Consider the following 144,179-nt stretch of genomic DNA (forward strand, 5'->3'; position numbering starts at 1 on the left):
GCAAACAGGGGCTATGGACACTTCAGAGCATGGTTTTGCATCCCTGCCTATCCTGGCTAATAGCTATTGATGGACCTATCCTCCATTAACTTATCTAGTTTTGAACCCCATTATAGTCTTAGCCTTCACAACATCCTCTGGCAAGGAGTTCCACAGGTTGACTGTGTGTTGCATGAAGAAATACTTCCTTTTTTCATTTTAAGCCTGCTACCAATTAATTTCATATGGTGAACCTCATTTTTGTGTTGAGAAGGAGTAAATAACACTTCCTTATTTATTTTCTCCACACCAATCATGATCTTATAGACCTCTATCATATCCCCCCTTAGCCGTCTCTTTTCCAAGCTGAAAAGTCGCAGTCTTATTAATCTCTCCTCATATGGAAGCTGTTCCATACCCCTAATCATTTTTGTTGCCCCTTTCTGTACCTTCTCCAATTCCAATATATTTTTGAGATGGGGCAACCAGATCTGCAGGCAATATTCAGGATGTGGGCATACCATGGAATTATAAAGAGGCAATATAATATTTTGTGTCTTACCTATCCCTTTCCTAGCGATTCCCAAGATTGTTAGCTTTTTTGACTGCTGCTGCACAGAAGAAAACTGGGGGTGACTAATTGTGGGAACCCCTCAAATAACCCCAAAATTTGGTCACTAAAATTACCATGCACCTCAATGAGGCACACTGCATTTCAAAACGATGAGTGGCCATTTATATTTTAGAGCACGTACCAAAGTCAAGCTTTAAAGCACAAAGGTAGAAATGGAAACCCTGTAGCCAGTTTTCTGCCTTGGTGCATGTGCGCTGTAAAAATGTATATTTTATTAAATATTCTCAATTTGACTATCACAAAGATTTAATGCATGCCATGCACGATCTTGAGTAAAGCTTGATAGGTTGAGACCATTTTTACTCACTTCACAGCAATAGTTTGATCTCTAGCTCTGCACAAAAAACAGCCCACCTAGAAACTTTTTGAAAAATAGGTATGGGGGGGGACTTATATCTCCGCAACTACTCACTCAAATGACTCCAAATCTGAGTCACTAACCCTATTTTGCATCTGCCTGAGTAACATCAAATTTCAAGGAATCTGATTTAACATGTCAATTTTAGAGGACTTTTAAAATGTTGACTTTGAAACAGAAGAGTGAGATGCAACCCTAACTATAGTGGTGCTGCCGTGACACTATAATAATAAATCAAGTCTACTTTTCAAAGACTAAAGGTATTTTAGTATAATAAGGGCTACACTGAACTTCACTGCCATCTTGTATCCACCTTGATGGGAAACTGGTATTCAAGAAAAAAAAAAAAAAAAAAAAAAAAAAGTAGTTATAGGAAAGAGCCTGGAACAGATACACAAAAGTCTCAGTGGCATTTTGGCAAGCTGAAGGACCACATATAAAACTGAGAGTTTTGGGTTTTCTTGGAGATTCTGAACGGAAAGATCTGTCTAATTTTATGTTAATTTTAAATTATATCAGTGATTTTAATCCTCCCCTTCACCTATCAAAGGTATTTCATATCCCTCTTTCAATGATTTTGGAAAAATCCATTACATGTATGATTATAAATATCTTTTTTTACCCATTGAGTATGAAAAACTAATAAACCAGGTCTGGAAGAGAAGAAAAGGTGAAATTATATTTTCAAACTAAAAAGATTCATATAATTCCAGAGACATCAAAAAATCAGAACTGAACAGTGAAGGCTATTCGATTCTCAGTGTGCAAATGCAGTCTTTTGACTTTAAGCTTCTATTTTATTTCCAACTAAACCTCATCTTGACACAGATCAGAAAAACCAACTAGGCTATAGTTTTGTTGAAGATAAGGCTTTTCTTTTTACACAGTTGACCAGAAAGGATCCTGTGAGCTTGATATTGAAGATGAACTTCTAAGTTCATTGGTACAAGGATTTGATTAACTTTGAATTCATTATCTGTAGTATTGCTATTTAAATAATTAAAAATTATGCCAGAGAAAAGCAATACGACTTTGTTCAAGTTTAAGCTTTGCTCTTTATAGATGTGAGCTTGGTGCTGAAGATGAGCTACTCAGCTGAATGATACCATAATCTAATTAGTTTACAATATATGCCTGCTGTATCTGCTTTCTAAGTAATTGTAAATGAGGATAGGGAAAACCCCCTTTAATTTGTTTTGAAGTCTAGTGACCTATTCTGCTTTGTTCTAAGCCCCAGAGGTCTTTTTGTTATCTCTTCAAGGCTCTAAATAATTTCTTTGTATATGCTGTTAAAAGAAGTGTTTTTCCTCATGGACCTTGTTTCACTCATTATTATGGAGGGGTGTATGATGAAATGATTAACAACATTTAAAATAAAGAAAGATGCAGGATCCAGTAGCTTGGCAGTCAGAGACCATTTAGAAATTACCTCATGATCTGGCCCTGATGCCATATCAACTGAGATTTTGACATACAGTCTCATTATGGATACAACTGAAAACAGAGAAAAACCCATTAACACACAGTGAGGTCCAAGTTTTCACAGACTTCAATTTACCGCTGTATTTTGTATAAGAAATAATGACGAAGTCTCTGATCTCACCATGTGGTAATGATGGCTAAATGTTGACTTGGTCTACTTTTATAGTCCTCATCACTGTAATATCAGAGCACCTGACAAGCCTTAATGAATTTAACGTCACTGCACCCTGGTGAGGAAGGGAATTTCTGTTATTATCCCCATTTCACAACCATGGAATTGAGGCACAAACAGATTAAATGACTTGTCCAAGGTCATACAGGAAGTGTATGTCACAGCCAGGAATCCAACCCAGGTTTCCTGAGTCCCAATCCAGTATAAGGCCATCCTTCGTCTACTTTTTCATGGTGACCATTGTAGGGAATACAAAATGCTCGCTGTCTGAATTCAACAGCAACCAGACTCAGCAGCTGATTGGCTACATCCTCATCCTGCATTTACAAATAAGGTTGGCTTGGCTCTTGGGATGTTCACTGGTTAGCCCTGAACTAGGAAAACCCTTATTCCTTCTCACAAGGCAGGTTTCCTTGAGTCCCATCCAGCTCAATATGAAATAGCACCATTGTCTTGCTAAGTATTTTAGCTCCAAGTGTGTGGATCATCAGGATGTCCATGAATATGTTTTTAAAAGGTAGAGGTTCAAAGTTAGCTGCAGGGGAGGAGTAGCTGAACTTTACACACACATTTACAGATGTTTAAGTTGATGTTCAGATACTATAGTGATGATAGACAGATAGATGCACAAATACCTGATGTGCACACATCATTTACATATCTGCAAATACTTGATTTGCATATACATGAGATTTTACACATGTGTGTAAACAAGGCACAGACCAATCTGTGTAAAATTTAGTACACCTAACTATGAAAAGCTGATCATTATCTGTTTATTTGCTGTGCAATGTCCATAAAAATGTCATTTGTGCTGCTAAATGGTCCAGAGATGGCCAGAAAAAACATTACTTGCTGACAAGTTGTTTTTTTCTGTGCCTTTTATCCCAAAGAGCAGGAGCCTTTCAGGGCTGCTTTCTTCCACTGACTGTCTCTATAATTTAACAGTCACCAGGTTGCCACTGTTATTCAGCTTAACCGGTCAGTTACCTGCTTTCCTGTCCATCTCCCATGAAGCTTTTTAAATCTGTTTTCTGCTTCCTGCACCAGGATTTTACATCTAGAAAAACTTAGATAGCACTGAGATCACAGCAGAGCAAATATTTCATAATGAATAATTTGTTCAAAGGATTGTAGCTCTTTTTTCCTGTCTGAACAGAATTGTGATTTTCTTGAATTTATTCATTCAAAATTACTCAGTGAAAATTTGTGGTCAGTATCCTTGACTCTACGGCTTGGTATTCAGGCAGCATTGGTTAGGTGTAATTGATCAAGTACATCACATGTTGTTATTTGTGTTCCTTGATTGAATAAATGTAACTATTATGCTCAAGTTCCAAGTGTGAATGCCTGCACAGAGAGACTTGGAAAATATGTTTTTTGAGAGTATGAGTAAAAATTCATTTTTATATTGCTAAAACTCAACGTACCAAAGTTCACACAGGAAATCTATGGTAGAGCAAGGAATTGAACCTGGGTTCCCCAAGTTCCAGACTAGAACCCTAATCACAGGCCATGCTTCTTTGTTTACTCCACCCCCCTACACCAAGGTGTAGGGGGATTTTCATTTGGTAGTGAGGAGCAGGAAGAAGGCAGCCTTCTGCTCCACTCTGCCCATCCTTAGCCGGTATATGAGCCCTTAGGGACCATACACCAGTGGCTTAAGTTGGAACAGCCTTGGGAATTCTCTAACTCATGCCAGAGCCAGCCCAGCCCACCCCACCCAGTCAGGAAGCTCTAGCTGGCTCTGAGATGGTGTTCCTCCCCCATCACACGAGGGTGTCCAAGTATCCGGATTTTATAGGGACAGTCCCAATAGTTGGAGCTTTTTCTTATAGAAGGGCCTATTCCCTCCCACCCCCATGCTGATTTTTCACACTTGCTCTCTGGTCACACTGACCCAAGCAAATGAGGGGTACCCAGGAGAATCTAGCCCTTATTTTCTGTCACTTCTAAACACATGTTTTTCTTTCACTCTAGAAGTTTTAAGTATGAAGACAAAAATCTCCTTGAAAAAATAAATGAAAAAAGTAACTTAAGAGTGAAATTGTGTCCCCATTGAAGTCAATAGCAAAACTGCCATTGACTAACAGAACCAAGATTTTATCTTAAGTGCCAGAGTTTGGCAGAAACATTTGGTCACATGTTCAGTAGATACAACAGCAGACACCAGATCTATGAACTATGTGCCATCTGTCCTTATTTGGATGGGACAATACCGATTATCAAGCAAACTCTTAACCATCTTTCAAATGTGCCCCTCCAAAACTTCTCCTAGTCCCATGTGTTTCAATAGAGGTAAACACAGTTTGCCCTAATTATATCTCAATATATCCCTATTTATAGATTGCAAGATGGCGTTCAGAGCTGGATATACCACCAAGAACTGTGTATATATATATGTTATATGCGTATTAGTAATAGTATATGGTATATACCCACACACATGCATCTCCCTACCTACATATATTGAATTAGATCCTACTTTTCCTATGCTTTGGACTCAAGCTCTGTGTTATCAAAATAAATAAATATTAAAAAAAAAAATCAAACTGTTGCTGAACTCCCTTTAGAGTTTTCTGATTTCTCTTCCTTTTGGTGTCTGAAAAAGAAGTCAATTTAATTCAATAGCGCAGTGCATTAAATGAATCACCAAGGGTTAAGTGCCAAAGCTGTTACACAAGGCAGGCAAGATTTACACTGACAAATTCCCACCAACAACAATTTACAAGTATCTAAAGGACATATTCTCCCCTTTGATAAATATGTACAATACCAGTAAACATCAGTGGAAACTGTGTGCAGGTATCTCAAGGGAGATATTTGGACCTAGGCTTGGGTCTGTGCACTACTTCAAAAATATCCATCACAAATAGCTGAAGATCATGAAATGACATTGTGTTTCCCAATACTGATAGCCACCCATCAGTAATAGGTGTTTTCTAAATATTTAAACAGCTAATGCAAAGCAGTTTCTGGGTTTACTAAATCCCCATGTAATTATCCAACCAAATTTATCTTCTTATAACAATGATAAAAGCACTGATCCAGTGGCAGCTTCATACCTATACATCTTACAGGATGCAGCCTCACAGGGTCATATTTTCAAAGGCATGCAAGTGCATAATAATTCAAATAGGAGCCTAAGACACCAATGGGAGTCAGGCACCTAACCTGCTTAGGTGCTTTGGAAAAACCCACTAAGCACCTGTCTGCATCTTTAGGTGCCTAAATACCTTTGAAATATCTGGCTCATAAAGTCCCATTTTTCCAGGGGCTCTGTAACACACACACACACACACAAACACACACACACACACACACACACACACACACACACACACACACACACACACACACACCCCCCCCCCGACTTAATACTAGAGTACCATACTCTCTTCCCGATAATCCATATCCTATTTGATTCTGGCACCAGCAAGTTAAATGTCCTAACTTCCCCCCTCCAGCTTTGGAAGTTAAATTTTAGCTCTAGTTCTTCGATTCCCAATCCATATTAGGGGTGCCAGAAGGTATCCCACTATCTCTCAGGCTTCATAAAGAATTAAGGGGGAGGACGGAGTTAGGATAAAATTATGGATAACATCCTCCATTCTTTCTAAAACAAATGACTACATTTACTTTACTGTTCAAACAACTAGATTCTCCCAATAATGAATCTAACCAAAATGAAAGAAAATTAAAAAAAAAAACCAATAAAAAAAAAAAAAAAAAACCCAAACAAACTAGTAGGTGCAGTTTGTAATCAAGAAATCTGGGACTTTATAGAAGCAAGAAGCTTAATTTTAAAATATTTTCCTTTTTTGTACAATAACAAAGACATAACCAGAGAGAACATGTAAAGAATCAAATTCTTCTGAAAGAGAAAACACCACCTTTGAAAAAAAATAAAAATAAAGACAAAGTAAATGAGAATCAAAAGTAGGTATTGAAAAGAATCCAGAGCTAATTTTAAAAAGGATTAATTTTTTTCAAAAAGTAAAAAAATCTTATGTAGGCACCCTGTACTTCAGGGGCCTTGGAACTTATTTGGGAGTTTTACAGTTGGGAAGATCCTGGCAGACTACAACTCCCATGATGCCTTGGGGAAAAAGGAGAGACTCTTCCCCTTCCAGGGAGTCAGAAAAAAGCATGTGGGGGAGACTCCATTTTGGTGCTGGGGTGGAGCACAGCTGAGGCTAGAAGCTGCTGGCTGAGTGCTGCCGGCTACTGCCTGCTGCCGGGGTCTCAAAGCTGCTGCTGGGAGTCTGCTGGAGTTTGATCAAGCAGGGAGCTTCAGTGGTTGGTGGCATTGCCCAAGCCAGGGCAGGGACTGAGCCTGCAGCTGACTGAGGTGGGCCTGCACTGAAGGTGGTGTGAGTGCCCCCCCAGCCTCTGTTATTTGGGGCAGGGCTTGTAAAGGAAGGGGCACTGCAGAGACATTGACTGGGCCTGAGAAGAGGCAGAGAGAGAGCTAGTCCCTTCAAGCAGGGCCAGGACTGCAGACATTTGGTTGGGAAAACTCCAAACCTCCAGCTTGATACCTGGGCTGAACTGGTACACTGAATCAACAGAGTGCCGTCTCCTTCTTCAGATCTGCAAGCGCGCCCACACAAGCAAGGGGTTAGGGCTCTGAACTGTAGGGGCGTGTACACTCCGGAGGTGGGGTAAATAGTGGCAGTGTAAATGCCAGTTAGGCAAGTTTCATTTGTTACTGTATACTATTTTTATTAATTGATTTATTCAACTGCCCCTGTGGATTTAAAATAGTGGTGTTTTATTTGTCTGTTATGCCATATTTCTTTAATTTGGCAAGTAAAGGTGTGAACTCTAATTTAAGTATATTGGATGTTTAATTTGCATAATTGCAATTGTTAAGTAGGACCTATGTCTCAGATTATTATAATTATTAGACTAGGTTTAGTCCTGGAAGCTCCCAAGGCCCGCTATTGAGTGGGTGCAGGTGCCAGCCAGGTGGAGGCACTGCCAATTTTAAATCCCTTTAGAAGTGGATTAAGGATTCCCACCTATCTTACATCATCACTGGGATACTCAGGATCTCCTTTGTTGTTAACCTTAGGCGCCCTTGCACACAGGTGAGTGTTGCTGGTTCCCAAATAACCCAGAAAAAGAAGGGGGTTATACTTAGGAAGAAAAGGACTTTTAAGATAAGAAGCCATTAAACGTATGATAAAGCCATTCTTTTTCTTCACAGAAGAACATAGTCATAAAGGAAGAAAAATGCCCTGAAAATGTGATGCAAGTGTTGAAAAGTGGTGTTTATCTTTGGCTTGTGACACCGACATCAACAAAAGGCTCTCATGTTAACCAACTGTCCTAATCAAAATAAACAGAAGGGCACTTTAATCATGTTGTTTCTACTTTTATTTAGGATTCGACATTTTTCTTTGCTTTGTTGAACTACAATTAATGAGAAAACGTGAAAATTAAGCAAGAATTATGAGTACTTTTTAGAGGACGAGACTCTTAAGTAAATCCTAGTTCGGGCTATCTGTCAAAACATGTCGAAGTGGCATGAAACCTTTCTGCCATTCCAGCTTTATAATGAAAAGATCTTGCATTTAACATTAAAAAAAGTATTTATATTAAAAAGTGTAACATCGGTACTTTGCAGTTGGGGCTTTCCAGATTGAAGCTTGATACTATGACATTGCATATAAATTTGGTGCTGGGACTTCTTCCCTGGAGGTCAAGTGTACAGTAACTGTTACAGGAGTAACGGCTAGATTTTCAAAAGATCTCAACATCCAGCAGCTTCCATTGTGAAATGTGTGGTCAGATTTTCAAGAGAGCTCAGCACCTGAACATGCTGAGTACTTTGCAAAATCTGCCTATTGAGGGCCTGATCCAGCACTATAAAAGCCAATGAAAGTTGTCCCTATTTTCAGGGGAACTGATCAAACTCTTAATTTGGTGCCTGACTCATTGCTCGTCTTTTGAAAGTATGGCCTGAAATGTAAAATTCACCTTTGTGAAGAAGGCCAAAATGATCATCTTCTTCAACACTTAGCCAAACAGTCGGCTGTAGCGATCGGTCACCATTTGATCTGTTCCAGTGCGGCCGCAAGAGCTTGATGGGCCGAGAGTCCAATGTCAGAACAGATTTGATGCACCCATGTAACAGGAGGTCCCCCTCAGTGGTGCCACTACCCCCCTGTTGGTGGATTTTATCCTGGATGTTACAAGCCACCTGGAGAATGGTGTTCGCCGGAATGTCTTGTGGTATTCTCGCAACATGTCCAAAAAGCATAAGACGCTGCCTGTGGACAACGGTCTGCAGACTCCTGGGGCCAGAGTGACCGAAACATCTTCATTACAAATGAAGTCACTCCCCTTTACATTGACATTGTGTGGAAAGCCTCCAGCTTTGCCCAGTCTGAGCAGCATAACATGCACGCAGTGCCAAAAGAACGCCTATGCACTATTGAAGTCCAATATCAGCCCTTCGAATAGGTCTTACATGGGACTTCAACTGGAAGTAGGCCCCTCTGTGCAGGGCTGAATTTTACTGCAGCAGAGTATGTCTGTCCATGTATGAGACTATGGGCCAGATCTTTTGGTCTGACCAAGCTGCCCCTACTGCAAGAATGGAGGGAGAGGGCAAAGCGGAGCCTAAGATACTGTCACATTCCCTTGTCCCTGGGGCAGCCCTTAGCAGCCAGGGATGCCTGGGGAGATAGACACCACAGCAACACCCCCTTTCTCTTGGGCACATTCCCTGTGCTGGGATATAGGCTCTGAGGCATAGGAAGGACTACTAAAGTGGTTCTCTGTCTCCCAGTGATTCCCCTTTGTTAAAATAGCTTTAGGGATGCTTTGTGCCCCTGAAATAATACAACCCAGCCAGAGCAGGGTTGAGGATCTGGCCTGAGAATTTTAGAAAACATTCCACCAAGTTTTAGGAACCAGGCCTCCTTCTCTATCCACTACATAGCCATTACATCCTGCTAAAACTAGAGTTTGTCCCTTAGAGCCTGATTTACTCACACACAGGATTAGACAGTGGCGCCTGTACAACAACGTGCTAATCCACAGATACGCACCCTCTTTGTAAGGGCTTGTTGTCAGTAGCTTCCTGCTTGCTCTCCCCACCTCGCTGGAAACAGGTTAGGAGAGGCAGATAAAAGACACGCTTTTTCCAAATGCTGGAAAGGTCTTTGAAGACAAAAGAACAGCAGTGAAAGAAGGTTTCATTTCCCATCAGCTAAAGCTCCAGCAGCTCATTGGAACTCTTCTTCCTATAGGCTCAAGTGTCTCTGGAGGGTTCAGAAAGCTGTGCATGAATATGTAGGCCTCCACAAGACAAGCAGGCCAGATGTTGCATTGATCTCTACTGGGGCATTTTAGTTCACAGAAGCTAACATACAGCATCTTTTCCGGCTGCCAATTTAATCCCCTTCCTTCTCCCCCCAAAAGTGTACAATTCTTTCTTTCTCTTGCTGCAACACAGAGCAGCTTGGTTACAGGCTGCTGTCCTTGATGCATCCAGAGCATGGCCGAAGGCAACCTTAGAAATGGTTTATTTGACGTGACTCCACCAGCTGCTGTGGGAGGTGTACAAAGTAGCATTAGCAGGGCTACCAGGCTGCACTGCAGGGTATTCAGGGTCAAAAAATAAATGTTGCCCTCCTAAAATGTTTCTGGTGATCCCAGAGCTCATGAAGGATGCCCATCTGAAAGCCCTGCACAGGTAGAGAACACATGCTGTGGAAGCATCCTCATGCTGCACTTCCAACGTGCCTCAGGTTGGCTTGGAAGCATCAACGTCTAGAACTCCGAGGTGGATCTGGGTGAAGTTTTTCCAAGAAAAAAGGCTGCTTTGTGCTTTGCTTTCTATTTTGTGAATTCATGTTGAACTGGCTGAATTGTTTCAGCCAAACCCCTTCCTTTCCCCCACACCCAACAATTTCTTTAAAATGTTTCGATTTTTCATTCAAAGTTTTGTTTTGTTTCTAAATTTCCAACAATTATTTTGAATGCAAAAAAGCCCCACATCAAAACAAAATGAAACATTTTGTTTTGAACAAACTCTTCTGGGTCAATCCAAAATGATGTTTTATTTCAGAACTGCCAGCAAACCAAAAAAATCAGCAAATCTCACCGCTCTAGTTAGGAGAGTGTTCAGTTCTGTGCTCACTGAGTCCTGGGCTTATCATTCACTTCTCTGCGGGGGTGCAGGCTGAGTCCAGAATCATTTCACCCATGGAACACCAAACAGTCATCCAGCGGTAAGAATTCTCCACACTCAGTCGGCATTAATGTTCTAGACCTCAAAGGGTCTATATCCCGCTACCACAGCGGTCAGCCTCCACCCAATCCCATGGCAAGTACATTTCAGGAAGAGCCTTTATAGCATTTACCATGCAATTGTTATAGGGGTCACTACTGGCCCAGGTACAGGAGGGTGTAGAACTAGGTTGCCCCAGTGGGGCCACTTGAAAGGATTCTGACTGAGGGTAAGGCCGTATAATCCATTCTGAAGCTCCTGGAGAGCACACCCGTTCCTACTCCCTTCCGTATGGATCGGGCCAGCTCTGCGGTTTGGAGTAGGGGGTTATGCTCCATGGGGAACTAGGAGAGAGAAGTCCCTGCGCTGAACCTCCACTAACCTGCAGCAACCGTGACAATGTCCAGTTACTGTGTAGGCAGCACAAGGCAGGGAGACTTCTTGTACCCTCTCATTCTCTCGTACACCCGTGCAGCAGCCAGACACAACGTGGCTCACAGGGAGCATGAAGAGTTCTTGCTGACGCATACCTTCCCCACAGGACTAAGACAAAAACCTGCCTTCAGCAGGTTACCTTAATTGCTTGGTGTTGGTAAAAATGACTGAGTGGAATAAAACCTGAATCTCTGCAAGAGAGAGGGAAGGATGAAGGTTGCTGGTAAGGGGGAAGCCAACCCTTTTTGCCTTCTGTCCCCATATTTAGAAACCACCTCCACATAAAGCAGACTGCAATGGCATCATAGCTTAGAAACCGCCATGATTTTTAGTCCAATAGCTCCTCCCCACGTGTGATACATCCCTCTTGCCCTTTCCTATTCTCATCCACAGTAATACAAACTAATATTTTCAACCAAACAAAAGGCAGTGCAGTACAGTATCTCACATGACCCGAGTGCCTAGTACCGAGTGTGAGACTGCACCAAAAGGGTTGCATCCAAGGATGCAGTGAGGATATAAGATTTTTAATAAAGCATACAGGCTGATGGAGTTCTCCAGTAGTCAACAGCTTTCTGGGTTGCTAGATGAGAATGTCACTTTGTTCTGTGTGACATGCTGACAGATAGTGTGTCTTTGATAGCTCAGTGGAGGAGGAAGGTTTTATACTTCTATAAGGAGGACATAAAAGAATCTGACAGCAGCTTGTACAAACTGTTGTGCTGATACCATTCTCTGTCCAATGACGACAGCGAATAATAATGGTGAAAATTAAGCAAGGAGGATGAAATCAATCAAGGTGCAAGTGCAAATTAAAAAAAAAAAGGATCTATAGAGATGGGAGAAATTCATGAATCCAAGTATTTCAGGTAGACACTTATCTGCAAGAATATATTATAGCTGGGATTTTCAAAGAAGCGTATGGGACTCAGGCACTCAGCTCCCCTTGTACTTCAATGGGAATTGAGTACCTAACTCCTTTAGGCTCAATTGAAAATCCTAGCCTGTGTTCTTTCTTTGTATTATTATTCAGAACTATTCATAGGGATATGTATAGCTTTCCAAAGTAGTAAATGGAACAAAATCACAAACTCACGGTTTCCTATCATGACCATTCCCTGCTTATTCCTTTGCTATGGGCGTTCTTGCTTGCTTAACAGCAGAGAGAGCTAATCCCACATATAAATACACCAGCCCATTGTGTTCTTGTCCCACTCCACTGACTGAATCATGCACAAGGTTTAGGAGTCCGCTACTGCTTGTAAATTAAGGGAATGATTATTTAGCTCAAATTGTACAGACTTACGTTTTAAGATCCAGACGTCCCATTGCTGCAGATGACTCTACCAGTGATAGGTTACATAACACTAGGGCGGGTTTCCATAGATACTAAGGCCTCTTTATGCCAGATGGGAAGTATAAAGGGGCCTTAAATGAGAATTCAGACCACTTTGCTGGGTCCTACTGAAACAGCGCCTCACTCACCCATGTGCTGACTTCACCTTGCCACTCACCTCTAGAAGCCGCTTCCCAGGTGCTTATGACGTGATTATTGAATTCTATTTCTCCCAGGATAATGCTATTTACAAACAGTCCCAGTCTTCTTAGTGCAGGTTCGTAACAAGACAAACATCTCTGCAGCGTGTACCACCACTGGTAGATTTATTCATTGCAGCCCGTCTATACAGGGATATTTGCCCTTCCATGCGTGAATTGTTCATGAATGGCTCTTTAAAAACATATTCATTATTCAAAGATGTTTGCTAGCCCATGTCTAGCTTTCATCAATAGTTTTAGTCATAGACAAGTAGAATAATACTTAGTAAAGCAATTTTGTCCTCTTTTGGGGTATTTTTCTGATTCAACCTTATGCTCGTAAGCCTGTATACTAGGCCAGGTTACATAAGTGACTTACATTAAAATTTGGACATTAACTGAGTGTTCAAGTGCTTTAATTTGCAGAACATTTCTTGAATAAGAACTTCACTAATATTATTTGCTGTCTTATTGGTCTGATCCTCCTAGTAACCTTTTGCCTTCTACAACATGGTAAAAAATGGTAATTTAAAAGTTCCAGGGGTGACATCCTGACTCCACTGAACTCAAAGGTAAAACTCTTACTGGCTCTTCAGTGGGGCCAGGATTTCACTCTTGGACACAAAAGCAACCACACTGGTAATTTCTTAAACCATGTTTTATCTCATTCTAGAAAAATGAGCAAGAGCCACATGCTAGAGTACTTCACACAAACAAATGTGTAATTTGGCACATTTAAAACAGCAGTACATCTTTTATATTTAGAGCACGGGACTAATAGTAACAAATAGGTTATTTTTTTCCACCCTGGCTAAATCACAGCAGATAATAATTCGAGAAACCAGCATTTTGTGACTCACTTAGCTCATCTAAGGCAGGCATAAACTATGTGCTAATGCAGCTGTTTGAAGGGGGGAAAGGCTGTATTTTCTCCGGGCTAGAACAAGGAAGTGACAGGCATTGAGATTTAAATGACAGTATGGGACATTAGGAGCCACAATTAAAAGTCATTATGGGTTTCACAGTAACAAATTATCATTGCATGCCACTAGTTAGGAAAACATTAACAGGCCAATACATAGAGGAGTGGCTTGATCCTTGGGGGGGGGGGGACTGGGAGGGGAAGATTCACCCAAAAAGACCGGGGGGGGGGGGGGGAGAAGAGATCTATGAACTAAACTGAATTGAAGAAGCTAGAGAAAAGGAATCTAAGGGCTAGTCTACACTTGAGACAGCTGTATTTATGCTGCCATGCTGCTTTAAGAGCATTTGCCTAGCCATGTTATGTTGACGGGAGAGAGCTCTCCCACCAAAATAATAAAACCACCTGAACAAGGGGCGGTAGCTATGTTGATAGGAGAGCATCTCCAGCCCACATAGCGCTGTCCACACAAGCACTTATGTTTTTTTTCCACACCCCTGAGTGACAAAAATTTTGCTGGCATAAGTGCTAGTGTAGACCAGGCCTTAGATCTCACCCCAAAGACAATGCTGTAGTCAATCCTATAACAAACTATCTAAAGATTAATTAAGAAAAGGAAATGAGAGTTATTTACAAGGTTAGAGTAGGTAAATATACACACACACACACAAGTTACAGTCTTAAGTTTCAAAATGTAATAGAAGCTTCTATAATAAGAAAGCGCTATATGTCCCTTAGGGGTAACCCAGGGTAAACATTGGGGGAATCTCTTCCTTATGCCTAGAAAACCTTGCCCTAAGAATCCAAGTAGAACAGAAATACTGTTTCTCCTTGTCAGGGATTTTTATTTGGTTCCCCTTCTTTGAGCTGTCAGTTAAGCAAATGAGAGGAATTCACTTTCATGTCTCCTCTTCATGTGTCTATGGGGGGATGCAATCAAAGTACCTGGTCCTCGGATGTTCTATAATAGTTTGTCTAGTGACAATGGGCCTTCACCATCGGGCAAGACGTGATACCTTCCGTTGGAAGCCAGCATTTCACACTAATCCATGTCTGCTTCCTGTCTAGTGATTGACACAGTTGCACATAATTACAATGCAAATGCTCAAATATTACCTTACAGTATGGGATACAGATATTATAAGTGAGATTAATGCATGCAGCAATTTACAAGCATTCAATAAAGTCTAAACATTTGGATAGCTCTCACACACCTATTTTAACAATACTAACACACAAGTGAATCTGGTTCCAGCTATGTATTTGTCTATGTTCAGGTGAGACCTAAGGGCCCTGGCATGAGCTGGCACCTAGTTTGCCAGCGTCACAGTCACCATTCTTTACCTGGGAGAGGTTAAGGAGAAGATGTTATCCTGTAGAGCTGTCAGACTGTCACCTTGAAAGAGCACTGAATTCTCTTGAGAAGAAATCGCACAGTGGAACTCTGGGTGGTTCCTTGCTAGAACTTGACATCAAACACACATAAGCCATTTTTAATCCTTCACTGAGCCATACGGATGCTGACCAAGTTACACTATGGCTAAAAATAAACTCTGGCTTTGTCTGGTTCATATTGGGATCGTTATATAAACTTTCAATGTACAGTTGTCAGTGACTTCTGGATACAAGACTGGACTTTTAGTTGTGAACAAGCAGAATGTGAGTTCCTTTATCACCAAGGTCAATGGTTTAAATTAGGATTATATGTATTACAGTATTTTAGAGGCCCTAGCTGAGATTAAGGTCCATTGTGCTTGGTGCTGTACAGTCACCTAGTAAGAGACAGCTCCTGCCCTGAAGAATGTGCACTCCAAATAAGAAAGAACAGGTTAGAATTTCTGAACAAATGCATTACTAAACCAATGATATACCTGACATACATCTATGATGTTTGCATCCTCTGGACAGATGATTTAGATGCCCTCATAAATTTCCACCATAACTTCATCAACCACTATTACACTCTCACTGGCATGCTTCCTGGACACCACAATCAGCTTCAAGAATGGAACCCCACAGACAACTATATACAAGAAACCCACGGATCACCACACTTACCTCCATGGATCCAGTAACCACATCAAGCACACCCAAAAATCTGTTACCTTCAGCCAGGCATTCAGATACCACAGAATATACTTTGAGGAGAAAGTCCAGGATATACACCTTACATGCAAAACAACCTTCACCAAACAAGGACACTCCACCAGTGAAGTGGATCACATCATGGAATGGGGCACCAAATACCCTGAGAGACTCTGCATCAAAACAGAAATAAACCTCCCTGTGACTGCACACCCCTAGTTGTCACCTACTACCCCACGCGGGAACCCACTCGGTGGATCATCAAGTTACAACCCATGCTCAATGGGGAACCCACCCTGCCAGAATAAATCTTTTCTGAACCCCCTCTTCTGACCTTCAAACACCCCCACCCCCCCAACTTCATCATCAGAAGCAAACTTCCCACAGACCAGGACATATCACTTCAAAGTGGGCACCAGATGCTGCCAGAACAGATACAAAACCTCCAGAAATATCTCTACTGTTACAACAATCAACAACCACGCCCACAACACACTCTTCAAGATCCATCAGTCCTACACATGCCCATCAACATGTGGTGTACCTCACCCAATGCACTAAATGCCCCATGTGACTGGGTGCTCCACTCACCACTAGAACAGCAATTCCTCCTTTTGTTCTGGGGAATAGGTGACACCCCATCCCATGGTTGAACACTGTGTCTCCACCTTTCTTTCTCTGGGTCCACGGACCCTCTCTTGCTCCACAAGCTGCAGCTGCCTCTTAGGGACTCAGCCCTTTGGCTGGGTCACTCTATGTGTTTTCTCCTTTCAGGATACCAAAGTCTTCCTTCAGCAGACCTAGGCAGTCTTCCATTCACTGCCTTGTAGTGCCACTTCTGCAGTGGCTGGCAGGGGAACCCAGGCCTCCCCTCTCCTGTGGGTGCCAGCTCAGGGATCCCTCTAGCCTGCAGTTAAGGTCTATTTCCTTAATCTAGACCTTACTGCCTTTCACTGACCCCTGTCCTACCTTCCTGGCTTCCCCCCTCTCTGGGTTTGCAATCCCAAACACACCTCCTTCTCCCAGGGCAGACTTTTCTAGCAGACAGATACTTTCTGCTGCCAATTTTCTGCCTTCACAGCCCCAGCCTAGCTTGTTCTTCCCCAGCTGAGCTCCCTTACTTAGTCCAGGAATTACTTAGCTACCTGATTCCTCTCAGCTGCGGCCTGTTGGGTTGATTAACCCCCCTTCTTAGTCTTCATTAGCCCTTTCAAGACAAGTTTGGGTGAACACCCCACCATATCCCAATAACAATTATGTGGGTGAAACCAGACAGTCTCTATGCTCTTGAATGAACTCACATAGGAAAATGAGGAAAGACAACAACACCATGTCACCTGTGAGTGAGCACTTTTCACAGAGCGATCTCTCTATGTATGACCTATCAGTTCTTGTCCTCAGAAGAAACATACATTAACCCTCCTTATTGTCCTATGACTACAGGGGTGTTAATGGGACAAGTCGCTTTGAATGGTCCCTTAGAATATGTGCTTACTGCTTATACTAAACTCTCTGTTTGATCTTGTATTTAGCTGTGACACTCTAGTACTTTTCCCAGACCTGAAGAAGAGCTCTGTGTAGCTGGAAAGCTTGTCTCTCTCACCAAGAGAAGCTGGTCCAATAAAAGATGTTACCTCACCCGCCTTGTCTCTCTAAAAGGTGAGAGGAGACCTATAGGTTATGTCTACATTGCAAAAAACCAAATCAAAACAAAAAACAGCAGCAGTGAGTCTCCGAGCCTGGGTCTACAGACTTGGGCTCATGGGGCAAAAAGAGCAATGTGGGCTGGAGCTCAGGCTCTCAGATGTGTCTCTCCCACCAGGTATCAGACGCGGAGCTCCAGCATCTGCTTGGCTGTTCTTGGTGTTGTAGCACGAGACCTGTGATCTTGCATCTGTAGACCCAGGCTCTGAGACTCCCTGTTGTGTGTGTGGCTTTTTTTTGTTTTTTGGTTGCAGTCTAGATGCACCCATAAGCCCAATGACCTGCTTGCACACAGCAGGTTGATGGCAGAGCAGAGAATAAAACATACATCTCCTAAGTCCCAGACCTATGCACAAGATTATATCGTGTTGTCCCCTTTCCCCTTCCCCAACTTTGCAGCCTTTGAAAAGTTACAGCTAGGTCCTAATACAGCAAAATCCTTTCTAAGCTAAAACTCCTATTGCTTGAGAAATGCAGGATCAGGCCCTTAAACTTACCAATCAAAGCAAGATGGCTGCATGTACACATCTGGTATAGATACTCACATAACTACACTTAAGCATTTGTGACACCATCCATTCCTTCAAATACACCTGCGAACAAAAGCTCATTCATAAAAATGTTTGCGGGGAGCAGCTGAAAGATGTTCAAAGAGAAGTCACTATTTTGGTTCCCATCTTCCCTGTTTCATCATGCTCGCTGTTAGACCTACTCTCCTATTGTATCACCTGATCTCTTTTGTACATTTGGTGTTTTTCCTTTTCTTGTGCTAAAAATACTTGTAACAATACTATCAGGTGTTTGGCTTATAATGATGGTTTTGTCACATTTTGGGAGAATGTGTATGAACATTCTCCTATGTAAAGCTATTCAAATAGTATGACTTTGGAAAGGAGTGTGTCAGTAAACAAAGTTTACTCTAAAGTTACTCTAAGACATAGAGAATGTTACTTAGGAAATTAGATTAATTATTGTTTCCTCACCTGTAAAAAAGGAATGATACTCACCTCTCTTTGTAAAGCGTTTTGAGATCTATTTATGGATGGAAAGTGCTGTATACGAGCTAGAGATTATAATTATTGAACATGTAGGCAGGGGAATGGAAAACAGTTTTACCAGGTTATTACAAAAACAGGTATTAAAAATTAGAGGGAAAGTTGTATGACCACAGAGCCAGACAACTAGATCCACTTAGTTGAGGAAGGCAGTCTAGGTCATCACAAGGGATCATGATTATGCTGTTTCTTAAAATATCCATTGAAAGTGGGTCTAACAGCAAGCATAATGAAACAGCAACCTAGTAGGAAAATTGGAACCAGATCACCACTGACAATGGATGGATTTGTGCTGACATGATACTGGAGTAATGCAGAGGTAAATTAGACCTAATATGTCTCATTATGTGTCAGAAAGAATCTAATGTTGTACTTCACACACTTAAGAGGATATCTATTTTATTACTGCATTTCACTTACATCACATGCATGTTTGTCTCTGTGAATATCTGTATATACTAGATATTAGGTTTGGCGTGTGATTCATTCCACATCTGACTGCTGATCTGCCTCTTGAGAGATAATGGGTTTGTGTGTGTCTATATATGTGCACAGGAAAAGAACATACCACTAGCTCTGTGAACCTAGAGACCCTGCTCATCAGTGGAATAAGAAGGCATGTGTTGAACTTGAGAGCAGGTGAACAGAATATGCAAGAGGCTAGCTCAGTGCAAGGTATGGATTTGAAAAAACTGGTTGGACAAGAGCTTATAAATTGCTTTATTCTGCTATGGGATTCTGTAATCTGTAGGGATCTTGAAACCCTTCCCATTTCCTTTGCTGATTGATTTGAAAAGACACTGTTACCAGAATGTCTTATGAGCCAGCAAAGTGTTTATGTTCTGGTTCATTGGTGGAATCTTTTCTGTTCTCCTATCCTAGGCAGCCATCAAAGCACTTCAGTAAAACCAAGTTTGCAAATCAATGGCAAGCCTCCGTCTCACAAACATCTGGAGGGGGAAGGAGAAAAAAAGAAAGTGTTTTTCTGAAAGCTGTTCAGTTCTCAGAAAACTGAGGCTGGGATAACATTCTCATCCCCCCTTTGCAAGCCATCATTCACACCCAATATATTATTCTTTTTATCAGGCAAGACAGCAGCATTTGGAATATTTCAAACTGGTACGTTAATCATCCAGAAACAACTTGTGATTGTTACGTGGTGGGTCTATATTTGACTGCTCAACAGACATGCGGGATTCTAATATGAGCAACAGGCTGTGACACCACAACGATCGTGTATCAGATGGATATCACAGAGACAGCTGCTCAGCCTGAGACTCCTGTGGCCTTTCCTTTTCATCTTTATTTAAAACAGAGATGCTGAGGCAGAATCCTTTCATTAGAGACATTCAACACATCCTCAATCACATAACATGGGATGTCAGTAACATTTAAAAACTACTTTTCAGCTATTCAGATGAATCTTTAAGCTATAACGTGATGCTATGTAGCTCTTAGGCTGTTTTCTATATACTGCACCTTGAAGCATAAAGTTTGCTCCTCTAACTTATCAGCAAGGGCATTCCCTGTCACACCAAGATGGCTGCTTTGACACGGTGAGTCACACACACTATGCTTTGTCATGAAGACAAATCTATCTTCCTTCTTTCTAAAATAAAAGTGAGCCAGACTGAAAGTACATATTATGTTTCTCCATAGACAAAAATCAAGTATCAGAAATCAGGTTCTTGGATTGTGAATTTTGTCGAACATGGAGCTATCGATTTGCTCTGAGCAATAGTCACATCATGAAATCTCTATCTTTCAGGCTGCTATGGGATAGAAGTAACCTTCCTTCCAAGGTATGCTTCACAGCATCAGGTGGTCTGAGCTAATATTTATGGATTTCAGCCACTTGACTTGTTACTGGTCTCCATCAAACTCTAGGTACATACAAGTTTGGTCAGCAAAACAAGTTTAACCATTAAACTATTATGGCCTGTGTGGTGCAGGAGGTCAGGCTAGGTGATCATCATGGTCCCTTCTGGCCTTAGAATCTAGGAATTTATTAATTTAGAAATAAGTGAATAGAATATTACAGTCCAGCCCCAGATTTTACACTAAATCTTTTCATATAATGAGAACTTGGTGCAGCTGAGAGATGAAGGATTAAGTTGCCCTTAGATTCTTGGCTATGGGATGTTTGCCAAACTCTCCTGAAATAATTGAGAGTAGATGAAAAATTGTCTCACATTCTGGTCATGAGAGTGATGAACAAAAACTGTTTCTGTTTCAGCTCATTAAAAATTAACAACTACAAAACCAACAACGGTCACGACACATAATGGTCTGAGTTACTAGCAAGCAAGCAAAGGAATTAATTAAAAATACACAGATGACATATTTAATAATGTTGCTAATAAGTCCTTTTGCTTCTTTGCTGTTAGCATTGATGTTTTTCCAAATGCCAGGGCTCCACCAGAAGGTCAACAATTCAATAGGGATTGTACAAGAAAGAGCCCTGGATGTGCACTTGGCCCTATGAATCTATGTTTCCCAAACCCAAGTAAGAATGCAAGGGACATTCAACAATGGTCCCTCAGCTGGAACACTATATAGGAGTGCTTAAAGAAGACATATGGTGCACACCGACCAACCAAAGCAAGACAGGCATTACTATTTATTCTAAAGAGCCACTCTGGCTCAGCAAGAAGTTGAGGTGGGCTGGATGCAGGATCCACAGCATGAGATTCTCCTCTCTGGGTTATGCAGGTCTGACCAGATGATCATAATAGTCCCTTCAGGCCTAAAAACCTACGAATCTATGATGCACACACAACCCAGGAACACATAGAGCAGTGGTTCCCAAGCCTTTTGAGTGAAAGCCCTACTAGTTAACACTAGGTAAAACACATGCCCTCCCCACCCCCCCGGCCATAAACACATATACAATGTAAATACATATACCTTATAAACCCTATAAACACATAGAATGATGAGAATAATAACAGTAAATGACATAAATAATAATAATAATCAATGACTCTTACCTGAGTAAGAAGCTAAGCCTTTCCTGGCACAGCCGCCACTGCATGACGCGTGTGGCCTGCCTCTTCCCGTCTCTCATGGACAGAGAGTAATGGAGGCTGACCCTGGCGGGTTGGAGGGGCTGCTCCTCTGCTCTGGTCGGAGTGGAGCTGGGGGCTGCTGCTCCCTTGTGGGGGGCTGCTTCTTCGCTCTGGCTTGTGTGCAGTTCAGGGGGCTGCTCCTCCCAACGTGGCGCTGAGGGGACTAAATGACTTTCATACACAACTAGGCTTGTTTAGCCTGTAGAAGAGAAGAATGAGGGGGGATTTGATAGCAGCCTTTAATTACCTGAAAGAGGGTTCCAGGGAGGATGGGGCTAGGCTGTTCTCAGTGGTGGCAGATGACAGAACAAGGAGCAACAGTCTCAAGTTGCAGGGGGGAGGTCTAGGTTGGACATTAGGAAAAAGTTTTTCACTAGGAGGGTGGTGAAGCACTGGAATGGGTTACCTACGGAGGTGGTGTAATCTCCATCCTTAGAGGTTTTTAAGCTGCGGCTTGACAAAACCCTCGCTGGGATTATTTAACTGAGGTTAGTCCTGCTTTGAGCAGGGGGTTGGACTAGATGACCTCCTGAGGTCCCTTCCAACTCTATGATTCTATGATTTTATGATATTACTGAAGCCTCATGGACCCCCTGTAATCTTTGGTGCCCCCCCAAGGGGGTCCCACATCCCAGGGTGGGAACTGTTGACAGTGAGTACACGTGCCAATACACAATAACTGCTATCCAGTATGCAGAAACCTGCGTGTGCCCACATCGAGGCATATTAAGGCTGAAGATGGCAATGATCTACTCTGGGTTTGTTTGTGCTTCTGTATTCATGGTTGGGATAAATCTCTGTTGCAGTACACTGCATTCTATTTCTGCCCCTGGAGCTGTAGTAATGGAGGTGCTGACAGCAGAGGACACATGGTCTTGTAATTCGGATAGGGATTCAGAAGACTAGGGATGTATTCTTGGCTCTACCACAGACTCCCTGTGAGACTTGGACAAATTATTTAATTTCTTTGCACCTCGGTTCACCCTCTAAAACTGGGATAATAATTCCCTACTTGGCAGGTATTCTGTGAGATTAAATTCACTAATGTCTGAGAGGCATTGAGATTTCCCTCTCCCATTCCAACACTCCATGGAGGGCTGGAAGCAAAAGGATGTTCTACTGCACAAATCCACGCACACATGTACATACATACACAATAACTACCATTCAGCATCCACATTTTTGTCTGGCTGGCTCAAGACCCCTTGAGGACCTGAATTCCTTTAAGATAAATTCATTCCCTTGTCCCCTTCTTTTCCCAGGATTATGTCCCATGACACAAGACAATCCAATCTGACCACAGGCCATCAATACCCCTAAAGATATACAACCAACAGACTCGATGAACTCCCCTTCCTAATGTGACTATGGGGTTTATGGTAGTTTAAGGATGCCTGGGGCAGTCTGACACGGTGCCTTTCTTTAGTCACTGTGATTACATACGTTTGGTCTGGGGCGCTCAGAGAAGCTCCTTTCAGCCACTCACCTCTCTGTTTACTCAGGCCATAGCCCTTATTCTGACTGACTGTTGACTGCCGAAGCTGGTGCAATGCCTTTCACACAGTGCTGTGCTCACAGGGAGGAGGGGGTGCATCATTGTGCTGATGCTTTGTTGGGTGCTTTGTGCTCTTTGTAGGCACTGATGCAAATTAGATCCTTTTAATCTGCTGTGGGGCATGCTTGGGCTGGGATAATCTGGTACTGAGTTCTCACTGGTGGGCCAACATTTTGCATATGATAAATTCAAAGTGACTATACTCTAATGCATGTCTGGTATCTAGCTAGGAGTCATGCATGGAGCCAAATTTTGCTCTTGGATCTTCTGAGGGTAGGTCTACATTGCAATTAAACCACTGTGGCTCGCCCGTGTCAGCTGACTCGGGCTACAAGGCTGTTTAATAGCACTGTAGACATTCAGGCTCAGGATGCCGCCTGGGTACCCGGGACCCCACCAGGTGGGATATGAGCCAAAGTCAGCTGACACAGGCCAGCCCCGGGTGTTTGATTGCAGTGTAGACCTATCCTGACTGGATAGAGCTCTGGGATACTCTGCAGTTTTGGTTCACAGCAGTTTGCTGAAACCTTTTGTTTTTCATGGGGCATTTGCTCCATAAGTTTTGCTTTGGTTTGGGTTTTGAGCTTCAATGACCCAAATTTTTAAAAAAATCCTCTTGAAGTTTGGCTTGATTGAACTTGACCAATCTTTTGGTAAACGTGAACCAAATGTTTATTTTGTAACAAAATCCCAAACCAAGCAATGTGGTTTCACAAACCTCCGCAACATAGCCCCACGAGAACTCATATGAGCATCAGAGGGCATAAGAGACAATCTCACCGCCACTGGGAAGAGCATTTAACTTGTACGGTGCTTGGCTAGATAACCACTCCCCGCCCTTGAAGACACAAAGCTACATAGTCATAGTGCTTCCAAATCCAAACAGCCTGACGTGCAAACATCATTCAGAAGTTCTTCTTGAGTCTCTCCTGGGCATGTGTGTTACAGTCACACACAACTAACTCAGCTGTCAAGTTGTCCAGAGTAGAGCTACTTTTTAAATGGCTTTAAAGAGTATTGCCAAGAACTACAGTAACATTATTTAAAGACCTTTTAAAAAGAGTCCTCTCCTTTAGTACACTCTTGGCTTATACTCTCATTTGGGGGAAAATGCTGCTATATTTTTTACTGATATTATTTAAAATCCTTTTAAGGAGCAGTTCCTCTTCTTTTATCCAAACGATTGATACCTGTGATAAGATTAACATTTCTGAGGTGGGGATGTGGAAGAAGACTGCTCCTTAAAAGGATCTGAAATAATGGAGCAGCAATATTTCATAACAGCATTGTCTAAAAGCCTTTTTCTAACAGGAAAAATCCGTGGGCTCTCCTTTCCCCACATGTACTTTCGTGGTTTGCATATTCTTCCTGGTGTTTGTCCCACTAGCTACACGAGGCTCCACTGTTGTACCTATAATTCAAACTTGATTAAACTACTGGAATGGCACTACAGCTTAAAGGCTACATTTTAAAAAGCAGTACATGTGATTTAGCAACGTGCATGGATTTACCCGTGCACAGGGATTTTCAAAATGGTGCATGAGAAGTTAGCTGCATGGCTTCAATTAGTTGTTCTGAAAATTGACCTTCAAGGACCACTCAGTAAAAAAGAAAATGCCTGAGAAGCACAATTAAAAACAATACTGCAGGTCAATGGAGAGTTTTACCTCTAGGTCACATGAATTCTAGCCTAGAAGGGGTGAGCTAATCAGGAAAAAAAAAAAAAAAAGAATTGTATTTTGGCTTTGAGTTACATGTGCACAAAACAGAAGACTTCATTTCCAGACCTGTCAAGCAGGCACTTTTCTTGGTACTAACATCACCTAACACCTCTCACAACCCCATTGAAAAATCTAGAGTTAAATCATGGTCACATTGAAATCAATGGTAAAAATCCCATTGACTTCAGTGAGGTCACACTCCTACTCTTTGGAAACTGTTGTAATAACAGTTCTCATACTGCTCAAAACCTACCAGGGACCATGTGTCAACTGAATTCCCACAGAAAAGGACACAATAGAAAAGAGTGAAGGAGGAAGCTTGAAATGATGTGAGATCATTTAAAATACATATATAAATAATGTGGCTATTACAGTTACATTATCCACTATTTCTTAAACCAATTATTTAAGCAATAGAAAAATGGTATAACAGGAGATCTGTGTAGAATGAGGATTAATGTGGTTCTTTGCAGTAAAGGAATCCCTTGAAATAAGAAGCAGCTGAACAGTATTGACTATGCTCCTTTTGTGACATATGTGGTATGCCAGCCATTTGTCAGCCACCTGTCTCAAGAGATGGCTATTTCTAGCACCGTTGCTGCTGTGGCTAAGAACTCTTAAAAGCGCTTGAGATATATAGCATTAAATTATCATTATTATTACTATTATTTATAGTATCTCCATAGTGCCTAGGAGCCCCAGTCTTAGACTAAGACCCCACTGTGCTAGATGCTGTACAAACACAGAACAACAAGATGGCCTGCTGCCCGAAAGAGCTTACAATCTAAATAAAGTTAACTGATTTGTTCCAGCCCAAAAGCAGCCTTGCCATTTGCAACTCTAGTTTTGTATATGCAAAATTTTGAGCACAAAACCTCTCTTAGATTTCCATACATGCCAGTATTATTTGCATATGCAGATTGGCAATACTTGTCTGAAACTAGCTCTGATGTTGAGGGGGTTTTCAGTTTTGCTTGCTCAGCTTTAAACACCTACACCAAAATTTCCAAAATTGTTGGCCTGAAGTAAGGTATCTCTAGTTAGGCACTTAAACAGGTGGCCTGATTTGCAGAGGTTTTGTGTCACTGATGTATGTAGAAGCTATGGGTGCTGAGCAATTCTGAAAATCAGGCCAATTACTCAGAGGCCAAAATATAGTTTCAGGTGTCCAACCTTAGGCCTTGTCTTCACTGGGTTTTTTTGCATCTGTATTTCAAAATGGGATAGGGTGCAACTGGCCAAATCATTTTTTATACCAGTGCAATGTGTCTGTAATAGAGGTATGCACTGATGCAAAATTCCCCCCGTGAATACTAGGCTGCAGGGCCTCAGTCACCCACCTTTCAAATGTTGGCTGTAAGACCTGATTGTCCAAGATGCTAAGCACCACTATAACCCACTGGGTGAAACCCTGAGCCTATTGAAATCAGTGGGAGTTTTGCCATTCTGCACTTCTGAAACTCAGGCCCTAGGCTGTGTCCTCAAAAATTAGGGCATGCATATGTATATCTTTGGACCCATAAAATGTCAGTGCTGCACAGCTAGGGAAGTTGCTGTGGAGACTGGTCAATAGTTGTGCCAGGATAAATGATTTGCAATATATTATAGACAGAACTGGTAGTGCCATCTATCATTAAGATTGCCTGAAACTTCCCATGATAAGAACCTCTTCTTTTCAGTTGCTTATAACTTGGCCAAACTTAAACTGTGAAGGCTGAAATTTTCCATGCTGAGTGTCTATCTCAGGATAAATGTTTTTGGAAAGTGTTAGTAAAAAGGGTTCACACTCATTTCCAAGAATGAGATTAGGGAAAAATACATGGTTTTGTCCACGTCAAATAATTGACAACTGTTTCATTGAGAAGCTCTCGCACTTCCATACTTTGCAGCAGGAGCTTGAAATTTGGCAGGATATTGGCATGGGTGTCAGGGATGTAACTTTTGCTTTTTCCTGTGAAAATCTGTCCTAATTTGACCAAGTGATAAGCCTTTGAAAAATCACAGGTCACACAAAAGACTCGTTAGAGTTTGGCAGCTAAAGTCTTTGAAAAGTCCATCCGCACTGGGCATGCTTCATCCCACGGTTGCGGCGGTGAGCAGGACTTTCCTGGAAATTGCTGCTCCAGGCTTCTGTGATGCCAGGAACAGGAACTGAAAGCAGGGAGACAATCTCTCCTGTGTCCTCAGTGCTCTCCCAATTGTCAGCCAGGTGGCATGGAGAATAAAACTGCCTGGCTGGAATGCAAATAGGACAAAAGAGAAGTCTGGGGATGTGACAAAGGAAGTAGACTGGGATCTGGCAGAGTGGGAAAGAGACTGAGATCATAGGAACTAGGATGAGAGTGGGAGAACTGTGACTGATGTCAAGAGGGAAGAAGAGGGAGGGAGAAGACTGGGACTGGCTGAGCCAGGAAGCTAAGACTGGGATAAAAAGCCCAGCAGGATGGAGACTGGGGCTAGCTAGGCAAGGAGAATGAGACAAGGAGCTGGAGACGGAGAGAGAAAGGAGAGGACAGAGGCCAGGATAGGCTGGAGGGGATAGTCTTGAGACAACAGGGTATAAGGATCTGTGGGCACCAAAGCACACTCCCTTCCAGAACCTGGAACTGAACCCTAAATTCCTGAGTCTCACCATTCCTCTGCTATCAGTAAAAAGTTGTGAAGTCCACTGGCAAAGTCTCTCTCTCATCCCCCTCTAGAGCAGGTCAACATGGAGAATCACAACTTATTATGGCTACCAGTTACTTCATCAGCTAAAATGACAGGGGTTTGCGGAAGACATCTGTGTAGTGGATCTAAATGTTCCAACTCTCTGGATGAACCATGCGGTTGCCATATAATAGAATTTATTTTTTTCAATTAACTTTTTAAACAAATCTAGGAAATAACATACAAAAAACAATGTTAAAAGAAAATGTCAATTGCAAAGTCAAGCACTCAGAAATTAGGAAATGCTAGAAGTAAGCCTGCCTGTGTAAATCAGCCCCCTTGTGTGTCTGCATTATAATACAGTCATTAATTACATGATCACTGACTATTTTTTTCCACTGGACTGCTTCATTCAGTGCACAGGCTGGACCTGCTCTGAGGACCAATCAGGATTGTGTAGCGACAGAAGGGGCTGACTGAAGGACCCCTGCCTTGTTTGTTGCAGAAGTTGGAAGAAATGTAGTGAGTGAGGCAGGGGATTGCAGGAAGAGAAAGAATGGTCTTATGGTTAAGGCAGTTGAATGCTGCCTTGAAGAATTATATTCTACCCCTGCCTCTGCCACAGAATTCCTGTGTGATACTGTGCAAGTCACTTAAACCAAACTTTTAGCAGCTAGTCACTAATTTTATATTCCTCATTTTCTGGATGCTGGACTTGAGATGCTGGGGTCTGGTTTGCAGAAGCACTGAGTGCTTATAGTTGCAACTGAAGTCAACGGGAGTTGTGCTTTGAACATATAAAGTGCTGTATAATGCTAACTATATGAAAATCAGCCAGAGTTGTCTCAATACCTAACATTAGTGGTCACTTTTTACCTTAATCTGTCTGTGCCTCCATTCCACATCTGTAAAATGAGGATAATAATACCACTTCACCAGGCAGGGAAGTTGTGGAAATAAATTCATTAATATTTGTGAAGCACTCAGATACTGCAGTGATGAGTACCATTGAAAAGTCCATATGGAAATTAATAATTCTGTATTCAGAGCAGGGTTCGAACAGTGGGCAGTGAACACGGCATTTCACACAAACAATTCTGGCATTTTCTAACTTTTAAGTATTTGACTTTGCAATCTTAACATTTTTAATGTAGTTTTTTATGTGTAACACACACACACACACACCTCAGAGAAAGAGAGAATCCATGATATGTGCTGATATGAAGGTTGCATAGGGCATGAGTTTTGGGATGACTTCATTAGCTTCTCTCTCTTTCTCTCTCTCTCCCCTCACTCCCCAAACAAACATTGCCATGTCACAGGAAAAGAGCAGGGCAGGGGAAAAAATAGATGAGGCATTTGCTTCTCAGCTGGAGTAATAAACCATGAACATAATAATGAGAAAGGGGAGAAACATTCAAGGTTATAGTAAGTCAGTCAGATGTTCTGGTAGCACCTGGCCCTTCCCCGAAGAATATGGTATGGTTTGTACATAATCTGATTGGCAATACCCCTACAGTGGAAAAAAGAGGCACATTACTTGTGTTCAAATTTAAATGCACCCCACACCACTGTCTGATGGATTGTCCACAATATCATTAGCTGCACATGCTGCTAATTGTAGCGACTGCTAATCCATCCGAGCAGCCAAAATGATATTAGCTTTCAATAGGATTTACATATATTCAGTCTTGTGTCTGCATCAGCAAGCAATTAAAATTTAAACTGTTGAACATGCAGCTTGCTGGAGGCTAAGTAATATTTAATAGCATTAACGATGCACTTCCCAATCAGCCTACGAATCTCTTTACAGGCTCATCAATTCACTAGCATCGCTATGTGGCACAACAGACATTTCCTCTCATCCTAACAGCTTCCAGAGGAGGGCACTGTCATGTGAAACATGATCTAAACACCAGCTACACTGACTGTGCCAGCAGAATACTCTCTGTTTCTGTCTCTCTCTCATATAAAAGGGAAGGCAGAGGAGTTGGCATTTGCATGCCAGCGCTCAATGGATGCAACAAAAGCTATTTAGAAGAAAACAGCCCTGAGAGCATGAAGAAGAGGCATTGACCAAATCAGGTGCAAGTGGCCTATGTAGTTAGTTGGTGGACCACCTGCTTTGGGGAATGTTAGACAAGGCCAGACAGCACAGCAGTCTCCGTCCCCTTCTGTTCTTAGCAAATTTAGTTGGATACCAACCAGAGATGTGCTGATCAATGGTTACCTGTTTGTTTCCACCAACTAGTGGACGGCTTGAGGAGTATTGCACTTTGGTCACACATCATTGTCCTAAAAGAACCAGATGGATCTTTATCTGGAAGGCAAGGAATTAATACAAATTAAAATCAGAAACATATTTGTGAAGTATTTCCCTTCCTAAACTTTGATTCCTTCAACCACATTTTCCAGAAAATTATCTTTTTTCAAAGGACATGTTAAGTCGGATTCATCTAAGGGATAATGAGTAGAGCTGGATGAATTCTTCAGATGAAACTTGTTTTGGCAAAACATGTAGATTCAACTACATTGAAATGTTTTGCTAATTCATGTATTCACTAATTGTTTTGGTCAAAACCAAAACCAAACCAAACAGAAAACTCCAAAAAATCTAAATGTTTGTTTTGACGCTTTTTAAACGAAATGGTTCAATTTTTCTGTTCAAAACAACTTTTCATTTTGAAATTGCCTTCAATTTGATTAAAAGTATTTGAAAAAAGTGAAACCAAAACGAAATGTTTAGTTTAGGTTTGACCAAAATCTTTTGTTTAACTTCAGACCATTCCACTCCCCCTGACTTTTTGATTCACTGAATGTTTCAAAAAACTTCGGTTTCAAGTCAGCTTGAAATTTTTTTTAATTTTTTTTGGAATTGCTGGCAAACCAAAAAGTCTATTATTTGCCCAGCTCTAATAATGAGGAGAAAGGATTGGACTGGGGATATTTACACAGCAATGGCATTCCTATTAGTTACCTACTTTTCCATTTTAATGGTAAATCCCAATGGACCTGCTGAGTGGGCGTGAAGCCTGTCCAGAGTTGTGTGGCTCAGCCAGGCTCCACCACAACAGATCCTGAGGAGGGAGGGCCCTCAGCAATGTCTACGGTGTTCATCCATGGTCAGCCAGACCCTTCCTGAGATAAAATTCACAGGTGAGATTCTCACCCCTGCTCCAGCTCCTTGATACCAGGGAGAGGTGTAGGAGTCGCAGAAAGAAGCTCAAAAAGCCTTGGATCCAGTCATGGCAGAATTTGCCTGGTGCAAACACTGCTGCAGACAGCCATAAGACTACCTTCTGAGGACCCCCTTTGCATGCCCTGGTGTAGGGCATGTGTGAAGAGCACTGCTGGCAGTGTTGCTGCCATAACTTAGCCAGGTCTTCAGGGCTGTTAAAATTATTCCAGGGGCTGCTTAAAGCCACCATAGTGCCCTTTGCCGCTCTGGGCTATGAGTTTTATGCTGTACTGCTTCGAGGCACAGCTAAGAATCTCACCAGCACTAGAACTGATTTCCCATCTCACAACAAAATTCCAGATTTTGAAAAGCTTTCCCATCCTGAATTGGGACAAAAAGCCGAAACCCCAAAACTTGTGTGAACTGGAAAAACAAATTGTTTTGTAAACATTTTGTTTGATAAATTCAAAATGTTTCATTTTGGCTTTGACCTTTATTAATTTACTTTTATTTCTGAAATACAAATTAACTTAATTTCTAACTGAAAAGTCATTTCAAACTGAAAAATCAAAACATTTCTACATTTTCTTAGCATTTACAATTTTTTGCCCCCACAATGGAGAAATTGCCAAAACTGACGCCTTCCCATGAGAAGTTGTGGTTTTGGCATTTTCAGATGAAAAAATGATTAGACAAAAAATTCCTGGCCAGCTCTAAACTTCACTGGATGATTCCTCTCTCCCTGCTATATATTACAGCAAAGGGGCAAAGCAGCCCAGTTGGGAGAAAAATGATACCTCCCTCCACATCCTTGTGGCCAGTTGGGGAGAACATGATGGGACCAAGGATGACCACCAGAGGTGTCTGCAGCCTGCTGACAGCTCTGTCTAGAACATTGTTTAAATTCAGAAGTCGATAAATAAGGGATTGGCATGCCATCTGGAGCATGCTGAAGAAACTGCCCAAACCTGCTCTCCTTGACATCAGTGGCAAAACTCCCATTGTCTTCAGTGGTAGCAAAAGTGAACAGGACGTAAGCACTTGCTTAAAGTTACACATTGGTGCTTTCCTGATTAAGTCTGTTTTCCTGAATCAGGGCCGGAATCAGGTTTCCAGTGCAAATACAATTCTGAATTTGAAATGTGCTTTTTATGAATATTCTGCAAAATTTCTGTTTCCACAAACATCTGTATTGGTAAACTCCTAGACTAGAATATTCAGGGAGAGGAAACACAAAAGGGCAATCACTTAGTGACAATGAAGTTAAAACTGAATGACTCAACTGCATCTGAATGAATATTTGCAGAATTCTTTTTACAGTATTCACTACACCCTATCAAATAGTAAATTTCATTACTATAAGGGTCTAACACAGTTGCTCCCACAGTAACATATTCATCCATTATTATATCATTTGCTCTTCATTTTAATTGTCTTGGCAACAAAGATCAGGTCTCTCTTTAGTGTTTTACACTTTGATATATCAGCATTTAAAATCTTAGAAGAGGAAAAAAATGCCAACTTTAGGTGAGGCTACTAAGTGTTGCCTTTTTTCAAGTCTCTCGCTATGTGATTTATTGTGTCAATTTAACAAAACAGAGTTGATCTGACTTGAGACAAAATAGTCTGTTAAGGAGACAGACGTAACAGGAATATATTTTCTATGTATTAAACCAAACATATAAAGAAATTTGAGGAAGTTCTCTTTCAAATGAATATCTTTTAAAGGAATAAGTCATTTCAAAAACTCACATTTCCACTACAATAGAATAATAAATAATAATTCTTATTTATTACGGAGCACTTTTCATCTGTAGATCTCAAAGTACTTTTCAAAGGGAGGTCAACTTATCCTGATCCTTTTTTTACAGATAGGGAAACTGAAGTCCAAAAAGGTGAAGCGACTTACTCACAGTCACAGAGTAGGTCAGTAGAAGAGCTGGGATCAGAACCCAAGTTTCCTGTTTCTCAGTCCAATGCCTATGTAATGACAGGGATAATGAGCACTGTTGTCCAGAGGTCAGTGCATAGGGCTGGGATTCTGGAGAGATGATTTGGATTCCCAGCTCTGCCACTGACTCATTCTGTGAGATTGGGCAAGTTACTTTACGTATCTGGGCTTCAGTGTCCCCATCTGTAAAATGGGGATAGCAGTGTTTATCCCACTTTGTAAAACTCTTTGACACCCTAAAATGAAAGTGTTCTATCAGTGGAAAATATCATCATCATGATCATCACTGCAGGAGACCTACATCTGGAAGCAATGCACACTGGGGACCTGGAGACAGACTCAAGCACAAACTGAGGTGTTTAGAAGCTGGTTGAGTTCTTGGATGCAGAATTTGACCCTTGGCCTTCAGAAGGAAGGTGTGGGGAAGGGAATGAAAAAAAATGCAGGTTGCTTGTTTCCAGAGCATCTGTTACAGCATAAAGTCTCCCCTTCCGAAGGTTATTAGGGGGCAGAATGAGACTGTCCTTCACTACCATGCTGGTCTCTGCTCCAGTGGGAAGTTGGAGATCAGCTATGAAAGGTCACACCAGTTGCTTGAGGGGCACTCATTCATCCAATCACTAGGGCCTCGTCTACACTAGGATTTATCCAGTGTTTACAGTTCCCAGTGGGTGCAGCTCCAGCAGTGATACCACCAGTGGAGCCTACAAAGCAGACATGACTCTCAGAAACTCAGGCTTTAGACGATAAAATGACAAAAATGTATGAGCTTTGTCTACCCAGTAGCCTCCATTGTGCTGCCCCCAGTGAAGCTGCAACCATTGGGAGTTACAGGTAGAACTGAGTGACATTTTTTGACAAACATGTTTTGTGTTGAAAAAAAGCATTTTTGGGGTCCCGAAACCTATTCATCGAATTCAATGAAAGAGTCAAAAACCATTTAGCTTAGAAAGAGTTGCAATGTTTTGTTTGGACTTTTCCATTTGAAACAGGGTTTCAAATTGACATTGGCCAATTAAAAAAAAAAACAGCACACCAAAAAAAAAAAAAAAAAAAAGGGGGTGGAGGGGTGAAAAAACACCCAGAATGGCCAATTTGAAATAACCATGCTTTTCCTTAAAAAAAAAATAAAAAAAAAATTGAGTCAACTTTTTAGTTTTTGTTTCAATGAAAACTTTCAGGAAAAAAAAGAGTTTGATTTGAATTTGAATTGAACTGTATTTTCTTTGATTTCCGGTTCAGCCCCTGCAAACCAAAAGAATCCATATTCATTCAGCCCTAATTACAGGTCCTGAAACATCCATGGTCTGCTCCTTTCCTTCTGATCTCCACTCTGCTCCCTCAGACCGCTCTCATTTTATTTTACAGCTGTCTGATTACAGAGGTAAGCTTCTATAGTATTTATAGCAGTTTATAGAAGATTGTTCACAGAGCAACAAAGTGGGGAAATACCGTAACCAACTGAAATTGCAAACTATATTTTGACAGGCAGAATAAATGACCCGAGTCAAAATTTGATCAGGCAACTGGACCAGAATTAATATCTACTATTATGAAAGTGTCTTGGAATCTTTAATGACTCGAGGTGATCAGGACCTTGGCTTTATATCTCCTATTAAAACTGTACCTCAGCAGTTCAGTGTCACCTAATCCCACGCTGGAACAAAGATTAATTACTGACTCAGTGGGATGTGAGATTTTAGTAGATCCCTTCCAATGGAATCTCGGCCTTATTGTATGCACAATATTTTTATACTCTATAATTGCAATGGGGAATCCAGGAACTGAAAAACACCCCAGAATCTTTACCAAGTTATGAAGCCTTCATTTTTAGTGTCTTTGATTTTCAGCAGCCCTCCCCAACCACATTAAAACAGTACAAGATAGGTTAAGCAAATAATTATTTTTTCCAGTTCTTTTTGAACCAACACTTCATTTTTTCCCACAAAAAGAAAAAATATCATTTCAAATCATGTCGTTCAACCCAAAACTTTTTTTTTTTTTTTTTGCTTTTCGTTTTCTTTCAGGTGTTTTTCACCCTTTTAAAAAAAACATTATCTACATTTTCTAAATGAAAGCATTTCAAAATGAAATGTCAAGGCATTTTGCTTCAGAAATGTGAAAACAAAATGTTTCAAAAAAAAATGTTTCAAAAATAGCCACATGCATGTAGCAGCACGGTCGGTGGCCCAGGCTAGCTACCCCAAGCCTCCCTGAGTTCAAGTGTGGGTGGGTAGCCTGAACTGCTGCCTGTGCTGCAACATCCACCCTGCTTTTATTAGCAAGCTAACTCGAGTTGAGCTAGTGCAAGTCTGTCTATCTGCACTGGGACTCACATGTCCCAGCTGCAGTGTAGACAAACCCTAAGCTAGTGGAGCTATTCCATCTCACCCAGGCTGAGGCTCTTAAAGTACAAATCTTTGCTTTTGTTCTGTGTGTGTCTCTCTGTGCATATGGCTGCAGGTTGGGTTGGACACTAGGCAATGTCAATTTATAAGCAAGATAAAAGGTAGATGAATGGTTTTCTCTACACTTCTTTTTGGCGGGATTAGTCAGGCTCCAGGAGCAGCTGAAACTTGTCATTTTTGTACAAGATCACTTAATAAACTGATCAGCACCTTATCGCTGCCTCAAAGTCACTCCACTTTTAGGGATGTCCAAACACATTAATTATCAAAAACAAACCACGGAGGACAGCCTTGTGAGAAGTGGCTTATGTTAACTGAAGATCAAAGAAAGATAACTCATGGCTAGTCCTTGGGTTCATTTGAAGACACAGCAGAGAAAGGAGTTATAAATTATGAAACCCTAGCTGATCAAAATTACTTTAATGGTCAGAATGACTCAAGGGTGACACACAGCAAATCATAGTCCAGACAATACTGCTCCTATTACAAGACAATCCGCCTCACCCCATATGAAGTGCCCTGCAACCATGTGTCCTGATGTGAACTTTATTAAGGAAATTTGGGGATATGTCTGACAAAAATGTGAACAGACTGGGGGGATGGGGGAGAACCCTGGAAAGCATGCTTGAACCATGGGATATGAGAAAAAAAAAGAGCATGGACCAATGTGACATGCAGTTTATTTACCACGTTATCAACATATGGAGTTTAGGGACTATGATGATGAGTGCCTTCTAAATGCATGTAAAAAATAAAATAAAATAAGTGAGTTAATATTGTTCAAAAGAATATGCCAAAAAACTGCACTATTTAGCACTTAGGACCCTCCCTGCAAACCTAGTCTTCTGCCCATAGTCCCATTTAAATCTATTTCAAATATGGTACAGTCATTCATTCTTACTAAGTTTTCATTTACAGGGATTTAGGAAACAGCTGTATTTTCAGTTTCTATTTTTTGTACTGGCAGATTATTACTCTAGGTTAATGGGATTACTCATGGGATCATTGGGATTACTAAAATGAGACATGTTGGCACAACAGGATCGGGGCCTTTGGTAGTTATGGGCTTGATCTTGCAAGACGTTGAGCATTTGGTGCCAGTCCAGCAGAGCACTTAAGTATGTGTTTAACTTTGAGCAGGTGAGTTCTCCCAATAACTTCAGTCAGACTATTTACATGCTTAACGTTAAGCATGCGTTTAAGTGCTTTGCTGGATCAGGGATGCTCGGAACCATGAAAAGTCTGTCATTGACTTCAGTGGGAGTTGTACTTGTTCAGCGTTTTTGAAAATCAGCTCACTTAATTAGGTCCCTCAGTTTACACACCCACATTTAAGGATTTTGTCCTGTGATTCTAGTCTGATGAGTCACTTACAACTTTAGGCAAATTATGTGTCTCAGTAAATCTTTCTGGTAAAAACTAAGTGTCTAATCCTGCTCCCATTAAAGACAATGGGAATTTTGCTATTGAAGACTATAGAAGAAGGATTGGGCCCTAAATCTTCATTGAAAATCAGGTATTACAACCAACGTTTTCTATGTAAATAAATGATTTTTTTAAAAATCTCCTAAACCCAGCAACCTTACTTAAGTCTATTTATTCTTTCGATGAACCATGTTAAAGCAGGCTTATAGACAAAGTATATATTGTAGATCCTTTGAGATACACAGATAAAACATTGTTAGTAGCTATGCCCACTTTTCTTTGTGCCCAAACATAAAAGAACTAGACAGAAATAATCATCTTAATGGGAGATTCTATAATCAGGGTCATCCACACAACATGAGAACAGTAATGGCCAGCTCAGGGTGTAATATCCATTAGTTATATCAAAAACTCAATATATTAAGTTCAATATATTAAGCATGGGACAAGAAATTTGTTCATTAAGGATCTTATTGAAAGTTCATTGAAGTCAATGAAGACTCCCATTGACTTCTATGGTCTTTGGATCAGACTCTAAATAGACTGCCAGCTATGTAGGCTGACCTCGTCTGTATGCACACCTTTTATCCTACACAAAGCATCTGTTCTGAAAATGTTTTGTAATTAATTTACAAACTGCCTTAATAGAAAACTTCACTCTTAGTCCTGCAGCATTATTAACACAAAAAACTATAAGCCTAGTTAATAATGAACACAGCAAAAAAATTAAGACAGGTGATCCATTTTTAAAAGCACATTGGAGAGTACATGGTAAAGTATTATGAATAAGCAGAACACATACAGTAAGAACATTATTTTTTTTTCAATTAAGTAATGAATATTGAAACATTGCAGGAAATCTCCTGACTTATGATGAGAGAAAAAAAGATTCATATTATTCAGGATACCTTCACCTGATATTTATTGCAAAATTACTGTAACACTTTGTACTGGGTTTATATGACAGGATGTGCTGGATGCTGTACAGCAAATTTGGCTTGAAAAAGCAGCAAGCTCACTTTTTGAAAAAGCCATCCGAGGTCACCTGCTTTCCTGAGTTGTAAACCTTCTTGACCGTCTGTCGATGTAGACACTGAACTGCTCCAGCAAGGTGACTGCATTCTACATTGCTCTGAGACGCACGGAAGTGCAGAAAACCATCAAGGGAATCTGGGGCTGCTTTTCACTTGGCAGCAGTTCAGTTAGTTTGTCTTCATCTGACTGGGCACCTGTCTCATCTGATTCATTTTCTTTTTGCACAAATCCAACTCTCTATCTTCATCTCTGCAATTTGAAAAAATTTCCGCTTTGTCTCCTGCCTTCAGCTAGCTGCCCATGACATCTGGCTTTGACCTGTGGCAAGGCTGTGTGCACTACTGCAGCCACAGTGGTATAATGAAACTGCAAACAGAGGGCAGTGTGTCAGAACATTATTGTTATGTTCAGACACACAGCTCTTTGTATTTCATTTTTCAGTTACCTCTCAGGATTCAGATATATTCAAGCTCAGTTCATGCTAAGGGAAGAAGAGCTCAAAAGAACCAGAATAAAGAAAGGGTGGGCAGCACTGTTATCTGTTGTTAAGTAAGGTCAATTGTTCATGTAAAATCATGTGCATTTGCCTCATATCTGCCCTTGGCATTTCTCATCATAACAGACACTTCATTTTCATTCATCTCTTCCGCAGCACTGGTGTCTGTAAGCTTAACGTGAAACCATGTTACTTTGCAAGCGTGTTTTAGCTGATTGGACAGCTGTTCCCCCTAGATAACATTGTCAAAGCTGAATATTTTCCTCTTTTAATGGTGAATGATGGAGCTTTTGTAAAAAAAAATATTTTAAAAACTATAAATAATCCCAAGTAATTAACAGAACATGGGCCAACTCCTATCCGTATCCAAGGGAGTGGGGAGGTGGGAGGCTGAGCTGTGCCAGCTATACATCTGGCATCGGAGCTATTCTGCAGTTGCACAGCAGGACAGTTCAGGGTCAGCAAATACAATGGGTCTGGTTCTCTCAAGTGCACTTGTTTTACACTGACTGTCACTCCACAGATCCCAGTGGAGTTACTCCTCATTTACACCACTGTAATGAAGAGATCAGTGCTTCTTATTGCTCCTCCGAGTATAGCAGGTGCTCAATTAATGCATGGGAAAATTTCCAAGACAACCTGTTAGAAAATGCTGATTCATTGAAAGCAAAACATTTTATGGAAACATGTCGAGTGTGATGACATTTCATTTCCGGGGAAAACAAGTAGAAACAAAGCATTTCAAAAATCTCAAAACATCCCGTTGCAACATTTCTGGAACAAAGCATGTCGGTTTTTCATTTTGATATGATTTTTCAATTCAAAATTTATTTTATATAAAAAAATTAAAAACATTCAAAAAGTAAAAATTCAGACTGAAACATTTCAGATTTACCTAAATGAAACCTGAAACGATTATTTTATTTATTTATTGGAATTTCGTTCTGTGGGAAATATCAAAACTTTTGTTTTTGTCCTATTTTGGAATGAAAAAAATGTGAAAATCGTAGAATTCCCTGAAAAATAAAAAACCCAGTTCCCACAAAACCCTAGTGCTAGCCCATGAGGAGGCTGGATGTGCCACCCCCCTGCTCAGCAAAATGCAAAGCAAACATACCACCAACGTGAAAAGGGTATTTCAGCTTCAACAGTCTAGAATGTTATTAGTAACACAAAGTATTCTTTTATTTCTTCCTAACAGCATCCTTCTCCTTTGTCATTTATGGACAGATTTGGGAGCTCCTGGGTGCAGATCTCCTTTGAAAATTGGGTTCCTTCACCTAAGTGCCTAAATGGGAGCTGAGGAGTTTTGAAAATCTGACCCAAGTCGTTGTTTCTGAACACTTCTGCTAATCTGGCTCTTGAAGTCTACACTTACTCTGCAGAGGCCAGGTTTTGCTAACCTAAAGCGGGTTGAGGAGTACTTTCTCCACAAGAAGCCCCCTTGGAGAAAAGGGCACGAGACATTTGAGCAAAGTCAAATGTTTACAGCTTAAAAATGAAATGCAAAGTTTTAAAAAAATGTATGTGAGCTCCCAAATCATTAAGGGATTGAACCAACTCCTGTTGAAGTCAATGAAAAGACTCCCATTTAATTTCAAAGGGCTCCGGATCAAGCCCTAGGTTCTATCTGCAAAATCTTTATTGTTGGTGACGTATGAGACAAAAAGAACACAGTTTGACTTTCAGTTTCCAGGCTGAGTGTGTGCTGCTGACAGTTAGGAAAACCATCTTATTACTTGTAACTAATCCGATTTGATATGAAGACACTGAGAGAGAAAAGCTGTTGCAGTTTTTACAATCGCTTCTCAGAGTTAGGCCAGCATTATAAAATACTCAGGACTCTGCTTTCCCTTCTGTACATTGGAGATGTAATCATATAAATCTTCTGTGTTTTAATCTTAATAATGCTTTTTATAAAAATCACATTGTTTTCTCATGCGAAGGAGGCCAGCTATTTGATGTCCTGGCAGTATTATTCATGGGTATTGTGAAATAGAACTGGAAAATCGCTCAGTATTCTTAAAATATCCCTTCATTATCATTAGCTCTGTAATACTCTTTCATTAGTGTTTCCGTCTGGATCTTTCCTGTAGAAGTCATATGTAAACAGCATGATCAAGGCTCTTCTCCACCACCTGCTTTTCTGTCCAGCTTTTTCCACTCACAGCCTCCTGGACATACTCTAGAAGCTCTGTTCCATGCTGTCTAGTTCTTTCATATGGTTATGATTTGTTTTGCAAAATGTATTACACATATATTAACCTCATCACAAATGTATGATGTACACATTCAATAAATATCAAATAGATCCATTTCTATGGTATGTAAAATATATGGAAATAAATCAATTAATTAACATTTCCCCCCTATTTTAAATCTATGGGGCTCATGAAAACCAGAGGAGGGGGGCTTAGGACATAGAACTCCCAGTGAGGATTTCTTCCCTGTCATTCCATTTGGGAGTGGGGTCTGGCTTTCTCTGATGAAAAGACCAAATGCCCCATGCCCCAAGTCTGATCCCAGAGGTGACATACCAGAGACCAGAGCCGTCCATGCAGAGATGTGGTGCCTCAACCCTGCTCTGGCTTCCTGCGGTCCCACTAGCACATAATGACTTATGAGCTGAAGTCAAATCTCTGGACACATATCCACATTCTGGATAACTGAGAGTGTTGATTAATGGGGGTTCAAGTAATCAAGGTTTGACTACACCGACAAACAAAAAAGACCAAGGAAAATAATGAAACGTGGCCAAGGATGCACTAAGTGCCAGATGTTAGGAGGATTTACATCAGCTGAGGAGCTGGCCCTAAAAGCTTGCCCCAGGCAAGCACATCTGGAGATGAACTCATTGCTTCTCTCTTCTGGTGCACTGAAACACAAAGTCCCAGATTTTCAGGACTGCTCATGGACAAACGTACATGTCTGTAGTAAGTTCCATATGGGGAATTATGCATGAGCATTTCTGGGAATCTGGACCAAAATGTATAGTTTAATACAATGCACCTTGTTCCTGTGACAAAGAGATGACGTGGCCCCAAGACCAAGCACTCTGACTAAGCTAGTGTATGGTTTGCCTTCTCAGCTGGCGCAGCAGGCAGCCACGTGAATGGAACACTTAACCTGGAGCACTTCCTTGGCATTTCACAGAGAATTAGGGCCATGTTCCTCTGACAACTGGAATGATACAGACCACTTTGGCTGAAATGTTATTGCTTCCTGTCTGTCTCTTCTGTCCTTCACAATAAAGAAGAATTTAAGTACATTTGTAGTTATATCACCTTTCTGGAGTGATGCCCATTAGTTCTGGCTAAATCAAATATATGTTGAAGTACATTATACTAGAGCATGCTTCCAAAGATACGCTGAATCTATCTCTACTCCACTCCAATTCATATAGGTGTACACACGCACAGATTCTGCCTTCAGGTACACGACCACATCTCCTGTTCATGCCTGTTGCGCACACATAACTGAGGACAGAATGTGACTGGGTGGACAGGGTAGATAACACTGTCCAGCAGCTAGCGATGGGGACGACCAATGGGCTACTTGGTTTCTAATCCTGATTGTCAGTCAGAATGTGCCAGGTTGGGTAAACCACGAGGACCTGATTCTGTTCTGAATGCTGCTGATGTTAGATCATGGGAACTCCAGTGGGTACTTTGGGTTCCCAGTCTGAGATCAGAATCAGACCCTGAATCTTTATATGTGACAGCTCTTTAGTGTCATTTCCCGATCTATAACTGGGGGATAATTATTTCCTAACATAGTAAGGCATTGGGAGATCCTCAGATCAAAGGTGCTCTTCAGATTGCATGTTCTTTGGGGCACTGTGTGGGGTGTCCAGGACTGTAAGCCACCATTTTATCCCTCCTGCCTCAGCAAGAGGGAGTTTTTCTTGAGGAAGCTGGGTGTCAGCTCCCTGACAGTGCCAGCTTGACAGCCACTCACACATTTTCCCCTGGGCTCTGTCCACCCCTATTTTGCCTTGCAGGTAAACACTTGGTGTACCCCAATTTCCGGACCCCTCAGAGACATCCCTCTGTAGTGTCCAGCCCCCGTCACTGGACACTCACAGTAATGACCAGGTCTGCTACTCTCAAGGGAACACTATGCACACTCCAGCTGGTTTGATTCAGCTGAGTATCAGCTCCAATATCACAGCCCAGCACTCCGATTTATTTATAGTGACAACAAATCAGTGCATTATAAAAGAAGAGAGATTTCAGAGATAACAAACAAGGATAATGGGAACAGAAATGGTTATGAACAAAACGAAAGTAACACACACTTTCCAGAGACTAAAACTTAATTTTAACGGGTTACAGGCCTTGGTCTGAAACAGTCTCTCACCTCAGTTTTTTCTGCAGAGCTTGATGGTTTCCAACAAAGCAGGATCTCAAATGTTCACAAATCCCCCCTTTCCGCCAAGGGTGTTCTGCAGTGAAATGGGTAACAAACATGTCCTTTTCTTTCTCCAAATATACCCAGATTTCATGGACTTTGTTCCCAGGGTGAGGATGGTTCTCCATGGGGTTCGGACTCCTCTGTGCTTTCCCCTGCTGAGTTCACATCCCTCTGTTGGTTTCCTCTGTAAATGGGATTTCCATTGTAGTGGCTTGCAGTGTTTAATTTACACATGAACCTAGGCAGACAAGTAAATTCACATTCCTTTGTTTAGGAAAAACGTATTTGTCAATCCTGGCCGAGAACACAGATTCTAAAGTGTATTTTCAGTACGTAAATGCAGCTTCTTAAATACCACCCATACACATATCACATAGTGATTATGGGGCTCAGTATGATGAAAGCTTCCATTTGACATCTCACACGATGCTTTCTGGGTAAATTCTATAAAAGCAGTGTGTGAGGTGTAGTGAGTTTGTCAGGCAGAGAGGAGTGGCTGTGGCAGAACAGCGAACTCTTTTCCAGTTGGCTTTGAGAAATTTTTAGGGTCACATAATATAATTTAACATTGTAATATGTTTAGCACACTGTTGACACTATGAAAATAATAATATACTTTAAGTCTAAACCATCTTTACTGATACACACACTGCATTCCCCTATAGATGGTTCTATTTTGATATCAATGGTCTGTTTCTTGCAAACATGGGTCTGGCACTTGCCTATCATTTGCTTTTCTTCAGTCTCCATTTTTTCAAAAGTCCCCTTTTGCTGAGCGTTTGAAAGCCAAACTCACATTTAGCAGCTATCTGTCAAATTTCAGAGTCAAGCTTTCAGACACACAAAATCTGACGACTGTGTATTGTTAGTGTCCAATGGGTGTAATATGTATCCATGTCTGGATACATAGGTAGACTTTAGGGTAAGTGACATGCACGGAAATTTCTGTAAAGAATCCTCTTTAATAGTTTGTTCCTTTGCTTTACATCTGCAGATATTGACAGTGCAAGGAGTCAAGGCACTAGGGAAATGAGTGGGATGATTAGACAGAATGATGAGACGAGACTATGCAGAGGGTACAGTTTTACTGCTTGTTGTGGCTTTAGAAATGATGACATTTTATTGCTCCTCTATTAACCTAGTCTTCACACATTGTTATGAGACTGAATCATATTCTTTCTACTCATGTCCGTCATCTGCAGAGTTGGCAATGTTGGGAAAGAGCAACTATTTATAATGAGCTCTTCAATCCAGCTCTTGAATGGGTCACCATATGGGTCTAGGGTGATGTTGACTGAATAGCAAACTTGAGTGTTTCTTATTGCTAGTCATATTCTGTAACTCCTGCAATTTTTTTGAATGACAGTTCCCAAAATATGGTCTGCAATGAGATAGCACATAGTTTGGTTTATCAGATTAAAAATCCATTGTAACTATACTGAATGAAATTACAACCGTATGCCAAGTACTTTTGAGTTGTAGATATGGTGCACTAGGTCTTAAACTTTGAGAATCAGTGCTCTAGATGGTGTTTATAAAAGAGCTTTCTAAAGTTTAGCTATGTTACTAAAGCTACTTTTCAGAAAACCACTCAGCAAGTAGCAAGATCCTTATTTGTGGCTGTGGGGTTTGTTTATATTTAAACATTAAGAAGTACACCACCAGAGATCTGAGGAATTCATATGACCGATTTAAAGATATTAGTAAACTTCAAAATAAAATAAAATATTTCCAACTCTCAAAAACAGTGTGGGGGGGAGGGGGTTCCTGGTAAAGATAATTTGAATACTCTTTATTACATTAAAAGAGCAAAATGATCTCTGAGGTTTCACAGGATTGATTTATGCGCGAGCACATGAAAGGTTAGACAGAAAGTTTTTAAAAATATCAGCAATTTAGAGATAAAATACTGCTCTCAGATCTGACACTATGCTCTCTCTACAGGTAAGAGATCTAAGTCACAGTTAGATCCTTAAAACAGGCCATAAGTGTGATTTAAGTGGAGCATAAACCCAGTTTTGGACCCCTGTATGAGAATGAATTTTGCCCTACAAGCATAGAACTCCCATTTAACACAAGTGAAAGGTTGCCTATGTCTTGAGCCATCATGCAGATGTGGGAGAAGAATTTTCCCCAGGTGCAGGGATAGTGCTGCTATTGAACAAAATGAGACAGGTAAGAGTGCTGTATGGATGGTTGCTGTTTGTTTTTTTTTCAAATTACTTCCGTGATGCACCAGAAATCTTTATGAAATTACTTGCCATTCCCTGGGGATATCCCCTCCATTGAATAGCCAAATCAAAAGCTTCCCCCCCAGAGAATCCTTCCCACATTTCAAACTGAACCCAATGCATGCTGGGACAAGCATCTGGGAATTTTGTCTGTTCTGAGTAATTACTCATGCAGTGCAGACCTGATCAAAAAGGCTCATATTTAAGCTTATGTACTCACCCATCTATTTCAGTGCCTTGATCTAAGGAGCTCCTTAGAACCTGAGATACAATATCATTTAAATAAATAACCCAGAAGACTGAACTGTGTCAATATTAGGGTGAGTAAAAAAATTCCCGTCAAAACAGTTTTGACAGAAAATTGGGGTTTTGACTAAACAACATTTTTGTCATGAAAAGAGGCTGCCTCCAGAGGAAAATTTTGTTTCTTTCTTTGAAATACTGAACACATGAAAACTGAAAAGCTTTCAGTCAAAACCCAAAATATTTCAGTTCTGAAATGTCACCATGATGCCTCATGGGTTTTGTAGTTCATATGTCCCTGTTCTCTATGATCCAAGATCCCCAGCTGGACTTCATCTCCCAAGATACACTATAGCCATGAAGCACCGTCTCGCCTAACTAAGGGAGAGACTGTGCTACGTCATGAGAAGTGTAGTCCAACCAGGAAGCCCAGCCTATAGAGGAGAATGGAAACGTAAGACACTGCAACTATAATGCCCATAAGGCACGACGGCAGCATTCAGAATTGAAATGTTTCAAGTTTTGGATTGTGATTTTTCACCAAAAACTTAAAATTTTACATAGGAAACCTCCCACCCCCATTTTCTGACCAGCTCCAGTCACAATACATTTCCTTTTAGCAACCTCATCTGAAGACAGGGGACTTATAAATATATTTAACCAATATGCTTTTTCTTTATCATTTCATAATAATTTGAAATGTAATCACCTTGGCTTTTCTCACTTCTTGCTGCAGGGAAACTGGGTATAGAGGTATCCCACTTTTTCTCATTCATTTGTGTTTACATTTATTCCTTCAGTAGAGGATTTTCCAGCTTGCTTCAATATTTATACATAAGCTGATGCCTTCCAGCCACCAAGCAGAAATAACGAGTGTCTGACAGCAGAACACCATGCCATTTATGAAGACTAGTTTCAAAGGATAGCAGTGTATAACAACATAATTTATATTCGCTAACACATTAACATTCCAATAAAAAAGTAGTGCTCTCTGTACTTTTGAAGTACACAGCAATAATATTATCATCATCATAGTTAAAGCATTATCTAGGCCTGCCAGAATCATTTGCTTACAATCTGCAATGCTACATTCAAATGCTCTTTTTATTCTAATATACTTTTCAGAGTAATTATTTGCAATTTAGCATTGGGTTCATATTTCTTCTTGCCTCACCCTTCTGTTCTCTGGTGCATGGAATTTAACCAACAGTAGAATCTTTGCTACTTTAGGTCCTGATTCTGCAATTGGATCGGCAGGAATACATGCTAGCAGATCTAGTTGCGTGATTGAAGCCTTCTAATGTATCTAATCTATCTTGTCTAGGTATCATCTGTCTAGGTTCTTATGTATCCAAGCACCCCTTGGGAACAAAAGGCCGACTTCAGCCCTTGTGTAAGTGGGCTCAACCCCATTAACTTGAATGATTTAGTTCTAGGGCTGGATGTGGCTCCCAGTGTCTATTCAATGACAATGGAATCTGTGTGGCACTGCTCCCAGTGGTGAATTAAGACAGGATCAAATGGACCAGCTGATCTGGTTCTCATGGTCCAAAGTAATTTCCCCAGGAACATCACATCACCAATAAGCAGCTTTACAGCAAGCACCCAACATTATTGCCAGCACCTCTGCCCATCAGCAGGCTTGCAACCCCATGTTATTAGCTTATCCAGGCCACATTTCACCTTAATGTATCCCATGTGCCATGGAAATGGTGCTGATTCAGGAGATGTGCTGGCACAATGGAAAAGAAGAGCAGCACATCTGCTACACACTCCAAACAGTGCAGAGGAGACAACAGATCTCCAATAATCACCTTTCTGAATAGGTGCTGCTGCTGATAAATTTCAGTATGTTAAACAAAGGGATGGGTTTATGCTGGAGAAAAGGTAAAAGTAACTTGGCTTTAAAAAAATAGTAAAAATATTACTGTCCTTTTAATTTAATAAGGAGGTCTTGTGATTAGGGCACAATCCTGGGAGTCGAATTCCTAAATTCTATTCTCAGTTCCATCTGCAAACTGGGATGGATCATTTCACCTATGACTCAGTTTCCCCATCTATAAAATGAGGATAATACAATACTGCCTCTCAGGGCTGCTGCAATGCTTACTTTATAAAGAACATGCTTTGTGAGCATTAGGCAGTGAAGAGAGGAAGGACGGCTATGCAGTAAAGGCCTTGACAGGAAATCTGGGTTTGATTCCTGGCTGTGGCACATACCTCCTTTGTGTCCTTTGATGAGTCGCTTAATCTCTCTGCGTCTCAGTTCCTAATCTATAAAGTGCGGATAATGATACTTCCTTTCTTTCACCTTTTGTCTTTTTTATCTCTTTTATATTCTAAGCTCTGTGGGGCAGCACATGTCTCTGGATAGGTGTATATTTAGCCCCTAGCACAATGGGGTTCAGAGATTGTTGGGGTCTCTAGATGCTAATGTAATATAAAAACAGATGCAATGTACAGTATTAATGTACAGTGTTATTACTATGTAGCACTCAATTGCAAGGTTGGTGAATTTAGCTGGGCAGAAGTATCATAAATAAGTGAAATGTGAAAACATGAATCACTTATTAGTCCAGATGTGTGAAACTTTTTTCCCCATGACAACAAAACAACCCTTGAGATTTTATTTTTCCCATGATTTTTTTAGCCAACAAAGTCTTTTCCACCCAACATTAAAGAGAGAAAAACACACATTGCATTTTAAACACATTTAAAATCTATTCCTATCTTTGTTTTTTAAATATATTTGGATTCCCTCAGTAATTTAACCAATTACAACCTCAGTAAGATGTTAGACAGACTAGGCTAAATTCATCCCTGGTGTGATAGAGGTGTGACTGGGTGCCATCCCTGGTGTGACTGGGTGCCAGCTCATGCCATGGACCCTAGGTCTCAACTGAGCACTGACAAATTCATAGCTGGAACCCAGTCTGGCTCGCCTGTGTGTTAGTATTGTTAAAATAGGTATTAGAATGATAAGACTGTGTTTATGAAATGCTTGTAGGTTGCTGTATGCATTAATCTCAGTTATAACATCTGTATCCCATGTTATATGGTAATATTTAAGTGTGACTAAATCACCAGACCAGAGAGAAGCATGAATGAGTATGAAACACTGGTTTCCAACAGGAGGTTTTATCTCCCGCCCCAAAAAGGAGACCAATTAACTCCAGACAAAGTACTGTGGAACATCAGAGGCAAAAGACTTTGTTGATTGCTCTCTCCCCCAACATCCTCATGAAAAGGAGACATGCAACTGAATTCCTCCCAAGAGCTGAATTTGCAACTCAAAGCAGAAGGGGGGGAAGGAATAAAAAGCCCCAACAAGGAGGAACTGTATCTTTTATGCTGCTTGGACTCTGAGGGGCAAGAATTATTAAGTATAAGCAAAAGATCCGCAATGCTTGGCCTGAATTAGCCCTAAAGGACATATAGAGTTTGCTTATTCTAGACAATTCTATTATATTTTGAAATTTAAGATTGAAACTCATTTGTGTGTATATAGGTTTACCTGCTTTAGCCTTGTATGTAACTCTTATTTCCTTTTCCTAGTTAATATATCTTTAGTTTATTATAGGACTGGTTACAACCATTGCCTTTGGTGTGAGATCTGAGATGCAATTGACCATGGGTAAATGACTGGGAGTAATCTGAATATTGTTGTGCTCTTTGGTGTAACGGACCGTCTATCAAAAAGGTAAGCTTACCTGGGTGGCAAGATAGATCTGAGTACCCAAAAGGACTGTCTGTGACTGTTAAAGCGCTGAAGGAGTTTACACTTGATACTTGGTTACTGAAATCTAAGTACAGAACTCATAGTCAATTGGTGAGTATGAGGGTTTGTGCCTGCCACTTAACAGGCTGCCCTGAGGTTGGTACTCATGCTCTTGAGCCATTGCAGGACAGTTTGACAATGGGTGTAAGCAGCTTAACTCCATGGAAGTCAATGGGGTTTCACCAATTTACACCAAGGCTGAGTGCAGCCTGCATGGTTCCTGCCACTGGGCATGTCAGACTTTTCCTCATTGCTCAGTGTTATTTAAAGATTTATTTTTTGTCGCTGGAAGAATTTCCTCTTTGAAGCGTTCAATCCACAGAGAGTTCCCCTGCTGAGATTTTGGAATGTTTTCATACCACACAGACTGCTATCCTTCTCCCTAACAAATGGAGGTAAAAGGAGAATGAAAGAGCACAAGAGAGACACCGTCCTCAGCAGAGCAGAGAAAACTGTGAAACAAGAAGAGAGGTGAGCGAAGGGCAAGAGACATAAGTAAAGCAGAAGCATCAGAAACAAGAGATGAGCAGGCAGGGTTGTGTTAAAGGTCTGACAAGAACTGGGAGTGCACCTGAAATCAGAGAGGGTTTGTTCCCCCCACAATCTCTCTGCTTCTCTGAACTAAACCCAGATTCCAAGAGTGTTGGATTTTGAACCTGTTGGAATAGGTATAGCTCGCTAATAACACTTATCACTTATCTAGGTCTTTTTTAAAAAGTGCGTGTCAAAAATCAGGAGCAACATGTGAGAGTTTTGGGCTTTGTTTTTTTGCTCTATCTTGGCTGCATTTACTTGTAATCTATCCATCCATGTGGATGAAGGAAAGAGGAAAGTGAGGAGTAGAGGTGCAGAAAAAACGACCACATGCCGATTTATTACCCACTTTACCCCAGACTCAGTAAATTGGGTACATGGAAGGAGTAGTGGGAGGAAGGTGTGTAAAGGAAAAGCCTGTTTTCCCAATGACTGATTCTGATCTCATTTAGGGATAAATCAGGAGGAATCAAAATGTAAAAGCAGCGTGAGTGAGATCAGAATAAAACCCTTTGGGCCTGATCCTGCACTCTTTCCTCAAGCACTGAAGGCAATTGGAGTTATGCCTAAAGAAAGATTGCACCATCAGACCCTAAAAACCAGAAAGAAAAAATTCTTTAGAACAATCAGTTCTTAGAATGGGTTTAAAAAATTCCTGTGAGTTTTTTAATGCTCCCAGGAGGAAAAGGAGCAATTCTGAGCTCCTGCAAGCCTCAGCAGCCACCAGCTGGCGTTAGAAGGGAACTGCAGCTATGTGACAGCACAGTGAAACGGGGAAAGGGCAATTCCACTGCAGTGGAGTTGAAGGATATTTTCCTTTTTCCAAGCACATGATGGATACATAACAGGGAGCAGCTGAAAGAGAAACACTGGGGACTGGATCAATGCCCCCGGAGTGACTATGTGTGTGTGTGTGTGAGCTGAAGGATGTGAACCAAATGGCAAGAGCCACATCAATTCAGTGAGACTTTATGAGCAACAACAAGCTAAAACAAGTGCTGCCAATGTGTAGGACAGAGGCAGAGCCTTTGGGCATCCGTGAGACGTTGGTAAGATACACCTACAATGGGGCTAAATATGGTATTAGGGCTTGACGGGGGCTTCATTCGTCGGCAGTGCCTGTTCCTAATCTAGAGCGGGTTGCTACACAGTGCAATGCTGCTAGCCTTCTCTCTCTTTTCTCACAGTTTTTCCCTCTTGCTTTTTGCCCGGAAGCCTTTTATGATTCCTGATAATGTGAAGAAATCTCTTTTTCGTGCTCCCTTGTATTTCAGACATAGAAGTAGAAAGGGCCTCTTTTGTCTCAGTCTTGCCTCACTCAGGCTGCACCAGACAGTGCATTGTGCTGTTTTCTGTCTACCTCTAGTTTATGGTCACTGAGGCCAAATTTGGTAAGAGTCTGTTTTAGTTTTGCACATTTCCCTGTGAAGCAATCTGCTAATGTGATAGTTCAGTGCAGAGATCAGTATCAATCTAGCTTGTTGCTATTTTTGATTTGTTCTTCAATAACTTGTTTCTTCGTGTTTTATATACTGTTCTAGCATTCAGAATATTGTTTGGTTTGTTTACGTGTGTGTGTGAGGAAATGGCCGCTCTGTTGGTCAGGAGGTTAGACTTGTGGAGCCTGGGTTAACATTAATATACAGAAGTATATCATGTTGGCATTTGGATTGAACTGTTGATTCTCTACTGCTTTGCAGTGGAGGGATCGTTTTGCTGCTTTGACCAAGATGGCACAGAAGTTGAATATTCTGTTCTGTATTTGAATAGCAGGGGGAATTGATCCAGTTCTGCTCTGTAGCCATTGTTGCTGGAGTTCCTGTGTACATGGAACATTTATTTGTAGCACCGTAGATGCAAGATTCTGTTGGGGTTTTACCTCCATCACTGTAATCTGTTGTTAAAATCCAAACACCCTGAAATTTGTCAAAATTTGGATTCAGAGTTGAAATTTGCAGCCTTATGTCAAAAATGGTCTGAGTGAACATCACTTTGCACATACTGATTCTGCCCTTGGTTACATAAATTGACTTCAATGAGAGATGCATACCTATACCCGAGATGAAATTTGGGCCTGCTGGGAGTATTTTAGGGTTCAGATCATTAATACTTGTTATGATAATTTTGTGCTAAATACCAGCCATCTCAGTCTAGCCCCATTTAACTCTCTTTCCACCTTTAATTTTTGCTGTTGGACATGTTGTGAAATTCATGTCATAAATACTGTACTATGCATTGATATTAAAATAGCACTCTTCTTTCCAATAACCAGTCAGCATTCGTATTCCAAGTCTGCTCAGCAGTTTGTGACTTGAGATGTTGTGGAGATCAGATGTCTGGGTTTGGAAATTCCTGGCATCTTTTTCTGTGATCAGACCAAAAGCCCTCTTCCCCCCCCTCTTCCCTTCTGAAATATCAGAGCTTACAATGAAGATCCATAAGTACAGGAATGTAAACAAAAGACACATAATAAACGTATGCAGTTTCTTTCCCAAATCCATGGAAGAAAGAAAATATTTACAAGGGTCTTCTCTATCCTTTTTCCTCCTCCTCCCTTGCCAGCCTTTTGGAAGAATACTGTATGGAACATTAACTTGAAAGAAACTCAGACAGATGCTTTGCTTAAAGAGGCTCTGCTGATCCTGAACCTGGGAACATCTGAGTTAATGGGAAGTAGTTAACACTTACGTTGATGAAGTGAATGTGGCAGTTTATGATGCCAGTTTAAAGGAAGTTTGTGCAATCTCTGAAACAGTTATGCTGCTATCAAGGTAGAATATTGTACGGTCTCAGACTGCAGTACCTAAATGGAAGGAAAGAAGTCCAGAACAGTGAAAGCAAAAGCTTAAATAGCTTTTGATTAGCAGTAGAATCTGCCCCTGACTTACTACCATTGTGCTTTCTTTAACTATTTGTTGTCAGCTAAAACACCTAGCACACAAGAAAGAAATTTAGACTAGCACCTAGAGCAAGGGACAGCAAGTCAAGAATATTAGTGTTAGGACTAGCTAGAACATCAACACTGACCTGCTGTGCAACCTTAAACAGGTCAAGTAATATCTTTATGCCTCATCTGTCAACCTGTAAAACTCGTATCAGAATGAATTTAGAGGGTCTCAGGAGACTTAATTAAAGTTTGTAAAGTGTTTTGGAGATACCTGGCTAAAATTCCTATATACATGCAATATTTTTTTTATTAGACTGCCAGCTGTGGTAATCGGTGTGTTGGTCACCGATGTTTATCAGTGTAGGCTGCGTGCGTGTGTCCCTGTGTAGATGCTGTCCCAGCTCTGGCCAGGAAACCAAGACGGCTCTCACGATCGAATGAATCGACACGACCACAGATTAGCTGAGCAACGAAGGCACGCAGGCCAGGTTTATTGTGTGCGGCACAATAAGAAGTGACCTACAGAGTATTTTTGGGTCAGTTTCATATAGGCGGTGTTACAATGGCCTCGGCCCAACGGCGGGACTTTCCGCTATCCCCTAGACTGGACGCCGGTATTCCCTCTGACACCCTCTTTTATGCATTGTTACATACACTTTCTGCCCCCTTTGACATAGGTAGTTGCCACCCTCTTGACGTAGGTAGTTGCCACCCTTTTTCGTTAATTGGCTGATTTGGGCAAAACAACTTCATGTATCACCTTTTGTTATTTCTATCCATCAAAGTATCATTTTAGGGAGTGAGTATCTTGGTACCTCCTATACCTGCTATATATTTTAGTAATATTTTGGCAATCTTACAATCTTGCAGTATCAGCACTTTCCTGTGCCAATTTCAGTTAATTTGAGTGACCCCTTATACTCCTGTTAACTTGGCTTTTTCCATTTAGGCCTTAGCTTGTTTTACAGGCCTTAAGCTCTCACTTCTTACTACACCAGCCACCCCATCAAAATGGAAAAAATTATTGCTACTTGTATTTCTTCCCTTTAAAATTCATGTTGTAAAACGAGATATCTGAACTTGCCTGTGATGATGTGGTAAAGAACTGAAAAACACATTTAATTTGTGAAGAAAGAGAGATTTGTTGCCACAGCAAGACCTAAGAGCAAAGAACTATTTGTATGTGCATCAAACAAAGTGGGCCAAATGCTGCAGACCAGTGCAACTCCATTGATTTAACAGAACTTGGTCCAGTAGCTGTAAGAGCTATGAAGTAGGCAGGGGATCTTATCTTACTGACTCTTCAAGGCATAACTTCATCTCTGATGTTTTCAGAAATGCAGTGATACCTTATAATGACACATGCATTATCTTAGAAAAGGCAAGGCTTTTACAGGGTTGATGGAAAATTCTATGGGCCCTGATTCAGCATAGCACTTAAGCATGTGCTAATCTTTCAACATTTTAGCAGTCCCATGGAAATCCATAACCAGAAATAGATCTGTTCCTTTTTCAAGAGTTTCCCTGATTAGAAATAAAAGCAAAAGCATTTCAAAAGTGAACAAATATTCACGGGCTATGGTAGCTGCGCTCCCAAGTGTGTTACTAGTTTAGTAACCTATCAAGACCATTTTGCAGCTTGCATGGCAAGTGCAGGCAATTCATTTCTGTGACACTGTCAAGACAAGAACTGTTATTAAAACAACGATGACTGATGTGGTGCTACTCTTCCCTGACTTCTTTCACTATGGGAACCCTCAGTAATTGGAACAGTGCTAAAAAAAGGGGGGGGAGGGGTCCTTTCTAGTTTGTGAACAATGCCAGTAGATGCCTTGCTCATTCCTCTTGCTTACAGAGACCAGATTTGTTGGTAACCAAAATAGGACAATTTTGCATGGCTGAGCCAGCCAAGTAACAGAAATCTGTCTGACCTCAGGGCTGAGCTGTAAGATAATAAGACACATGTTTGCTTCTCATTGGAAGTTAAATTCAATGAGCCACAATCTCTGGTCTGGTTTGGTGCAGGACTAGGGAAAGGAGCAAAGGTGGATTGAAGATACCTTTGTGGGTCCCCTGATCCTGAGGCCAATTGGCTATGGGGTCAATTCACAACATAAATGAAGCAGTCTTAGGGCTGCTCAACTTTACAGCTGGTTGCCCACTGCTCCAAAGGGGTGCTCTGGCAACTGGAGGTTGCCTGGGCACAGAGATGCTCTGGTGAAACCCCATGTCTCCTTTCCCCTGGCTATGCTTCTGCACTGGCAGGCAGGGAGGGTGAACAATGGCATGGAAGCTGCTATGTGCCAGCCGTACACTACTAGAGGATTCTCCTTGACAAAAGGAATCCTGCACTAGGCACTTAAACTGGCTTTTAGGCTGCTTTGTGCAACTTCATATGACACAAACAAAAATGAACTGCTGTCTTATAAGAATAATTTTTTTGTTAGCCTCAAAACACCTATGACACAGATAAAGGTACAAAACCAACCAACCAAACGAACAAACAGCAAACCCCAAGCAAAAATAGAGAAGTTGTTCTGTTCTCTTCAGGTTTGTTTACTGCTCCTGTCACCATGGTACATGAGTCTCGTACAGCACTAAGAGACATGCATAAATGCCAAACTATTAAACTGTTCTACAACTATGACTGGGGGATGCCTGAGTGGGGAGAGCAGGCAGTCTATGAGAGGTTACGTCTCTTACCCACTGGACTGAGGAATGAAAATCTTGGAGAACCACACTCCCTGAGACTATAAACCAATCTCCTTGCTGATTACTGATGGAATGAATGTCATGCTTTGTCAGTCCTATGATTAATGTCTATTGGCCCTGTGAGCAGGTCATCTTCAGCTCTAGTTGTTCAATATGTGATGTAGTCACATATTTTTCTTATTTAAAGTACTTGCTATGACTTTAAAGAGGCTATAAAAGTTGAAGTTGTTTTTACTGACCTACCATTAAATGACAATGCCATATCTCCTGTTTCTTAGGGTCTATATCCTGCCATCAATGAGCGACAGGAGTGTGGAACTTAAAGTCACATCCGCTGTGGTTCCATGTGTGGCTCAATGGCAAGATATGGCCCTAAATTCTTATGAATTCTTGCAGGCTGGAGAAGGGGGCATTTTGTCTAGGGATAGAACAATAAGACTAGTGTCAGTGTATAAACAAGGAATTATGTGAGTCTTCTGAATGCTAGTTACCAGCAGAACCTCTGTTCCTCAAGATATAGTGCACTTCTGTAGATGGCACTCAAAACAAAACATGGGGGAGGCTTGTGGTGTCTGGAGTTAATTTTTAACCTTCACTTTGATGTAAGCACCAATCTGCACATCCAGTGGACAGCAGCTAATCTGTGTGACCAGCCCTCGCTGCCTACGAGTCCAGTGATGATTTTCAGGGTGTTTTACAAAGAGGAAAAGACACATTCCCTGAACCAAAGAACTTACAATCTTAGCGCTACAGGAGAAACAAGGCAAGATAAGACATGGCCCAGAAGTTAAGAGAAGGGCTAGAGGACAGCAAGGCACCAAGAATTCCTGGAAAAAGTAGCCTTTACGAAGGATTTTGAAAGGGAAGAGAAAAGGCACCTGACTGACAAGTAAAGGGAAACTGTTTCAAGTGTAGGGACTAGCAAGGGACTCCAGGGAGTCCACTGTGGACTTCTCTGTTGCCATTGCTTTCGAGTGGAAGGTGCTCAGATACTATGGTGATGGGCATCTGTATAAAACAGAGAGAGAGGAATGTAGAGAACAAGTAGGAGGACATGACCATAAAGATGTAGAAGGGGGCAAGATTATTTAGTGTTAGTGCTTGTTTGGTAAAATACATGAAGCTGATGGAGGGATTCATAAAAGGAAGGGTTTGTTCTGAGCGATGAGAGGGGACAACCTGCAGGGGGAGAGGTGAGACGTGGTGGAGGCAGAGAGGCGATTGTATCAGTTCAGGTGAGTGAGTTCTCAGGCTTAGCGAGAATGTTAGTAATGGGGAGATGGCTGGAGAGTGGGAGGACAGCCTGCTGCTGTACAGCCACCAAGTCACTCATGCCAAGGTAGCAGAAACAATGCCTAAGGGGGGAATGCATAGTTAAGTACCATTTTAGCATGCTGAGGATTGTGATTGAGGTCAAGTCTCCTCTTACATGTGTATTCTCTGCCCATGTGCTCCTTTTTCACCTTATGTAGCGGTGACTAAGGAAGTGGGCACAAAGTACTCAGCGGAGAGGGCAACACTCACCACTGACCTATACTTACACACACGTCCTCTCCACGCACACTCTCAAGATAAATTACAACATTGTATACTGAAAGGTTTACAAGGTCTTGTGGCCTAAGTGTCATGTTTCATGCAAGTTTCAAGTCCACCCAGTGAATCCCAAATTCTGTTTTGGAGGTGCGATTCCTCTCATTGATTTTTTTAAGTTGGAATCATGTGAATACTGGTTTCCATGTTTCTGGAAGAGTTTTACTAGTCATCACTGCAATGACAGTAAAATGACAGCAAAATCAAAGGCAGAATATCACAAGCATGATCAGAGGTACTGTGAAGAACGAGAGAAATACTGCCAACAACTCTATCATGCAATGAAGAATATTTGGGAGAGTGTTCATGACTTTCATGGGATACACACTTACGTTCAGCATATTTTTGTGTGTGTTACTTCTTTTTATATTCCATGTGCTGAATCACTGTACCAAAGCTTTTTTTTTTTTTTTTTTAAAGCTAGCCCAACTTCTTGTTACTGCTGACTTTCTCATGAGATTTTCATTACCGCCTGCTTCCATTCAGGATGTAAATACCACAAGCAAAGCACTTCTGGGGCCCTTAATTTCGCCCTTCAATGCTTAATAAAATATGATATAGTATCAATGTAATATATCTGTCATGAGGATATCATAAACATTTGGAGTATATAATTTGCTAGTGGCTTTTGTAACAAAACTGAGAGCTACTCCATTAGAACGTCCCCTCAGCACAAAGACCTTCAAAATCTGCATTTTAGGAACGCATGGAAACAAAGATCAGAAGAATACTTCAATGCTACTACAGGCAGTTGAGCAAGCCAGAAAAACAGAAAATGAAAGTAAATCAACAGGGGAAATGATGCCACACAAGCTGAGTCCTGAACAGCCTTCAGGTCTCCACACAGACACACACACAACACCAGCCAATTATGCCAATCCATAACAGTGCATTAAAAACAACAAGAATATCAGCAGGACTACTACATTTGTGTTTTACATAGTACAGTCAGTTCTGTCCTTGCTTGTGGAGAAAGATCTTGGTTTGTTGGTCTTTACTAGAAATATCCTGTGCCAAATGTTTCTGTTAGTTGCCTGTGTGTCACCCCACTGATGTCACTGGGGATGCATGAATGACAGCAAAGCTTGGTCCGGCATCACCAAAGAGAAAAAAACATGAATGCTGGTAATTCAGCTAGAAACTAATAGCAAAATTCTCCTCTGAAATATCCCTGGTGGATTTTTATTGCAATATTCTACTCTTCGGAACTTTCTGGGATATGTCTACACTGGAGCTCTTGGGTGTAAATTGCAGCTGCAAGAGGGACTAGCTGCCCTGGGTACACATCTAGGGTTTGAGAGAGGATTGTGCTCATGGCAGCTAGCCTGTCCCACCATGGCTATACTGCTATTTTGGCAGGCTCAAGCTGGAAATTACACCTCAAACTCCAGTGTAGAGACACCCAATGGTATTTGTATAGCCTCATTACCCTACTTTCTGAGCATCTTGTAATCTGTAACACATCTAGCCGCATAACACCCCTGTGAGGTAGGGCAGTGCTATTATCTCCAGATGGGAAACTAATACAGAGAAGATCAAGTGACTTGCTCAGGGTCACATAGGAAGACTGGGGCAGAGCAAGGAAAAGAAGCCACTTCTCCCAGGTCCTAGGCTGGTTCCTGAACCACTGGGCCATCCATCCTCTCTAACTACTATGTAGCCAAATTTTGCAGCTCAGGTCCATGCCTAGTTTGAACTTTCTGAACCTCAGATTACATTAAAAGTTAAGCAGACCTGTGGAGCCTACGTGATTTTTTTTTTTTTTTTTTTTTTTGGTGCAGCAAACTTTTGCTTGTTATAGGGCTATTGTACTATTACCACAACAAGCAGGTTCTCTTTTATCTATGTGACTTTGAGAGCAGAAGTCTCCAATTCACTTTCTTGCTCATCATAACTAAAGACTGGATGTTGACTCACTTGTGGGTTTCTGTATTGTTAGGGTTATAATCACACATTCAAATACAAATACCATTAAACAAATGCACCAATCTTTTCACTTTTCCACTGTTCTCTGCTTTTTTTTTTCTTTTTAAAAATACAAAACAAGGAGATTGAATGCAAGAACTCCATCAACAGGATGTTAAATTTGAAAATTTAAGCCTAAGAACTCAGGACAATTTTAACACAATTATATTGGACACAAATCATGGAATACTTTGAACAACATATTCAGTCATAAAAATGTAACAGAAACACAAAGGAATGAAGCTAGTAATGTTGATGTGAGAGCTTTCCCTTTTTTAGAGAGTTAAATTTTGTTGGCAAACCTCCATTGACTTCTTGTTCATTTCAATCCTCTATCTTAACATTACATTGACATATATTTACTACTGATATTTGTTATAATATCCTCTACTGGTCTGATCTGGGTACTGAATGAGAATTAAGCTAATTCATAGATTTGTCATGCTGCTAATTCTATGTTTTAGAGCCAAAATTGTGACAATTAACCAGGTCATGTAGTTTTTCTTTTCAATTTTCAAAATACAACAAAAATGTTTAGTCTACTGACTTTTATTAACCGCCTGCGTAATTGTATTTTTCAAAACATTCTGGTTTGGTTTTAAAAGCATTTGAAATTGCCTGCCAGTTGCAGTTTTGGATCTCCCATAAGAACTGAAGCTATTTGTGCTGATGTTCACAGCCTACCCCTGCAAGATTTAGAATCAGCTTAGGGCTCATCTGTACTACAAAGCAAGGATGGAAGAACTGTTTGGTATGATGCAGCTGAAGAACTGCTGACTCAAATGCACAAATATGGTAACCAGTCGCCCTAATGGGGGGTCCTGTCGGCGTTAATATACCCCAGACCTTTTCAGATATTGGGTACAATAGCAAGCTATGTAAACCTCAAGCTCAAAGTTAAGCATGGAAGGCACTGTAAACACTAGTCCCTAGGCTCTAGCCCTTGGTGAGTTCACTGTAAATGCTCCCCAAACATACACTGACTAATAAAGGATTCACTAGGGCTGGCAGAAAATAAAGTGTGCAAATGCCTTAGGTGCAAATATTAGTGATGACTTCTAAAAAGAAAGTCCAGAGTAATTCCTAACTAAGCCCTTATGGGGCAGACCAATAGAAGGCTATCTTTCTCCCTCTACGCTTGTTCAACTCCACACTTCTTTTGGAGGGAGGCAAATTTTTAGGTTTTGGTATGTCAAGGCTTGTTTCTGGCTCCATTGTTACATACATCATTTGGTCATTACACTGAGGGACTTTCTATATTTCTCTCTACCCATCTATCTATACGCTTATGTGACCTCATTCACCATATTATGTCAGCCTTTTGTCGCCTCGCTGCCTAATCACACTGATGGTCCACATCCTCCACTTGGTAGCATCTCTTCCTATGGCAGCAGCTATCTAGGGAGAGGTGGTGTCTCTGATGTGGGGAAGAATCAGAGCCAAGAGAGGGTACTTGACAGGTCAAATCCCAAATTCAGAGCTTCAGCACCTGGAGACGTGGACAGTCCAGTCCTCACCAGAATCAGTCAGTAAGCCGACAGCTCTGCCAAGGTGTCAAGGAAGATGGCAATGACTGATCAGCCCTCATGTCCTTCAGAAAGAGAGTGAACAGTAAGCTTGAACAATACAGAGACTGAGATGCTTCGTACACAAAAGGTGTAGCATCATCATTCTGTGGTATCATGACAGACAGTAAGACCTTACTGGTACACAAAGAACTGTCCACTGAAAGTGGAAAGACCTTTTTCATAAACTTGGTGCCCCTTCCTCCATCCACCTAAAGAAGCCAAGGTGAGGGGAGAGAGAAGAGAAAGAGTTGGGGCAGAGCTCATAGATCCTCCCATTAGTGATCTAGCTGCTTCCATCCAGATGCCCCAGAGGTCATTATAACAATCGCTACAGCATCTCTTCCCAGCCAGGAGGAGAAAGATAAATTTCAGCTGAAACATTTTAAAGTGCAAGTTGACCTGTGTTATAGAGTGAGACCAACAGCAGTCAGATGGGTCTGGAATCTATCAAGAACTAGAGTAAAAAGCTGAGCTAAAAAGAGAAAGTTAAGTTCATCCTTGGAAATTTCACAGAAACAACTACAGTTTGAGAGATTCAGTTGGCCCTTGAAGATTTCTTTACACAGTAGCAGGCTGTGAAATACTACATCTAGGATACTACAGAGAAAACTGCAGTTGCCTTTGAATTTATCCTGTGGGCATGCAGGCAGAAACATCTGCAGGCTTGCAAGAGGAGCTGACATTGTCTGTTGCCGAGGAGAAATAAAAGGTAGTACGAGGTAACCCATTTGAGGATATTGTATTTTTTTTTTAACCCTTAGATAGCCCATGTCACCATTAGGCTGTATCTCATTGTCATTCTGTCCCTGGACCATTTAACAGATCACTGTTCTGCTCCATCAACTTATTCCTCACAGCATGCCAGCAGAAACGTCCATGAGATACTTTCTCTGCATTGTTACTACACCTGTCTGAGCTTTTGCACATGCCTTAAAGGCACAATGAAATTAATGGGAGTCTTCATATTGACTTCTGTGGACACTATGGTATAAAGCATTACTGAAGATAATCAGCAAAATAACTAACTAACTAACTAATAAAATAACTAATAAAATACCTAGCAGGATCGCAGCAGCTGCAGCAAATCTGGTCTTCTCTACTGCAGCTGACTCCAGGTGTTTCAAAGAATGAAGCAAGATTCAGAGGAAAAATGATGGGCCAAATTCACCCCTGTTGTAGCAGCACTGAAATAAGTGAAGTTACACCAGTGAACAGTTAAGACACATGGACGTAATATATGCAATTCAAACAATCGGAAGCAAAAGGAGAATAGGACTCACCCGTGCAAAGACGATTTTGACTTATAAAGGAATAGGATGACTGCTGGTCATCCACCTCAAGTTTATAGACGGGAGAAGGCAAGGTAGTTTTTGTTTTTGAAGTAAAGGCCTATAATGAAGTCTTTTACATTTTCCAAGTTTCTCCTGAAATAATATTTTCCTTTAAATAATTCTTGCCCTGTGTCTAGGACTACAAGGGCATAAAAACAAAAGCATGCACAGCCCAGCATTACTATAGCAAAGCTATGTAGGAGTCCCTCCAGATCAAATCAAATTAAACAGCATGCCATGAACTAGCCTCCTCACAGCAACACTGTATAGAAGACAGTGTGCAGTAAACCTGCCTCCGCATTGGAAGAATGTCTAGCATGTATGTCTCGCAATGTGAGAACCTACAAGAATTTGAATAAGCATTCAAATGTTTGAATGCTTAACAAATGTATGGGACCTAAGCCCCAGACCTCCCTGTCTCCATACCCATTGTTCATGCCCCAACACATCCTGCTGACTATCTTCATTCCCTCTACCTGGCATTGTCGCACTGGTGTTTTCCTGCTGCCTTTGTCTGGCACCTATGGGGATGGAAGACTTAGTTTCTCTTTTCATACCTTTTGCTGACATCTCTCTTTCCTCTCCTCAAAACAGGCCATCAAAACCAAGTCAGAATGGCTTCTGCTGACGCTACTTAGTAAATGAAGAAGGCTAAGGGATACCACAAACACCATGTAATTTTAATCATAGCATAAAACCCAATCAATGCATCTTGAAGTTTGACAATACTGAATGTAAAGCTGGACTGAAATTTTCATTGATATAGATTATGCCCAACTGCAATGAAATATTTACTATTGTAAACATTTCTGCAGTGTAACAAAAGTATTAAAGGTATGAGATTCATTGAAATAGGTCATGCTTAAGATTAAATGCTCAAAACTTAAGGAACTTTAATGGGGAATTTATATCTCAATGACCATATTTCACCTTTTGTCTCAAAGAGAGGCGCTCCTTCCAAATACGATAGGATCAAATTAATCCCTTATTGTTAAAGCATAGCATCCCAGTCAGGCTAGCACCTGGCTGGGCCTTGACTTTGGGTGAGAAGTGTTTAAGTGATGGCCAGCCACGCATTTCTTACCAAAGAATTTCAGTGTGTTTCCTATAGAAATAATCCATACAGGCGTTGCACAGTAGTTGGGGACAGGTTGGTACATGACAGCAGTCTCGCGGGAACTTGCACACAAAGCTGGAACTTACAAGTGGTACTAGTTCTGTGTATTTTTTGCAGCTACTTTTTGCTGTTTTACCCATTGTCGCTCAAAGAATTACTGAGAGTTATGTGCATAATGTAAATGAAAGTAGACTATGAAAGATTTTTGACTCTCTATCCATTCAGCTCTCTCCCTTCAAAGAATTAACTCCTTCTAGAAGTTCAAACACTTTGCAACAGTTTGGAAGCCAGCACAAATCTATTTCCCATCTGTAACACAGGGATAACACCACATTTCTACCTCACATGGGTATTGTGAAGATGCTTCTAGGACAACAATGTTACATGAGTCATTCAGATACTGTGATACTCAGCACCACAGAGTAGCCCATAAAGAGATTAAAAATTCTGTATTCAGTGCAAGGTTTAAATGGTGTGAGCTAAATAAGGCATAGGGCCACACATTAAATGATCAGCATAAATAATCATTAAACAGCTGCCTCATTCCCTTAGCACTGTCCCTCCTGGCCACTGAATGAGGCAGTGATCCTCTGGAAAATTCACTATGTAATTATGTGATTAAAGAATGTATTTTAATGCATTCACACAAGAAGGCTGAAGTAAGGTTGCACAGGTAACCTTAATAACGGCATTTCCAAACTTCTGTGTGCTTGACTTTGCAACCTTGTTCTTTGCAATAATGTTTTATTATTGTAGGGTTGTTTGCATGTATTACTGTATGTTCAGTGTGAATAACAACTGTATTTCAAAAATAAGACCCAGAAGTATGTATATAGTCCTGATCAACAGAGAGACAATGATAGATTCAGATGATCAAGAACTGATTAAGGCGGCTTTGCATGCAGGTACAATCTCATAAACTGCAGTGATAAAGTTTGATGTCCCACCGTAACAGAGAGTTCCAAGAGACTGCCAAAGGTGACAGTTTAACAGCAACATCACAAAGCATTATGAGTTAATCTATGCAAATTGCCATGAAGGCTAAGGCAGCAAGGCTCTCTTTATAGGAATAGATGCCAGCTCTTCTTTGTAATGTAATATAATCAAATCATGCTTTATAACAAGTTAGGTTTACAATAATCTGTGTCTCTGCAATTTATCACTGTGAACTCTTTCCAAACAGAATCTTAAGATACATACCGGCCTTTTCTTTCGCTCTCTTTCACAGGGCACTAACACAGGCAAACATTTTACATGCTAGGAAGCTCCACCTTTCCCTCTCTGTTCACTACCTCAGTTCCCACTCAGCAGCAGGCACACCAAGCGCCTATTTCTGGTCTTTGTGTTTGGGATAGACAAAGCCATCTTTGTTCTCCCCATATTCTGGCACTGAGCAAGGCCCTGCTGGCCACCGATGTAAATTAGAGCAACTTCAGGACTACTCAAACTTATGCTTTGCTTCCCACATCCTCCAAGAGGAGCTTGGAAGATGAAAATAGCCATAGCACTGTGTATCCCAGCCATGTCCCACAGAGGACCCCTCTGTAAGGATCATGACTAATTAGAACCCTTTCCACCATTTCTGCAGTGGCTGTGGAAGCCTGTTTGGTTGAGTGTATTCTCAGCGAGCACTTTTCCACCCACTTTGAGGGGTCACCAGATTGGCCTAAAAGGGCCTCAGTGACCCCAAAAATCCAGAATAGGAAAGCACAACCAAGAAAGAACCCCATTTCCCAACCAATCTCTGAATAACAGACTAAATGGCCTGGAACAATAAAATGTCACCCACAAGATCCCCCAAACTGGGATGAATCTGTAAGACTCTTCAAATGTGTCATCACTGGAAGCGAATACCTCGATTACTCATGAGGCCTGTTGCCTGTTTGTCACAGGCCAGTAATTATTTGCATGGCTGTGGATGAACTAAGCATAGAAGGGGGAGCCTGACTGCATGAATTGCCTGCTGCCATTTCTGGCAGTTTCATGGAAATGAGGTGCTGTGTCTCGTGAGGCTATGCCGACAAGCCGCATTACTAAATAAATGATAAATTAAGAAAATCCTCTGTAATGTTTTTTGTTTGTTTGTTTTTTGGGTTTTTTTTTTTACAAAAGAGATCATTTCAGGCACCTAAAGCTGTTAATAATGACAAGAAAAGAAGGGATTTCTGGTTAATCAACATCAAGGTCACAGTCTTGTGGAATAAATTTCATATACAGTGAATAACTCACACAGGGTGATGGCATGTTTAGCATCAAATCTTGGCAAAGATTTGTTTGCTTAATGACTTTTCTCCTTTTTTTCAGGCCAGCCACCTTTGACTGAAGAGAGCTTGTTAAAAGAACTAAATGTCACCGAAAATGTGCTGTTAATCCCACTCATCAACAGATGTTAACCATGAAGTGATAATAAAGAGAAAAAAGAAAAGATGCAGCTCCAATCAGGATTATTCTTGGTAAGCACAGGGCCCCCCATGACTGCAACAGACGGCTCTCATACTGTTTCTCCAAATATATGTCACCATCCCTGCTTTCTGTGGAAGCACTTTGATGTTCATTTGCAGAAGGATACACTGTACTTTTCCTTTTGCTTGTTCAAACAAAGCAAGACATTTTGGTTTTCTCGGCAAATATTGTCAGATGTTTTATGTGCGGCTATGAAAATTAAGTACATCTTTGATATCACAAGTCTTTCCTGCTTGAAACAAGCTGGGCTCAGCTCCTAGTGGATGTAAGTTAAAAAAAAACCCAACAACATAAAATTGTTCTAGACAAAGATATAGGTCCAGGTTTTCAAAAGATCTCAGCATCCAAAGCCACAAATGTCTCAGTAGAAGCTGATGGGTCCTAAGCATTTTTGAAAATCTGGTCCCAGCTGTACGTGCTGAGCACTTGAAAAATTGGCCTGAGCTCTTCTGAAAATCTGGCTCATACTGTACATTGTCCCCTTCACCTTTGTTATTCTTCTTTTTGGTGTGTTTGGTTGCGTGCATTGTATGTACACAAAGGGGAAATACTTGGTGGGGACTTTTATTCAATTAAAACACTTAATGTTTCTCAAAGTAACATAATTTTAAGCATAACTATCACCATTCCTGGATATGGCTGAGAATTACTGACTTTCTACAAAAATTCACTTACATTTAGTATGAATTGAAGCCTTACATAGATCTTTCCCAGACCTGAAGAGCTCTGTGTAACTGGGAAGCTTGTCTCTTTCATCAACAGAAGTTGGTCCAATAAAAGATATTCCCTCACCCACCTTGTTCAGCCCTACATAGAAGTGATCTGAAAAAGCCAAGCCAATTGTAAAATGCAACAGGGCCTGATTTTATCTGTTTGTCTTATAGCTAGACAGCAGTATTACAGTAGCAACTACAGATCCCAACTGGGATTGGGATTCCATTGTGCTAAGCACTCTATATACACACAGTAAGTAATAATTCCTGCCCTGGAGAGTTTACAATCTGAATAGTCAAGACACAGAAAAGGTAGGAGAAAGCAAATACACCTTCATGTGGATTGAATCATAGGGGAAGAAGGAAATGTTCCAGAAAATATTACAAACGTGGACTGCAAATGGTATATTGGGTAGAGGTGGTTGTGGTTGTTGGCTTCTTCTGGAAGGGTACACTGGAGATGGAGGGACGGGGAGGAGACACTGACAGAATCAAGATTCACTGGGCAGCAGGATGAGAGAGTGTCTGGTCCATATATGGCAGGTGAGGGGGGATATGGGGACAGAAAAAACATTTTGTTGGAATTTTACCTGAAAATGTCCTAATATTTAAATTCTCAGCTACAACACTGTAGAAAATTTAGTTTTTGATTCATAAAGATTCAGCTGGACGAAGGTCTATTTTTTGAAAACTTTCTCCCATTTATTTAACAGGGTAGCTAACTGTATTAAATGCATATGTCTTTAATTTGAGTTTGTTTAGAGTCTGAAGGTTCCTCTTGGAATTTATCTGTGCTTTTCTAATGTTTATGGGACTAGGACCATTTTAAAATGCTTTTTGGGGGCCTTTTCCTTTAGTTTTGCGTATCTTGACTTCTTTATATTTTGGGGTCTGAAGCTAACGACAGAATGTAGTTATGTTTTCATATTTGCGGTTTTGTTGTAGCCGTATTGTTCCTGGAATATGTGAGAGATAAGATGCATGATGTAATATCTTTTATTGGACCAGCTTCTGTTGTTGAAAGAGAGAAATTTTGTCCAATTAAAGATATGTTTTCATAGGCTTTTAAATTTTTGTTTTGTTATATCTGAGTTGGAGTCATTGACACACCCTTTCTTGATATAATTATGTCATCCCCCTGCTTTTTTAATAGTAACTACTGGTTGTTACAGTATTCACAATAGCAATGTGAAAATAAACTTTTCTCGTTTGTTTCAAGAAAACTGAGAACTTTCATATCCACCTTCAAAATTTTCTTGGGAAAATATTCACATGAAATGCGAGCTATGTTAAATTTTGTCATTCAGATTATTTAACATATGAAGTAGTGTCATCTATAAAGAGGAGGCACTCCCTCATGGGACCTGTAAAATCCTGCCACACCAGCTTGTGGCTTCCTCTGAACAGTTTTGCTCTCAATTTTTTTAACACAGTCAATGTTATTTAAAAAGCTGTTTTAATCCAGAAGATCTCTCAGGAGATTACAAATGAGATAGATAGAGAACTGTTTACCTCTGTGTCACCAGTTCAAATCTACATCAGGTTGGCAGGGACAAAAAATTGTTACCAGCTGATGGTCTGTTTGAAATTAGGTAGTGGAGTCAATCCAATATCTACTGGACAGGTGTCCACATCATAACTGACTCTATTTGAAGTTAATTATATCTAGGAATCAAGCCACCCACCCTGAAAAAGTCCAACTGTTAAAATTACAGCAACCTGTCTGCTTAGCAATTCTGGTCCCTATGAATACATCAAGTTGGAGCTCTGCTCTTTGCACTGGCTCCCAACTGAGTCCAGATATTCATAGACAGGTCCAATTCCATGAAGGCCTAAGCTAGAGATAGCCTCTCTCTCTGTGAGCTTGGCCTTCCCCCAACAGCTACGTTCTACTGGAACCATTACACTCTTGACCAATAGCGCAGGCCTCGTGAATGTGGGAGACAGAACTCTCTCAGAAGCTGGACCAGTGTCAGGGCCAGTGCATGGACAGTCTGCCTAGGGGTTAGCATCGAGCCAGGGTCCATTAGCCAGTTCTCAGGAATCAGGTTGAGTTGGAACACCAGGAGATCCGAATCATGAGACAAATCAGTGGGAAAGATCAAGAGTCAGTTGCTAAGAGACAGGCCATGTCAGGATACCAGAAGGTCAGGATCAGAAGGCAGGAACCGGAAAACACCAGACCAGCGGTCTATGGCAGAGTGAACCCCAGCTGTATGATCAACTTCCAGTTTCCTCCTCTGGAAATAAATAGGAGCTTCAGCCCAATCTCAAGCATTGGGTATCTCTCAGTCAGAGCATAGAGATGGGGCTTCTGCTCTAGTTGGACTTCATGGACTCCAGTCCCAGCAGCTGCCTGTGAGCTGCCAGGTAGGGGATTGGTGTGTGCTGACTGCCATGGACCTGAACTCAAGACCTGTCAGGCCTGACGACAACCTTACACTTCGGAAATCACTCCTGCAAGAGATAAGAATGACCACAGGCCTGACCGCTTTCAGGCTTCGTCTACACTACGAGCTAGAGGTGTGATTCCCCAACTCTCATAGTCACTCTAGCATGAGTATAAATAGTGGTGTAGCCACAGTAGCAGAGGAATGGCTTGGTTATGCCAAGTACCCACCCACCTGTTTCAGGTGGTTTTGTACTAGGCAGGGTGGCTGCTGCTTGTGGCTACACTATTATTTATACTCACACCAGCTCGATGAGAGCTAGAGCAAGTGTGTATACTTAAGCAGGGGAATCACACCCCTAGCTCGTAGCGTAAAGGTAGGCTCAGAAACAAATGTAAAATTCATTTCTTCAGCTTTGCATTCGCACAGTAAGTTACACACACACACACACACACGCAGACTAATCAAGCTGTTTCTCCTACAGGCTGAGAAGGGTGAGGGGAGTGGGGGGTGGGAAGGGAGATTGTTATTTCTACTTTTAAGTCCTTAGCTACTATAATGATGGGGCCCATAAAATATCTATCCAGAGAGGTGGGTAATCTCAAGAGAAGGTCCAAGGATTGACTGGATATGGAGTCTGAACAGAGTCACAAACCCCAGAGTTACAAACTGAATGGTCAACCACACACCTCATTTGAGCCAAAGTACACAATCAGGCAGCTGCAGAGACAAGGGGGAAAAGGCAAATACAGTACTGCATTAAACATAAACTACTAAAAAATAAAGGGAAAAGAGCATTTTTCCTCTGCACAGTAAAGTTTCAAAGCTGTATTAAGTCAATGTCCAGTTGTAAACTTTCGAAAGAACAACCAGAACGTTTTGTTCAGAGTTACAAACAACCTCCATTTCCGATGTGTTCGTAACGCTGAGATTCTACTGTATGCCTACAGGAGGGCTTTTCCAGGGCAGGGTTGACGCCCAGTCTCAGGGAAGTTCAATCTTGCACTTTTGGTTGAGCTACTGGAAGGGGCCAGAGTTTGATCTCAGCTAATCCAGAATATATCCAGAGTAGCTCTATTGAAGCCACTGGAGTTACTGTGTTGAAAATAGGGAATACCTAAGACTGGAATGTGACATCACATCATGTCTCATTCTGCTAGGAACCGGTGTGTCAAACAAAATTTTCACACTTGGAGGCCCTATATTCAATGGTGCTGATTGTTTGCAGCTCCCTTAATTTCAAAAGGAGTGGATGTACAGTGTCTCTGAAAATCAGGCCACAGATATATGAAGTGGAACACCTTAATCCATATTTTGCCACCTATGTAAACGATCTGATTTTCAAGAGTGCTAAGCACCTATGGCTCCCACTGAAGTCAATGACAGTTGCAAACTGCTCAGCCCTTTTGAAAATCAGGACACTTATTTAGATGCCTAAATATGAATTTAGGAACCTAACTTTAGGCATGCAAAATTTGAAAGTTTCAGTCTTAGTGTCCAACTTGATAACATAACATTACTGTAACCTCTCTAAAATCATCTAGACTGGGATATGGTTAGAGAAGAACTACAAAACACTGACATGACCGGCTGAACAAATCACAGGAAATTCAGTCAGATGGAATGAATATTGGAAATCAAATGAGTTACTCCAGGACTGAAAACAGGTTAATGCAATTCCAAAAAGAAAAAGATGGGTGTCTTGGGCTAGTTAATTAACAACTTGTCAGTCCAACCACTCTCCTGCCTGGAATATTTGACAACTCACTTGAAAACAAATTGCGCCCTCAAATATGGGCATGTGCAACTTGGCCCAAAGTAATTAAATCAATTTGTGGGCAAGCCTAGGAGACAAAACTTTTATTGCATAACAACCAACGTATGTTGGGCCTTCAGTGGGAACAGGATCAATCCCTGGATGGATAATTTATCAGTCAGCAAGATATTTGATGCAGTACCACACAGAAAAGCCACTGAATGCTAGATTTGCATTGCTTGTATAATAACCCCATACTCAGATAAAAACAATCTAATGAAAGGATAAAAGATTATTATCAATTACACAAAATCAGAGTGGAAGGGAGTATCCAGTGAATAAATACAGGGCTCATTACAGGGGCCATTATCATTTGACATATTCCTTGGTGATCTAGAGAATGTATGGAATATACAAAGAAAGAGTGTAAACAGAGGTAATTTGAGACATTGGTTGAATGAAAGTGGAAGCGAGGAATACTGTAGAAGGATATATACTGCTCTCTTTTACTCCATTACAAACCAATGGGGTCAGATTGGTGTAAATGATAGCAGACTTTGCTCCATTCTGCAAAGCATTACACCCCCAGAAGAACTGTGTAATGTAGCAAGGCAAATTATATTTAAAAACACTAGTGTTATGCAGTGCTGGACTTGAGAAATCAAGCTGTCATAAATCAGGAAAGAAGAGTCAAGGTTGAAAGCTCAATCTTCTTTCAGCCCCCTTGTGCCTCTGCCTTAAAAATTTTTCAACCAAAACAGATTCCCATTAAAAAAATGGCATTTAATCAAAAACATTTTTTGGTGGAAAAATTCATTTTTGATTAAAATGTTATATTATTCAATAGGATAATTGCTAAATAAAACTAACATTTTAGTTTTGTTTCAAAATGTTAATTTCATTTTGTCAGTTTTTGAAACTGAAATTAACATTTTAAAAATATCTATACTCTGGATTTTGTCCCTTCACCCCATGGAATGCAATACAATGAATGATGTCTAGGTTTTGGGGAGGGAGGGGGTTCCCCTTGGAGGGTGGGTTTCCCTGTGGGTGGGTTCCCCCCTTTTTTTTTTACTTTGTAACTTTTCAAAACTTCTCCAATTTTGGAACAGTTACAGCTCAGGAAAAGGATAAATGAAACTCTCCCTCTGTCACTCTTTAAAGTTTCAAAAGTAACGGAAATGTTGAAAAGCTACAGAGTGCAAGAGTTACAGAGCTTTCAATGGCAAAAAAAAGGAAGAAGGGGCAGTATGCAGGAGAAAAAAAATATTTTGAAAGGGGGAAACCAAATAGAAGCAAAATAACGAAATGTTTTGTTTAAAAACTTTCCAATGAAAAATTGAAAATTTAGACTAAATTATTTTCATTGGGGAAAATGGGATTTTTGACCTGCTTTAGCTGACTTTTTTATTTCATTATAAATGTTTTGCCAGTTAATACTGTAATGATGTAATCAAGTTGGAATTTCTTATACACCCCTGTCTACACCCCATCTAAGCAGGAGCACCAGAGAAATTGTGCCTTTCCAAAGCATGATCTTTCTGGTACTGCTCTTCATGTATGGAGGGGCCAACGTGTAGGAAGGTTACCAGTCTGCCCCATGTAGTAGGCATGGAGCTACTACATGGAGCAGATTGCTCGCCTTCTTCATTAGTCCAACTCTGGGCCTATGCATGGAGAGGGTGATATCATAGTTCCATATCCTCCTTTCTCCTCCTTTGTCACCCTGCTCCCGGGTGAGGGAAGCAGAAGTAGGCAGTGTGATATATTTGAAAACTGTGTTGGAAGTGTTGACTGTCATTTTAATTGGTAAGGGCTTCCTGGTCCTGATTGCAAGCTAAGGAACTCTGTAAGAAAGCATGTGATAAAGAGTCAGCTTGCAGACAGACACCGTGGAGAGTAAGGTGAGATGAGTTGTGCCTCTCCGTTTTAGGGAGAAGCTGGCTGTTCTGGTTCTTGTGTATTATCGTTCTGAATTATAAGAAATAAAGCAGTGTTACGTGCAACTTTCCAGCGGAAGTATTTATGTTTTTAAACCAACTTTTGTGTGAATGCCATGAACATAAGAGGCAGACCTGCCTTCTGTCTAGCATAGAGACCGCTATTCTGTATGGCTCTTCTGCAGTAGTACGTGGAGGGTGTGGGGCGGAGATGTTTCTTGTTTGCTCCTCCAGCCCTGCATGCAAGATATAGCTTGCTGTGCCTGCTACATCACCGCACACTGACACCAACTGTCTGCTGGAACCCAAATATATCTAAGTCAGCCCCCACACAGGCCTTCCCCCCACAAATGCTGCCAACAACAAATACACATAGGAGGCAGAGTTACGCTTGCACATGCAACCTGACCTGTGTGTGCAATCATAAAACTATTTAAAAAAAGGTAATAAGTTTGTATCTATATCTATATATACTGCCCAGTACCAAATTATTTGATTATTCCTCTCTTCCCTCCTGTTGCCAGCATTAGCTATAATCTGCTTGCAAAAGACCTCAGAAACTCATAGAAAGTAAATTGCCATTTCATATTAGGGAATAGCAGTCATCATATACAAGCCTGGTTCACACCACAACATAGAGCTACAGAGGGATTTGCACTCCAGCCGCCCGCTACAACAACAGGACTCCAAGGGCTTTGCTCTGTTGCTCTCACAGCCCTTCATATTGCTAAATCAAACTTTCTTGCAAGGTATTTTGGACCTGCTTGCCAGATTGCAAAGGTAGCTGTTGTTTTTGGCTCTCCCAAACACAACTGATCTCTGAAGTGAAGCCAAGACTGTAATCATTTGCCTTGGATGAAACGAAAATAAGCATACCCTGCACTGTACACACTTCTGAGGTAATTACTGACATTAGATCATAGCCCGGAAATTAATTTTGAGCCATACAAGGAAACCGAGTACAAAAAAATCTGTGTTAAAATAACGTTAAAAGTCTGATTACAACCTGCCAAAGGAAGGAAAGTCGAAGTGAAAGATGGAACTTCAGCTTCAGCCCACCACATTGGGCCCAGACATTGCAACTCATATGGTGGGTGGTAAAATCATCCAATGGTCGGAGATGATATGCAATATTACAGAGGCTCAATTGGATTTATTAGCTTCCACTTTTTGTGGTAATATTTCTTTTAAACAAGTAAAAACAGAGGATGTGCTATTATCAAGTTCCCCTGAAACCACCTTCATATCAGCTGACTAGCTAACATTAACTGATTCTGTATAATATTTTATCATGCACTTATGTATGTTTTATTTCTTTATTTCGATTTATTTCAAATGCACCTGTCAATAGCTCTAGGTCCATTTACCAAACGGTTTATAAAATGCATACAAAACTCAAAATGGTCCGGTGACCACAAGTGATCTACCACCCAGTAAAAAACGAGATTCTCCTCATCACACCCACTTAACAATCTTACCACCATCAACAGCCTGGGAAAACAGAACTGTTTCACACCGAGTACATTCAGACCATGTTGGACAAAGGGGGGAGTGAATTCCAAGAGTCAAGAACTCCTCATAAGGATGCCATGTTATCCTTCCATTTAAACGTGTGGTTGTCAGCTTGAATTACTCAGTTGTCCTCAGTTGATATCACATGAGTAGAGAGAAGATACTTGAGGTAGCCAGAATAAAAATAATGTATAGCTTCTTAGAACAAAATCAAGACCTTCCTCTCACACAGAGTGCACTGCAGTATTGCAGTCTAGAGGCATGGGAAAATTTGGCACGTCTATATCTAAGAGGAAAGGTCATAAGTTCCTGGATAAGTGCAGATTGAAAGAACAACTCAGCCTCTGATGCTATCTGCACATCAAAAGGCAGGCAAACACTCTCAATCTAGGAACACCATTAGTTCCTTAAATTGCTTCCTCTTACTAACATCGCAGTCCCTTAATCTGGTTGAGCCTCAGGTAGCTATCCCTCATGTAACCTCCCACTAGACACTAGGTGACCAGGCATGCTCCAGGGGTGATATAGAGACATAGAGCTGAGTGTTATATGCATGCATATAGGAGGAACCACAGTCTATACTGTTCCAGTATCTCCCTTAATGATCACACATTCACACTGAATAAGACCTCTGTCAAACCCCGTGACAGAATAGTTGGAGTTAGAATGCAATTATCCATTGCTGCCTCTGGGTTCTCTCAGAGTAAAAGATGTGGAGCCACTTGAAAGCAGCCAAGATCCCTGCCAAGATCCACAAGTTTGCCAACAATACAATAGCCAACAGGATCAAGGCAGTTGGCAGATCCAGTAAAACTAGTATGGCCATTTAACCTTTGTCCATTGTCAGAGGAAGGTCATTGGTCAATGAGATCAGAGCATACCCAGGCCCCAAACCATACAGGCAGGAGTAATCAACTTAGTCTGAGGTTTCCAGGTTTTGCCATAATTGCATTGCCACAACCTCATCAGTGACATTCCCTTTAAAAAAAGGAGACAGGAGACATGATAATAATTGGCAGGATTATCAACATTAAGAAACGGTTGCTTGAGCAAGTACCAAAAAATAATTCATTTAAGACAGTGCACGGAAAGAAAACTTTGGAGCCTTTGCAGAGTATGCACTGAAGATAATCTAGCCATGATTCTCTACTTGGATGTAGCAGCCTGTGGAGACTGCAGTGTACTAGTTGTGGCTCCCTGATTCAGGACCACCTAGTCCCAGTACAATTTGGGGCTGCCCAGGGGCAGTCTTCACTTACTCAAGTTGAGGTTGGAGCATAGCGCTTACCTAGATTGTAAACAGGGGCAGCAACTGTCTTTTTGTTCTGTGTTTCAGCACGGCTAGCACAGCGGGGTCCTGATCTATGACTGGGTCTCCTACGCCCTGTTGGAATATAAATATCAAATAATAATAGTGGAACTCTACTCTGCTCTGCCCCCTCCCGTCCATGTCCTGCCCATGCCTGGCCCCTGCAGTGTCCCCAACATGTCCCATCTTGTTCCTTACAACAGACACTGGGGAGGGAGCAGCTGGCACAGAAGATGACAGAGCCATATCTTCCAGATTCATGCCAGTGCAGAGTTCCCCTGCACAGAGGGAGTTCTCCACTGGCCATCTGTGGCCACTTTACGGCCACTTCGTTCTGATTCTGCTTATGCAGCATCAATTGGCCTCTGCAGACCAGAGAATCTGACACTCTGTCTTCAAATCATAATGACCTCTAGGCCAGAGATTTTTCTTGTAAAATTACTGACTGGCTGGAAGAATCTAGGAACCAAGGTGAAGCGAGGGCTCTTAAGGTAGTCAGTCATGATATACCAGGTAATACCTCAACTGAAGGTCATTATAGCAATTATAAGCCATGCAAATAATAATATCTAAAGGGAAAAATGGCCTCTTTATGTGCTAAAAATTGAATTGTCAAGGAGATGGAGTTCTGTTCATAGCACTGGTCTTTTCTAAACATTTACAGGCCCAGGTCCAAGTTCTGCAGGACCTCAGTGTGTGGTACTCCCACTGAAGTCAGTGGGAGATCTGTACCTGAAGGGCTTGTGAGACTTGGCCCCGGAGCAGCAGGCTTCACTCTAAATGTCTTATGGATTTCTAACACAGCAATAAGGATCAGCAGGTTTCACACTGGTGAGCTATTGGTGCACACCTCGAGTGTGTGGGCAGGTTATGGCACCTTGATTTTCAATTTCATTTTTAAAACAATACTGTACCGAAAAAAATCTATTTTAGAGGTTTTAAGCAACAGCTCTTTCTACTATATAAGAAATAAGACATGCTTATTATCGCTAAGAGTCCACCATAAAGTGAGTTTTTTCTTATGCTTATGGCTTGGCTCACAAGCTCACCCTGCTTGGCCATGTTGGTGAGACCATGATACCGTTAGCTATCTTTGACTCTTTGCTGACCTTGCCACTGTGTTTGAAGTTGTCAGACACTGTTGCTCCCAATGATGTCAAGGTCCTTTGTTAGATTTACTGCCATTGACCCAGAGACAATGACATGATGTCTTTAACTTCTGATTCAGAAAGCAGTCATTCAAATAATGGAAGTGCTGACAGCCCATTAATGATAGCAGAGATTGTTGTGGCTGCTACAGTTTTAGAGAGACACCTGTTTAAAAATAGATTAGAGTCTTGGAGAACACTCCAGCCTGCTCTTCTGTTGTTTTTTTTCTACAAGACAACCTACCAAACCAAATCTGGCATTTGCTTCCTCTGTGATCTAGTTTCAACTTCATTATAACAATATTGGCCAACAGTGAGTAACATATTAAATAAATGCCATTTAACTTTAAGTGCTTCTACTTGGACAGTTGATTCAGACTACAGAGATACAGAGAGCAGGGAGTGGGCAGGGACTGGCCAGTCCATTTATCCTGGTAGAGAGGGGTTACCCACTCCTTTATCTGGTCCATCTCACTCCAGCTGGCTGGGGATGTCTCTTCTGCCCCTTTGCTGAACTGATGGAAGAACTAGTGCAGTTTGTGTAAACAGTGTATCAGTTGTCTATGAAATATGCATTCCTTGCAGAGCATTTGTATTAATTGTACAACTAAACCTGAGTTCACTTCTACAGACATGATTGTAATGCTTCCCAGAAACATATCTGTGCCTTATTGCCCACTCAAGTATTCGTTTTCTCCTTGTTTTTCTTTTTTAAAACCCTAGAAAATTAACAGCAAAATTAACAAAAAACAAAATAAACACAAAATAAATAAACACAATAAAAAAAAATGCCTAGGAAATTAACAGTAAAATCTGCTTTAGTGGGACATTAAATAACAAACGGTAGTGCAAAAACTAAGGTTCTTACAATAGGATTTACACAGCTGTGTTGCACCTGCATTGGACTAGATTGTGAATGATGTTAGACAAAGGTTAATCTATACACTGCACTACTCCAGGAATAACCCTCAGGAGGTCTGGGGACTTGGAGACACACCTGAGTCACACAGTTTTCCCTATTGCTCTTGGGGAGCAGCTACTTCCTAAGATCCCCACACAGCCACAGCTTTGCTACCCAATGAATAGTGGTCTGGGGCCAAGACACCACCCACTCCTTGCCCAATTGCTCAAGGGAGTAAGCAGGTGTGCTGTGGTCTCTGACTCCTGAAAGCCCAAATTCAAGGTTCTAGGTAGCATGTGCAGGGGCATAAAGGGAATGGCATAATCTGACTCCCCCTCACGCTCTGGCATGGGCACATAGTCCAAGTCAGTCTGGCCCATTGTATTTTCTATTTCGTGTTTTGTGGCGGTTTCTAAACATCTATCTTACGTATTATTTCAATGTGTTTTCAATATATATACCACAAAATGTACATCCATATGTCAGAGGTGTGATGGGGCTGAAAGCCTACCGCAATACATTTTAAGCTCTATATTTCCTGATTTGTCAAAAACTAAATTTCAGTGAAAAATGGAAATAAAAATCCATGAAAAGTTGTGCAGCTTTAATGTAGAGACCAGGTGGTTGAGGTATTATCTTTTATTGGATGTCGGTCCAATAAAAGATATGAACTCAGCCACCTTCTCTCTCTAATATCCTGGAGCTGGCATAGCTACAACTACATGGCATATGGTCTTAATATACATTACTACAGAATTTTGCATTCCACGTGTACAGTGTGTGGAGTGCTATGCAATCAAAGATGCAACAATATTTATCATTATTTTTTAAGGCCCAGCAATATTTTCAGCTATGTACAAGAAACAGAAAAAGACACAGTCCATACCCCAAAAAGCTCACCACCTAATCAGATGAATAATGCACTGGGAAAAGACCCAGATTTGGATATATTCTTCCACACTTACTTATGCTGTAAAGTACCTTATTCTGAGAGTAAACCCACTGATTGTAGCGGGGCTACTGGAGGAGTAAATATGTAGCTCAACATGAGTAAGGGTTGCAGAACCTGGCTCAGAATGATCATTTTTGTTAATTATTTCATTGGGGCATGACGTCATTTCATGGCTGGCGTAAGGTGGGATTTGGACGTACACAGGAAGGGCACCTGTTGCCTTGAGACCAGGTGGTCATTCGCAAGGAAAGGGGCAGCATGGAGAAAAGAATGAAAATTAAGGTGCATGAAGGAGGTGTAGGCCAGACCCTCATCTAGCATAAATCAGCCTATCTACATTGCCTTCAGTGGAGCTACGCTGATTTACACCAAGGACCTTATCCAAAGCTCATTAGAGTCGATGGAAAGACTTCCTATTGATTTCAATGGGCTGTGGATCAGACCTGGCTGAGGATCTGACCCTAAGATTTTGGTTCTAATACACTAAGGCCACTTTAGACAGCTCTAGCAGTGTAAAGAGGCCTTCAAGTGAGTATATATATAAACTACGCCCACTTGAAGGGTCCTTTACACTGCCTTAGCGATGCCATGTGGCCTTTGTTATAAATGAGAGCCAGGCCCATTTTTTTAATGTTACTGTCTTAGATATTGTCTGTAATAATTAGATATTCATACTGCTACACAACAGTGATAATATAATCAATCTAAAGGAATGTACCTAGCCCATAAAGCATTGCACATCAGAATACAGATCACTACTGCACCCCAGTGTGGCATGTCTCAGGATGTTCTTGTGCACAATTACAATATTGTAGTGTAATCTCAGTAGCATTCATCTTAATTTTTCTCAGATAATGTTTTTCTCTCTAGGGGATCACAGGACTCCTTGCCTTAATAAGTTACATTGTCCAAATGAGGGTCTTTCCAATGTCTGATGCCATTCACAGATCTGTCAAATCCGTGATCCATTATCAGCCCAAAACATTTTCGCAGAACTTCAAAGATACCAAAAAAATACAGTTTTTATATTTGAGAAGGTTCATCTGAGATGGTTTTGTGTTCACTTTGATGTATACCCCCCCTTTAATGATGTAATACGTCAAGTCCATTTCCTGCCCTGGGAATTTCGCAGAGATAGATATATTATTATAAGAATGTTTACTTACCATCTAACCTTACTTTTAACCAACCCTACAGTGAGTTTTTCTCCCTACAAAGAGAAATTGTTAAACAACTACATTTCATATAGTCCTACAATCAATCCTTTAAAACAAACATCAACAACAGACCTGTATTTATCAATAGATCCACTGAGTTTTTCTTCTTCACTTTTTTGAGTGAAGCAGATAAAAGACCCAATTCCACTATCACAGATCATTGCTTTGCCACCAAAGTCTCTGGGAAGGAAACATTCCTCTGCTTTTTTAAAAAGTTTTTGTTTCCTCATTTTTCCTCCCTGGCTTTGTCCTCTTTTTTTCCCGTTCTGTAAAATTCTAGAAAGCCATTGTATAGGCAGGTCAAAGAGAAACCAAATTAAAAACTAACAACTTTTGCATTTCAGCTGCCAGACAAAGTTAATGTTGACTAAGGATGAAAAAAAAAAAAAGTGGCCCTATGGAAAGAAAAGCCCAGCTGAGGGATTTGGAGGACGGCAGGCTCTGAAGAGGCAAAGCTGCTTCGTTTGATGTGGGAGGTCTGAGAGTAACCTGCTGGGACGCTCCCTGGGACATCTCATTAACCGTGTCATCAAAGCCTCCCAAGGTCCAGCGAATCATAACATTATCTCTGACATTACCACACAGATACAAGGTTCCTTAGGCAGTCTATAAACATGCCTGTACTAACCAATTCATCGTGGCTTGACACCCCTGCAAGGGCTGAATGCCCTTTAGTGAGCTGCGTGAATTGCCCCAGTCATTCATCAAAGTTTCTCGGAGTGCATTTCACACAGCATTAAATTTAATTAAAGCAACATTGACTGCATTGTAATCCTCTCGAGGGTCTTTGTCAGAAGGAGCTGGAACACTTTCTGCTTAAATATCTATCGTTTTGGTGGGGCCTTTTTTTTTTTTTTTTTTTTTTTAAGTTCTCTTGTCTGAACCAGAATGATTTACTGCCTTTCCCCGTTTTGTATTTTATAAACTCATAAGCCATGAGAAAATTCTATCTGATGCAATGTCAAGAAGAAATGCCATAAGTATCTTGGCCTCACAAATAATCACACACGTCTCCATACGTTTATCTCCATAACACAAATGGGGAAATACTGTTTTTAAAAAACAGGACGCATACGGTAAAAGCAATTCATGTGTTTGTAAACTGTTGCAACTCTTGCCCTTTTGTTACCTTTCCTGGCCATTGTCTGCCATTACTTCCCACCTGTGCTAGGTCAAACTTAAGGGCTGATTCTGAAAGCTGTTCTGTGTGTGTATGAACCCCTGCACCCTTGTGGAGATCCCTTGGCTTCACTAGTGCCCCATGTGAGTGGAGGATTTTGGCAGGGTGGATCAGGATCAGGGCCATAGGGTATGTCTACATTGCAATCCAAAGTGTACTTGCAGGTCAGATAGACATACCCGAGGTAGCCTTACCTGAACTCACATGGCTGAAAATAGCAATGTCGATGTGGTGGCACACACTTCAGCACAGACTGTACATGAGCACCTGGAACCCTGGGCACCAACCCACATCGCTAAAGTGTGCTGAAGCCCATGCCATGGCATCTACACTGCTATTTTTAGCCATGCTGCAGTGGTTATGTCAACCCAAACTGCAGTCACACCTCAGACTGCAGTGCAGACATAGTCTTAGATTGTAACCATCATCAGAGCTCGTTTATCTGTAAAACATTCTGCACTCTGATGAAGCTATATAAACAGGTGATCACATTGGAGTTTAAAAAGTTCAGTTACTTCCCCTCCATTTTTTATTTGTATTTTGTTAACGTCCCATTCATAGACTTCAACCACAAACTACACATGGAAACTTTGGGCCCAGTCCTGTAAACTGCCTTGGACACCTTAAGTGACTGACTGTTGGGGCAGCTAGTCCTGGAACTCACAAGGAGAGGCAATTCTTGATTTAGTCCTTAAGCAAAGCACAGGATCTGGTCCAAGAGGTGAATATAGCTGAACCACTTGGTAATAGTGACCATAATAAAATTTAACATACCTGTGTGTGTGTGGGAGAGGAGGCAGGGGATTGAGACACCAAAGCAACCCACCACGGTAGTATTTAATTTCAGAAAGGGGAACTATACAAAAATGAGGAAGTTAGTTAAACAGAAATTAAAAGGGTCAATGCCAAAGATGAAATCCCTGCAAGCTGCATGGAAACTTTTTAAAGACACCATAATAGAGGCTCAATTTAAATGTATACCCCAAATTAAAAAACAAAAACAATGAATCAATCAATCAATAAAAATAGTAAGAGGACCAAAAAAGTGCCATCCTGGCTAACAATGAAGTAAAAGAAGCAGTTAGAGGCAAAAAAGCATCCTTTAAAAAGTGGAAGTTAAATCCTATTGAGGAAAATAGAAAGAAGCATAAACTCTGGCAAGTGAACTGTAAAAATATAATTAGGAAGGCCAAAAAAGGATTTGAAGACTACCTAGCCAAAGACTCAAAAAGTAATGTTGGGGAAATTGTTTATGATGGTTTTATATGTTTGTAAATAAATTCAAATAATCCCCTGTTAGTAGTTAAGAGACAACTAGGCCAGACTCCATATTGGATCTTAAATTCAATATGGCCTTGAAAGCCGAGGAGAGGCAAGGCTTAGTGATCACCGAGCTGAGAAACAAGCATCAGTCCAGGAGGGGTACGGCACTGTGAGATCGCAGGCCTCCAGGAAGGGTGCCGTGCCCTGGGACAGAAGCTCACAGGCTGCGCTGAAAAGCAGGCCGCGCACAGCCACAGACAGCCATCGTTGGGTCAGCCCACTGCTGCGAGAGCTGCACCGAGAGCAGCTGCAGCAGCATGAGGAGCAGGGAAGCTCTGGGAGCAGAGCGCTCCAGGCCTACACTAGCCAGCCGCTAGGTAGTGCAGGGGATAAAGCAGAGATATTATCCCGCCGAAGAACCGTCGGAACAATGACAGTGGCCCGGAAATTCGGGGCCAGTGGTTGGATGCAGCCTATTAATAAAGATTGCCTTGAGTCCTGCCTCGATGTTTTCGGGAAGGGGAAAAACCCGTGGGAGGTGGGATTGTTTAAGGGAACAACAGCATATGCTGATTTGAAACGGTTATGGGAGGAGCTTGTGGCAGGGAAGCCGCGACCCTCCAAGAAGGAGAGGAAGCGGGCGTTATGGTACGGCCTGAATACGGTTGCCCAAGAGCTGACCACTGTAGCTACAGAGCTAAAGGGTCGCGTAGACCAGCTCTCAGGGGAGGACAGTTTAAGGGACGCTCACATCGATGAGCTGCTCAGGGAACTGGAGCTGCATGCAGCTGAGAGAGAGAAGCGGGAGGAGTGCTTCCATGTAAAAGACCTAGCGCAGGCCACCCAACTTAACAAGTTGGAAGCGCAGGTCGCGGGTCGAACAGAATCTCTCAACACCAGAGAGAAAGAGGTGAGATGGCTCACCGTTAATCTGGAGGGGTCCGGAGCTGCAGTGAAGCACTTGCTCTGAGAGATCAAGGAGGGGCGCAGGGCAGGGGCAGACCACTCTGCCTGCGAGAAAAGGATCGCAGACCTGGCATTAGAGCTGAAGGAAGCTAAGGAGATTGCGAGAAGCAAATGGCATAGACCCAAATCTCTTACCAGCTCGCAGTCGAGTGCGGAGCTCAGCTCCAGCTCGGAGGAGGGAGTTCCTGCGGCAAGGAGCTGCAGCTGGGTGGAGCCCTCAGCTCCGAGGGAAAATCCCCGGGAAGAAGCTGATGATGTGGGCATAGTGCGATCCGGTATCCCTAAGGTGGTAGTTCCCATGAACCCAGTAACTACCACTGTCATTCAACATGGGGGGATGGATAGGCCTAATGAAGTTAGACAGGAGTACCGGACATACACACCAGACCAGGCTCGGGCTATGGGGAAGACAATGGGTCCCCTAAACCACCACACAGATTGGATCACCCAGGTGGGTGAGATGGTTGGCTTGAATGCAGACAATGTGGTGGCTCTGACCAGAGAGGGCATGAGCCCGGAGGATTTTGGGGCCCTGCCTGGGGAAGTGCAGTTGGCCACAATAAGGGATACTGTAGAAATCTTCAAGCAACTATATAGTTTTTATTGGCCAAGCTCCAGCTTAGCTGGTCGGTATTATACAGAAAAGCAGGCACAAAGCGAGAGACCTGAGCGGTATATACTGTGGAAAAAGGCCCTCTTTAGGCTGGCAGGCGCCAACCAAGTGGACACTCCCGAGTTTAGAGAGGAATTGATCAAGGGTCTGCTACCAGCCCTGCGGGTTACAATGGGTGCTGTGGACCACCAGCTTCACACGCTGGGAGAAATTGAAAATAGGGTCAGAGCTGCATATGAGCTCCATCGAGAAGCATTCCTGACTAGAGATGAAGATCCTAGAAGAGAGCAAGGCTCTAGAAGTGCAGGCTTCAAGGGAAAAGCAACCAGAGTGGCTGCAGTGAAGGAGCCGGAGAGGCAGAAGCGAGAAAAAGCGCCAGAGAAGTCGTCCTCGCTCAGGACCCAGAGATCGCAGCGAGAGGAGCAGGACTGGTACGATGCCAAAAAGCTGCGAGGCATCGTGTGGAGGCAGCTCATCAAATATGAAGACCCCCAGAAGATCGATGGGCTGGAAACCGCTGAACTGATGAGCCGGCTGGCAGCACGTGAGGGAGGCAATCCACGCTTGGAAGGACGTCGGCCAAACCTCCAGTGAGGAGGCCAAGCTTCCCGGGCGTCCCTGACGACAATTGCTCCAGTGGTTCAAGATCCATGGGGCAGCCGGTTGCCCTGGCAACATTTCATAGGAAGTTCAGTAACTTTAGGCAACGGATGCTAATAGACACTGGAGCTGCAGCATCCATGATTAGCACCCAGAAAGATCCAATAGTAAGACAATGGCCCATTCAAGAATGGAGGATGCTGGAAGGGTTCAACGGTATGAGCAGCCTAGTACCATTCACAACTCCAGTGTCCTGCCAAATTGGAGAAATGACATGCCAAGCCAGCTTCGGGCTGCAGGAGCTGGATGGAAGTGGGATCCTTGGCATGGATGTGTTGAAGAGGATGGGAGCGGTGATAGATCTACCCAACCAAGTGATACTGACACAGGGAGAAGAAAGGGAACCATATGAGGTAGCGGCCTCATTTAGAGTGGCAGCTATAAAGGCACCTACGGAGCTTTCCCTCCCGGCATTGGAGCAGGAGGTGGCCGATATAGCCCACAAACAACTCCCTGCATTCGCGACCAATAAATTGCAGTGTGGCAAGACGGCCAGAGTGGCGAGGATCCTGGGACCAGATCCACAGCTGCTCAAACAGCACAAGTACCCACAACAAGCTGAAGAAAGCCTGCAAGAGAGCATAGATATGCTTTTGGAGCAAAGGGTACTTACCGAGATCTAGAGCCCCTGTAATTCACCTATCTGGCCAGTGAAGAAAGCTGATGGGAAAACGTGGAGACTCACTGTGGACTATAGGGAGCTTAATCATGTAACACCCAGATTAGTAGCCAAGTTCCAGGAGGTGATGGCCACAATGGTTCACTGTCCTGGACCTGAGTAATGCTTTCTTCTCATTTCCAATAGATAACAGGGACTGGCATAAGTTAGCATTTATGTTTGGTAATCGCCAGCTAACTTTTACAAGATTGCCCCAGGGGCTGCACAATTCTCCATCCATATGCCACCAGGAAGTGACAAGGATGTGGAAAGATGTGGGCTGCAAAAAGGTGGTGTTATCATACGTGAACGACATCCTGATCACCACCTGCACCAAAAAGGAGAGCCTGGAAGCTCTAGATGAGGTTTTAGGAAAAATAAGAGAAACAGGGTTCATAGTCAATCCTGGAAAAGCACAGATGGTAAGGCAGCAGGTAACTTACCTGGGAGTGAGCCGAGGTGTTGACGGACGATGCCCAGACTAACAGAGGGTTGAATTAATCTCGAAGTTGCCTGCACCGCAGGATGTCAGTGCCCTAAGATCCTTCCTGGGACTGACAGGTTTCTCAAGGGACTTCACTGAGAGATATGCTATCATTGCAAAGCCCCTATATCAGCTCTTGAGAAAAGACGTTGAATGGACATGGGGAGAGGAACAGAGAGGAGCCTTCATAAAGCTGAAGGAAGCCTGGATGAAGGCACCTACATTGGCCTATCCGAAAGAGGGAGTCCCCTTCTCATTGCAGATAATTGCGACCTCTGAAGGCATCAGCACCGTACTAGCACAAGACAATGGGACTGGAGAAAAACCCATCGCCTATGGGTCTAGAAATCTATCCGAGGTGGAGAAGAAATATTCCCTGTGTGAAAGCGGTGCTGCCCTAACATGGGCAATCATCCACTGGGAATACCTTATTGGTTTATCCCCCATAGTTTTGAGAACATCCCATACGCCCATAAAGTACGTGTTATCGGGCAGAATCAATCAGGGGAGGGTATCCAACCCAAGGATTGCTGGGTGGACTCTCACATTAATAAACAGAGAGATCAGTGTAGATAAAGCTAAACAAACAATGATGGCCCCATATGCTTTACTTTGTCAAGGAAAGAAGCATGACTGCCCTTTGCCCATAGAAAAGATCCCAGGGAAATAATCTCCTTTTAGAATAAAGAAAGAATGCGAAATCAGGGAAGACACCATGACAGAGGTATGGGCCACGGACGGGAGTTGCTACCATGTGCAGGGAAAACTGGTAGTGGGGTACGCAGCTCTCCGAAGATCAGATCAAAAGACCCTACAAGGAACAGTGAGGCCACCCTCAGCACAAGCCGTGGAGGTGGTGGCAATAGTAGCTGTCCTGAAGGAAGCCGACAAGAACATAGATCTAGTGATTGGCACTGACTCAGATTGGACCATGAGGGCACTCATGGACTGGATGCCCATATGGATGGAGAGGAGAATGACTACGGGAGATGGCAAGCCAGTTGCCCATTCCCAGTATCTCTTACAAGCCTGGAAGATGGCACAGCTGCAACTTATCTGTGCAAAGTGAAGGCACATAGTAAAAAGGACACCCTCCTTTCAAAACTAAATCAGAGAGCAGACCAGTTAGCCAAAGAAGCAGCGTTGATGGGTCCAGAGACAGAATGGAAAGAGGTAGACGAAATGCAGATACCCCTCTGTCCACAGAAGTCAAAAGTGGAAGAAACTGGCATTGATGTAATGGAGCTCCAAAAGAAGGACAGAGAGGTCCAGGAGCTACTCCAGAAACAGGAACACCAAGGCTGGAGTGTGTTCCAGTCCAAAGAAGGCTTGGTTTTAGCAACCAAGCTAGGAGCCAATAATGAACTGCCAGTTCTGGTTATGCCAAACTGTTTAAGAGACAAACTTATTCAGTTGGCACACCACCAGGGATGCTTCAGGCGAGACAAGACACTGCAATGCTTACAAGCCGTGGCTTGGTGGCCTAGTATGTTAGAGCAGGTTGTGAGCTTCATCAATCGGTGTCTCAACTGTGCGGCCAATAATGCAGATGGCAAGGTGATTAAGGGACCTTTGAGACACCAAGCCCTGGTGGGAACATGGAGAAGAGTCCAAATTGATTTTATCGGACCCTTGCCACAGACAGGAAGAGGCAAAGGGTATGTCCTAGTAGCCATGGACTCATTCAGTAAGTGGGTCGAGGCCTACCCCACGACAAATAATACAGCAGTGACCACAGCTCGGACCCTACTAAACGAAGCATTCGCCCGGTATGGCATACCCAATTGCATAGACTCTGACCAGAGCCCCCATTTCGTTGGGGAAGTAACGAAACAGTTGTGTCAGGCCCTGGGAATAAAAACAGAGGTTACACATTGCAGGCCATCACCAGTCTTCAGGTCTAGTAGAGCGATCTAATAGAACCCTGAAAACAGCCCTGAGAAAATTGGTCTGTATGTCTGGGAAGGATTGGGACTTGAAGTTACCCCTTGTGTTGATGGCAGTACGATCCACTGTGGGATCACATGGGTTCACCCCACACGAGGTGTTTGTGGGAAGAAAGATGAGAACCCCAGAACTCTGGTGGGTGGAGGGAGGAGTCCCTCCAGACGAGTTCCAGCAGAAGATGAAGATGAATGAATTTGTATCTAAGACCCTAGACAGGATCATAGGAGGTCCAGCTAAGAGTGGCCTACCAGCTAAAAGCGAATATCCAAACTATGGATAGGAGATTGGGAGAACAGCTAAAGCCCCAAGAGTGGGAGGTAGGAGAGCGAATCCTGTATTGCTACTACTCAGAGATGGGACATGCTCTGTGTCCCTGCTGGGTAGGACCGGTAAGGATCATAAATAAGGCTGGTCCCACTATATATCAGGTGGAACTGGTAGACAAAAAGGGAAAAAGGTCTACCAAATGATTCCACAGCTCACAGCTTAAGAAATGGAAAGGAGATCAGGTTGAGAGTGGAAACAATACAAAAGGATAATTGTAATATGTTCCCACCCCACTACAGGTGGTGAAATGAGCATCAATCGCCTGATATTATGTACTTATGTGGCTTTGATTGTAAATATGGTATGGCTCGAAAGGAGCTATGGGTTAGAGGTGGCTCAAGATAAATTGTATATATGCACAGTTATTAAACCCTCTATAAGGGAGGAGTCCCTAGCAGTAGATGGACAAAAGATGCTGGAAACGTCCAAACGAGCCGTGGAGCTGTTTGTCCACTTGAAAGTCCAGGGGTGTTACCTCTATTGAAGAGCTGGACTAAGGAACACCACTGGAGAGACTAAGGGTGAAGTTTGGCTCCACCAAAAGGGATTGGGGAAAGCCATAGTAATGGGCCAAAGATTCAAAGATAAATCAAAAGCCGACAATTCCAAGAATTGTACTTGGTATACACCTGATTGGAACACTTTCCATCAGGACGTGGTATGCCGGAGTACCTTGGGCACAACAGGAGATAAGTGTGGGCATATACAGGGTCAAGTACCGGAGTTAATACCAGAAGGGTACTATGTATTAGAGGTGAAGGTGAGATTTATGACTTACCTAGACACCATGTGGGTTACGGTATACACAGGGAATACAGAACACAAGGAAATCAGGTGTTATAGGGACAAAACCATGGGAAATTCCTCAAATGGAAGATTGAATGAGTTCTGTAAGTCCACAAGTGAGAAATATAATGTCCTGTGTGTGGGATCTGTACCGATGTGGTTAACAGAATATGATGGAGGAAGGTGGCTAATGTCAGGACCCTACGGGCTAGGGTGGGAACAAGAAATAGTGGTGGTTGGTCCACCTAGAGTCAGCCAGATCGGCCCAGTAGTGGTGAGCTGCCAACTAAGATGAAAGTTAATAATAGAGCCAGAGTATTCTCTAAAGCATCTGAGAATAAAATTATAGACCGAAGTTCACAGGATAGAGCCACGATGTGAACCGTATACTAGAACGCTCCAAAAAGGGTGGAAAAGTTGGATAGAATCGATTAGTGGCCACAAAAGAACAAAGAGAGACACCATGGGCTTGATCTTAGGAAGAGTAGGGACGGGGTTGGGAGTGCTCAATGCTGTCGACCAGGAGGTACTGGCCTCCAAACTGGGGTCCTTGGGTAGGGAATTACGAACCATGTCCCAGCCTCTGACATCATCATCAACTCAATTGGCTGATGTGCAGGTGAAAGTGGCCAGCATCCTACCTGTCTGGTTACAGATACAGACGAGGAATAACCTAGGTGTGGTATCAGCGCTAGGGATCCTACAGGGAAACGTATCCAGGGCCTTAGCGTGTATACAGACCCAGGGATGGGTACTTTCCGTAAACACCAGCGGAGTGTCTTACAGTCTGTCCCCGGTGATAGATCCAGAAGCCAGGGTAAAGAACTTTCTCCCGTAACAGTAACAGCAAAAAATATTTTAAGTACATCAGAAGCAGGAAGCCAGCTAAGCAACCAGTGTGGCCACTGAACGATAAAGATGCTAAAGGGGCACTCAAGGAAGAGAAGGCCATTGTGGAGTAATTAAATCAATTATTTGCATTGGTCTTCATGGCTGAGGATGTGAGAGAGATTTCCAAACCTAAGCCATTCTTTTTAGGTGACAAATCTGAGGAACTCTCCCAGATTGAGGTGTCATTAGAGAAGATTATGGAACAAATTGATAAATTAAACAGTAATAAATCACCAGGACCAGATGGTATCTACCCAAAAGTTCTGAAGGAACTCAAATGTGAAATTGCAGAACTACTAACTATGATATGTAACCTGTCATTTAAATCAGCTTCTGTACTAGATGACTAGAAGATAGCTAATGTGATGCCAATTTTTTAAAATGGCTCCAGAGTGGATCCCGGCAATTATAAGCCTAACTTCAGTACCAGGCAAATGGGATGAAACTATAATAATGAACATTATTATCAGACACACAGATGAATACGATTTGTTGGGGAAGAGCCAACATGGTTTTTGTAAAGGGAAATCATGCCTCATCAATCTACTAGAATTCTTTGAGGGGGTCAACAAGCATGTGGACAAGGGTGATCCAGTGGATATAGTGTAATTAGATTTTCAGGAAGCCTTTGACAAGGTCCCTCTCCTTCTTAAGCAAAGTAAGCAGCAATGGGATAAGAGGAAAGGTCCTCTCCTGAATCAATAATTGGTTAAAAGACAGGAAACAAAGGGTAGAAATAAATGGGCAGATTTCAGAATGGAGAGCAGTAAATAGTGGTGTCCCCCAGGGGTCTGTACGGGGCCCAGTACTGTTCACTATATTCATAAATGATCTGGAAAAAGGGGTAAACAGGGAGATGGCAAAATTTGCAGGTGATACAAAACTACTCAAGATAGTTGAGTTGAAAGCAGAGTGGGAAGAGTTACAAAGGGATCTCACAAAACTGTGAAACTGGGCAACAAAATGGCAGATGAAATTCAATGTTAATAAATGCAAAGTAATGCACATTGGAAAACATAATCCCATAAATATAAAATGATGGGGTCTAAATTAGCTATTACCACTCAAGAAAGAGATATGGAGTCATTGTGGATAGTTCTCTGAAAACATCCACTCAACGTGCGGTGGCGGACAAAAAAAGCTAACAGAATGTTGGGTACCATTAGAAAAGGGATAAATAATAAGACAGAAAATATCATATTGCCTCTTAATAAATCCATGGTATGCCCACATCTTGAATATTGCATGCAGATTTGGTTACCCCATCCCAAAAAAAGATATATCGGAATTGGAAAAGGTACAGAAAAGGGCAACTAAAATGATTAGGGGTAGGGAAAAGCTTCCATATGAGGCGAGATTAATAACACTGGGACTTTCCATCTTGGAAAAGAGACAACTTAGGGGGTTATGATAGAGGTCTATTAAATCAAGACTGGTGTGGAGAAAGTAAATAAGGAAGTGTTATTTACTCGTTCTCATAACACAAAAACTAGGAGTCACCAAATGAAATTAATAGGCAGAAGATTTAAAACAAACAAAAGGAGGTATTTCTTCACACTATGCACAGTCAACCAGTGGAACTCCTTGCCAGAAGATGTTGTGAAGGCCAAGACTATAATGGCGTTCAAAAAAAGAACTAGATAAGTTCATGGAGGACACAATAGGCAGGGATTGTTGTTTGCCAGAGGCTGGGAATGGGCGATGGGATGGATCACTTGATGATTACCTGTTCTGTTCATTCTCTTTGAAGCACCTGGCATGGCTACTGTTGGCAGATAGGCTACTGGGTTAGATGGACCATTGATCTGACCCAGTATGGCCATTCTTATGTTCTTATGCTAGTGCCAAGCATACTCAAGGGCCATTGATTTAATTGGGTGTTGAGGGCAGGAGGCATGAAAAATAGGCCAAGTACACATGCAAAGGTATATTACCGAAGGTATATGCATGCAAAGGTATATTACCAAATCTTGTGTGCTGCAGTGACATAGTTTCAAATTGTGTGTTTTGTTTGCAGCTTGCTGCAGTGGGCAGCACCAGAGTAAATCTGGCCTGTGAACCCGGTTCTGCCATGTCTACACTACAAAATAAGTCGACTTAACTTACGTTGGCTTACAACCAGTGCAATAATTACATCATTTGTGCGTGTCTACACTTTGCTCTTTGTATTGGCAGTACATGTCCTCACTAGGAGCGCTTGCACTGATTGAACTGCCAGTGTGGGGCATTCTGAAAGACAGCGGGATGGCTTCTGAAAGACAGTAACAGTCGATGTCAGCAACGCACTGTCTACACTGATATTTCATCGACCTAACTACATCGACATTGACTCTACACCTCTCATGAAGGTGGAGTTATAGAGGGCTTGTCTACGCCACAGGTTATGTCGACATAACTTATGTTGCTCAGGGGTATGAATAAGCCGACCCCCGAGTGACACAAGTTACACCAACCTAATTGCTGGTGTGGAAAGGTCAATGTAATTATTTATCTCAGTAGTGCTGTTATCTCCAGTTCTCAGCATTTCCCAGCGCTCCTCATCTCGGATTCTTCATGGCCTTGGTGCCTTCAGTAGTCACAGGAATGGCTATATGGGTACAAGGTGGTGAACAATCAGACTCACTATGCACTCTGTACTCACTTACCTATGTGTAATATACTGTACAGTACAATGTGTGCCACATTTGAATTCAGCCCAGCATCCATTAATTTGCCAACACTCAAATGTGAGACAAAAGAACCAAAGTATGGGACACAAGGAAAGAGAAGGAAGCTTAAAATGGTATGTGATTAATTCTTTCATCATAAACATTTTCTGCTATAATGAGAGTCCTATAGCATCTTAAAGACTAACAAATTTCTGCAGGCATAAGCTTTCTTGGGCTGCAACCCACTTCGTCAGATGCATGTGGGTTGCAGCCCACGAAAGCTTATGCCTGCAGAAATTTGTTAGTCTTTAAGGTGCTACAGGACTCTCATTGTTTTTGCCGTATACAGACTAACACGGCTACCCCTCTGGAAATTTTCTGCTATAATTTCATCAGTCAGTATTTGAATGGAAATAATTCTCAATGGCTACATTATATAAATACTGGAAGGCAAATTTTCCAGTCCTTACTCACTTCAGTTGACACTAATGGGAGTTTTGCTGGAGAAACAATACTAGCGGCAATCCTGCAGTACCTTTGCTATCATGAAGAGTCCCATTGAATCAGCTCATATAAATAGGAGGCTACAAGATCAGCCTTTTTAAGAGGAATGCCGGATTTGGCTCTGAGTTTGCATGGAGGGGCACTGAAGATCCATTTGGGCCATCCTCTAAAATGAAGGACACTTGAGAAGTGTGCTGAGCCAAGAATTTCTTTGTGGTACAGAGAGATGGGTGAATTTAAGAGGCACAATACAATGACTTTGTATCAGGGATAGCTCTATATTAGAGAGAAGCTCATGGCAACAACAGTTCATCTCTTTTCTAGTTGGAAATGCAACACTGCCTTAAATTGCAGGAGATATGGAGGTGGTAAGTCCACCAAAAACTATAGCAAACAGGTATCACTTTGCATCCATCCTCTTTGCCAAATAGATAGTGATCATTTTTACAAACAAACACTTAGCAACAGTTCAAATCATATACAATCAACATATGCCATGTTAATTATACTCTGGTATTCAGACCTCCTTTATTTGTCTTTTAATCCATTCACATGGGTGCAGATGTGTATGCTGTGTAGAGGAGAAATAATGCCAATTCAAAAACAGGAATGTATTTCTTTTGAGTAGTGTCAGTAGGTGTACTCTCTTCAAGTGGAGTAAACTGACAATGCTCCACTAAAGTCAATGGAGCCATTGTTTGTCTCTCTCTCTCTCACACACACACACTCTCTCTCTCTCTCTCTCTCACACACACACAAATAAGAGTAGCACACTAATGTTGTATATTTCTAATTTCTTCACAGAAATGATGTTTAAAAAAAAAAAAAAAAACACTACTGCTTCTTACTTTCCAGGACAGAGCAGCAGAGGAATCTCCCGTAGTGCTCAAGCTGTCAGAAATGCTCTTTACGTTTATGTTGTACAAGTCAGTTTTTCTTTTCAATATTTTGTTCTACTGAGTTAAATACTGAAGTTATTTAAAAGTTATTTAAATATTTAAAATAATTGCAGGTATTTAAAGTTAAATTTAACTTCTGAGTTAAATAGCTGTTAATGCTGCACTAGGATTCTATCATCTGTTGCGTGCCAAATTAATTATGCATGGAACAGTGATTTTACTACTGTAATTGTGCACACACGCAATCATGCACGCACAAACACACACGCAAACCCCAGCTCTAAAGCTACAAGTTGTGCATAACATTATATTTTAGACAACCTCCTGCTAGTTTAGAAGGAAAAGCTTCAACTTTATTCTCTTCTCCCTTCAATTTCCTTTTCAAGCTCCTCAGACACTGAATAAGCTTTTGATTATCAGGGTTTCAAGTGCTCCCCTGGACACCCAGTGTGTATTTATGAATGGAATTAATAAAGAAGCAATTTGACTCCATCAAGGGAGCATATGCAGCTAATCTTAAGTATCTCTGAGTGACCAAAGTGGAAATTGAAAAGATCTGGTGGTGGGTTGGCCTTAATCTTTATATTTGTCTAATGACACCCTATAAAATCCATAGAGCGTGAATTTGACCTTTTGGGGATCTCTGTGTAGTATATTTACTCAATTGATCAAAATTAGGGGATATGTCCAGAAAAAATGCAAAATATAAAAATACTTGCCATATTAAAATAAAGTCAACAATCAATCATACCATTATTATTGATTAGTAAACTTATTTTGTTTTCTCTCTTGTATCTTTTAAAACTGGATGATCATCATTTTTGTTGTGATCCTCTCCAAATGTTAGTGAAAAGATACTTTGAGACAGATTGCTGGACCCTAATTCACTTAGGTGAGGATTTACTGGAGGTTTTTAAAAGAAGGCTGGATACTTAGCCTCCTGTCTTTGATGGTTTAGACACAACAAATCCTGCATCTTGGCAGGGGTTAGACTAGATGACCCTTGCAGTCCGTTCTAACCCTATGGTTCTAGGATTCTCTGACTCTATTCACACGAGTAGTCCCACTGAAAAGTATACTAGTACTCAATCCAACAAAGCACTTAAGCATGTGAGTTTTGCCATTGAAGTCCATGGAACTACTCATGCACATGTCTAAGCACTTTGCTGAACCAGGCCCTGAGCGGGTAAGCTTCTCTGTACAGCACTACCTCCTGTCATCATGGTCACAGCCAGTGCTCTGCAGAGAGAAGCTGTGTGAAGTGCCAGAAATCAGGGAGAATGGGAGGTGCGGAATGTACTAGCAGAGGTCAGGGGAACACGTGATATGGCAGGTCCCGCCCGGCAATACAAGCCCCTCTAGATTTCCCAACCAAAATGAGAGAGCCATGTAACCTTCAATGGAACTACCCATATGCTTTATGGCAGACACATGCTTAGCATGCATTTCTGTATTGGGGCCTATATCCTTCACTGCTCACTATTATTGGTTTTCCTGAAAACATCAGGCTACGTGCACTCTCCTGAACAAGACATAGTGGATGTCTTGTAAGAGATCTGCAGCCTCCCAGGTTCCTGGCTGAGTAGGAAAGCATCCAGAGTTTAACACGATTCATTAGTTAATTTCTATAGCACCTATCACTACAGCAACGAGGCGCTTCAAAATGAGATAATAAGATGTCAAAAGCAGAAACACAACAAAACTGCTTGTTCAAAACTAAATACAAGCATCTCAGCCTGAGGGCCACTGAAACGGGGCTCTGATGAACTTCTAAAGTGCATTTTTTTTCCTATTAATTTTTTATGGGAGTGAATTCTAAAGGTGGGAAATCACTAAATTGAAAAAGCCCTGTTATTACGAGACATGAACTTGAGTTCTGACTGCAGGCACTTCCTAGCTGATTCTAATTGCCACAAGCACCCAGACCTAGGACCCAGGTCAGTTAGGACTACATCCTGACTTGTCAGCTAATGATAATTCATGTCTTGAACCTGCAGAGCAGACAGAGACAGGAGGGCCGAGTTAAAATTTTAACTTTGAATTTCCTGGAATTCAGATATTTGCATATTTTAACCCTAAATCATTAATACTTTTTTTCACCATTAAATTAGTTGGCCAAATGTTCTGACTTAGATGCCTAAAATTAGAAACTTACACCCATACCTAGCCACCTAAATAAGTGGCCTGATTTTGTCTACAACTTCTTCTGAGATCAACATGTCTGATAATCAGGAAATTTGTTAGCTGCCTAATTTAAGGCAACCAGGTTTGAAAACTTTGGCCTTAAAATGTTTTTGTAACTTTAATGCCAGTTTAACAAAGATTTTTGTCTCAGAATATCAGTATCTAAAATGAGATAGACATATAATGAATGAGTGCAGATAAGTTACGGGGTTTACAGGGACAAACACAGCGTACTAAAAATGCAATAGATTTCTTATCAATGTATTTGGACTGAGGGGAAGTTCTTCCATACAGGAAAAAGTACCGACCCATCCTTAGTTTTGCAAGTTAAGGAGCCTGTCTCTAATTTGCAAAGCGTATTTTGTCCAGAAAAATAAAGTGCATCCAACCAGAACATCCGTCTGCATCAAAGCCGTTATAAAATGTTAAGCATTCTCCCCAACAAACCCCCATGCTATGCAGCTCCAGCAGCACCGCTCCATCCCAGCTCATTGTAAGTGCCCAGACTAGGCAAACAGAAAGACGAATGGTTATTCAGGCAAATTTGGGCCACCACGATGGGAAAGGTGCAGAGGGAAAACATTATGGCCAGAGCTCCTTTGAAACAACCTGACAGTTGACAGATGAGCATCCATAAAATGACAAAGGCTCCCTGTGTAAAGCCCCTTGCTACCAACGCCTTCTCCCTGGGAAACTAATTACCCTGAACTGTCAGTGAAAATATTATTTTTCCGGTAATTATTTTTCCTTTTCAATGACAAAGTGACCATGAAAAGCTCTTCTCCCCCCTATTTTTGTCAAAACTCAGGAGTTAAAAATATTGTTCTGTTATCAAATGATTTTAACTAGCTGATAAGAGAGTGTATTTATGTGAAACTGACTTGCAGTTGCAGTTTGTGCTGTGTATGGGAACTGAGGGAGATACTGGTGAACGCCAAGTCTTCCCTACAATTGATGTACTGGTAGACAAAGAGTAATGGTGGTGGTATGGGAACTGGGGAATGGAAAGTTGCTGGGGGTAATGGGATGTCTATTAAAATGTATTTATATGAACTGCCCATTTTACTACAAAAGAAAAAAACATATCATTCTCTCTCAGGTACTGGGTCCAATTCCTGTTTGGTTAATCTTCCACAACATCTTTGTCTCTCTGCAACATGTGCATAATGAAGTAGAGAGTGTTCCAACCCAAACATTGTACTTAAAGAACCCTGAAATTTGAGACACTCAAAACCCACAGCAGGATTAGAATTGCATAGCTGGTTCCCAATTTATAGGTCTGAGCCAAACCCCTAGATCTGTTCACACTGAGCTTTGGGACGTTTGAAATCTATATCTGAATTCTGGATCTCTGGCATAACTCTGAAAAAGATCCTTATTTCTTGTTGTAGGGCTTTATTCAATGGAGGACAAAGGGAAAATTCTTTGGGGCAGAGGTTTTATTTTTTGTTCTTTGCTTTATATATTTCCATTTCGGTAAAGCATTGTACATGCCTGCAGAACTATAGAAATAAATTATCACGATAATCATAACGAGTTTAAAATTAAATCATCATGGAGATTTCGATTCAGTATTGCTAGAAGAAGATAAGGTTCCTAATCAAAGTAAGCAAACCAATAAAAAAAATGTATACCATTCACAACTCCACCTGTCTTAAGTAAAAGTTGTATCTCATACTTTGCTAATAACAGCCTCAAGAAAGATGCATTAATGTGTTGGCCCTGAATTTAGAGGTGGGTGGTCTCATCTCATTATCCAATAAACATGTGTTTTGATAAAAATGGGGATGATGATACTTACCCCCACTGGGGTGTTGTGAAGATTAACGTTTCTGCGGAGTTATGTAACCTCATGTTTAAGATAATTAGCTTATGCAATCTGTGAAGTGGTATCTAAGTAGGAGGAGAACAGGACTAATGGGAATTTCTATTGCTCCAGAGCATCTGCCTACATAGCCTCCTATGGCATTTGCCGCTGTTCTAGCCATCCGAGGAGGAGAATGAAGCAAGAAAGCAAGAAAGATGCTTGCAGAGTCATGCTTATTGGCCATTGACAATTAAACTACAAATGTTAGCAGGCAGCCTTTGCCAGTTAGAAACAGCCGAGGTCAAAGGAAAGCTTCTGATGACCCAGTTCAAATACAAAGTCTCGTTCTCTTAAACAGCATGACCGAGGCTTTCCTGTCGCCAGCTTGATGTGACAGTCTACAATCTCCTGATGGTTGCATTTCATTTTTAAGTTGTTGTCAGCTTCCCCTGGGTAACATTATCTTCTCTAGTAAATATTTTCACATGATCTACTGGAGACAAAAGCCTTTGCTTTCCTGTCTAATTTCAGCTATATTGGAGAGTACTTTGGTGATTTTTCAATGTTACAACCTATGAAAAAGATCCTTATTTCTTGTTGTAGGGCTTTATTCAATTGGGGACAAAAAGACAAAGAGAGAAACTTTCAGTGGTCCTTCTGGGACTTCTCTGTGCAAGCTGGGATGCAAATTAGCAGAGTAGCCAATATAAGACATTTGTACATCAGGGCATCAAACAGGTGAAATAAGCAAATTTGATGTGTAGAGGAAACCAAGACAATGTTTGTGGATTCATTTTTAATAGAAAGGTTTGGTGTTCAGACATCTCATGAGATGCTTTTCACTTACTAAGGCATTTTTCTTAAGCTATTCTGTCTCAAATGAAACTATAGTAGTTACCCAAAGACACTTTATTAAGCCTATAATGATTTCTGTTTGTCATTTAAACAATTCACATTTCCCTCTGCAAATATGATTTAAAAAAGAGGAAATAAAATCTGATCCAAAACATCTCACATGTAAAAGTAAATTTGGAAAGAGAACAGGTTAGTCTAGTAAATACATGATACAACAGCTGTAAAATCAGTCCTATTAGAAAGGAGCATGTGTTTAAATGGTCATGTCAAACAAGACTTTAATTAAGACTAATTTGATTTCCTCACTTCAAATTAGAGCTCTGCATATGAGGGACCAAATTAGCTCCCTAACCCTTTGTAATGTGGCTGCTTTTATAGACAATACATCTTTATGTGACTGAACTGTTCTTTATCTAACTACTTCTTTAACTTGTGAAATATTTTGCGTCAGTTGGCAATAACTTTGCTTTAAAAAAGTGATAAGAAGCAATGAATGTATTATCTCATTGATGAAAAAAGTTAGCTATTTTATTAAAAATGCAACGTTATCAGGACTTAGTTTGCTACATTCAAAAAATAATACATATGTTGCAGACAACGGACCTGATTCTCTGCTCAGACCATTGTAAGTCAGGAGTATCTCCATTGATGCCAGTGAATTACAGTGGTGTAAAACTGGTTTAAGTGTGAGGAGAATTCGGCCAGATGTCTCTTTTATTCTACAGTCATTGGGACACATGCTGTTTTACTGCACTGTTTAGTAAGCACTCAGGAATTACGATTTTCAGGAGAGAAGGCAAAATATTCTTCCTAACTAGCACCCAGCTCAGTCTGATTCTGCTCAGGCTTCTGGAAACACATAAGACCTGATTCTCCATTGCCCTGCATCTTGTATAGTTGTTTACATCAATGCAAAGGAAGGGCAAAGTGGGTGTATTATCAGAATGGCAATGTTCTATACCCACTTGGCACAGGTGCACATAGCTACACAAGGGGCTGGACAATGGAGAATCGGGCCTTTCAGATCTCCCAGGGCATGCTCACTCTCCTATTAGCACTGTATCATGTAACCCTCTCCCACTCAGTCCAGTAGGGAGAAGGGCCCAACTCATCACTGCCCTGCACCATGTGCAGTCTGTTACATCAGTGCATAGTAGGTATAAAAATGCTACCAGACAAGAATAGCTGCATTAGTGCCCACTTCCTCTCACCTTGCACTTGTGTAAATGGCCTAGTCAATGATACTTGCAATGATACTGCTGGCATTCAGAGAGATTCTTTTATTTGTTCTTTGAGGTTCTTGTGCTCTAAACCTTTTCCTCCTGCAATACCAACAATGTCCTGAGTAACTGAGGGGCACAAGCCCAGAGAACAGGATGTGCCTTTGGGAATTGCTCAGATTTTAGACACATTAAGAAATTAATCTTTTTTTTTTTCTTTTCCTTTTTTGCCAACCTATGCTATAGTTTTAGTTTTCTTTTAAACTCTGGCTGACCCAAAGTGCTTACTGATTATTGTAAAATGCTGCCTATGGATTATTTTAAATATAGACTGTTGCTAGCAACTGTGTGGAGAGGGCACAAGTAAGGAGAGCACAAGGACCCTTCCCTTTCTTCAACTGTAAAAGCTGCCATAGCTAGTGCCCCTACAGGCAGTGGTCTCTCCAAATGGGGGTGGGAAAGAAAGGAGGCCAATCCTTGCCTTTCTTCCATATTAATCAACAGATGTGGCCAGTCACTGAGAGAAGTGTATGCTCCACTCTTCTAAGGTGAGAGTCATATTATATTATCTTAAGACATGCATCCCACCAGCTCCAGGAGGGCTCCTGACAAGGTCACTGGGAGCTCTTCACCACCACCCTTACTTAGGACTCCAACCTTAATGCCCCAATCTGATTATAAAAAAGTACAATGCAAAACAAAAATGTCTAGCAAACAAGGCTGTGAACATGTGTGCACACATGCACAAGTCATAGGTAGGTAGGTGGATAGAGAGAGAGATCTTGGTCATATTGGTAACACCCAGGAAATGTGGAAGATACAATTAGTTTATACTTTATTAGATACTTAAAACAAAGCTTTGTTGATATTGTCATAGTATAAGTACTTCTGTAAGTGGTATGTTTATCAAAAGTAATGTTAAGTCTGGTAGTTCCTTTTGATATTTATTTTTGTTACTGTATTAAATGTTGTAAATTTATCCATCCATCTCTGCTAGATCAGTAGTACTTGAAACTTTTCCTGTTTGAACGCTTTTCTGGTAACTGGTGAACTGGCAGCAGCTTCAAATTCTTGTTATTTTGCAGGACATCCCACAGTGAATTTTCAAGAAGAGCTGTGAAAATAACTGATTTTTATGGTTCAGAGACCAAACCAAAACATTAAAAAATAAATTTGTTTCAGGTCAACCCAAAAATGTTGAAGCATTTCTTTCTTTCTTTCAAATTTGTTCTGTTTTGTTTTTGACAGAAACAATTCAATACATTTGACACAAATTCGCAAAATATTTTAATTGATCTGAAACTGTTCTCTGGCGAAAAAAGTTTCATCCAAAAAATTTCATCCAGCTCTACTTTCAAGTATGCCAAAATTGAACAAAATGTTATATGCACTATCAAGGGGATACCACCCCACAGAATGGAAGAATATCAGTGTGTCTTTTCAAAAAGAGCATGTCACTACAGGCCTCCTACAGGAAACACACCTTGATAATGGATTGATCAATCCAGTTTATTCAGACTCCTTTTTCACCAACAGGCAAAAAAGAGCAATTGTGATTAATGGAAACCTGTCCTACATATTGGACAGTGAAATCACATTCACAAAAAATGTTGTATTTTAAACCACAGAAGAACTTTAATGGTTTGAAGCACTGCAACTATAGTGCATTCTCTCCCAGAGAGGACCCACTCCTATTTCCATCACATCTTGTGTCTAGAAGGATAGCGTTTCAGAAGCATGCTTCTGAACTAGGTGAATAATGCAAAACATTTCCCACTAATATTCATCTGAGTGTATGTAAAAATTAGTTTTAGCCGTATCTGCAGCCTTACTGCTTACCTTCTGTGAAAACCCATTGAGTTGGGCTTTACTAGTATACATGCTCACAGAAGTGAGTGTTCAACTCTCGTGTTTAAATGCTCGTGGAAAGCGAATTTAAAATTTGTTTCGCATGAGCACTTGAATGAGAAATCTGATTATAAACATTCAACTCAGCCAATCAGGAAACAGAAACAATATCATGTGATTTATGGGATCAGGCACAGTAGCATATATTTTGAATATCAAATATCAAATTGCATTCTTTCCTTCCTTAGTAAGCCTGCACTAGGACCAGGCATAATCCACCCATTCCTTTTGGTCAAAATTTGACCTCTGCAATATGGGTGTGCTACACTTCACCATAAGGTTGATTAAACTTCAAGAGGAAATCAACAGAAAGTTTTCTCTGTCATGTGGACTGAAGCAAGGGTACCCTTTATTGTTTACATTCTCAGCAGAACTACTAGCAACTGTTATCTGCAAACAGTTAGCTACAACTGGAATTAAGATCAATGAGAAGTACAAGGTAGACCCTTCTTTGCAGACAACACTGTACTCCAGTTAAGTAATGCTGAAGACTTGCTTAAATCACTAGATGCACTTCAAGAATATGGTACCACCTCAGACTTCCATATCAATGTAAATAAATCAAAACCAATGCCAATGAATGAAAACCACACTTAATTACTGGTTACCTTGATTATTATTATTTATTTTCATTGTAGCAGCATCTAAAGGTCAGGGCACTCTTGTGCTAGGCACTGTATAGACATATAACAGAAATGTTCCCTGTCCTGAAGTGCTTACAGTCTAGGTAATAATGATAGATGATTTAAATATCTGGGAGGGGAACATGGATATATTCCAAAACATGGATTAAACTGATTTTATTCCATTTCACCCCATGTCTGCAAACATTGTTCAATCCACGATGAAAAACATTATGCAAATCTTAATAACTATTCACTAGATTCTGCCATGCTTACTCACCTTACTCCATGAATAGCCCCACTTATTTTAACAAAGTTATTCCTGGGTAAGGTGATACTCCACATGAGTGAGTGGCAGAATATACTATACTTGTCAATCAAATAATATATTGGGCAACCTAGCAATATCACAGAGAGACAGGAAGAGTTAAAGAGATAGCATAACCTACCTCTCTCTCTTTTGGAAGAGCTAGGTTAATCAAAATAAATTTCAGATGCACAGTATGTTTCTTTCAAATTTTACCCACACTTATCCCAACTGATGCAATATATAGACAGAAAAATGTATAGACTATGCCTCTCAAGGACAAAAGGTCAGATATCAGATTCATGAAAATGCAATGGAAAATGAAACTGGAGGGATTCATTTACCAAACTGGAAATTTAACAGCTAGGCAGTATACTTCTGTTATAGGTTATGCTCTCAGGAAACTACAGCAAATAAACTTATCTAGCAAAATACCAAGAAAAATAACTGTAAACCTCTGGATCTTGATAATCTGATACATAACAACAATGCCAAAATGCCCATATAAATTTCTAGAATTCCAGTTATATGGACAACAATCCTAGTACAGCAGGAAATACCTAAAGGGCTGATCCATAATCCACCAAAGTCAAATGTCTAAATTGGGTGGTGAGATTTATTTCAAGATAATATGACTGTCATTTAAAAAAATTAAATTTCAAAGACTAGGCAGAAATTATAAATGCAGAAATTCTGAAATGTGTCATAGACTAGAAAACTAATATAATCTCTGACATGGATATTTCTAAATGTATCTCCAAAGCAGACATTTCCTTTATGTGCTAAATGCAACAGAAAACACTTCGTTAGGCAAATCTTTACTCTGCATCTCCCTTCTGAACTAGCACAAGTCAAAATATCTTCCACATGGAGTGTGCCATATAGTGATTGCTACACAATTCTTCCAAAGATCAAGCCACTAAGAAACTTTAGATGCTAGATTTACTTATCCTGGATGAAAAGCAATGGGACAAAGTTGAGATGGTAATTCCCTTATAGAACAGGGATTTCCTCCTCCCAATGTATTTAAATTCATGGGCTGATTTATGAGCCTTTCAATCACACTGGTGAGCAATTACTCACATGATTAGTCTCACTGACTACAATACCTTGGGTAACTGCTCACCAATGTGGGGTAGGGGTTCTCATTCTGATACACAGTAAATAAAACAGTAACAAAAACTCCAGTGACAGTCTTAGATAACAAGTTTCTATAATTCGTGCTTTTCATCAATATCGTAGCCTCACCCTGGAAATTTTACTCAGATTTGTAGTCCTTAGTCATACAAACAGCCCCATTGGCTTTAGCAAGCTTAGGTATGCAATTAAAGGGTTAGAGAATCGGGCCTCTGGATCTCTCCTTATAAGGGTGTGGATTTATAAACCCTATGAATACTGTATTTCAGGGATCATAGCTAACATAAACTACTCTGACAAGGTGACAGTTTGTAATGGTCATGAACCAGCTATTTCTATACTCTTAGCTATTATAATCTCCACAAAGGAGCCAACAGAGTTTATAGTATTTATGAATGGGCTATTTCTGGATTTACAGCTAATACAATCCCCATAGAGAAAGAGACAGAGATTATATTATAAAGGCCATGAACTAGTGCAGCAATTGCTAGGATGACAGATATTACAAACGCCATGGAGAAGCCAACAGAGTGTATAACGGTGATGATCTGGTGCTCTCAGAAAGTCATACTCTGAATTTCTGAGATTATTTTGCTAGCATTCATTATTTTGAAATGGTAAATGTCAACATTTCAATGACAATCAATGTATCATAGTAATTGTTTCAGAAGAATCTAACTATGGATTCATTGTCTTTGCTCCATAATGTATGCTTACACATTTCAAATACAAAGTTTCCTCTGCACTTATTCTCTGCACTTATCTGCCAAGAGCCAAGATTTCATGTTCCCTTGCTGAAGTCAAGGACATCACAGCCACTCAAAATAGTGGAAGGACTGCATCTTTGGCTGCTACTGCTATCATCAGTCCTCACAGGACAAAACCGGAACCCTGAACTCAGATCTTGATAGATCAATAAGGACGGATGCTCTGGTTTTCAAATACAATTGAGTCCATGTAATTTTGGCACGCTTCATGGAAAATCTGACTGCATTAATTCATTAAGGATATCATACCTCAGAGGTGGCATAGTGGCTAAGACCACTAAGAGCTCCTGAAGGCATTAGGCCAACTAGAGTTTCTGCTGGGTCCATGCAGCTCCACAGAACCTCTTTACATGGATCTGTGCCTAATAGGCACACTCTAGCTCTGTAGATTTTAAATATCATGAAACTCACTGAGTGGCAAAACAGACTGTGCTGTGTAATAATGTGCAGTTGTCTGTGCTGCTGTGTCTTTGGTTTTATCTACACAGCAGCAGGGAGGGTGATTCCCAGCGCAGGCAGACCGATAATCACTAACTCTGCTTGAGCTGCTGGGTGGAGAGCCCCATGTGCTGACCCAGTGCTTGGGGATCCACCCAGTCCCCCCAGCCGTAGTCCAGGAGGTCTCTAATCTTGGTGATCCCGCCCAGGACCTGCCTCTGGCGCAACAAGGGGCTCTCCGCCACCTGCCCACTGAGATGGGGATTGTGTAGCAGGGGCTCTGCAAGGAGATCCGCCCCCTTGGCAGCCATCATGGAGGTCTGGAGGAGGTCCTGGTAGAAGACCGGCAGCTCGGAGAGGTCTCACGGAAGACCCCTCGGGTGGAGATAAAAGAGCTGCAGGTCGTATTGGAGCCCTTGGAGGCGGTGGAGGAAGGTGTGTGCCAGCGTGCTCCACACTGGACTACCTGCACCATAAGGAGTCTCTGTAGGGCCTGGAGACGGAAGATGTGGACCTGGCTGTGGAGAAGCACAGGCCCTGCCCTCCTTCCTCCAGGGGGAAACTCAGGATCCCTGCAGAGACTCAGCGCAGGCCTGGCCAAAAAAACTCCAGAATCATCTTCTGGAGGTTGGCCAGGAACCTCGGGGGTGGGACCAGGGTGTTGAGCCGGTGCCAGAGCATGGACGGTACCAGCTGGTTAAGCACCAGTGCCCTTCTCCGCAGGGAGAGGCACTGGAGCAGTCCTGTCCACCTCTGGAGTTGTTCAAACGCCCTGCCCTCCAAATCCTGCCTGTTCTCTGACAGAGAAGGATGGGTGGTGGAAAGGTAAATGCCCAGATAGACCAGCAGACCTGCGCTCACTGGATGGCCTACAGTGCAGGCGGGAGAGAGCTCGCCTGCCACCCAGCCCCGACCATCAGGCCAGAGTTCTTGACCTGGGTGGAGAAGGCCACTGAGTAGACAGCCTGGCAGGCCTCCACCTACACCAGGTCACCTGGGTCCTGGACCATGAGGAGCTTGTCATCGGCGTATGCTGACAGCACCACGCGCAACTCTGGCTTGTGGAGCACCAACCCCATCAGCCTCTCGCGGAGGAGATGGAGGGAGGGCTCGATGGCCAGAGTGTACAGCAGGCCTGGCAGCAGACAGCCCTGATGCACCCCATGCCCATAACTGACCGGTGCAGTCAGAGTCCAGTTGAGCCTGACCCAGCACTCCACAGAAGCATACAGCACCTGGAGAAACCCCACAAACTGGGACCTGAAGCCGAACGGCCACAGGGTCTCATTCTACTTGCTACTGAGCAGGTGTCTGCATCACAAAACCTACCAGCACGGCTGGATTTAATTGGCAAGCTTGTTAAGCAGAGAGGCTAAAGAGTGAATAAATCAGCATGAAATCAGAACTAGTCTTTTACCCATGGAGGTGATTCTTCCCAGTCAGGACTGAGGCATATTGGCAAGTCCTGTTCTGTAGACTTTACAGTAATAGTCACTTAAGAAATGATCAAACAGAGTAGATAGGAAGGTCAGTCTCCCCAACTGTCAAGCTGACACCATTTAATAGAATTAAATTCACTAAAAAAAAAGTGTAGAATATATAGCATTGTACCATGTACTTTAAATCTCATCAAAATTGGCTCTTTTTGTAGGATTTAAAACGATCACACACACACATATATGCAAATAACAATGAGCCAAATTCAATCCAGTAAGCCAAAATCTGCACTGATTTACTTCTCATAGAGCTCCATTGCCTTCAAAGGGGATTTATAAGATGCATGGGAACACAGGATTTGGCACTCTGTGGAATACGCCTTATGGAGCATGCTTTATATCCAGCATATACTCAGTGGGATCATTAAGCAATACTGTAGCGGGTTCATGCAGGCTCCCCTGCTGCTCAGGTCCTCTGCGCCCACAAACCACGCACAGACAACAGCTTCATGCTTGCACCAGTGCAATTTATGTATAACTTATATCCCACCACCATCTATTAATATACAGTAAAGCCTACCAGCTCCACAGGCCTCACTGCTCCAGCCATTGGTCACAGGAAGCTCACCCTGTTGCTGCAGCTTCTCCCTTTGCTGGTTCTCCCCTCCTTCCCCCTGCACTTCCTTCCTGGGAGCCTTTACAGTGCTTGGGCTAAGCAGCCCCACAGCTGCTCTTCATTAACCCATCCTGTGCAGGGTTTACTCAGCCTTTTCCATTCTCTCTAGTTAGGACACCAGCACTATTTGGGTACTGGGTTCCTGACCACCTCCGCAGCCGCTCAGCTGCCCTGCCCTCCAAACCCTGCCAGTTCTCCGGCAGAGAAGGTTGGTTGGCGGAAAGGTACACGCCCAGATAGAGCAGCGGACCCGTGCGCCACTGGATGGCCTGCAGTGCAGGTGGGAGGGAGCTTGCCTGCCACCCAGCCCCGACCATCAGGCCAGAGCTCTTGACCCAGTTGAGACGGGAAGAGGAGGCCGCTAAGTAGACGGCCAGGCAGGCCTACCCCCGTGCCAGGTTGCCCGGGTCCTGGACCACGAGAAGCACGTCATCAGCCTTCGCTGACAGCACCACCCGCTACTCTGGCTCGTGGAGCACCAACCCCATCAGCCTCTCACAGAGGAGATGGAGGAAGGGCTCAATGGCCAGAGTGTACAGCTGGCCTGATACGGACAGCCCGGACGCACCCCACGTCTGAAACTGAGCGGTGCGGTCAGGGTCCAGTTGAGCCTGACCCAGCACTCCACGGTTTGGGACACCAGTGGCGGAGGGCTGAATGAGCCTGCTCACTCCCAGCACCTGGTCACAAATACAAAGGGTGTGACGTGACCTTAATGGAGCAGACAGAAGTAGCCGAACTGACTCTTCGTGGATAAGAGAGTCAATCCAGGCCCGCCATGATCAACATCTTTACATGGTTTGCAAATACGTGTTTTCCATTTCCTTTGATACTATTCACAAGAATTTAACACAGAGACAATACACTAGGTGGGTCTGAGAGATAAATAGGGCTGCAGGTCTCATTATAGCATTGTGTTATGTGGTCACCCCAATGTAACAGTCCTTGCTACATTGATATTTATGCCAATCATGTTTCTGATCCAGTCATTACCATGGTTTGCATTCAGTCTGCCTAGCTGATAACCAGACACTACAGCAGAGTGCATAAATTTGCAGGACACCCAACACCTAATTACCTGGTGCATTACTGCATCCAAGAATCAAAACAGGACCATTGTGGTCACTAGAGACTTTCCCAGGTGATCTGAAAAAGAACCTCTTTTGCATACCCTTCTCTCCCGTTCATTTTAGCCAACAGGAACTGTGCTAAGCTTGTTTTAGCTGATCTTTGAAATTCTCAGTTTGTACTATCATAGCTACCTAATATTCTGTTATTTTCAACATTTCCATGGCTAAAATGAAATTTTAAATAGAAAACCTCATCCTCTCCTACTCTCTTCACACACAGACACATATGCAATCCTTCCTCTTTCGGTTATGAATAATAAGTATCATCCATTTTGAGTGGGGGGGGGTCACTTTTTGATCCCCCCCATTTAGTTTCAGACCTGCATTCCGTTAGGAATTCAGCAAGTACATCTCTGATTACCTAATCTTTTCAAACACTAAAAAGAAATGAAAGATTAACAGCAGATAAAAGAGTTGAGGTGGAGAAAAACCCAGGGTACTCTGCAATTCCCCTCTGGGGTACCCATCATCACCTTCCCTCTCCATCCTCCCCAGAAAAACAAAAAAAGGCATCTTGAAATCTGAGAGAAAAGCTGGTGGATGTCAAACATTTAAAGGCAAAGATCACAAGCTGCAGTGGAGATGGCAGGGCTCTGAGCAGTGCCAAGAGCAAGTGATGCATAAAATCATTAAATGTGAAGGGCTGGGCAACAGTGCCTAGACTTATCTGGAAGTTTAATCAGAGAGAAGAATTGCAAAAGAAAAGAATAGAGACGGCTGAAAGCTGCAAAGTTATGTGTTTGACCTTTTTATAACAAACTCCCCCCGACCGGAGGGAGATAAAAAAAAAAAAAAGCACCAAGGCAATCTCAGTGCATCATTGTTGCTATTTTCAAATGAGTATATACTTATTCCTCTCGCTCTCTCTTTCTTTTTTCTTTTTTTCAGGAATGCAGATGAAGTCAGAGTGCCTGATGGAAGCGAACCTGACATGATTTCCTTTAAAGGTGACTGGCTTCCCCTCATGGCTCAGAAACACTGCAGAAAGGTTACAAAGGAGTGTTTAGGCCAAGCAACACACACATGTAAGAGCAACAAGCGAAACTAAGTGGATGGGGACTGGTGGTATCAAAATGCTTTCAGTGGGACTGTGTGTGTCAGTGGGTTGGCTTCTCTCTGATAGGTCCCAAGTTGGCTCAATGACTCCCTGAAAATAGACCAGGTCACAGACATCCACCAAATTCTATTCAGAAATATTTGAGGGGCCAGACAGGCACAGCCTGGGCAGGGGGCCATGAGAAACTGCACAATCCCAGGGGACCTCAGGGAGGACGTGTCTGTCAAATAAGCAGAAACCCTCTCTGCACTCCCCAGTGTGGGAATGTGTGTGTAGCAGGGGATGGAGTGTGGGAGGGGGGAAAAGAGGGCACTCTGCACCTTTTTAGGTGCAGAGATGCTATGGCTCTCCCTTCTCCCAAACTCCTTTGCGGTAATATAGGATTCAGGGAGCAAGCAGGCTTATCCTTCTCTGAGGACAGGGAATGCAATGGTCCTGGAGCTATTAGCATTTAAGACCAGATCCTGGATCTGTGTGAGCAGATCCTATCCCATACACATAGCCCCACTGAGGCAAGACTATGGGCCTACCCATATGTGCCTCGGTGTATGATGTGGCCCTAAAGTTTGGATGAAATGATAATTGATGGAATGCACAGACATACCATTAATTATGACCACGCAGTACTCTACTGGGATTGGAACATCCAGAAAATGTACCAAAAAACCCCCCAATCTGCTTTCTTGAAAATCAGTGAGTTGGAATGAACCTCTGAATTTAGGACATGCTTGATGTTCAAGTTCTTATTCAAGGAACAGATGATGCCTGATGACAAAACTCTGAAAAATACAGAATAACTAGAATGTTACATTGATACATCCCCTTTCATCTCAAAGGTTCCCCAAGCACGTGACAAACAGTAGGCAGGAATCACACACACACACCACTGAAATGCATCCATTTGTGAGGTGAAAACCACTAAGAGCTCAACAGCACAAAGCAAACCTACATGACAATTTAAGGCCTTGATCATGCAACCTGATCTGCACGGGAGACCCTGTACCAGTGCTAAGCCCCACTGGGGCTCTGTATAGGTATAAAAGAGAGATATATCCCAAGTGGATAAGTCTGGGTCTCTGATAGCAAGTGAAGACTTTGCTAAAAAATAATTCTACTAGCATACCTTATAACAGGGAAGAGATGACGCTACTTATTTATTCTTTGATCTACTACAAATTGCAGCTATCTCTATTAGTCAAACGCTTCAGGAGTCCACATGATTTCATGTTTTAGGGACGTGGAACACACATTTTCTCATTCATTTATGCCTGTGTCCATGTTATGCAGGAGATTAAAACTGAAAAGTGGAAATCATCAGATCAGATGTTCTTGTGAAGTTTCTCACATCCTGAGCCAAATCAGAACCAGAATATAAACTCCTTTTGAGATTTGGCTCTGACCTGGAAATAAAGGCCAGGTTCTGAGCCCAAGATTTATCTGAAATATGGCAACCACTCTCCAAAAATTCATAGGGCCTTGGATTCAGGGTTTCAGTTTTGGTCTCTTTCTAACAAAAAGTCTCCCATATTATTTGTTATTAGTTAATTAGGAGCTGTAGTGGTAGTAGAAGTAGTATTCCAGTATTAGCTAAAGATCCCAACAGAGCTAGGGTTCCCATTGTGCTAGATGCTAAACATGTATGTAGCCCTACAAGCTCAGAGCACTTCACAAACAAGCTAAGCCATAGTTCTCTTCCCTACTCAGCTCTCTGTTAACTCACATCCTCTCTGCCAAGTGGGGAAGACAGAAGTGCAGAGCCCGGGAGCCCCAGTGATCCTCTTACACCTGTTTTGCATGCAGCTCTTTAAATAACTATTGTTTAACAAAGAGACTGCCAATGAAAAATGATTAAATCTAGGAATGAGAAGAGCAGCATATTACTAGGTCCTTACAACTCAGCAATGAAAAACCCAGCTGCTCATACAGTATGCTAGTGGCCTACAAATCAGAGGACATGTGTATGTTTAGCAATCTTTCTCTATACCTCAGAGGCCATCCTGAATGACACATATGTTGATGTTAATAGTATCCACGGTTTCCCTACCTCTAGCCAATAATGGCCATCTTTTCTAAAGAGCTCAGCCCCCAGCAGCTTCTATTGTGGGAATGCAGGGCTCTTTTGAAAATCTGGCCTTAAGAACTCAGTCCTGCTCTTGCTGAAGTAGATGGCACAACTCCCACGGACTTTAGCAAGAGCAAGTCCAAACAATATGTTTTTATTGGGATAGCCTTCCTTCCCCCCCTCCACTGTCCTGAAGACAGGGATGGAGATGGTAGGTTGGGGATTCATAGCAATCTGAGGAATCTCAAGGGGTCTGGACATGTTAGAACACTGGAGTAAGCCTGAGTGCATTCAGCAGAGCCTAAGGGTAGATTTACACTGCAATTAAACACCTGTGGCTGGCCTGTGTCAGTGACTCAGGCTTGCAGAGCTCAGGCTGTGGGGCTGTAACATTGCAGTGTAGATGGTCAGGCTCAGGCTGGAGCCTGAGCTCTGAGACACTGTGAGGGGGGAGGATCCTAGACCCTGAGCTCCACATGGTGGGTGGGAACATCCACATCCACACGGTATTTTTATAGCCCCATAGCCCAAGCCCCAGGAGCCTGAGTCAACTGGCATGGGCCTGCCATGGGTGTTTAATTGCAGTGTAGACATACCCTAAGATTCACTTGCATTGTGCTTGGGATCTGGGACAGAAATGAACGGCTCATGGATGAACCATAGGAAGGCAGGTCTGGGAGGTAGCCCTGTACCCCATTGTGGCTTTGGTCTCTGCTGGCTCCCCCTGCTCCACAGTGAAGCAGCTCCACTTGCAGCCACACTAGCAGATATTCTCCCCTGGCCATGGCAGCTCCCAGGAACAGGGAGAGATCAGCCTGAAGCTGTACTTGCATTTTTAGCTAAGTTCCTAGGAGTCAGTGGAGGAATAATAGGAGTACTCCACAAACCATACTCATGGCCCACCACCTCCTCCCCATACCTCTGTGGGATCCCCTGAGGCTATGCAAAGAGCTCACTGAATATTCTGGGTAAGGGAGTGTGGGCAGAGGCCCCTCAGGATCCCCTTCCATGCAGAAGAGGGGTGATGGGTATGTAGAAGATCCCACCCTGTGCAAAGCTCCTGGGGCACTATGTAGGCCAGCATTAACTAGACTGAATGGTGAGTGTGCAGAAATCAGAAAGAGGGCAACGAAGGAAGACATTCAGTCCTGCCTCTGATCTTCTCATCTGTAGAAACCAGTTCCATAAACCTGTGGACAATAAGCTCATCCAACTTTGCCCTAACATTTATACAAAGTGAAAAAATACCCCTAGTCACTTCAGAGCTGACCAGAGTCTTCCACGAGCACCACATAGCTACAGAAACCATCTAAGCAGAAGAACAGCATAAATGTCAGGTTTAAATCTAACATAATGAAAAACCTCAATATCCCATTTAAAATGCTAGCATCCGGCCAGAGAGACTGGCCTCCAGTTCTGCCCGTTGATATTGATGGTGACATTGAAACCACACAGCCTATTTAACTCTCTTAGAGCCATGACAAGATCTGCTGGGGCCTTACAGATGGGGGCAAGGGAGAGGAGGAGAAAAAGAAAGGTCACTTACCCTGCCCAACAGAACTACACTTTAATAATGTGATTCAATCAATGGCAAGGTAAAGTAAAAGTGCACCAGTGACAGGAAGGAAAATCCTCTGCTGCACAAACTCTTTTGGGGCCAAAAACAATTGGGAGGTAACGGGTCTTCTTCAGACTCTTACAACAGGCATAACACAAGGGGAACAGCTGGAATTCCCTGGCATGGGTATAGACACATTTTGATAGTGTACTAGATTAGTACACAGAAAATGGAGTAAAATAGGTGAAATGAAATGAAAATGAAATGAAACTGAATTTTCACATTGATACATTTCACAGTACTTAATCTCCCCTTCCTCCCCCACTGATCAAGTATTACATCAAAAATTACCAATGATTTTGGGTGCCTCTGTTTTTTGGTGCCCAGTTTGAGACACTCTAAAGAGGCCTAATTTTCAAAGCATTGGGCTGCTCAGCACTTTTTTAAAACCAGGCCCTTTTAAGGTCTGAAATTGGCAGCAAATAACTGAGGCATCCAAAATTACTAGTCACTTTGGAAAAGTTAGCATGAAAAACATCTGGATCTAACTCATACCCATGACGGCATGCGCACAACTGTAACCAGCTGGAAGTTGGTTATGCAACAAGCATAGGAAAATGGATCACCACCCACTGGTCACCTAAAATAAAATTTTAAAAAATGGTTATAATGGGATGAAAGAGTAAGCCACACACAACTGGCTGGAGTGATATCCATGCAATCCAAACAACAGAATACCAAAGAGGAAAAAATGAGTACCTGCATCCACTCTTAGAGCAAAGTAAGGCCTTTGGGGTTCTTGTGAAGTAATGATGCTATGTTAACTGAAATTTGAATGTGAACACATGGACTAAGGAGGAAGCCCAAAATGAAGCCACAGCCTTTCCTGAATCTCTGCTGATTGGATTGTAGTAATATAGTATTTGCTTTTGTTTTCATGTCACCACCACCTGGTCTCTGCACCCAAGGGGGTCCCAATGTTAATTTTTCTGACTCTGAAATTGTGTCAGGTGTAGCCTACTAGTAAGTTAGCAGAACAGCACCACGCAATGATCAAAGTGAACAGCAACTGTGCTGAAATGTTTAAAACTATACAATTATCACATGCTAATGACACAAAAGAGTATAAAAGCGAGGAAAACCTCTTTCTTTCTTTCCTTCTTCTTCTTTTATAAGTTTGCTGAGAAAACAGTGCATTAGCCTGCAGCTTCATGGGTTTGCATGTCATTCTGGTTGTGGAGATAACTCCCAAAGCAGGTGTGTGTTCTTGGGACTTCACCATCCTCAAGTCTGATCACAGTATCAAAGCTCTCAATGGACATCACACAGTGGGGTCTCTTTGGCCCCTGGCTCTCCTTGCTGATGTGCTGAGTGCTCAGTGGGGGACCTGGCTGTTCCCACAAAGAATTTAACAAATTAACTGTAAACAAAGTAGCCTGGAAATGACAGAGATTGACACATGCTGTGTCACACCAAGAAGCAGCTTGTCAGTTTGTTGTTTTCACAAACACAAGAGGAAAATTCCCAGGACCAACTAAATATATGGAAATGTTTCTATGTTTAGAAAAGAATACAGTCACTGAAGAGGGGAAATGGGAAGCACCATAGTCTAGATGAAAAGATAGTGTCTGACAAGAATCATAGCATGGCATTTTTGGAAACATGCTACATTTCAAATAGGACAATTAGTGAAATGGCATGTAAAATTAGCTTGTTTTTAAGCTGTCTTTAAAAGTGATTAGTAGTGAGTAGAAATCAATAAAAAAATAATATTTAAGACACAGCATAACAAATCATGGGACTAACCTTGACCTCATTCAGGAATGCTGAGAGGTTTGTTTCCCTATCACCCATTGGTACAGCATAACTACTGGGTGGAGGACATTTCAGAGCGGAGATGCATTAACAGCAGAACTATTTGAATAAAGAAAAAAATGTATCTAAGAATAACCTATTTGACAGAAGACCAAAAAAAGAGCAATTAGGAGGCCCAATCAGGCCCCAGGCTTCTAATGTTCACATCCTTGCTTGTGCAGAAGTGGAGGTACTGGAACAAGGAATTCTGACTGCTGGAAAACATTTGCTGTGCATCCAGCTGCGGGGAGCACAACAGTATAAAACACTGTTTTTTTGCCGAGGCCCTACAGAAACACTGTTGGTTTGGTTTTTTGTAATTTCTCAGCAACAAAGCAGTACAGAGCATTTTATTATGCTTCCTAAAAATATAATACATTCTTCACCAGTTTCTAAATATTTTAGGTCCAAATTCTGGCCTCATACACAGGTTTGAGACGACAGAGTGTTATGAAAACAAATGCTCATTTATTGTTGTCCTTCTAACCTGCCATCTTCTCATAAGTTTAAATTGTGAGCTCTCTCGGGTGGATAGGATTTGTACAGTGCCTAGCACATGAGATATTACTTTATTTTCCTAGGACCTCCAAAGAGAGATCAGGGTCCCATTGTTCTAGGCACTGCAATATCTAGGAATGAGATAATATGCAACAGGTGAATAAAATAGACATGCAAGGAGGGTGTGGAGACAAAGTAACCACAGAGGTAGGACCTTGAAGCATACATTAGCTGTCCCAGTAGTTGTGACACAAACCAAGATCTTTGATCAGAGCCCATAGACACTACTGTAGTACAAATAAACAACAAATAATAATAGTAGGCCCATAAAGCCCAAAATACAGTGAAAATGCCACACCAGCACGATGCAGGGAGAGACTGCAGAGAACTCTATGCACTGGGCAGCACAGCTGGACTGTCTTGCCAGGGAACTACCGCTCCTTGCTAGATGCAAGCCTGGTTGTATCAATAGGGTTACAATAGATACAAGGGGCTGGGACAGGGCATGTCCTTCCTGGAACAGGAGGAAACCAGGAGGGTTGTGATTCTGTTGCAATCTGCTTCCCACGCTACTCTTGGTTCCATACATAGGGCAAGCCATAACTGAGACTCACAAAGCCCGAAGACACACAACATCGAATTATTTTATAAATGATAAAACTTGGAATTTTAAGGAATTAATTTTAATCAATTTCTCCTTTGTAATCTGTTTATCTATATCACTCAGCACAAAAGGATGGGTATTTCTGAATCCAAGGTTCTTCTTCCAGTGCGACATTCAACCTCCTCCAATCCTTTGTCCTCGCATAAGTAATCTCATTGAAGTAAGTGGAACTACTCACATGAGGAGGGATTACTCCTGTGAATAAGGACTATAGAATCTGGCTCCATATATATGTAATATGTTGAACTATAACTCAGTACATTTTGGCTGATGAACATGTCAGTGTATTATATTTCAAGATACAAGGAACGAATGTTTTCCAATGTAGATTTTATATAAAGTGAAAAAATAATTTTGATTTACATAACCTGGATTGATTGATGTTAAATATATTCTGTGAATGAAAAAGCAAAAATTATCCAAGAGTCTACTCTGCTCTGGTGTCCTCTGAACTTATTTCTTTGTTTTCATTATGAAAGAGGCAAGGCACAGATAGAGCTCAACAGTTAAGAAAGGTCATTTTGATGCATTCTCTAATAACAACTCCTGCCCTGGTTGCAGCTGCAGAGACGACACTTTCTCTCTTATGGGGAGGGGTGGCCAACAAATTGTTACAGCTTAATCTTTTCTTGTCAAATCTAGACCATATTTTATTACACAGAATCAGAAACAATATCTCGGAACACTTGCTGGAGGTTGAGGGCTTCCAGGTTAGAGCAGAACAGGGCAATTTCATAGGACATTTCAATCCGACTACAGATTTGGACTCTTAATGGAGAAGTTAATGAAAACAAGGCCTAAAAAAATCAGAACTAGCTGTGAGTCAGCAGTTTAGATATTCTTAGGCTGAATAATTTATTGTTTTCATCAGCCTGTAGGCAAAGGAGAGCACTCTACAGAGCCCTTTAGAAAACAAAATTCATTTCCCCCAGAAGATGAATATTTACAAAATCCAGGCATGGAAAAAATAAGATTTAGCCATTTGGAAGGGACAAGGGGAGGGTAAATTAAAATTTCATCAAATGGGTAATGAATTGCACCTGATACACATAACTATTAGACTATCTCCTAATACATTTTGAGTGGTTTACACATGGCTAGCTAGCAGAGAAGGTCAAATGAATTGTTACAAGTAATATTAATTACAAATTTAGACTCTTTTTAGGTCTTCACATTGTTCATTAACTGATCTTGGTTTCCATGAGTGAATTTATTATTCATAACTATTTGCTGAATAATTTGCGCAAACAGCTTCCAGGTCCCCTGAAAGCCATGCAGTGCAAACATATCAGAATTTAATTTTTTTAAAATGTTAACCAAAGATTTTTAAAATATCCAAAAAGGATCCCTTTGAGTTTAACAGGAAGCTCTGCATGACTTCTTATTTTATTTGAATCAATTCACCCATCCACAGAGATAACTCACATTATTCCTTTTAGGACAAAGCACAAAGCCACTTAAAGGAACAGTTTTGTCCTTTATTATCTTGGCTACTTCAATACCATGTAGGTAATGGGTAGCCACTTAGGAAAGAAGATATGGGAAGAAAGCTGCTAGAGTGTAGAAATGGGCAGCAAAGATTGATATGGGACAGAGATGTGGAGAGAAGGTGAAGTCTGTGTTTTAATGCTTTCAGTGTTTGTATTCTTGTTAATAATAACAATACTTAACAGAGCTGCTTTAAAAAATGATGAGACTGTAATGCCTTGCAACATTTATGATTGACAGTTCTGGGGACTTGACTCCCTTGTGATGACTTTCTGCCAAGTAAGCAACAGTGCGAGCTTCCCCATACCACCCTGGCAATGTTTCTCCATCATGACTAGACCTATCCCGACCTGACCCACCACTACAGCTCAGAGGGCACAACCGTTCAATCCCTGACCTATCTGCTGCAACATCCATCAAGGATGCTATTTAGAATCAATGAGAATGGTGATTTTTGCAATGTGGACACTAGATTTAGACCACCAAACTCACCTCACATAGACAACTGAACACTCAGCATAAGGGAATAACTTTCTATTGCTATTAATCTGGGATGGATTTGAATTGATGACCAAGAGGTACACAGGAACAGGATCAGTAGTCCATCAAATCCAGCATCCTGTCACTGACAGTGGCCAGGACCAAACTTCCTCCTGAACTCCCGCTAATAAGAGGTTGGGTTATGCCCTGTAATATCACACAACCCCAACCACCCTGCCACTCTCCAACACAGTGGTCCTTTCAGATCTTACCCTGTTATTAGAGATTAAAAGAAAAGTAGGACTGTTGTATTGCTCTTAAATGGCTCTTAGGATATCTATAAAAACAACAGGCCAAATCCTTCAGTTCTTGTTCGAGAAGAACTGCAGGATTTAGCCCTACTTGATCTACTTTTTCCAATGAAGTCTTCAGACAGACACTACATAGGCATTTATAACAATACCTAGTAATAGCATCCTGTAAGATCTACTAGGCCAAATCCTCAGCTAGTGTAAATCACCGTACAGCTCCACTGACTTCAGTGAAGCTGTACCAATTTACATCAAGTGAGAATCTAGCCTAATGTACCTTTCAATCAAATAGCATTGCACATTTTGTATCTAATTCACCATTGTGTTAACTCCAGGTCTATATCAGTGTAACTCCTCTGAAGTGAAACTGGAGTAGCACTGTGATGAAACAAGCCCTTTTCCTTTTGCTAAACACAGGTAGATTTCAAGAGATGCTCTGAGTATGGACTACCTGTTGTAATTTGTATTTGCTTTAAACACAGTGATCTGGGCATTTTTGTGAGAAGAACAGTTGCACATCTGTATTTATCTATTGCAGGTTTATCTGAATGTGTTTGGAATCAGATTTATTAGAACCCTTTTTTCCTCTTTTGACCAGGCTGGGCTTGAAACATACATATAACAAGGCAGAGAAAGAAAAGGAACAAAGAATGCTTGGAGGGATGATTAAGTGCTTCTGAATTTACACAGTGAAATATGGACAGTTTAAATGTCTCAGCTATTTGCTTCTTTTCAGCTTGTGAACAGTTTCGAACACCCCATGCTGCTCTAAGATTAATTGAGTCCTACATGCTTTTAGCCTGCTTGGGGTACCAAGGAGAAAGGATTGCCACAGAACCTGTATTTGCCAAAGGAAAGAGACTATCTCATTAATGTATGATTAATAGCCATTTGTGAAGCAATTAATTAGTCATTTTGTCAGTAAACTTAGCCAACATACATGCCTTTGCCAGGCTACAAGTTTCCTTTCTTGTTGTTGTTTGGTTTTTTATAAAGAAAAAATAAGTTTCCCTCCTCCCACACCTACAAAAATTCTTTGCATATTCTGGTCTTGTCTGATTTCATCTGGCTTGTCCTTAAGAACATCTCTGGAATGGAGGCTCTCCAGCATGATTGATGGCTTTTCTTTCTATCTGCAAGCTGAACATTTAGAAAAAGAGTATTTTTTCATAGGTCTTGCTGCTTATTGATACACGAGTTATTTCCACTTTGCTGCAGAATTGATTTGCAACATTGGTATATGAGTTTGTATATTTTTCACACTAGCCCATCACGAAGCATAAGTCAGCAAATTTTCTGTGGCATGATGGATTATGGAAATGAGAGCCTCGCGACGTTGTTTGCCATCAAAGGGAAGATAATTGTCATTAATTTCAGAAAGAAGAGGAGCATCTGCATCCATAGTCTGGATGTCTACTTTGTATAAACAATATTAGACAGCAGATGTACACAGCACATATAGCCATGTTCATTTAATTTTCTTATTACCCTACCCTAACATTGTTTTAACAGTACATCTTCATTTAGAAAGAGTGTGCCCTAGTGGGTAAAGTAAAGACCAGAACAGTAGGCTCTCTGGGCTCAATTTACAGCTCTGCTCCTGACTTAGTAGGTGTGCTTTGTCAAATCACTGAACTCTCTGTGTCCTGGTTAATCTACCTGTAAAACAGGTGTGACAGCATTTACTTGCCTCCCCCAAGTGTTGTGAAAATTAATCTTCATAAAGCATTTTGGTGTTTTTTGCTGAAATGTACCATAGAAGAGAAAAGCAATATTATAACTTCTTAAAATGATCTATAGATATGTAAATATTATGCCAGTAAAAATCAACTAAGTGTTTTTGTTTTGTTTTTTAAACTGTATCGATGTCTTCATTTGTCTTTGTCTTTATAGGGTCTGATCCAAGGCCCACTGAAATCAATGGAAAGACTCTCACTAATTTATTTAGGTGTTGGATCAGGCCCTTAGAGTGCCAGGCCCCGATTTGACAAAGGATTTAAGCACATGAAAAGGTCCCATTGACGTCAATGGGTCTTATGTATGTACCTAAAGTTAAGCATATGCTTAATTGTTTTGCTGAATATGGACCTGTCTTTCTTATATGTCTGAAATGTCTAGCACACTTCTGGGTGCTAGGAAATATCTGAAAACAACCCATCCAGGGTTAGGGAAGCAGGGAAAACTGACAAGATACATGCTAATAAATCAGATGAGTTCTGAATAGCTGATCAAAACAAAGTGCACAAATACATATATCCCACTAAAGTTTGCCTTTTTAACGTGCTTTATCCTCTGTCGCCATCGGATATCCCCTGGTACAAATAAAAATGTAAGTTCTGTTTAAATATTTCTTATTTTTGTTCTTCTTTCAAGTAGCTTTTCTCCAAGGCCAACCTGATGATCAAGTTACTGTATTTCAAAAGCACATTTTCATTGGTGCCTTCAGCTAGGCAATAGCACAATGAAAGCAGAACAATAATGGAATGTTTAAAAGATCTAATATTTATCACAGCTGGCAAACCTTTGGAGAGTATTCAGGTTGTTGTATTTCTTTTTATAAACCACTCACTACAAATATTGGATTTCCATATTATAATATAAAGTAGGTCTTGATGAGCCCAAGTCCAAAATGAAAACAAGCAATTACAGTTAATAGAGTCACAGGAGTTAGAGATGGAAGAGACCTATTATATCGAGTTCATTCACCTGCCAATTGTTTCCTACAGCATATTCTCCTGTGATCTGCTCAGCCCTGTTTTAAATGTCTCCAGTGTCTACTTCACTCGCCTTGGGAGACTATTCCACAGGTTCAGAGATCTCTCTAGACATTATTACATGCTACTGCAGCTGCCCAGCAGCAAGGATAATAGAAGCACAGGATCTTTGTTGGAGCAACAGTGCAGAGTGGAAAGGTGTACATGAGGCACGCTCTCCCAACAAGCGTTCACCAATAATGCACATTTTGGTAAGCATGGACAGTAGTTAAAAAGGAACTATTTGCTGACTGAATGTACCCTATGAATGAGGGAAGAGGAGTTGAGGAGTAATACGTCAATGTATTATTGCACAGAAAGTCATGATGGTTCATTCAATGTTAATTTCTTCCATGCAGCCTCTCAACCCCACAAGAGGGGCATCATCGCTCTGTTACAAGAGGAGAGCCATGGGAATCACCGCAATGCAGAAGACCATGCTGATGCTGGATGGTTTGGATCTATGTAGAGTATCCACTTTGTGTGTTAGGCTTAGAACAGCATTGTCTAGGATGAAGTTTCTACAGATCTCTGATCCACAAGTTTGACCCAATCATGCCCTTTGACATTTCCCTGCTCTGATACAGCCAATTCTCAATACACAGAAGCCAGTGGAGTTTTCAGCATACTTACCTCCATAGGGAGGCAATGTATAGTCACTGATGGCAATTATAAAGCAATGCTAACTCTTAACAAACCTTTGGAGAATATAAAGAATTAAACTCGATATCCTTATTTTCCAAGACCACGCAATAAACGTTATGTGAATTAGTAAGCATTTGCAGTGCCACTTTCCAACTTATATCACAAAATTCACCAAATTAAATTACATTTATCTTTAAAAAGTCAATCAGCATCATATCATAGACACAGATGTCTTTTCATACAACTCACTGGCAGCAATAAATATTTCTGAATGGGTTTTTTTGCAAGTAATATTTGAAAAACTGGTTATTTTTACTGTAGTTAAATACCTGACAACTTTTATTTATGTTTTTATTGCTTATTTTACGTATTCATTTCAATTTAAATAATGGCAATAAAAGAAATGCCTGTGCAAGGTTGTAGGCACCCAAACACATAATTAATATAACATTAATGCTACACAGCTTAAAAACTGAGGTTTTTGAAGGAGTCTCATGACAATCTATGGGAGTTGAGTGCCTAACTCCCTTAGGTTCATTTAACTATCCCACCCAAAATATTTTCCCCACAAACTATGAATTTCTCAATCTGAAGAGAGCATTCCTCAGGTTTTTAAAATAAGACCATTGTGTTTTAGCAGATGCTTAAAGTTAACACACACTTAGGGATGGACTTAAATGCGCTTGGGTGCTTTACTGATTTGGGGACCTAGGCTGGTAGCAGCTGAAAGTTGTTACCATCAGGTAGCTATTCAGGGTTCTCTGGAAGATGAGACAGTGGTATTAATCCAGCCCCAATGGGAAACATGTCACAAAACCCACCATCAAGTAACTACTGTCCTTCTTGGCAGTCTTAGCAGAAGCACAAGTCTGAATGTATGCTTGGCATTAGAAGCACCCTTTCATGCCTAAAGTTGGTTCTTCCATGTCAAGGTTGAGGCACATTTAGGGCCAGATCCAGCCCATTAAAATCAGTTGGTGTCTTTCCACTGACTTCAACAGGCTTTGGAACAGGCCATTAGTAAAGAATCTTGCACTGCAGTTGCCCATACGCTGCCTGTTTTGTGGATAAAACAAAGGTCCTCAGTCCCCAGGGTTTTTGATCTGGCACCTCTCACCAGCACTAAATTCACTCAGAAACTAAAATACACACGCACAGAAGTATTTCACTACAATCGTCCCAATTAGCTAAAGAAATGTTACCCTCTGTCACGAGTGTCAGTGCTACACTAAGCTTAAGATTCCTTTGGACTGCAAACAGGTGCATTTTAAACAAACACTGGTGGTAAAATATACTTCTAGACAAAAAGCTGGGGGAGAAAAGAGGAAGTCAGCTTGCTTGCCATCTAAATTCCTGCTCCAGTGTCTTAAGGGATTCCATCGTAACAGGGTTGGTAGAAGCCTATAACAGTGAACTGTCAGGGAGAGAGAGTATACGGAAGGCTGGGGCACATGGAGAGACATTTGAGATGGAACTCAAGAGCTGGGCTAATATAGCAAGAGACATCTGAACCTAAACTCTTATGAGATGTCTGATTACTTCTGCAATAACTTGCTGGTTTTATTTAGGAATCTTTCTAGCTGGGCATGGAGTCTCTTATACCCTTCAAGTACTAGCACTATATAAATGGAACAGCATTATAAAACAACAGACAGATATCTGCACCTACGCATATTAATGACGTGTTAACATTCTGGAGTGGTCTAGAATATGAAATGAGCATCCTTGCCTGTGTCAATGTCACAGTGGTACAGTAGAGTAGATACACAAACTCACACTTTGAAAATGAACCAGACCCTTTAATCACTAACACACATTGTGGCAAATCAACATATAATTAAAGGTTGAAAATATGTTCTGTTTCATTGGCTACACTTCTGTGCAGTTTTAACTTTCCTGTCTAGTTCTCCATCAGTGAAACTCTGTGTAACAATCTGCCTGCAACTGACTACAAATTAGCCTGTTCTGGTAGGGTAGATTGAGCTAGATCCTCCATTTGTGTTTACTGGCACTGCTTTATGCACCTCAATGAAGCCATGCCAATTTACAGCAGCCGAGGAGCCGCCTCATGGTCTTTCTTCAGTACTGTCTGTGTTCAATTCACTCCTGTGCAGAAGGCCAGTAAATGGTCTATGCACCTCTTAAATCCCACATAAAACCTCACAACAGATCTCTGTTTATATATTAAGGATGGGCAGCCAGCTGGTACTCAGTCTCTTTCAGACAGCAGTATAAAGGTCTGTTATAGATGTAAATTTGGCCCAGATTGAAATTTTGCCCACGTCCTCCAAGTAACCAAAACACTGTACAAACTCTGGTGTTTGCAGAGCACTCTTCCCCCAAAGAGAATAAAACCTCCAATGAGGCGTTTTGCTGCTCTTGGAAGGTCCCTGGGAGGGTCAAGTGCAATACCCTATCTAGCTGCTGTGTGCTTTGATGGAGATGATTACAATTCTACACAGCTGCTGACTTGGGGCTTGTCCTGACACAGAAGTCAATGAGAAAGCTCCCAGAGATCCTCTTAAGTACAGGATCAGGCCTTTAGACATCACATCAGGCTACTTTAACATTTCAGGGTGCCTTGGGTATAGATGCTAACTAAGATTTGAGCGTGGCAGGAAGCCCCCTTATGGACGGATAGGTTTCTCCTTTTTATGGTTTTGGTTGCTTGTTTAAATTCAGGTGTTGTGCAGTATTTCAGGCCAAAATTCCCTTTCCTCTGCAGATCTGGATTTGACTAATATTTGGGACCCAAGACAAAGCAACTGAACTGTTAACTTCTACAAGCTTCAAGCAGTGGGGGAAAGAAAATTGGTATGATGTTCATACTCAGAGCAGAATACAAAGCACAGCCATGATATGTATTAAAATGAGGAACAGAAAGAAATGAGAACAGAGATGGAGGTAGGAGTAGATTTGTGCAGAGCTTTGAGGATGGGGACCTTTATGGAAAAATCCTATGGAATTAAATAGATAATAAAAACTTTCTATAGCTTTTTAAAATAATCATATAGATCTTAATAGAGATTTAGACTCTGGCAGTAAGATTCTATAAGATCATTAAAAAACATACAGGAAATATATTTCTGCTATACTTTTTAGAGTAATTTCTATGGAACCCTACTGAACTCACTATTAAATTCTATAGGACCTTTCCCAAAGGAATCAACTTAATAAAGAAAGTAAGTCTTCCTAACTAGGTGCTGAATACATTCAAAGAAGATGAGCAGGATGGAAAGGACCAATGTCTACTAATGTCTGCCTCTCATCATCTCAGGAAACTGACCTTGTGATAGAGACTGACCTTTGGAAATGATCTGTAATTGCTGTTTGGAACACATAGCATCACGCCATAATCATAACGAGAAGTCTTTGCTTCATCTCGTTGCTGTAATTCACCAAGGATGCAGTTCAGCCAGGTGCCTAATATTAAGTATATAAGCAGTCCTGCTGAAGTTACTGGGACCTAATGTGTGCACTTCAGTACCATGCTGAACTGGGACACAAAGCATCACTAGAGTATGCCGCTTTGAGAAAAATCACATGCTCATTATACATCTAATTATCTTCACAACACAGAATGGCACATGATTGTGAAGGTGTTCAGCTTCAGGGAAGTGACATACAGTTCCATGCACATTTGAGACCCTACTATTTTCATACAAAATTCAAGCTTACAATTTAAGACTGGGTTCCAAACATTAAAAAATAAATAAATTCAAGTCTGGAACAGCCTTTTGAACATATGGTAAAATTCTGCACCATAGGGTAGCTACAAAATATTCAGTGTTTAAAGACAGTTTCCTGCAACCTTTGTAAGGCCTCTTCATGCTACATACGTGGAAAAATGTCTTCTCATTGAATGACTGATTCTGGAAACATTCAACCTTTGGGTTTCCCCCATCCCCTTACATTAGCCCTGAAACATTCAGTGATTACAGTGATTCTTTCCAAAGTATGAAGACTTCACCAGGACAAGCTGGCTGCAGTTCCACATTAACCCTTAGAGAACTGAGAACAAGTCTTCATGAAAAAGGGCACCATCAATGATACTGAAAGACAGCACATTTCAAACTGATTAAAAAAAACAAGTGTTAATGTAATGCATAATTCACCCATGGCCCTCATTGCCACAAGATATTATCAAAGCTGAAAGCTTGATAGGATCCAAAGAAAGGTTAGACATTCATATGGGAAGTGAGAGCCTCCATAGTTCCATTAGATAGGATGAAATCATACATTCTTTTAAGAAGGGTTATAAATCCTTTCCCTTCAGGATGGAAGACATCCACTGACTAATGGGAGCCAGAAAGAAACTCCATCATTAGGCAGATTAATCCATAACTATTCAGTACTGGGTCTTGCATCTTACTCTGAAGTGTCTGATTCTGGGAGAGGCCCTTGGTTGAAATGATCCTCTCTCAATGTCAGAGACAGAGCATGGGACTAGATGATCTGATCTGCTGTGGCAATTCCTGTACTTGCTTCCTCCCATCCCCCTTTGCCACAACAGATACCTAGATCTTCATTGTAAATCTTGTTCTCTCTCTCCCTAAAAGCTCCTTCCACTCTTCTACCCTGTAGGCAACATCCTGTTCTCCACAGAACGTCCCACCCATCCTCGTTGCCTGTACAGACCAATCCCTTCCCTCTCCCAGCCCACATGGACTGCTGGCCCACTTCTCTAACTTTGCTCCAGATCCATGCCGGGTTCCTGCCTGATCCTCCTAGTCATGGGCTCCCAGCTGATCTGATTCCCACTGCTTACGTCTAGCCTGAGGCTAAGGTTGGTCACGGAGGGCTGCCAGCATCAGACAGGCTAGTTGGTTTATATTGAATCTTGCTCTGGCATGAGGCTTGCCTCAGCTCCCCATAGCTAGAAACTTTTCCTGATATTGGGCATACATAGTACATACAAAACAACAAGAGTCTGTGGCACCTTAAAGACTAACCAATTTATTTGGGCATAAGCTTTGGTGGGCAGAAACCTACTTAGTAGGATGGGTTTCTACCCACAAAAGCTTATGCCCAAATAAATTTGTTGTTTTATTAAAACAGACTAACGTGGCTACCCCTCTGGAACTCATAGTACATACAGTGAAAGTACAAAAAAGAACAGAAAGCATACAGCCATCTGGTGTTACTCACACAGGGAAACTGGCCAGTCCCTAAAGATTCGATTAATGTTAGTGCATTTCATTTGTTTCAGAAACAAGTCCAACAAAGTGATATATCATAAGGAAAGGGACTTTTAAATCCTGGAGGGGTAAAGGTAGCAGTTCCATTGATTTCAATAATAAAAACAACATTTGTTCATTAAGCAATGTGCTAGAATACGCTTACATAATACAGCTGGAAAGTGTTTGCTATGGTGGCCCTGATTAAGCAAACCATATAAGCTTAGCACACACTTAACTTTAAGCTTGAACTTCAGTGCGACTGAAAGGGATCCACAAGCTGATGAATCTGGGCGATACAAAGTAATACATTAATTGAAGATAATGGTTAAGTCACCACTCAGCAGTGTCCCCAAAGAATTTCACAATGTTAAATTACCTGAATTAAATGAACAGAGACCACCCACTATTCATGCTAGGGTCGTCAGGTACACCATCTCTAAAGAGATTGTCTTAATTGTTTTGGATGTCATTGCCGATAAGATACACAGGGTGAAATTCAGGCATATGCACCACTTAAGTCCTCAAAATAGGATTTAAGTGGGACTATAAACCCTGGGCTGGCCCTTTGGATTTTGCCTACAGTGCATGCACATGGGAGACTGCACGGGAGACAGCACTCTGCTGTCGCATAATTCTGTATATTGCTTAAGGTTTTTAGACTGGAACGCTAGGCAGCAGTTAAATATAATAAACTTGATGTTATTTCACCTATGTCTAGGGAAATTTGCAGACAGATCAATGCTCTGGCTACAAGTGACCTTTTCTATATTTAAACATCTGTTCCTATTAGCATTTGTATTTCAATTGTTTTATAAAAATAAAAGAAATAGGTATTTGTAATTGAAGTGTGAGCAAGCAACTAACTTTTAGAAGCAAATAAGTATGACTGAATTATTTTATGGGATTCCTTTTAGCCTTTTTAAGTTTCATCCAGCTTTATTAAAAGACCATCACGCTTAAGAAACTGCTGTTTGTCAAACCCCTGAGAAACTACTTTAAACACATTTTCACTATTATTATTATTACCGCTCTATGCGGCAGGAATTCAAACTATTATATGTATATTAATTAAGGGCCACTTTCTGGCATCCTGGCTCATACTGCTCTAGGTGCAGTAACTGTAAATCAATGGAACTACCTGCAGAGTAATATACAATCCAATATGAGTAAGGGTAGTAGACTGTGGCCCTAAGAGACTTATCTAAGGTCACAACGTGACTCAATAACAAAGCAGAGCTCAGGTGATAAGTTAGTCCTGTGATGGGCATAGTATAATGAGGGAGAGAGAGAGAGAACAAGGTCTGAGAATGGAACCCAGGAGTCCTGGAGTTCATCTTCATTCAGAAAATATTATTCTCTTCATTTAGAACAGTTTCAGTTTAGTTTGTCACTGAACTCAAGAAACCCAGATGAATTTTAGAAAGCATTGATTTTCATCTGTAGCACATATATTGCTGAGCCTCACGATGTTTTGCATTGTATTCCTGAAGAAAACTGTTGATAAATTATTTTAAAAAAAATCATAATAAACCCCTCTCTATGCAAATATGGATGATTCAGAAAGCACAAAAACCCCGGTTTAGAGCTTGTCTACCTTATAAATACAACCCTCACATAAGATACAGTTACAACATGGTTAAAACATTGTTGAGACTTGCAGTGTAGACTGGCCTTATTCACTGTATTTTAGCCATGTCCCCAAACTGTCCTAAAGCCCTGGACATGTCCAATAAACTTCCCAGTAGAAGCAAAAGAATCCCCAATAGATAGGAATAAAAACCTGGCAGCCTTAGATTGCATGCATCATCACAACATCAGCAGCTGCTTCCTTGTTCAGATGGCAAGACAATAAATCTAGGAGAGCTGCAGTATGCATATAGTGCGGATGGGAGGAAGCAAGAAAGGAACAGAAGACTCTGGGTGAAAAATGAGATGCTGACCAGCAGAAGTTTACTGTCCACTTAAAAAAGCTACATCAATATAATAATTTCTTCTCTTCTTGTAAGAGAAATTCAGATTCACAGGAACTAGTTAGCCTATTGGGGTTACATTCAATGCAATGGCCTTGAGTTTACTGCTCTAAGATATGATAAGGTCTTCGAAGAGAAATTTTCATACTGACATTCAGGCAAATAAAAAAGATGGATCTTGCATTTGTTTATTGGAAGTTTTTTTGCATGTGTTTTAATCATCACAGTTCTATTTGTTTAAACAAGAATTTGCTCATGAAGGGTGAGATTCACCACATGTGGAAAGCCAACACAAGGCCCATGAATTACATAAGCCTTCAAAAATGAAACATCAGATTGCACCGTCTTTGTGCTGACCCTCTTCATGGGGTGAATTTCATCTCTTGCTCTACGTGGTAATATGGCTACAGATAAATGATACGCTCACTTCTCAGATGAAGTGCAAGGACTGACTCCAATGGCAGCAAAATGAAGCTGAAGCAGAATCAGGACATTTGTTGCAGTATGGATCTTTGAGATCATTCTAAAATTTTGGACTAGTATGTAATTTTAAATTCATGAAGATCTCAGGAGCTGGTCTAATGAAAACAATCATATTACCCATTTTCTCAAATTAAGTGCATCTTTATCAGTACCTTTGCTACCATCTTCTGAACCTTCTGCAGCAGCCAGCGTCAGCACCAATGTGAACCAGTCCCCACAAATACAAGCCACACTTGTACAAATTTATATATGGTTTATGACTCACATCTGTGTCAAGCACAAGGACACCTTCCAAGTCTGATAATATTTTGCATTTGCATGACATTTATTTTCAGATAAAATTAGTTTTGAAAATGAGAAATAAACCCAGGCATACTCAGTAGTCATGTCAGAGGAATGATAAAGGTGAAAACAAGACTAGATTAGGAAGAGCTGAATTATTGTTTTCATTATTATTAATAAATGCTCATATTGCAGAAGCATCATGACAGATGACCCAGTCAGGATCAGGGCCCTATCATGTTAAGCACTGTGCAAACACACTGGAAAATATGTTTTTGCCCTGGAGAATATACAATATTAGGAGTTCCTTAAATCAGTGCATGGTGCGTGATGAAATCCCACTCTATATAATTGTAATACCTTTAATCAATATAATTACATACCCTGTAAATAACTAATCATGCAGTCACATACACTGGAGAATGAATTACTCATGAGATAAAAATTAGTTTTAATTATAACAATAGTTATAACTATTTTTTGGACACTTACCTGTCTCACAATAGTCCTGATTCAACAAAGCGCTTAAATATACGCTTAAGTGCTTTGGTGAACAGGGAAGGGTGTACAAATATGCTCATAGTTCAGCAGGGTTCTGAGGCCTGTAGCTAACTTTAGGTGTGTGAGTAATCCTATTGACTCTAATGGGGCTATTCCAGCCATTGCCAACTTTTGCAATTTCATTGTGAGGCTTGCAATACTGGATGTTTTCCTTAAAACTCTGGCTCTTGGAACCATGGGAATCTCAGCTTTCATTTAAAAATAAATAAATAAAAAGGGCATTTTTAGGCCTTATGGCTGCAAAAAGAAAAAGAAAACAAAGCTTGATAATGTGACCCAAATGACTCTTTGAAGGCTCAAAAACCGGAAGATAAATACAAAGAACCCTGAATTTTTTATTTATTTATTTTTTTAAATGATTTCGAAGTCAACCTCGTGATGTTTTGGAGCCTGACTCATGAATTTTGAACATTTGGATCTGGTAATACTGTTACTTAACTACTTAAAGTTAGCCATATGCTTAATTACTTTGTGGAATCAGGGACAAAGATCTTTGCTAAATCAGGGCCAATGAGAAGTATCTGACTATGCAAATGGTTCCAGGGATTTTACTGAAATTACTTGCAGTGTTAGGTTATATCCAGAATGAAGAAAGGGTAGCAGACCATGGCTTAGGGAAGAATGCTATATTTTATTTATTTATTTATTTATTTATTTTAAAACAAGGGACTCTTCTGCCAAAGTGTTTGTTGATGCTATAGGGGAGGTTAAGCTGTTAATAAATCATAGATATTTGAGATGTAAAAGAAAATCTTTTAGCTCATATAATACTTTCCCTTAAGGAAATCACTGAATCCTTAAGCATCACTGAAGATGAAGGCCCTTGCAGATGGAAGATGCATAAGTGGCCAAAAATTACCTTTTGCATCCACTGTCTCAGGTGTTTCACCAAGCACAACTTGGCCACTCCAGAGCATCAGGTCATACTTCTCCAATTCGCTAGTTAAACATGGGCATAACGGATTTTATTTTATTCTTTATCTGTGTTTAAGTCTTCAACTTACAGGATGTTCCTTCAGTTAGGGTGCTCTCCAAGGACTTGAGTGACCCAGATCCAATTCCCTGCTCTGCCACAGACTCCCTGTGTGACCAGGTGCATCACTTATTCTCTCTGTGCCTCTGTTCCTCATCGGTTAAATGGGAATAACAGCAATTCCCTACCTCACAGAAGCGTTGAGAGGATAAATACACTGAGGACTGTGAGCTGCCCAGATATCACAGTGATAGCAGCCATATAAATATTTTAAAAAGATAGTATTTAACCAAACAATATGAATCAATTCACATAAGATAGATGCCATTCCTTTGTGGAGATTTACATTGCAAAAAAGTCATGGGATGTAGAAGGGGATAATAGCTATTGTGGGAAAGATTTTCAAAAGCATGGGTCCCATTGCTGCTAAATGCTGCAAGAGTTGAGATTTCCTGCAAACGGTGATGGGGAATAACTCTATAAAACAAAGAAATAATTCAAGGCAGAATAAGGAGTTAACTACAGTATGGCATGAGACCTCCTAAATTTAAAACATGAGATGAAAAACCATGGATCGTGATTTCGCCAAGATTTGTAAGGAACTTGGCACATTATAGTTCTGTTAGGATAAGAAGCTTCTTCTACTGCTTCCTGTCACATAGTCACAGACAGATTTGTTCTGTGTTTCAGGGACATGTGTGTTTCCAGATGTTAATGTTTTATCATGCCCTTTTCTGCGGTTTTCATCAGGGTACATTTACACAAACTGTACCATAAATCCTCCCTCACTTCATATACTATATCTTATAAGATGCCCTTATCAACATACATATACAGATATATTAAGCCTAGTAAATGGAATAGGAAATTTACCACACTACTTGTATGAATGTGCTATTTTTCTTAATCTTGTGATTAATATGGACTGGCACTACTGTACAGATTTATTATTGACCATATGTTCTTTAATTGTCATTGCTTTCCCAAGTTGCCACCCTTGCACATCTGCAGTGTGCTCCCTGCTTTTGCCTCAGAAGGTTCTGAGAGCAGTTTCTCAGCTGGACACCATGATGAGGAGACAGCTCCAGCAACAGTGTCTCTGAAGAGTGATTAAAATAAAATAAAAATTTTAAAAAACAAATGGAGGACGGGAAAAAACTCACTGTCGATGACGTTCCTCATCTGCTCAGGCTCAGATGAGCTGGAATGGTTTTTAATTGTAGACAGCTAATGTGTCGCCTCAAAAAGCCAGCTGTTGCTAGAGCAAATGGATGCAGGGAAGAGATTTTCTCATCCAAGAATGGATGAGCTTGCAGAAGCTACAGAAACACTAACACAGCTCTCAGATTGAGACAAGCCTTACTGATTTAAGATCTTTCCGACTGTAAAACTTGGGCGAGACATAACTCAGCATGGACTTTGATTCATTTTGAAAAGATTTACACTATAGTTTTCAATGAAGCTCGAGTTAATATAGTGTCTTCCTACATTACAATAAGACATTTCCTTTAAGCTATTTTTCCCCCCTGTGAACTTAACTTCAACCATTTTTTCATCTGTTACCAGCTAATAATAAATACTGTGTGTGCTGATGAGATGATTCTGGAGATACTTCCAGGCTATTGCATTGAGTATAAAACTTTTTCTTTATAAAATTTCTTCCTGAGCTAGAGAAATAAACATTTAAAAAACAAAATAAAACAACAAATAACCCCTTACGTATTTTCTCTTTAATATCTGCTTAATTATAATAATGTTTGGAAAACCTTCCCTAAACAAGAATTCTCAGTGACAATGAGTGCCATAATTTTATATGCAAATCAGATTAATAAATTAAAGAAATTTGCCTGCATATAAATGAGAAAGCAGTCGATTTATATGCTTAATAATAACTTTGAGCCTTCTCTGTGTGCAAACTTTGCTAGGAATATTCTTCATATAGACAGATTTACCCAAAAAAGCCTGTTTGAAAAAAAAAGATGCTTTTAATACCTGTCATTAAATTATTTATAAACTTTGTCTCCAAAGTGTCATCTTTTTATATGGTCCATGACTGGAGGGGAGGAAGTGACTGAGGAGGGAGTAGAGGATAGTATATAACAATTTGCAGCTGTATTTGTTTAGTTCACTAAAAGCGGTGGGGCTGGGCCAGGATCTAGTCTACTTGGGGTAACAGAAGACTAATATAAAGGGATGGGCAAAATCTGATCAACTGGATTTGGTGGCAGGAGCTTTGTATTTTAACAGATGGATTAATATAATGAAAGCAACATCTGATAAAAAGATTCAGAAACCCAAAAATGGAAAGGGAGGCAAGTGTATTTGTGGAGAAACCTCCTTAATTATTTGAGTTCCCAGCCAAAAAAAGTTTACACACTAAATTTGGCATCAAGGTGACCTCCTTTTTTTTGGTAGTGGTTGTTATTGTTGGTTGGGGTTTTTTTTTGTTTTTGTTTTTTTTAATACCTGATGTACCTTTTTCTTTTAAAAATATTTTTCTTATAGAAGTGAGTTTAGTGCTAATGAAAGGTGAAGGTGACATATCAGTAGGCTATGAAATCTATATCCTATACTTATGCAAAGAAGAGGCACAGCATGGGCAGCGGCGTGTAGATATCAAAATGGCATTTAGGTCACCTTCGTAAGAAGTTGATAGATTAGATGCAAGTTTCCACAACCACCTAAACTGATGCACCTGTTCTAACAGGACCACTTTCAGAGGTTAGAAAGCATTTCAGTCTACGTACTCATCCAATCCTTTCCTGCTCTTATGAGAGTGCTGACAAAGCTGGCAACAAGAACCATCTGCAGTGATGGTTTTATGGCGAAGAAAGCCGTCTACTATAGCACAAGATTAAGAAACCACCAATGTATTTTGCCTTCTCCACCAAACACTCAAAAAATAGTAACAACTTTTGGATACTACCTGCCACTTGAGTTAAATTCAAACATGTCACCTAGAGGTTAAGGCACCAAATCCTATTATCAGTCCCCACTCTGCTGTGCATATTTCACCCTCTCTGAAGTATTATGAAGGATTTATCAACATAAAGATCCAGCCAAATCAATTCCAGCTATGAGGCCTTTAGACCTGGGATGAACTTGGCTCATATAGCATATCTCTATGTGCTTATACTTATCTATATCTAAATCTATATATAGCAATACTTTACCTCTCTCTATGTCCAATCTTATCTACATATATATGTATAAGATGTCATGCCTCTCTCCCCCTCTCTACTTTCTTCTTGGCATTTCTCTTCTTTCTTTTTCAGTTTCAGCCTCCTGAAGTCTATTTCGCTGTTCATTCTCTACTTTTAAAATGTTTCAGTTTATTTTTCTCTAAAATCAGTCCTCTTTCATCTCTTCTCTTTCTTCCAGACCTGGTTCCTCTCTGATTTTACCTCTGTCATCAACTTCTTATTCAATCTTTAAATTTCTGCCATGTTCCCTCTTTTTCCCCTGACCATCGCAGGCTCTTTTTCTTGCATCTTCTTTCTTCTCCCCAAAAGTGTCCTCTTTCAAATTAGCCTTTCTTCCCTATCTTCTTGCTCCCATTCCCGAGCTCCCAGATGTTCTCTTCTCCCTAGCCAGTGTCACTAAATCTCCTCTATTGACCCAGATCCCATCCCCAATCTGAAGAGAAAGGAAAGATTCCACACTTTTCTGCTCCCCTGCAGCAGGCATCAGGGCCTGAGGTAAATTAGGCCTAATGGCTCTGGTATGTCTACCTGAGGATAAAAAACCTGCAGCTGGCCCAGGTCAGCTGTCTCAGGCTTGCAGGCTTCAGACTCTGGGGCTGTGTAGACGTTTGGTTTGAGGGATGGAGTGTCCCAGAGCTTGGGCTCCAGCCTGAGACCGAATGTCTATACAACATTTTTAGCCTCGCAGACCTGGGCCAGCCACGACCATGCCACGGGGCTTTTATCCCCATGTAGATGTACCCTCAGAGTGTATCATTGCTGCACCTGCCTGAAAACAACTTATTGGCAGGGTGACGATCACAGCTTATGCCTTAAGTACTGAAAACGAAAGAGGGCGAGTCCTACCTCATCTGCCTCAGTTTCTCTTGTAGTTCAGTTCTCAGACAAAACCCAAACATCACCTTCTCCATAGTAACAAAACCCCAGGGAAACAAAAGCCTGAGCTGAAGCCCAACTTTCACCCATACTTTCTCTCAGGGTCACAGCCCTCTATGAAGGATCTGAATCAATAATCTTCAACCAATCTCATTCTCTCTGGATACAGCTAAAACATCTGCTGGTCCTTCAGGGGTGAGGCACAGCTCCCATCTCCCTCTTCCAAAGGCTCCCGTCTTGTGGTGTAGACAATTAAGCAGGTGTCAGGTATGATCCTGAACTCTCTCCACTCCTCTTCCCTCAGCAAACATTCCTCTCCTAAATCAGGTGGCCAACATCAATTATCTAATCATTCTCCTTGCTTCCTAGACTGGCAGGCCCCTCTCAGCCTGGGTTGCAGACCCTAATGCTCAAAGGATCTAGGCTTAACATACCACTGTAAGTAGTTTCAAATATTGGGAGTAAGTTGTAAATGAGGATGTCATGATTAGAGATGGACCCAGCTGCAAAATTTGGATCCAGATGCAGGTCCAAACTTTCCCCAAGTTTTGGATGTTGAAGCCAAGTTTTCAGAAAAAATAGATACCATTAGCACTGGTCAAAGATCTTGCAACGGAATGTTTTTCTGTTGAAAAATGTCAATTTGTCAAAATAAAAAATGTCCCATGGGAACATGTCAATTTTGACAACATTTTATTTAGCAAAAAAAATCAAAACAAAGCATTTCAATAAGGTCAACATGGAATGCTTCAAATCTTCATTTTCCAATGACTTTGTTTTGAAATTTATTTTGTTTTATAAAATAAAAAAATATATAAATAAAAATAAGAAATAAATATAAACACAGTCAAAATTGAAACTGAATGTTTCAATTGACCCAATTCAGAACAAAAATAAATGCTGAAAAATTGCCATTTCTGACATAACGGAAACTCCTAGTTTGACAAGCTCTGGATACAATTATGATAGTGATCATGCTAATGACATGGGGTAACAGCAGTATGAGGGTGAATGTTGTAACACCTGTTTGAAGCCTCTGAGCATGCCCAGTGTGAACTAGATGTTCTCTAGACACCTGAGCAGACTTAGACTGAGCTGAATGTTTGTGCAGATAATAAAAATGATGTGCCTTCTCTCCTGATAAACCTGAGCTCTCTCTAAACATTACTCAATCCTTTATAGAAGTAGAAGCCTATTGCAAAGTTCAAATATAGATCTAGATACAAACTTTCCCAAAGTTGGGAGTTTTGGTTTTAGTCCAGTCCTAGTCATAATTTGCATACACTGTTCCTGGTGGTTATTTCAGAAGACACAGGATTTTGCTGTAGAAAATCCAATACTAATCTTAATTTAGCCTACAGCATAGACTAAGATCTTTGTAGTTCTCCGTAACTATTATCTCTACTGGCCACACATGGGACTCAATTCACTTCCTGAGTTGTACCATTTCCATCATTGCAACTGAGAGTTCCAGCCGGAGATGCAGTTTCAAAAGTGGGTGGTATGTCCAAGGAGACCAGAGCCGGGCCAGACAGCAGATGCATTGATTCAATACCTCTCCCAATCCCATGCTGGTTCCTATGGATCTCTATGCAGATTTTGAAGCTGCCTTTCTCTGGCAGTACTACTACCACCACCCCCGTCCCAGGGAGTAAATATCCCTTCCAAGGTAGCTACTTTGAGACAGCAAGAGTGAATCTGGCCTGGGTATGCACCACTCCTGGCCTGTAGAGAACGGTAATTGAATGGACTTCAGACTACAGTCCATACAGATAAGTGAAAATTTCTTTATATGCCCTTCAACCAGACTGATTCTCTGGTCTACACCACAGCTCTCTACACCACAATGAAATCAGTGAAATACTTGATGTGGGTTAGAGTCAAACTGCAATGGGCCAGATCCTCCGTTAATACAAGTCAGTGATTCTCCATTGACTTCAGTGGAGTTATGCCAATTTACACCATCTGAGGATCTGGCCAGATATCCCTCAAATTAATGATAAAATATTCAATATTTGCCATGAATTCTGCCTATTTAAAGCCCACAAAAGACCCAGGAAGATTTCATTTTATATAGCTTTGGAAATATATATGTAAAGGAATGTGTTACTTAGATTACCGGTATCGGAAAATGTTTTCCCTAAATGGGAGCAAGGGTATTTTTACTTTCAGAACTGTTTATTATTAGTACCAGTAAGGCCATATATTTCTCCACTGGCTGCTGAAGGATTAACTATTTTAAATTGTTTGCAATAACATAATTTATCTAAATATTTCTTTCCCCTGGTTTGGGGCAGAATTATAGTGTAGACAACTCTAAAAAATAATAAACGGTTCAAGGGACAAATGCCGCTGTCTTCACACATGCAAAACTCCTATTCAAGGCACAGAGAATTTTGCCTGTGTAAGAACTAAATAGGATTGTAAGACTTAGTCCAAATAGTATCTATGTTGGTACAGTGTATTTGAGTTTGTGCATATCACTTTGCTGAATAATCCACAGAGGAAGAATGAGCTTGTGGATAAAGCACTGGATTGGGACTCAAGACATAAAAGTTCAGTTCCTGGTTCTTCCATAGACTTCCCCTGTGAACTTGGGCAAGTTACTTCATTAATATGTGCCTTAGTTTCCCTAAATGTAAAATGAGGATAATGATTTATTTTTTTTATCCTACCCTGTCTTGTCTACTTAGGATATGACTACACTGCAACTGGACGTGTGACTGCAGCTTGTGCGAGGATACCCACCTTAGCTTTAATCTAGCTAGCTTCCTAAAACTAGCAGTGAAGGCATAGCAGCACCAATGTTAGCGCAGACTAGCAAAGTGAGTACGTATCCAGGGTTCCAAATGGGCTCGCACAGCCCACGCTAAACCCCAGCCATCAGCTCATTATTGCTATTTTTAGCCACACAAGCTAAATTAAAACTAGTGCAGGTCTGGCTACCTGCACTTCAATCACACCTTTGAGTGCAGTGTAGGCACACCCTGAGAGTGTCAGCTCTTTAGGGCAAGAAGTGTCTTTTACTATGCGTCTGTTCACCACCTAGAACCACAGGACCTTGATCAGAGAAATCGATGGGAAAGGGTGAGAAAACTCCACAAGAAGCTGCCTCCTGCTGCGCAGTGGGATTGTTCGAGGGCTGCAGTTTGCTGGGTGATCAGGTCTTCCAACCCTATGGTTCCGAGGAATCTGTGCGGAAAGAACCCCGCAGACCTTTCAGGGATGGTTGCTCCTTTGTCCCCTTCCCATTCTGTGCATGACTCCTGTAGAAGCCATGCTGCCATTGACCATGTCCCCTCAGAAATCAGTGTGGCGACCTCTGCAGGTATTCCAGGATCCACACCTCTGTTTGCTGAGCAGACTAAACTCATTGCCATGTAAGGGATCAAACCCTGCTCTCATGATGGGACAATCTGGAAAACCCTCTATGAGCAGAAACTCACCTGTTTTATTTTGGATTTTTTGTCCTCTGCATGCGTTTTTTTCAGGAAGAGGATGATCCATCATGTGTTTAACACTCCCCACCATGAAGTTTACATTAAGTGGTCAGCCACCACGCACATTTTATGGCTATTGAACTCTGTGGGAAGGGAAGTGCAAAAGCTGCCTTTTGATTGCGGAGTATCCATGATGGAAGGTGACCAAATTGCTGATGAACCATTTGGCCCACATCTTCAAAACAACAAATAGAAATGGGCTTCCTCCACCACCCCGCCCCATCCCTCCCCCTGACTGCTTTTAAACCCCTGTCCTTTATGAATAATTTTTACGCTCACTTTATATTAGGTGATCGTCCTAAAATGTGATATAGCTAGGCTGGCTATTCCCCGTCCCACTCTCCTCTGGCATTTTTTGTTTTGTGATGATGTCTGCATTTAAAATGGTATTCTGCAGTATTCACTGAGTGAATGCAATACTCAGTTTACTACGCAGCATAAACTGAAACACCAACTTAAGGCAGCCTCTCTGTAGCCACAAATGGGATGTTCCAAAGCCCAGAATGCCTGGGAGAGTCAGCATTGTGCCCATCTTCCCCTCCTGCCCCCAACATGCCCATCCTCTGTGGCACCTCTCCTAAGACAGGAACTGCAGAGAAAGGGGGACATGCAGCTTACTGCTGGGTACAATAGCCCCTACACTGTTCCTTTCCAGGTGACCTCTCCCTGGGCTGTTGCAACTCTTCTATGTCCTCTAGCTGCTGCCAAAGCAGCATTTAGGGAGCCAGGCTAGGGTACCCGATGTTTTCTTTTTTAACAGAGTGTCTTACAACCCCAGCTTGTGATAACTTCCACCTAAGCCAGAAAAATGAATATCTGGAGTGTATTGGTTCATGGGAGTCTGCTTCTGTACATTGGAACAAAAAGATAATAAGAATTTATGTTCCAAAACAAAACGTAAATATAGCTTTATCAGTGTGTGTCCAGTGGTGAGGGCAGAGGACTGGCTTCCAGGCTCATGGGCTCTGTACTCATCATTGATGCATTGCAAAAGTTGCACAGAGGCTTATCGGAAAAAAGCAGCATCTCAGCATCATGTGCAAAAAAAGTGTGTGCAATTGTGTACCCGGGCCTGGATTTAGCAACCCATGTCTAACCATCACAGCACAGAAGCACATGCTTAACTCTTGTCACCTCACCAAGTTCCACTGAATTTTAATGGAAATCCAAAGTACATGCTTAAGTCTATCCGTAAGCAAATGATTCAAGTGTCTGGCTGAATATGGATCCAATGTGCACACTCAATTACCGTGATTGTGTGTGTAAATTACCATTGAACCTTGCAGATGGCTATTTGTTTATGCAAATAGTAAATTTGCATGTACAATTGTGGTAAATATATTAACGTTAAGCATGTCATTTCATCACACATTTATTATTTATTATATTACTTGTATTACTGTAGCACCTAAAAGCCCCAGTGGTGGACCAGGACATCATTGTGCTAGGTGTTGTACAAATCCAGAACAAAAAGATAAACTATATGCTCCTTGGGGCAGGGACTAATTGTAAGACAAAAGACAACAGATGAACTCAGACAGACAGGGGAGTACAAATGAATAATGTGACAATTTATTGGTCAGCATATCAATTTGCATATAGCCCTGCCTTCTAAATTTTTGAAAATCTAGTCACTGGCCTTTGTTTAGTTTAACCTCCTGTAAAAGTGTGTTAATGTTTATTTACAGTACTTCGATAGGTGGGTAGTCAGGACTGATTAAGGTCTGTATAGAACTTTGAGATGTTTGGATTAAAAGTACTATAAAATATAAATTATTATTATTAGTGGTAGTATTTTGGTTTTGTTCTTGTAACAAAAGAAGTGGTCATCTGGAATAAGCAGATGATCAACTCAAAATATAGATGAGCGAATTTCAAAAGTCTTAGTGTTTTGGTTAACACAATCACCCAAATGTTCAGATACTTATTTGAAATGAGAAAATCTCTTTAGTCTAGGCAGTGGCCTCGGAAAGCATCAGCCTTTCATGAAATTTCAGCTATTTCCTGCTTGAAATAATAGAATAAAAACCAATCCAAACAATTCTTAATTTGTCCATAGATTCTATGATGACGAGCACTGTAAAGATGATCGATACACTTGAGGTAAACTGCACCTAAATCTTTACTGAGATGCAAGAAAGTTCAGTTGACAAACATTTGCATGTGCTTCAGCACTTTTTAAAAAAAATTGAAAGTGGACGTATGGATGTATCTGCAATAGAGGACATTTCACCCCCTTAAAAATGTAAGGCCCTATTCTCCTGCACTCACTTAGGTTGAGTAGCACCTTACTCTTTAACCCAATTGCACACTGTCCTTTACCTTGTGGAAGTAGTGTTAAATGTTGCTGACCCAGTTCTTGGTTCAACTCCAGGCAGTCATGCACAGTTATGACAACACATTGTAACCCATGCACAGCCAGCTCCCATCTTAACATCAGTGAAAGCCCATTAGTCTAGAGAGGCAGGTTAGTTAAACAGTAGAACCCCATCCCTGAATCCTTATGGATGCCAGTTAGATAGGCTAATTGATGGATATCTAAAACTTGATTCTCCACCACCCTGTATTTTGTGTAGTCATTTACATCAATTCAAAGTGAGAGCAAATAACGAGTATAAATGAATGGTGAATTTTGTTTTCATAGATTTTCACATTCACTTTGCACATTTGTAAATGACCACAAAGGAGGCAACACGGTGTGGAAGCAAGCCTTTCATACTTTGGTGATACCAAAAGACAATAGAAAGTTCAGTTCTGGCCCTTCTCTACTTTAAAGGCTAATAAAAAATGAGCAGATGAGATAGTCATTCCATGCAGGCACGAAGTCTATGCATAAGAAAAGGAACAGATTTATCTCACAACAGAAGGATGCATGATTGAGTGAAATGGACAGTTAAACACAATGAAACTATGACAAAAGTCATACCAATTATTTTAATTTCCTAAACTCTTTGAGATCGGAAAGGCTCTTAAAACTTCATATACTTTCACATTTGACTGACGCTATTATCTTGCACAAAGCTCTCACCTTCGTGCTACCCAAAGAGACTTCAATACAAAGCTAGTGAGATCTAATCAGAGTTTATTGCTTCTGATATAAACACTGCCGCATTTTTATCTTTTTTATTAAATTTACAAACTTGAGCACCCATATTTGGGATCAAAAGGTGATTGGCTTGCCCCATTGCTGGAATGCTTGGCTGTACTTCTCATACAGTAGAAAGGCTTTTCTTTTAATTTGTTGGTAAAATAGGTGACTTTTCATTACTGAAGCAGGGCAGAGTAACTTTTTCTTAGATTATTTTCAGAGTTGATAATCTCTTTAAACAGAAGAGGGTAAATATGTACACCTGGACCTCTACCACAGAAATATTGTAATTGCACTATCTCTAGCTGAGTAATCTCATCATTCTCACAGAGGACAGTGCTAAGATTGTCTACTCAGGAAAAATCTAAAGTTTGGGGAATTTTATTTTGCAGAACTAAACAAGAGATGCCTCATGCATGCTGTATTGCTGCGCGCCTGGAGATACTGTAGATCTGATTCTCCTCTCACAGCACTTTTACCCCATCATAGCTCCACTAGGTTCAGTGGAGTTCCTTCTGATTTACAGAGGAGTAAGAGAGAGCAGAATCAGGCCCATAGCTGCACTTTGTCTCTAATCAATAGGACATAACAAGGAACATAGCAGGCAATAATGACACTTAATGTGCTTTGGACCCTGGATTGGATTTTGTCTTTACCTGTAAGTGAAAGTCTGGACAAAGTTAAAAGACAAAGCAACATGGAGTTTGGACAAGATGGATAGCAGAAACAGTATTTTAAAATGTGATAACATATCAGGTTGGTTTCTTTTTGTTTTTATTTTTTTTTAATAAAAAATGTTTAAGGGAGTTAGGTACCCAAATCCCATTGAAACTCAATGGCAGCTATGCGCTTAACTCCCACATGCCCCTTGGAAAACTGCAGCCCTAATATTAAGACCAGATTAATGCCACTGTATGATTCTCCAGCTAATCTTTGATCAGTCTCCCTTGACTCCAGGACCTTTTTTTTCAAAAATATGACCTGAAAAACCCATGCACTTCTCTGGTTGAAGCACAGATTTTATATGCTGGAAGAGGGTCTTCACTAAAGTGTCTTGAAGTCAAATCAGCAAATAACACCCTGTCTGTAAGGCAATGTTGTAAGTTCTAGGGATGCAATCAGCACCTGGATGTGCACATAGTTTTCATTAACTTCAATGGGAGCAGCACACACACATCCAAGGACAGAATTTTATAGTGAATCTGCCGCTGCACAGAACCCTTGTCCTTTTCCATTCAGGGAGGAACTGCACAAAGGCCTACAGAGTCTCTTATAGCCACAGGGTCAGTACCACCCCCAACATAGTAGCTCTAGGGTCTGCAGCCTTAGGGAAGGGGAAAGGATTCCTGTCCTCCACCCACCCATACCTCTTCACAGCACCCAGCCTGGCCAATGGGGCTGGGTTTAGAGTTTGGACCTAGAATTATGTATACTGATGATAGCCAGGAAAATTCTGGGAAGCTTGTTGCTTAGTAAGGTTCCCTCTGCTGCAGCCAGCAAAAGTGTGCATCCATTGCTAAAGGGAGGCCTGTGGAAACAGAGGGGAAACATGATGCTAGGCAAAGCTTAGCTTTCAGCATGGAATTACTGTTGTCAGTCAGTAGCAAGAGAAGCAGCCAGGATGACAAATCCTTTTCAGTTTGATGGTTGTTTGGCTGTTCAGTTGTTGTGGTTGCAATCTCTTTATGGTTTTATGCATCCGATTGTGAATTGACATTTTATAGGAAGAGTGTTTTATACGGTACAATGAATTAACTTTTTTGTTTTGTTTCTCTCTTTACATCCTCAGATTTATACAATAATGAAATTTGCTGGGGCATGGGGAAGCTCTTTTAAGTAACAGGAATATTACAAAAAATGACCACCAGCTTAGAAGCTGGAAGATTAAATGAGGTACAACATAATTAATGATGAGGCAGTCAAAAAAGGAAGTAAGAGGAGCTTTTACATTACAAAAAATACACTTGTCCTTGCAACCTTGCTTACATACAAGCAGGCATATTTATCTCTTCTATATGCTAAAAGTAGATCCACAGGTTAGTTAAATGCCTGGGGCATTTCTAGGATTATGTTTTATTTTGGTAGTAAGAAAAAGCAACTTAATGATTAAAATAAATTAACTTTCATTTTTAAAATTAGTGACTATAACAAAATTTACCTTTAAGTTTTACAATAAAAGTTAATGAACCACACTGCAATTATGCTGAGATTTTCTAAATATTTCCCAAACTTCCCAGATTCTGCAGTCCTTACTCAGGCAAAATTCCATTTCATTCAATAAATAATTAATATACATGTAGGCCAAGGTTTTCAAAAGGGACTAATGATAATTTGGTGGGCCTCCATTTTGGGGGATCTAATTTGAGATACCTTAAAGGGGCCTGATTTTCTGGCCTTTCTCCTGTATGTTACTGAATCATATCTTTAGTATCAGCTTTTTACAGATGACGATGCTCTACTTAGTCATACTGAGCATGACCTACAGCTTATCCTTGACAGCTTCTCAGAAGCAAACAGTTCGAATTCATCATCAGCCTGGCAAAAACTGAAGACTTCCTTCCAACCAGCTGCATAAACCACTAGCACTGAGCCAAACTTTACCATCAAGGGTTCAAAATTAAAGAATGTCAATATCTTTATATACCTCAGTAGTACCATTTCAAGTGATGGTTTACTGGATCAAGAGTTATTAAACAGAATACAAAAGGTAAGCCAGGCTTTTGGAAGACTGCCAGAGGATATTCAACCAACAGACTGTCCACAAAACTGATGAGGTACAATGCAGTGGTGATAGCATCCCTCTTATACAGCAGTGAAACATGGACAGTTTACCACAGACCCATCAAGTAACTTCAGAAATGTCACATGTGCTGTCTTCATTTTATTCAGAAGGTCTACTGGCAAGACAGTATCAAACATTAACATCCTTGATAAAAACAACCACCATCGAGGCAATGATTATCAAAGCTCAACTTAGACAGACAAGTTTCTTAAACAAAGTAAGCTGTCATGGAACAAGAGGGAAGGTCCTCTCCTGAATCAGTAACTGGTTAAAAGATAGGAAACAAAGGGTAGGAATAAATGGGCAGGTTTCAGAATGGAGAGAGGTAAATAGTGGGGTCCCCCAGGGGTCTGTACTGGAAAAAGAGGTAAACAGGGAGGTGGCAAAATATGCAAATGATAAAAGACTACTCAAGATAGTTGAGTCGAAAGCAGACTCTGGAGAGTTACAAAGGGATCTCACAAAACTGTGACACTGGGCAACAAAATGGCAGATGAAATTCATTGTTCATAAATGCAAGTAATGCATACTTAATCCCAACTATACATATGAAATGATGGGGTCTAAATTAGCTTCGCCACTCAAGAAAGGGATCTTGAAGTCAATGTGCATAGTGCTCTGAGAACATCCACTCAGTGTGCGGAAGCAGTCAAAAAAGCTAACAGAATGTTGGGAATCATTAGGAAAGGGATAGATAATAAGACAGAAAATATCGTATTGCCTCTTTATAAATCCATGGTACGCCCACAAGTTGAATACTGTGTGGAGATCTGATTGCCCCATCTCAAAAAAGATACATTGGAATTGGAAAAGGTACAGAAAAGGTTCAGAAAA

At 41.2% G+C, this 144,179-nt stretch overlaps 2 long non-coding RNA genes across 2 annotated transcripts in view; both read right to left on the reverse strand.

Moving 5' to 3' along the window:
- LOC137159225 (uncharacterized) overlaps positions 1-16,918 on the reverse strand; it is a 91,901-nt gene extending 74,983 nt beyond the window's left edge. The window contains exon 1 of the long non-coding RNA XR_010921600.1: positions 16,862-16,918. This is a non-coding gene — a long non-coding RNA (uncharacterized lncRNA). The remainder of the gene's footprint in view (positions 1-16,861) is intronic.
- Positions 16,919-42,264: 25,346 nt separating this feature from the next.
- On the reverse strand, positions 42,265-105,937 carry LOC137159138 (uncharacterized). The gene is made up of 3 exons (XR_010921542.1): positions 105,852-105,937; positions 74,525-74,620; positions 42,265-42,744 (listed from the first exon to the last, which is right to left on the reverse strand). It is a non-coding gene; the product is annotated as an uncharacterized lncRNA (long non-coding RNA).
- Positions 105,938-144,179: the final 38,242 nt, after the last annotated feature.

Source organism: Emydura macquarii, unplaced genomic scaffold, assembly GCF_026122565.2.
Source record: "Emydura macquarii macquarii isolate MOO-44397 ecotype Brisbane River unplaced genomic scaffold, CSIRO-AGI_Emac_v2 contig_1790, whole genome shotgun sequence".
Classification (NCBI taxonomy): Eukaryota; Metazoa; Chordata; order Testudines; family Chelidae; genus Emydura; species Emydura macquarii.